At 48.9% G+C, this 106,265-nt stretch overlaps 4 protein-coding genes across 4 annotated transcripts; all 4 read left to right on the top strand.

The window, feature by feature from the left end:
• The first annotated feature begins 239 nt into the window (after positions 1 to 239).
• Positions 240 to 7,374, top strand: Gpr108 (G protein-coupled receptor 108). The gene is made up of 18 exons (XM_074054448.1): positions 240 to 413; positions 1,064 to 1,183; positions 1,897 to 1,947; positions 2,127 to 2,209; positions 3,136 to 3,260; positions 3,385 to 3,425; positions 3,521 to 3,589; positions 3,680 to 3,784; positions 4,334 to 4,467; positions 4,562 to 4,637; positions 5,039 to 5,112; positions 5,191 to 5,308; positions 5,450 to 5,580; positions 5,677 to 5,720; positions 6,042 to 6,091; positions 6,320 to 6,403; positions 6,502 to 6,626; positions 7,074 to 7,374. The coding sequence occupies exons 1-18, from the start codon at positions 294 to 296 to the stop codon at positions 7,144 to 7,146; spliced, it is 1,623 nt and encodes a 540-aa protein (XP_073910549.1). The 5' UTR covers positions 240 to 293; the 3' UTR covers positions 7,147 to 7,374.
• A 16,647-nt stretch (positions 7,375 to 24,021) lies between these two features.
• On the top strand, positions 24,022 to 52,812 carry C3 (complement C3). The gene is made up of 41 exons (XM_074054444.1): positions 24,022 to 24,180; positions 24,766 to 24,958; positions 25,750 to 25,912; positions 26,001 to 26,071; positions 27,231 to 27,325; positions 27,430 to 27,512; positions 27,596 to 27,686; positions 27,820 to 27,922; positions 28,152 to 28,278; positions 28,393 to 28,508; positions 28,604 to 28,750; positions 29,096 to 29,305; positions 29,673 to 29,879; positions 30,036 to 30,194; positions 30,601 to 30,730; positions 30,961 to 31,032; positions 31,187 to 31,387; positions 32,374 to 32,482; positions 32,734 to 32,819; positions 35,277 to 35,419; positions 35,508 to 35,720; positions 40,028 to 40,094; positions 40,187 to 40,273; positions 40,965 to 41,168; positions 41,783 to 41,858; positions 42,176 to 42,335; positions 43,310 to 43,408; positions 44,293 to 44,449; positions 44,737 to 44,900; positions 45,822 to 45,980; positions 46,078 to 46,137; positions 46,243 to 46,333; positions 46,564 to 46,615; positions 48,780 to 48,867; positions 48,978 to 49,067; positions 50,476 to 50,581; positions 50,855 to 50,944; positions 51,140 to 51,223; positions 52,228 to 52,311; positions 52,398 to 52,533; positions 52,629 to 52,812. The coding sequence occupies exons 1-41, from the start codon at positions 24,107 to 24,109 to the stop codon at positions 52,768 to 52,770; spliced, it is 4,989 nt and encodes a 1,662-aa protein (XP_073910545.1). The 5' UTR covers positions 24,022 to 24,106; the 3' UTR covers positions 52,771 to 52,812.
• Positions 52,813 to 56,694: 3,882 nt separating this feature from the next.
• Tnfsf14 (TNF superfamily member 14) lies at positions 56,695 to 61,592 on the top strand. The gene is made up of 4 exons (XM_020176154.2): positions 56,695 to 57,066; positions 58,776 to 58,815; positions 59,038 to 59,079; positions 59,990 to 61,592. The coding sequence occupies exons 1-4, from the start codon at positions 56,848 to 56,850 to the stop codon at positions 60,415 to 60,417; spliced, it is 729 nt and encodes a 242-aa protein (XP_020031743.1). The 5' UTR covers positions 56,695 to 56,847; the 3' UTR covers positions 60,418 to 61,592.
• A 36,280-nt stretch (positions 61,593 to 97,872) lies between these two features.
• Positions 97,873 to 101,237, top strand: Cd70 (CD70 molecule). The gene is made up of 3 exons (XM_020176146.2): positions 97,873 to 98,151; positions 98,768 to 98,801; positions 100,715 to 101,237. The coding sequence occupies exons 1-3, from the start codon at positions 98,017 to 98,019 to the stop codon at positions 101,098 to 101,100; spliced, it is 555 nt and encodes a 184-aa protein (XP_020031735.2). The 5' UTR covers positions 97,873 to 98,016; the 3' UTR covers positions 101,101 to 101,237.
• The last annotated feature ends 5,028 nt before the right edge of the window (positions 101,238 to 106,265 follow it).

The raw sequence follows: 106,265 nt of genomic DNA, 5'->3' as shown, positions 1-106,265 counted from the left end.
GGATATCAGATCCATGATAATTGGTTCTATGGACAGTTTATCAAACTATATGCTGGACAATCTTTCTAGTGATTGGTGAAAGTGAAGGTGGGACTAAGCCGTATCAACACTCCCATTAGGAGTTACTGCTGTCCATCTAGTATCGTATAGGGGCGGGTTTCCGAAGAATTGGTCGCTAATTGGTTGGATGGGTTGATAAATCCAAAGAGCCAAGCCCCGACGTGCGGCGATTGGCTCACTAGTAGGCGGGTTTGCGGGCGTCAGAGGCCGTGTCAGAGGTGGCAGCTCCAGAGATGGCAGTGAGCGAGAGGAGGGGGCTCCGCCGCAGGAGCCCAGCGGAGTGGGGGCAGAGGCTCCTTCTGTTGCTTCTGTTCGGCGGCTGTTCGGGGCGCATCCACCGGCTGGCGCTGACGGTGAGGCCCGCAGCGCGGCGATCTGGGTGGGGGCGCATCTTTGTCGCGGAGAAGCCTCTGGCTTCGAGTGGTCTCGTCCGTCCTCCCCTGCTCCGTACGCGGGATGGAGCGGTCTGACAGCGCCCCCTGCTTCCTTGCGCGGAGTGGTCTCGGCCCAGGATCCCCCTCAGTCTTGGCGATGGACTTGCCTGGGCCGCGGAGCTGGAGTGGTGCCTGCCCTCCCTTCGGGGGCGGGGCCTCCACCTCTCGGGACCCCTGACTCTTCGCCCTTTAAATTCTTGGGATCGTTTTGGGGACGCTGGAGACCTGTGGCACCATTCACTGGGGATTCAGGTCTCCTTGAGTGGGATCTCCTGAGCATTCACTGGGTTCTTGGGGGCCCCGTTGGAGTCTGTTTACCGGAGGTGACGGCCGCACTCTGGGGGTGGTGCTCATCCAGTTGCCCCAGCGTGTCTCTTCCTGGACTCTCAGAACAGTAGTTAGAAGATCCAAGGCCACTCTGCCACTGCCTGGGGCTGGAATGAGGACCCAGCATCTTAGATGGTCTCCTGTCACTCTCTGGGCCTGTCCAAATAAAGGAGAGGAAACTCGGGGGAACCTCATGCCTGAGACTTGGGGCTAGCTGCCTCTGTCCCCTTTGTCTCCGGCAGGGGGAGAAGCGAGCAGACATCCAACTGAACAGCTTTGGCTTCTACACCAATGGCTCCCTGGAAGTGGAGTTGAGTGTCCTGCGGCTGGGCCCCCAAGAGACAAAAGAGAAGTCCCCGCTGGTGAGGGGCTTGGTGGAGGGCTTGGGCGTGCAACCGCAGCGTTCCCGCATCTCCCTGCCGCCCCAGTCTGGATACCCATGTCTGAGTCCCTTGGCCTCTCTGAGCCTCAGTTTCCTCCTGAGTAACCTGGGGATAATATAACATGATATATGCTCAGCGCTGGTCTTGACAGTGGGGGCCAAAGATCCTGAAGTCTGAATGAATGACCAGTATGTATTGATTGAATGCTAAGACCAGGTACCATGCACAGCAATCTCTGTGGGCCCCTCCCTCGTGGCCCCCTCCCAGGGATGCTGTAGGAATTCACTGAACCGCTTTTCATGGAGGTGGCCTCAGGCTGTTATATGGTGGGCTCAGAGCACACAATCTGGCAATGGCAGAGCCTGGATTTAAATCGTTGCTAAATTCCAAAGCCCAGAGCAGGAAGCCTTGGGGGGTGGGGAGGCGGGCAGGGGGAATAGGGTAGGCTATCACAGGTCTCCCTGGGGAAGTGACATACACAGTGAACCACCTGAGATGGTTGGACACAAAAGAAGAGGACTGGTAGGGACAGGGTTAAGTTGTTGGAAAATTCAGAGAGAATGTTGGATCTGGTGCATAGTAAGTGCTCAGTAAATGCAAGGCTACGTTCTATTGCTATAAATGGGATGGTTTGGAGGGTCCCTGCTAGAGTCCCTCATGTCTCCTCCCCCCCTTTTCTTTCCACCCACCAGGTGGGATTCAGCCTGAGCCGAGTTCGATCTGGCAGTGTTCGGTCGTACCCAGTGAGTGCAGGGAGCGGGAAGGGGGTGAGGACACACAGGGCTGGTGTCGGGAGGTTGTCTGTCTTCTGCACACAAAACACAAAGACCCTGTTCTTCCCCAGAGGTGGGAGCAAGAAGAGACCCTGGGTAGTTGGGTGGGAAAGAAGGGCAACCCTGGGTTCCCTCTGCCTGTTCCGCAGATCCAGGATCCACATGAATGCCTTCTGCAGAGAAATAGCAGCAGCTTCCTGGTCCTGTTCCTCATCAACACCAAGTTGCTGCAGTGAGTGGGGGCTGGGCCTGGGACACACTCATGGTCACGTTTCCCAGGGTGTGGTGCCCACTGGTCAGGTGGAATGAGAAATCTACTGAAAAGAACTTGACGCCCCTCGGGAAAAAGCAGCCATCTACTTTTCAGAGTCACCGTTAAGCCTCTGATTATCAGATGGAGGGAGAGAGGGGAGGACACTCAGGAAATGCTGGGGGGTCTTGGGGCCAAAGATCCAGATGCTGAAGGTTGTCAGAGTTAATAACAATCATTCGTCCTTGTTGAGTCCTGGGACCTAAAGGTATAAATTCGTTGATTCGCTCTTACACTGCTGTTATCCCCATCCTTCAGGTGTGAAAACTAAGTCCTCCAAACTGGAATTCAGACCCAGACAATCTAGGGCCCAGGTCTCACAATACCAAGTTGCTCTTTTTCTTTTTCTTTTTTGGTTCTGGGGTTTGAACGCAGGTCCTCTCACACTTTCTAGGCAAATGTTCTACCACTTGAGCAAAAAGCCCCAGCCCTTTTTGCTTTAAGTTTATTTTTCAAATAGGGTCTCACGATTTTGCCTGGGACTGACCTTGAACCTTGATCCTCCATCTCCACTTCCATGCAGCTGGGATTACAGGCGTGAGCCACCATGCCTGGCCCCAGTGTTTTCTTTTTAAATAAGGTACTTAAGTGCAATGAGTGAGGAGTCGATGTCATGGGAAATGACAAATAATCACTAGTGTGGGCAACCTATAGGTGTGGCATCCACTGTGATAGGAGGTGGTCAAATACTGGCACATGGTGACCACCCACTCAGCGTGAGGCCCCTTTCCCCACGGAGATGCAGAGCCTGAGGGGCACTGAGTCCTTCCACACAGGTGGTGTGCTTGACCCCAGGTTCAGCACCCTGGCCTCATACCCCCGCTCCTGGCCCCTCACCCTTACCCCAGGGTCCAGGTGCGAAAATATGGGGAGCAGAAGAAGTTGTTCATCTCTTCTGGGCTCCTCCCTGAAGCACCCACTAAGTCAGGGCTGCCAGAGCCAGAGCCCACAGGCACTCCCAAGGTGGACAGTGGTGAGTCAGGCTGGACAGCCAGGGAGGGGAGGATGGGACAGGGCTGCCCTGTATCCCCCCACCTCATGTTTCTGCCATCGCTGTGTTTATCCATCCCTTGAAATCACTCATCTGTCCCCTGCAGGGTCCTCCACAGTCATCAAGGCAAAATCTGCAGTGCCTCAGGTTTGGGGAGCTGAGTGGGAGGGAGAAAGGGTTACCCCAGGGAATTTGGGGTTCCAAGACCAGGGCCAGCTGATGGATGGCCTCTGTCCCCTCAGGACCCCAGTGGGAATGACAAGGAACTGGTGTTGGACCTGGGCCACCTCAATGATTCCTATAATTTCAGTGTAAGTTGTCTATGGTATCTGAGGACCCATCTCCCCACCTCCTGCCAGAACAGGAGACCCCCCAACTGAGACCTCCTCTCTCTTGCTCAGTTCCATGTGGTGATCGGCTCCAGGGAGGAGGAAGGCCAGTACAACCTTAACTTCCACAACTGCTACAACTCTATTCCCGGCCAGGAGCGTCCATTCGACCTAACGGTGCGCAGGCAGGGAGCAGGCCTGAGCACTTGCCACAGGCCAGGCTTAGCTTGGAATCCTCCCTGCAGCAGGGGCTGGTGGGAAGTTGATGATGCCAGGATCACTGGCCCTCCGTATCCCTAGGACCATCTAGGAGGATTTGACCCATCTCAGATTACACCCACAGACTTCTTATCCTTGTCTCCTGAACAATACAGTGTGACAGCTCTGCACCCAACATTAACATTATATTAGGTATTAGGAGACATCTGGAGATGGTTGACCACCTGCAGGAGGATGTGCACAGGTCCTATGCAGATATCGTGCCACTTTTTATAAGGGACCTAAGCATCTCCTATTTTGGTATTTGGGGTAGGAGGGGTCCCGAAGCCAGTTCCTCAAGGATACCAAAGCACAGCTATATACCCATTTGAGAGCTAGGGCAGACTGAGGCTCAGAGGAGAAGAGTCACCAGCTAGAAAGTGGGATTGCTGCAGAGCATACTTATGGTTCCCCAGGTCCAGAGGTAGAGTACAAGACCACCATCACCCACCTCTGTCCCCTTCCCAGGTGATGATCCGGGAGAAGAACCCAGAAGGCTTCCTGTCAGCAGGAGAAATGCCTCTCTTCAAGCTCTACCTGGTCATGTCCACCTGCTTCCTGGCTGCTGGCATCTTCTGGGTCTCAGTGCTCTGCAAGAACACGTAATGCCCTCACCCTCCTCCTCTGCCATCCCCCCTCTGTCCCCCCATCCCCCCCACAATCATGCTCTTCCCCTTCCCCCTGACCCCCTGCCAGGTACAATGTCTTCAAGATCCATTGGCTGATGGCGGCCCTGGCATTCACCAAGAGCATCTCTCTCCTCTTCCACAGTGTGAGCACCTTGGGCTGGAAGCAAGAGGGGCGGCTGGGAGGATGGAACATCTGGGCCACCCCCACATCTCCACAGACCTGGGCTGAGCAGCTTTTCCATTTCATCTGTCTGCATGTCCTGTCCTGCCCTGTCCTGTCCAGCTCTCCCTATCCACCCTCCAGTCTCACTGTCCCCAGGTCCAGCCACGACCGTCCACCTCATTGTCTAACCACCCACCCACCACCACCATCCCTTCATTGTTCCAGAGGGATGAGGAGTCCATGGTGACTGTCCGTTTTTGAGTTCCACCCAATGTCCTGATTGGAACTCAGTTCATTTAGCTGTCCAACCATCCTGTCCCCGACCATCTACGTAGCCACCCATCCTCCTGTCTCACTGTCCATCCATCCATCCGCCTCCAGATCAACTACTACTTCATCAACAGCCAGGGCCACCCCATCGAAGGCCTCGCCGTCATGCACTACATCACACACCTGTGAGTGGCCCCTCTGCAGCAGGTGGCGGGAGGCCGGCAGGGAAAAGTCGGTCCTCATCATCAGGCCCGCTTCCCCAGGCTCAAGGGCGCGCTCCTCTTCATCACCATCGCCTTGATCGGCTCGGGCTGGGCCTTCGTCAAGTACGTTCTGTCGGACAAGGAGAAGAAGATTTTTGGGATTGTGATCCCCTTGCAGGTGCGGGGTTGGAGGCCCTGGAGAGGGGCTGAGGGTGGTGCAGGGCCGTGGGTGGTGGGGCAGAGGGGCTGCATTTCTGGTGAGCAGGCATCTGAGATACGACCAGGTGGCACCCATTGATCCACCCCTCGGGCTGTACAGGTCTTGGCCAATGTGGCATACATAGTCATCGAGTCCCATGAGGAGGGTGCCAGCAACTATAGACTCTGGAAGGAGATCCTCTTCCTAGTGGACCTCATCTGCTGTGGCACCATCCTCTTCCCTGTTGTCTGGTGAGGACCTGGACCTGGCCCCAACCCTGGCTGAAACACCCCACCCCAGGGCAGAGTCTGCACTGACCCTGCCCTGTGTCCCCTTCCACTTCCAAGGTCCATCCGGCATCTCCAGGACGCATCTGGCACAGATGGAAAGGGTGAGGTCCCACTGCTCAGGACCCTCTGTCCCCAGCCCCCTTCCTGCTCCAGGCCCTTTTTTCTGCCCTCTGGAGTCCCTTTCCTCTCTCCACACCACAGCGTGCCCCTATCTGTCCTCTCTTTTCTCTCCAACACCCATGCCCAGCCTCTCTGCCCTGCTTGGTTGTCTTTTCCCTCCTCTCTGATTGCCCCCTTCTCTCCACCCCCCTGCCCCTGGGACACTCGCCCAGATGACCTCCCCTCCCCTCCCCTACTCTCTCCTTCTGGCACTCAGTGGCTGTCTGACCACTGTGTCTGACCACTGTGTGCACACCCCTCAGTGGCAGTGAACCTGGCCAAGCTGAAGCTATTTCGCCATTACTATGTCATGGTAGGAGCCTTATCCCCACACACAGGGAGGGGTCTGGGGAGGGGTTGGGGCAGGGAGGGATCCCAGCATGTTGGAACCCGCACCTGGCCACTCTGCCCGCCTACCTCAGAGTGAGTGCCCTCTGGCTTCTGCCCCCCATCCCCCCGATTCCAAGGTCCCTACTCTAGCCACCCCCAGCCCCACCATCCCCATGGTTCTTCTGTCGCACGTCCACTCGTGCCCCTGTAGGTCATCTGCTATGTGTACTTCACACGCATCATCGCCATCCTGCTGCGGGTGGCTGTGCCCTTCCAGTGGCAGTGGCTGTACCAGGTGAACTAAGAGGCAGGGCTCAGGTAGTCTGGAAAGGGGATCAGACAGTGCAGGTGGTGGTGTGCCTGACGTTCCTGCTCTGCCCCTTTGTCCCCCAGCTCTTGGTAGAGGGCTCCACTCTCACCTTCTTTGTGCTCACGGGCTACAAGTTCCAGCCCACAGGGGACAACCCATACTTACAACTGCCCCAGGATGATGAGGAGGATGTGCAGATGGAGCAAGTGTGAGTATGGAGCGCCTCTGGGGGTGGGGCTGAGGATTAGGGAGGGGTGGAACATTGGCCTCTTCGGGAGTTGCTGAAGTGGGATGGGGTGTGCAGCTCTGAAGGCAGGGTAGGCAGGAACTGGGCAGCTCTGGGGGTAGACTAAGTACCACCAGGTGTGGGGTTGGGGCCACTGGGAGTAGACCAGCGAAGCCACCCCGCAGGGTGGGCGGGGCAGGGCTGATCTGGGGACCGGGTTAGGGCCACGGGGAGGTACAGCTAGGGTAGGTGTGGAGTGGTGGGTTAGGTGTGGAGTGGTGGGTGAGGAGCTGCTCTGGGGGGCAGGACCTGGGAAGCTGGGAGAGAGTGGGCGGGGCTGAGGCAGTCCCTGGGGGGGCCTTGGGGTGGGCAGGGACTGCTGCCCTTCAGCTCCTGAAAGGCCTCCTTGCTGTCTACTCCCACCCGCAGAATGACGGACTCTGGGTTCCGGGAAGGCCTGTCCAAAGTCAACAAAGCAGCCAGCGGGCGCGAGCTGGTGTGATCCTCCCCCGGTATCCCACCAGATGGCCTCTGCCCTCCTCCGCCCCACACTTCACACTCCTGCGCCTCTCCCAAAGGTGGGGGAGCTGGAGAGGCCTATGTGGACAAGGTGCTCGGCTCCCGAGACCTGGGTCCAGGGAGAAGCTCACTCAGAAGACAGACAGCCCTGTGCTCTCCACGGGACCACTCCCACTTCAGCTGTACAATAATGACCAATCTGTTTTTGTTACCCAGATTTCTTGCCTTTGTGGGGGTTGAGGTCTGATGCAATGTTATGTTTACAATTTAGAAGTTTGTATTCAGCGGGGTGGGGGTGCAGTGTTCCTGGCTTTACACGTTCGATAAATATTCATTGAGCCACTACTGCGTGCTGGGCCCTACGCTGGGTCCTAGAGACAAAGCAGTGACCTAGAACCCTTGGGTTACAGCCCTCAAGGGGCTCATAGTCCAGGAGGAACATGGGGCTGTCAGGGAGAGGAACATGTCACCAGGCAATTCTGTCCTGGGCTGTCAGACCTATCATGGGACCTGCCCCAGCAGGGAAGTCAGGGTTGTGAAAGAGAAGTAAGGAAGAATTGGTGCCCAGTTGAGGGGACATTACAAAATATGGTGGCATGCGGAAATGGGGATGTGAAGACCACTAGTGGCTCTGACTGAGAAGCAAAAATAATCATAGCTAACTCAGTCCTGATTGCTATATGCCACAGCATGTTTAAAACTTGTAAGGCCTGTGAGGCAGAGAGGCTAAGTAACTTCCTCAAAGACACACAACTAATAAGTTAGCAGGAGATCTTAGGCTCAAGGGCAGACACTAACCAATGTGAACACTGTCCCTCAGCTAGATTCCCTGAGATCTGTTTGCCATGTGACAGCATAATGTGACAGGCATAACCTGTATCCCAGCATGTGACAAGGAGCATCTTCAGTTGGTTGAGTGTCCCATATGATAATGGATGTCAGCAGCTGTGTGCAATGCCCAGTAACACAACCTCAGCTAGACTTGGGGATCTGCACTGACTCTCCAGTGACCACAGACTGGAGATCCACCTGTGCACACACTTAGGGACAGGTTCTTGAGAGTCCTCTCTTTGCCCTCCCACAAGGGCACCCGTGAACCCCTTTTGGAGCTAGGATGGGGCCACGGGCATATGGTGGGGGCAGGGAGTGGAGCTAGAGTAAATACTTCTGGAAGACAGAAGGAAGCAAAACCAGCCAGGGACCAGATGAATAAGTAGCCCAGCCGGATGAGGAAGGAAGTGGGGAGGCATTGCAGGCTGGGGAAGTTATGTCGAGTGAGTTGGAGGAAGCCTGGAGTTGGCTGTAGGCAGGACCGACCGACTAGGGCAAGAGGAACTGGCAGAAACCTACGTGTAGGCAGGGGCCTTGTACTGGGGCCCACAGGAGCCATGGGAGGATTTAAAGAGGATGGTGGCCATACAGAACTGTTTTCGTCCATGTGCATGCTGCAGTACACAGAATCATTTTCCCCTGCCCCCCAGAGATATGCAAATCCTAATTCCCAAGGCCTGTTGTGACAAAAGGGACTGTGAAAATGGGATTAAGTGAAGCTTGAGTGGGGAGGACCATCCTAATGGACCCAATGTCGTCACAAGGGTCCTTATAAGTGGGAGGTAGGAGGGTTAGAGTGAAGGAGAGGAGGGGTGAGACTGGAAACAGACACCAGTAAGGGGCCATGAGCCAAGGAATGCTGGTGGCTTCCAGAAGCTGAAAAAGGCAGGGAAATAAGCCAGGCGTGGCATTCAGGAGGCTGAGGCAGGAGAATAGAGTTCTAGGCCAGACTCAAAGCTCAAGACCCCATCTCAAAAACACAAAACAAATGGAAATTAATCTGTTAATGGCACTGGTGCTGTCTGTGATCAGACTTCCAAATTCTTTGTGTGCCACCAGGAAGAATCCATCATAGGGCACGTGGGTGTAAATGGAGTTTATTAAGTTAAGAAAAGGAAATACAAAGAGGAGGATGGTGGGTATAGATGGAATCTGGAGGCAGAGAGTGTGCTTCTCTTCCCCAGGTGCTTTTAAAATCTACACTAACCTATGGGAAGGGAGGAAGCAAGTGATTCCCATCCAATAATCAGTGAGTGGGGCGGGGCGTGGGTGGTTCCAGGCCAGGTGAGGGCGGTCCCTGATTAATCTGGAACGCATCATTTTTCTTGAGTCCCAAACTTTTCCTAATTTTAGCCTGTCTCAAATCCATCCTTAGGGCCTCCAGAAAGGAATGGGACAGCCCTATTACACCTCGATTTTACAGTTCTGACCTCCAAAACTGTAGGACATTAAATATGTGTAGTTTTTGTTTTTCTTATTTTAGGGTGTTTTTTTTTTTGGTAGGACAGTGATTTGAACTCAGGGCTTGTTCCTTGCAAAGCAGACTCTACTACTTGAGCCACACCTCCAGTCCATATATGTTGTTTTTTAAGCTAGCAAGTTTTCATTCACTTGTTACAACCTCGAGAAGAGACTCAGAAGAGTCTCATACAGTTTAGAAGAACACACTGTGGAGCCCAAGTTCAAATCCCAGCTCTTACCAGCTGCAGGATCTTGGGCAAGTGCCAAAGCCTCTGTTTCTTTATCTGCAAAATGGGGACAGCAAAGCGCCTGTGGCATGTGGAGTAAGCATGAAATACATGAAATAGCCCAGATGCTGCTGTTACCACATAGGAGCGTCCCCTCCCTACCTCTTCCTCCCTCCCTCCCTTCCTTTTCTTTTTTTCTCAGTGCTGGGGTGATGCTCTAGGAAGCCATCCACAAAAGCATTACATTTAGAGACCCAAAAATGTGGTGCTTTGCTTCCTATTTCCACCTCCTCTACCTACTGTTCTGCCTGTATTTCAGCCATTTGCCCATCTGCACCTTCGACCTCCAATACTTTGGTTCCACTAACTGCTCCTCCCCTCTCCGATGGGCCCTCCACAAAGGTGACCACAGACAAAAGGGAAGAAGGGAAGGGAGATGCTTTGCTCCAGCCGGTCCCAAAGGGAAACGGGTCCAGCCGGCTCTCCCTGTCTCCTGAGGCACAACTATGACAGGAATTGAGACCATCAACAAGAGGTAGTTGTAATCTTAAGTGGCTGTTCTGACCCCATCTCCCTCCACCTCCACTTTTGTTTTGTTTTGATTATGGTGCTGGGGTTTGAACTCAGGGCCTATAACTTCAGCCACCATACCAAGCCCTTTTTTGTGATGCTTTTTTTCAAGATAGGGTCTCTTGAACTATTTGCTCCAGCTGGCTTCAAACCATGATTCACCTGATCTCTGCCTCCTGAGTAGCTAGGATTACAGGCACGAGTCACCAGCTCCCAACTCACCTCTACTTTCTTTAAAATCCTGCTTTGGACAGGGGATTATAGAGTTTCTCTCCAGCCTATATGTCTAAAATTAGGACCTCAATGTTCAAGGTTAAAGCCGCTGGTTAAAAGCCAAAAAGAAGCCAGGCACTGGTGGTACCCGCCTATAATCCTAGCTACTCAGGAGGCAGAGATCAGGAGGATTGTGGATCAAAGCCAGCCCAGGCAAATAGTTCACAAGATCCTATCTCAAAAAGCCCTTCACAAAAAGGGACTGGTGGAGTGACTCAAGTGGTGGAGTGCCTGCCTAACAAGCATGAGGACCTGAGTTCAAACCCCTGTGCTGCCAAAAAAATAAAAAAACAATCCAAAAGCCCCGTCTTTGGTGCTGCTGTCCCTTTAATAATAAGGGATTTGCAGGCTGGGAATGTGTGACTCAAGTAGTAGAGTACTTGAGTGATTACCAAGTGTGAGGCCCTGAGTTCAAATCCTAGCATCACCAAGAAAATTTTAAGGAATTTACCTCTTCATGATTTTATGAGAGCACCAAATCCTACAGCAATTTTTTGGAGAAGTCCATATCCCTATAAATTGGGGAAGCAGATAGGAACCGCCTTTGGCAGGAGACTTTCAAGCTTTCAAAGTGATATAAAGGAAATTAGCTTCTGTGAAGAGGGATGGGACTGTCTGTAGTTTTTGTATTTGGTCTACTGTCAAGGAAATGGCTTTTTACCACAAGCTTCAATGGAGAAAGAATTCTTTTCACAGAGACAGAAAACAAATCAACTGGTCCCTGTCCTTTCTCTTGATGTGACAATGTAAATTTTGTATTCAGAAATCAGACCCCTGCAAGGAGCTGTATTTTTGTTGTTGTTGTAGATAAAGAAGCCATCTACTAAGAAGATTGTGTTCCCTCTAAGCCCTCATTGTCTCATTGTATCTAAGTAATTGGATTTCTGGCCATCCAGATCTAAAAAGAGGCCCCAGATAAAAGAGTGGGGGGCTGCAGTACTCACCAAGGATGGACACCCCCTGCTGGGTAATTGGAGATTTATCGACTTTACTCCATGAGGAAAGATGTTCTTTCCCCAAGACAAAGTAGTGAGGCTCTGGAAAGGAGTCTTAAATAGATGGAGAGTCTGTGTTCTTTTTGCTTTTTTCCTTTCATTTTCTTCTTTCTTTCTCTCCAGGCATTAGACTATGAGGATGGAGACTGTCTGTAGCATTCCTTGTACTAAAGAATTGGATTTTTAGCCAGGCACCAGTGACTCATGCCTTTAATCCTAGCTCCTTTGGAGGTTGGGATCAGGAGGACTGCTGTTTGACGCCAGCTCAGCTCATTTCTCTGGATCCCTGCCTAAGATAAGCTGTACACCAACCAGTGTTGACGGGCCCTCAGAAGTCAAGTCATTCCCACCTGCAGATCTGAGACTTATTTCCTAAGATTCCTTGTATGGCCAGCGTGTCCACCCTCTTTATTGGATGAGGGCATTCCTTCTACTTTAGATGCTACTATACACCTAAACGCTGGCCAGCCCTTGCCACTTCTGGGGGTCTTAATAAGCCTCCCACCTAAAGAGAACGATAATGTTCCTGAGGAGATTTTATTAGCAGTGGGCCCTCAGGTCTGGGACAAAGAAATACTTGACAAAACACTAAATGTTGTCATTCATTTAAATAATTCTTCCCATTGTCCTCATGAAAATCCATATCCTAGCCAGGCATGGTGGCTCATGCCTGTAATCCCAGCTACTTGGGAGACAGAGATCAGCAAGATCGAGGTTCAAGCCAGCCCAGGGGAAATAGTTCCTAACACCACTATCTCCAAAATAACCACAGCAAAATGGACTGGAGGTGTGGTTCAAGTGGTAGAGTGCCTGCTGTGCAGGTGAGAAGCCCTGAGTTCAAACCCCAGTCTCCCCACACACAAAGCGATATCCTATAAAACCTGAAACTAGACAAGGACTATTACCTCTAATCACTAAATTTAGGCCACCAGTGCTGTGCCATCCCATGATAATTCTCCTACTCTCCCTGTCATAAAGCCAAATGACGAATATAGACAGGTACAGGATCTGGGAGAAACTGAGGCTGTGGTGCCTACCCACCTGATACTTCCAAGTCTTAGCTCAGATGCCTACAGGAGTGTCCTGGTTTACTGTTTCTGACTTAAAAGACGCTTTCTTTTGCCTACCTTTGGGCCCTCAGTCCCAATTTCTGTTTGATTTTAAATGGGCAAATCCAGATGCGATATGTTAGCAACAACTCAATAGAGCTGGACTGTACTTCCCCAAGGAGCAGTCCCCACCTATTTGGAAATGCTCTGGCTAAGGAACTATGAACTCTGATCCTTGGCCACAGAGATCTAACACAGCATGTGGGTGATTTGTTTACTTGCAGCCCTACTAAACAAGGCTCTAACAAAAATACTTAACTCAGGTGCTTAATTTCCTGGGAAGCAAGACATCAACTGTCTTCTAAAAAGGCCCAGATTTCAAAGTGAAAGGTTAAATATTTAGGACATGCATCATCTCCTGGAGAAAGAGCATTCATTCCAGAAAGAAAAGCAGCCATTTTTCACATAGTTCCCCAACACACACACACACACACACACACACACACACACACACACACACACACACACACACACACACACCCACCCCCCGCTGGTCAATAAAGCAATTTAGGGTGTTCCTGGGAATAGCAGGGTTGTGTAGACTTTGGTAGCAGGACTTGACTTAGTAGCAAGAACCCTAGATGAGGCAATTGAGAAGCCAGATTCTGACCCTCTAAATTGGACTGGCAGGCAGGAAAGAGCTTTTAGAAACAAAAGGAGCTTTTAACTTCTACTCCTGTCTAGGAATCTCCCATTAAACAAATTCTCAACTGTAGGTAGCTGAGCGCCAAGAATAGTTCTGGCGTCTAACCCAAAGATGAAGCTACATTCCAAGACCTGTCACCTAATCTCTAAGCAGTGACATACTGTATCACGTAGGTGGCCGGGGGCAGCTGCAGCCACTGCCTCATCGGTAGAAAAAGCTGCCATGTTACGGTTAGGACGCCTCTGGAAAAGCAAACCGCATGGGATGCGAACACCCTCAAGAGATCAGTGGAAAATTACAAAAGCCTCATGATTTCTGTCGTTTACGCTGAGATGCACTCTGGACATTGCTATCTCTAGTAACTGTTTACTACTATTTCAGAAGTGACTCAAGCTTGCCCTACCTGTTTGCAAAATAACCTGAAAGTAATTTAAACTCCCCTCCCCTCCTTCAGCCAATTCAGCACAAGGAAACTTTCCCAGGTGAATCAAAGTGAAGTTTTGGGACCCAGATCCAACAAAGGGGTTCCACATGTCAGGTGCACCCATGTCCCTGTAGGTGAAATAAAGAGATGAGTAGTGGTGAAGGGCAGAGAGCGGAGGTTTATCACGTGAGACGGTCGGGAGACACAGGAGCTTTACCCTTAAACAGACAGAGGATATGGGGCCAGGGGCAAAGAGAATGCTTAATTATTAAACAGTTCTGCTCAAAGTATGGCCTGGTTGATCCTTATCAAGGGGCACCAGAGTTGTTATCTCTGTCATCACACGACGAGAGCGATCTGGTCAGGATAAGCAAGTCACCACTGTCTATTGGGTGGGCTGTCCTGTGGGAGCTCTGCTGTTCCTTCCCTTCGGGGCAGTTTCCTCCATTCCTCTTTGTAAAGATGCTGTCGATCAGTCCTGTCCTGCCTGGATTCCAAGATGGCTGCAGAGTGACTGCAGAGAGAACAGCTCAGAGCAGAGAACACAAGTACAAGATGGGGACAGAGGTGCCAAGCTTCTAGTTAATTTGTTAGGCCCAAGGAAGGAGTCAGTGCTTTAGCAAAAGCAGTTTCTAAGTTCCTGTTATATGAAGATTAGCAGTTAGATTGTACTCAGGTCCCCAAATGACAAGGTCATAAATACTTACTAGTATACGTGGATACTTTTTCAGGATGCGTAGAACCCTTTCCAATGTGTATGGGAGAAGTCAAGTCATAATTAAAACACTACTAAAGGAAACGATTTCCAGAATTTGGTCACCAGTGTCCTTAAAAAGTGACAATGGCCCTTCCTTTACTTCCCAGATAACTACAGGAATGTGCAAAGCCCTTATCACTTACTTCTTTTCTCACATCCTGTCTTCCAGAAAAGTTTAAAGGGCAAACGCAGCTTAAAACTACCTCAGAAAATAAGAAGGCTGGAATGGCAGAGCACAAGGCCCTGAGTTCAAACCTCCAGTACCACAAAAAAAAAAACAAAGAAAAACCAACCAACCTACCTTAGCTAAGTTATGAGAAGAGTCTTGGTTAAAATCACTATCTTGATGCTTTAAGAAACAGAACAGTGCTTAAGGGTGCTCTCCAATTGAGTCCATCTGAAGTGCTATGTGGACACCCTTTCGTTTTCTTTTTTTGTGTTTTTTTGGTTTTATTTATTTTTTTGGTGATGAGGTTTGAACTCAGGGCTTCAAGCTTGCAAAGCAGGTGCTACAGCTTGAACCATACTTGCAGTCCATTTTGCTCTGGTTATTTTGGAAATGGGATCTAAAGAACTATTTCCCCAGGCTGGCCTCAAGCAATCCTCCCAGTCTTAGCCTCCCAAGTAGCTGGGATTATAGGTATGAACCACCAGCGCTCAGCTGGACACTCTTTCTTAACTTCTGATTGCCTGCTAGATTCTAAAACATGCGCCTTCTCAAGGTAATTAATTTAGGACAGGTGTAGCTCTTTGAGAATATGGGACTCATCCTCACAGCAGTACAAAGATAAAACCTGGAGAACAGGCACTATAAACCTGGAAAAGAGTTTCCTCCTCACATCAGACCTTTCTACAGTCATTGTCATTACATAGCTGTTACTCTGTCTGGTGTTCCTTCCTGGTTTCAGATTTCGAGAGCTAAACCTTTATCTCAGTTTTCAGATTCATCTGAAACTGAAAAGGTGACAGATTGCTATGCCTGTGGACATCAGAGGACCAGAAACTCCTCTACAGAAAGAGAAAGAGTCGCCCTGAGGAATCCATGAAGATTCACCTGATTTGCATATTTTCAGTGAGTGTTGTCTTATACAATCACTTGTTGGCATAGTGTTAAGTTTGTGGAATATTATATTTTCTATTTCCGCTCTGTCATAGCTTGCTGGGGATTTTTTGGCTGTACTGGGGATTGAACTCAGGGCCTCAAGCTTGCTAGGCAGGTCATCTACAGCTTGAGCCATTCCCTCAATCCTTTTTGCTTTGGTTATTTTTGAAATAGGGTTTCATTTTATCCCCAGAGTGGCCTGAACTGCAGTCCTCCCATTTATACTTCCTGTAGAGCTGGGATGACCATAGTCAGCTTTTTTTCGGTTTTTATTAGTATATATTCATTGTACAGGGGGAGGGAGGATTTATTGTGCCAGTTCCAAACAGGCTTACATTGTACATTGGTTAGAACACCCCACCATCTCCCCCCAACCCCCTCCCAGTCCACTTAAATCTGTTGCAACAGGTTTCATCATTCTATTTCATGCATGTACATGAAGTTCATCACCATATTCTTTCACATTCACCTCCTCCATTCACCCTCCCCCTTACACAAATACCCCCCCCACACACACACAGTACCTATTTTACAGTCCTGTCTTTTGTTATTAATTCCAAAGTCAAGACCCAAAGGGGTTTCTCCATGTGTCCCCACTGTGAGTGTACTTTACTATGGTCAGTTCTACCCCCTTTATTACTCTCCCTTCCCTCTTCCTTCCCACCCCCCCATTATTCAACAGCTTTCAATAAATATCCTTAGATCTTCTACCTTCACAGGTGTTATGTTTTGCAATATTGTTGATGCTCTGTCATTCTTCTTTCCTTTCCTTCCTTCCCTGACTTCCATACAGCACTTCTGCTATTGCAAACATGTTCTGCATCTGAGTTTATATATGTCCATGCTTGGTTTGTGTGTATGTTCATCTTTTGGATCTATCTTCCACATATGATAGAAAACATGGGGCTTTTGTGTTTTTGATCCTGGCTTACTTCACTTAACGTGATGTCTTCCAATTGCATCCCTGTACCTTCAAACCACATGTCTTTATTCTCTGTGGCGGAGTAGAACTCCATTGTGTGTGTGTGCCTGTGTGCACATTTTGATCATTAATTTCTTGATCATTCATCAGTTATAGGGCATCTGGGTTGTTTCCAGAGCTTGGCTATTGGGAAAGTGCTTTGATGATTGATGTACAGTGTCTATTGTATCCTGACTTACATTCCCTTGGGTAGATGCCCAGAAGTGATATCACTGGATCATATGGCACCTCTTTAGCTTTTTGAGGAATCTCTTTTGGTTGTACTAGTTTGCATTCCTGCCAGCAGTGTATCAGGGCTCCTGCTTTGCCACATCCTCGCCAGCATTTGGTGTTATTACCCATTCTAACTGGGTGAGATGAAATCTAAGTGTTGTTTGATTTGCATCTCTTTTATAACCAGGAAATTTGAACACTTCATGTAGTTACTGGCCATTTGTCCCTCTTCCTTTGAGAATTCCCTGTTAATTCATGTGCCCATTTCTTCACTGGGGTGTTGATTCTTTGGGGGTTGAGGTTTTTGAGTTCCCTGTAGATTCTGGATATTAGTCCCTTATCAGATGAGTAGCTGGCAAAGATTTTCTACCATTCTGTGGACTGCCTTTTGAGTCTGATGACTGTTTCCTTAGCTGTGCAGAAGCTTTTTAATTTGATGCAGTTCCATTTGTTCACTGTTTCTCTCAGATGCTGAGTTCTGCTTAGGAAGTCGTTCCCTATGCCTATCTGTTCCAGTGCATTTCCTTCTACTTCCTGTAGCTGTTTCAAAATTTCAGGTCTTATATCAAGATCTTTAATTCACTTTGAGTTGATACTAGTACAGGGTGAAAGACATGAATCTAGTTTCAGTCTTCTGCGGGTAGATAACTACTTTTTCCGGCAATATTTGTTGAAGAGGCTGGCTCTGCTCCATCGTATGTTTTTTGCACCTTTGTCAAAAATGAGGTGGGTGTAGTTGTGTGGGTTCATATCTGGGTCCTCTATTCTGTTCCACTGGTCTTCATGTCTGTTTTTGTGCCAGTACCATGCTGTTTTTATTGCTATTGCTTTGTAATATAGTTTGAAGCCGGTTATTGTGATATCTCCAGCATTGCTCTTTTTGCTGAGTATTGCCTTGGCTGTTCGTGGTCTCTTGTATTTCCAAATGAACTTTAGGGCAGATTTTTCAATCTCTGTGATGAATGTCATTGGAATTTTGATGGGAACTGCATTAAACATGTAGATTGCTTTTGGGAGTATAGCCATTTTTACTATGTTGATTCTGCCAATTCACGAACATGGGAGATCTCTCCATCTTCTGTAGTCTTCCTCAGTCTCTTTCTTCAGTGATTTGTAGTTCTCCTTGTAGAGGTCATTCACATCCTTTGTTAAGTTTATTCCTAGGTATTTGATTTTTTGAGGCTATTGTAAATGGAATTGTTTTCCTATATTCTTTCTCAATCTGTTCATCGTTGGTGTATAGAAAGGCTACTGGGTTTTGTAAGTTGATTTTGTATCTTGCTACTTTGCTGAAGCTGTTTCTGGTGTCTAGGAAGTTTTGGGTGGAGGTTTTCTGGTATTTTTGGTATAAAATCGTGTCATCGGCAAATAGGAATAGTTTGACTTCTCCCTTTCCTATTCAAATTCCTTTCATTTCTGCTTTCTGTGTTATTGCTCTGGCTAGGAATTCCAGGACTATGTTGAATAGGATTGGAGAGAGCAGACACCCTTATCTAGTTTCTGACTTTAGAGGAAATGGTTTGTTTTTCCCCATTTACACACCCAGCTTTTATTGGTGGAGATGTGTCTGTATAACTATTTGTCCAGGCTGACCTAGAACTACAATCCTCCTGAGCCGTGCCTCCCACATAACTGGGATTATAGCCTTGAGCCACTGCACACAGCTCAAATGTTATCTTTTCTCCTTTCCTTTTTTGATAGCACTGTGCTTTGAACTCACAGCCTCATACTGTCTAGGCAGGCACTCTACAGGTTGTCTTTTATCTCTTGGTCTTTCACTACTCTTGGCAATTGAATCTACCTCATCCCAGCACATCAAGCATTGATTATAATCTTGGTTCTCTTTATGCAAGGCATTCTGTATGATACTTAAAACAGCCAAAAAACTGATGAAACTTTTTGCTCTCCTATGGCACATGGTGTGTCAGATTTTAAACTTATTGCCTTAGAAAGAAGGGTAACAAATGAAATAGCAGGCTCCCACCAAATTATTCCCTTATGACCGTGGAGAAGTTAACACAACATGCTACAGATGAGAGGGCACTGAGAGCTATGGAGGAACTTGCCCCCACAAGGTCCTTCAGGCTTACCCCAGCTGTAAACAAGTCAAAGTCTTTGAGGAACCGCTAAGGTGAGGAGAACCACTTGCCTTGAGTAAAGATGGAGACTTGTCCATACTATAGCTTTTTGTGATATAATCTTTGCTTATGGGAATATTGTGTCTGTAGCTGGCACTGTAAACAATTACTCCCATGGGAATACACCAGGAGACCCCACATATAATTAAATATGATCTGGGGTCTAGGGCAAGGCACAGTGCCTCATGCCTGTAATCCTAGCTACTCAGGAGGCAGAGATCAGGAAGATTTCAGTTTGAGGCAAGCCTGAGCAAAAAGGTCATGAGTCCCCATCTTAGCCAATAAAAGCCAGACATGGTGGCATGGACTTGGCAGTGCAGCTCTGCAGGAAGTATAAATAGGAAGATTGGGGTCCAGGCTGGCATGAGCATAAAGTGAGGCCCTATCTCAAAAAGCTCTGGGGATATGATGCAGAGTTGCCTAGCAAACATGAGACCCTGAGTTTAAGCCTCAGTAGTGAGCCCTGCCAAAAAAGAAAAAAAGACCATAAAGAACAGATACCCATGTCACAGGACCCTCTGATCATAGACCAGCCCGGATCCTTTGTCTCCAAACTTGAGTGACTGTATGAAAAGAGGATGATTGCAAGGTTACTAGGTAAACATACATCCAGGCAACCAGCTCTGAACTGGAACCTTCAGTCCAAGAAGAGGACACAGCATCACAACATTATTTTTGGCAGTACTTGGGTTTGAACTCTGTGCCTCATGCTGGCTAACCAGGTGCTCTACCACTTGACCCACCCCACCAATTCTTTTTTGCATTGGGTATTTTTAAGATAGGGTCCTAAGAACTCTTTGCCAGGCTGGCTTTGAACCACAATCCTGATCTCTGCCTCCTGAATAGCTAGGATTACAGACGGGAGCCACAGGTCCCAGCAAGGACATAAACATCTTGGGATGAAGTCACCCACTGAACTTTCTGCTCCCCCTGCCTGACAGTCTTGTCAGAAGGCACCGCTGTCCCTTTCTCCTCCTCCCTGAACCCTGCTTTGTCTTTCTATGCTGAATCTCTGTTGGCCTGCTACCCTGTGTGCCTCCTTCGTGGATTATTTCAAAATTTATCCAGCTGTTATTCCGAGTTCCTGGAAAGTCCCAAAGGACCTGGAAACTTGAGCAGGGAAATCTCATCTTTTCCAAACACTCTCCCGGTGAGAAAGTGAAATCACAGATAAGGGGTGCCACTTTCGTCATTGCTTTGTGAAAGAAATACAAAATTTGGTTTTTTTAGAGAATAAAGACTGAAAAGAAGGAGGCTTGAGCCCTGGGGAAGGCAGCAAATACAGGAGAAGGGGAGGCTGGGATTAAGAGAGAGATTCCAGGTGAGAGTTTGGCCAGCATCTTGGTCTAAGGAGAGTAAGGGAGGAGTCTGGCTTGGGAGCCTGTGCTGTCATTAAAGCCAGGCAAGCCAGAGGAGAAGCAGGTGTCAGTAAAATAAAAATGGCCTCAACCAGGTATGGTGGTTCACACCTGTAATCCCAGCACTGGGGAGCCTGAGGCAGGAGGTTCCTGAGTTCCAGGACAGCCTGGGATACTTAGCAAGACTCTGGCTCAACAAACAAACACACAACAAACAGCTCAAGTCATTGAGCACCAGTCTGTGCAGGACACTAGGCTACCCAATTTTTTTGCTGGATACCACTGGATGGTCACCCCAGACTAAAGATGAGGTTCTACAACAAAGGCTCTCCATCGCACAGAATAGGAATTGGGGCTGGAGGAGGGGACGCAGCTGTCACAGGGCATCCTGCACAGCTGGAATCCCAACCTCTTGCTCTCTGTGCCTGCTGAGTGGCCATGAGGGGTGGAAGGAAGAAACCATTGCTACAGGGCATGTTGATGGCCACGGCAAGGTCAAGGTTATTGGCCAGTTAATGAGTAATGAGGTGGGAGAAGGCACTGCCTGGCTGTGGATCCTGGAGGGAAATTCCCGGAAAGCACTGAAGCAGGCACCCAGCCCAGAACTGAAACACCCCACAGGGATGACCAAACCCAGGCAGCTGTGGAGTGGGGTGCCTGGGACCCCCACCCAGGCATAATTCCCATCCTGTCCCCTAATTCTCTCCTTACACTTCAGCTAGGGTGCTGCACAAAATACAGGATTAAGAAAGTGTGGTATATAGACACTGTGGAGTCATAAAGAAGAATGAAATTATGTCATTTGCAGGAAAATGGATGACAGTGGAGATCGTGTTAAGTGAAATAAGCAGACTCAGAAAGACAGGTGTCACATGTTTTCACTCACAGGAGAATCTAGATTAAAAACATTTTAAAAGACATGAAAACAGAAGGGGGATTAATTGCTAGGAGCAGGGACCAGCAGGAGGGAGGGGACACTAGAGGGAACTGGGCAATGAAGATGATCAAAGTCCATAGTACACATGTATGAAAATGTCTTCTTGAGAGTCATGATTTTGTGTCCTGAATTTTTAGGGTGGTGGTCTTAGGGATTAAACTTGGCTTCGCACTTGCTAGGCAGGTGCTCTACCATATGAGCCATGCCTCCAGCTCTTTTTACTCTGGTTATCTTCAAGATAGGGTCTCACTTTTTGCCCAGACTGGCAAAATGAAATCCTCCTATTTATACTTTATCACAGTAGCTGGAATGACAGGCATGTGTCACCATGCCTAGCTTTTTCTGTTGAGATGGGGTTTCACAAATTTTTGCCCAGGCTGACCTTGAACCACGTTCCTCCTGATCTCAGTCTCCAAAGCAGCTGTACCACCTGTGCAATGAATTTTCAAAGACAACTTTGATTTTAAAAAATACAATACTTCAGATGAATTACAGCCTCAGCTACTCAAGTCCCTTCTATAAAATGATGAGTATTTGCACACAACCAGGGAACACCCTCCCTGAGACTAAATCATCTCTGAATACTGAGTACATAACACAATCCAAACATTGTGTAAATAGTGCTATACTGTGTTGTTTAGGGAATCTAGACAAGAAAAAATGTCCCTAAGTTGTCAGCGCAGACATCATTTTTTCTGAATATTTTCAATCTGAGGTGACTGAATCTACAGATGCAGAGCCCACAGTCACAGACAGACAGACAAGTTTACTTTTCTTTTTTTTTTAATATATGTATCTTTTAGATATCTTATCCCAGAAACTGTCAGTCTGGGCAGCCTTGTGTCCTCCCTGCCCTTGATCCTAGGCTGCGTGGGCCCGCAGACTGGAAATCCACCCCCCAGACCTCTTTGCTCTGTCCCCTACTGGCTCAGCATATCCCCCATTCCACCAGGGAGAAGTCATGGGGCTGAAGAATTCCCACACTCACCTCCCTCCTTCCCAGTGGGCTGTGGTCCACCTCTGGCCTAGGATTCCCTCCCAGTCCCCTCGCCTCTGCTCACTTCCTGGAGGTGAGGACAGTCCCAGCACCTGTCTGTCACAGTCACCCTCACCATGCTGAGCGTCCATCCTTCCCTCTCAGTCATGGGGCTCCTGTTACTGTCCCAATGCCACACTTGTCATCTGTCCCTTTGCTCAGATGGCCTGCCTAAGAGTCCAGGGAGGAGAAAGCAAATCTTGCAGCAAGCCCAAGGCCACACAGGAATTCCTCCTCTGTGCAGTCAAACCACAAAGCCTCTGGGCTTGGGGCTCGAAGGAAACCAGGAACCCTTGGTAAGGGGGAGGCAGGAGAAACAGAGGAAGTCATGGGGCGCACTTGGGAGATCCAGTTTGAAAGTTGGACCTAGTTTTGGAAACCAGCAAACTTTTGCATCCTCCCTCCTCCTCCACTTCCAGAGAAAGGGTGTTGCAATCAAGCAGAGGGTTGCCAGGTTTGTTCTAGTTCCCCAGCCTCCCCAGCCCCTGGCATGGCCAGCAAGAGGGTGGGGTTTACAGGAAGTCCAGCAAACTCCCTGTTAACCCCTTCGCTGGGACCGGAAGCCACCTGTCCAGGAACCAGAACCCACCATTCCTGTTACCCATCCTCATCCTGTGTTCAGACAACACAGTAACTGAGAATCAGAGAAGTGCAAATGGACGTGACCCTGGGGTTCCACCTGTCACCCCTGAGACTGGCAGAAGTCCAAAAGTCAGCCAGGGTCCAGCATGTCCTGGGAGCCAGACCTCAGGGAGATTGGCAATTAATGTCCTGCAAGGTGTGTGCACACATCAGTAGAACGCCCAGAGAGGGTGGATTTGGCAGTGCCTAGCAAGATTACTAATGTGTGCAGACATGGGCCCTGAATTCTCTCCATTCATTAAAACAACCCATTTTTCAGGAGGAAACTGAGGCTCAGGGTGCTTAGCAGTGCTTTGTCCAAAATCACAGCTGGTAAGTATCAAAGCTAGACAAAGAAGGCTGGAGAAATTTCACTGCAACCTCCGAAGTCTGTCTGTCTGTCCAGTGCAGTTTCTGTGCACTCATAAGAAATAATCTCTGGGATATATTGTTCATAAAAAAGCAAGAGACCAGCCAGGAAGCAGAGTATGTAAAGTTTCGTAATAGTTATTTTAAAAAGTATACATGCTAGCTTCAGAACCCTCTTTTAATTTTTATTTTTTTTGTGGTACTAGGGTTTGATCTCAGGGCCTCACACTTGCTAGGCAGGAGCTCCACCATTTGAGTCACTCCACCAGCCATGGACCCTCTTATTCTACAAAACACCTGGTTAGTGAACACCTCTGCATACTTCAAAGCCTAGATGCAATGTCCCCTCCAAGAAGCAGAATTCTTTCCATTGAGGAAAACACTCCCTATGGGCTGGGAATGTCTATGCTGTGCCCTGACTCTTCTTCTTGCTCCTCCTGCCTCAGCATGGAAGCCTCAGGAAGTGGGCTGGAGCCCTCAGCATAAAGACGGACTCATAGAAAAGGTCTGATTAATCAAAACACAAGCAGGGGACAGTGATGTGCACTTGTGGTCTCAGCTACTGGGAGAATCTATTGAGCTGCCTCAGCCCATCAGCTGGCCTTGACCCTGAGAGAGGCCAGGACACAGGGCAGTTGCTTTCAGGTTGGAGGGGAACACGCTGGCAGGTTGGCCTCCGCGCTGGCAGGTTGGCCTCCGCTTCGCTTCGAAAGCTTAGGAAATGGTATTGAGAAATCTCAGGCAGCCCCAGGAGGGGGCAGGGCCCCAGGGCAAAGGGAGGGAGTAGGGGAGAGGCAGGGGCCAGATAAGAGGCCACTTCCAGCAGCCCTGGCTCACTCCTGCCCACCCTCTCATCTGTTCCTCTCACCCTCTGTCCCTCCACTGTCCTGCATCATGGGGACTGCCTCAGGCCCCCACCTGCTGCTCTTGCTGCTGGCCAGCCTCTCCCTGGCCCTGGGGGATCCCATGTGAGTGACCAATGTTTAGGGTGGCTACTTGGAGGATTACAGACTTAGCCCTTTGGTTCACTAAGGTTGGGGTGTGTGGCTTTGCTCATATTTACAGGACTGGGGTGTTAGAGGTTTGAGTGTAGGTTTGGAGTGTTCTGAGATTTGGGGCTTATATGTTCAGGTGCTTGTGGGTTTGGTATGCATAGTTTGGGCTGGCTCAGGGCTTGGGTGTTTGTATATCTGGGATGTTTAGAGAACACAGTGGTTTAGGGCTTTGCTTGTTTGTGGATATAGGAGATTTTGTGGGTTTGGAAGGCAAGGATGTGGAAGGGCTGCTGTTTTGGTTTTGAGGATCAGAGGTTGGTGGCATCTGTAGCCCCTCTTTGTCCAGCCTTTCCAAGGGAGCATGGGACATGATGGCTGTTGTTCTTCCCATGTGGGCAGTACCCAGGGAGGAACAGGGATCCAGACATGAGCACTGGCAGTACCCCAGGTGGTCACTGGATCTCCTCCAGGACCAGGGATGGGGTGAAGTGCTGGGCAGCAGAGAGGCCGCCGGGCATGTTGGGATGTCAGCTCTGCTCTGGGCGCCATCTCCCACAGGTACTCCATGATCTGCCCCAATATCCTGCGGCTGGAGAATGAGGAGACCATAGTGCTGGAGGCCCACGAAGTGCAAGACAACGTTGCAGTCACAGTCACTGTCCACGACTTCCCGGCCAAGAAGCAAGTGCTATCCAGTGAGAAGACTGTGCTCTCCAGCGCCACAGGACACTTGGGCAATGTCACCATCAAGGTGAGTGCAGACTGGAGCTGGGCTATGCTGACACTCACAGTCCCTCCCACTCTTTGTACCCTCTAGGTCGCCCCCTGCGTCCTCCTTCCAAGCTCCTTCCTCTTATGCGCCTCCAGCCTCTTCTGAGCCGCTAGAGTCTCTGGGCATCAAGCCTCCCGTTCTAAACACCACAAATGTCAGTCTCCTCCTCTTCCAAGCCCTCCCCTCTCTCTGTCTTCATTCCTTCTCTGCCCCTCCCCTTTCCCAGTCTCCACCTCTTCTAAGCCCCTCCCACTGGCTCCTCTTCTAAGCCCTTCCCCTTTCCCAGTGTCCACCCCTTCCAAGCCCCTCCCCTCTCTGGCTCTTCTAGGCCCCGCCCCTCCTCAGTCTCCACCCCTTCCCTGCCCCCTCCCAGTCTCCGCCTCTTATAAGCCCCGCCCCTCTCTGTCTCCACCCCTTCCTAGCCCCTTCTCTCTCTGGCTCCTCTTCTAAGCCCCGCACCTCTCTGGCTCCACCTCTTCTGAGCCCCTCCCCTATCTGTCCCCCATTCTTTGTCCCTCCCATTGAGCCCCTCCTCTTAAGCCTTCTTCCTTTTGAGCCCCTCCCTATTCTGCACCTGATCTTTTGTGTCCCCTCTCTGATCCCCTTGCTCTACAGGTGCCCCTCCCCTCCTCCCACACTGGGCAAACAAGGGAACGTGCAGGCTCCGTTGTGAGGAGGAGCAGGCCAGGCCAGCAGAGGCCCAGAAACTGGATTCTGAGTATTGGGTCCTGGAGCAGACCTCTAACAATCCCCTGGTCCATGCCACCTAGATCCCTGCCAGCAACGAGTTCAGATCAGACAAAGGGCGCAAGTTCGTGACAGTGCAGGCAAACTTCGGGGCTACGCAGGTGGAGAAAGTGGTGCTGGTCAGCCTTCAGAGCGGGTACCTCTTCATCCAGACAGACAAGACCATCTACACCCCGGGCTCCACAGGTAAGGACTGTGGTGGCCCAAGAGGGCCAGGCAGGGGGTGTGAGGCTGGGTCTCACCACTCTCCTCCTGTCTCCCCACCACCTTCCAGTCCTCTATCGGATCTTCACCGTTGACCACAAGCTGCTGCCCGTGGGCCGGACTGTTATCGTCACCATTGAGGTATCAGCCAGCTGGGGCTCAGAGACCGCAGGAGAGAGACAGAAAGAGACCCTGAAAAGGTGGCCCAGAAACAAAGGGATATGCAGAAGGACACACTCAGAGAGAGAAGCCTAGAGGCAGCAGAGACACACAAGGGGCCCTGCATGTACCCCTGGATCCTGGTCCCAAATAAACCCAGGGCCACTTCACCTCCGTGAGCCTCAGTTTCCTCAGTTGAAGAGAGGGATGATGACAGATGATAAATCTATGTAATCTTTTCTGCCTACACCAGCTAGAGGGCACCTGTGAACACCTGAGTCTCTCGCTTTGCCCAAGCCCTCCATGATTCCCACCTCCCTCTGTCACAGCTCAAGCCCTCCCTGCAGCCCCCAAAACTTGACTGCGAGCAATGAATGACTCAGGCTTCAGTCTAACCAAATGCTCAACATGGGGTCCAGTCCAAAAGTGGGAAGTAAATGCTCGTTATTAGTACTATTTGGAGTCAAGGATACTAATGAGCTTCTGTTATATGAACTTTAACACAAGCCAGTGAGGCAGAGCCCTTTACTATTTCCTTTTGCTCTCGTTCGCTTTTTTTTTTTTTTTTTTTTGGTGGTACTGGGGTTTGAACTCAGGGTTTCTCACTTGCTAGGAAAGATCTCTACCACTGAGAGCTATGCCCTCCATCCTTTTTGCTTTTAGACTATTTTTCAGATAGGGTCTCTTGCTTTTTGCTCAAGGTCAGCCTTAGACTACAATCCTCTTACCTCTGCCTCCCTTGTAACTAGGATTACAGGTATTCAACACTATGCCTGCTTGTTTGTTGAGACAGGGTCTTGATAATTTTTCTTACCTAGGCTGGCCTTGAACTGCAATCCTCCCAATCTCTGCCTCCTGAGTAACCAGGATTATAGACAGAAGCCACTGCTCCTGTCCCATTAGCTCCTTTTTCTAGACACACAAGGAGCATGGAGAAGTAATTGCCCAAGGTCACACAGCTTATAAGTGGCATAGTAGGGATTTGACTTAGGCTGACTGACTTAGGTCCATATTCTTAACTGCTGCCCCTACAGACATAGTGGGGGGAGAGAGGGTAGACAGAAAAGTTTGAGAGAGCTGGGAGGTAAACCTGGCCTCAGAAGATCCACATACTCCCACATCCCTTTTTGTCCCCTTACAGACCCCAGAAGGCATCCCCATCAAGCGAGACACTCTGTCTTCTCACAACCAGTATGGCATCTTGTCCCTGTCTTGGAACATCCCAGAGCTGGTCAAGTATGTCAGGGTATCCAGGAGAGGGCTGGGGACTCCCGGTCCTGGGTGGGGGGTGGTGCTGCAGCGACTTCACGGCATGGCCACACTGTCTCAACTTCCCATAGCATGGGGCAGTGGAAGATCCGAGCCTACTACGAACACTCCCCGCAGCAGGTCTTCTCTGCTGAGTTTGAGGTGAAGGAGTATGGTAAGCAGTGGAGGAGGGATGGGGTGGCGGGATCTGGGACGCCGAGCTCTGCACCAGCCCTACCAATGTGGTCTCTCCCCCAGTGCTGCCCAGTTTCGAGGTCCTGGTGGAGCCCGCTGAGAAATTCTACTACATTGATGACCCCAAGGGCCTGGAAGTCACCATCACCGCCAGGTAAGGGACAAGATGGGGCCAGGGGAGACACCAGGGATGGAACCAGGACTGTGGGTCTTCCGCCACACCAGAAGTGGGGAGAGCCTCATCTTCCAGGAGTGGAGAACCTGGAATCTCCTTTTGCCTCCCGTAGGTTCTTATATGGGAAGAACGTGGATGGAACAGCTTTTGTCATCTTTGGGGTCCAGGATGGCGACCAAAGGATTTCTCTGGCCCAGTCCCTCACCCGCATTGTGGTACCTGACAGAGGCCCCTTGGAGCCCCTCGCTCTAGCCCTTGCATCAGCCCCTCTAAAGCCCCTCCCCACTAAGAGACCCTCTTTGAGCCCTTGCCCTAGCGCCCTCTTCTTGGGAGACCCCCCCACCCCCAACCCTCACCCCCTCATCTCCCCACCCACCCAACCCCGTCTCTGAGCGTTCTGATACCGCCCCTCCCCTTTCTGAGCCTCGTCCCTCCCCTCCCCAGATCGAAGACGGTGTTGGGGAGGCTGTACTGAAACGACAGACGCTACTGGAAGGGGTGCAGCCCTCCAGGGCTGATGCCCTGGTGGGGAAGTCCTTGTACGTGTCTGTCACTGTCATTTTGCACTCAGGTGAGCCCTCGACTCAGGGAAGAGGCCCTGTACAAAGACAGGGTCCAATCTGAGGGGAAAGGCCTGGTCCTGGAGGGTGCCCCAGGACCTCGCCCTCATGGTGGGTCCCCTCAGGCAGTGACATGGTGGAAGCAGAGTACACTGGAATCCCCATCGTGACCTCTCCATACCAGATCCACTTCACCAAGACACCCAAGTACTTCAAGCCAGCCATGCCCTTTGACCTCATGGTGAGACCCAGGGCAGGGCCCCCCTCTCTGCTCCTGGAGCACTGACCACGCAGTGGAGTCCTCCTGACCCTCCTCCACCTGACTCTGCACCACAGGTGTTTGTGACAAACCCCGACGGCTCCCCGGCCCGCCGTGTACCCGTGGTGACCCAGGGCAATGACGTGCAGTCTCTCACCCAAGACGATGGTGTGGCCAAACTAAGCATCAACACGCCCAACAGTCGGCAGCCCCTCACCATCACGGTGAGTCGTGGCTCTGCCTCAGGACCCTACCACCAGGAAGCGGGCACAGTGGAGCCCTGATGCTTGCACAAAAGGGTCCTACCATTGTCGTGTGGGGTCCTGTCATGGCAGCAAGGTCACTTCACCTGTGTCGAATGTTCTACCCTGTGCAAGGAGGGATCCTCCTCCTCCTTTTTCTTCTCTTTCTCTCTCTCTCTCAGAGAGACATACTTTTAGACATAGTTTCCTAAGTGCAGTCTTAATGCCATCTGCAAAATCCCATTGTCCATAGGAGGTCACAGGTCTCAGGGATTCAGACACAGGCATCTTTGGGGGACCAGCCTGCACCCCTCTTTCCTCACCCAGGTGCGCACCAAGAAGGAGGGGATCCCGGAGGCACGGCAAGCCACCAAGACGATGCAGGCCCAGCCCTACAGTACAATGCACAATTCCAACAACTACCTACATCTCTCCGTGCCTCGTGTCGAGCTGAAGCCAGGAGAGACCCTCAATGTCAACTTCCACCTGCGCACAGATGCTGGCCAGGAAGCCAAGATCCGTTACTACACCTACCTGGTCTGTGGCCACCTGCAGCTTCAACCCCTGTGCCCCACTTCCCCAGAGTCCCTGGGATCCCTCCCAGCACCCCCAGCATCCCTCCCAGTCCCAGGCCTCCCCATCCATCCTCTCTCCCCCCAGTCTTTTCTTTCTCCCTTTCTTCTACTGGGGTTTGGACTCAGGGCTTCAGGTTTGCAAAGCAGCTGCTCTACCGCTTGAGCCACACCTCCAGTCCATTTTGTTCTGGTTATTTTGGAGATGAGTCTCACAAACTATTTCCCAGTCTGCCCTCAAACCTCAATCCTCCCAATCTCAGCCTCCCAAGCAGGTGTGAGCCACCAGCACTGAACCCCAGCCTGATTCTTCTGTCACCCTGTTTGTGCAGGTCATGAACAAGGGGAAGCTGCTGAAGGCAGGTCGCCAAACTAGAGAGCCCGGCCAGGACCTGGTGGTCCTACCTTTGAGCATCACTTCGGATTTCATTCCTTCTTTCCGCCTGGTGGCTTATTACACGCTGATTGGTGCCAGCGGCCAGAGGGAGGTGGTGGCCGACTCTGTGTGGGTTGATGTGAAAGATTCTTGTGTGGGCACGGTGAGCATCCCTGGATCCTCCACAATCTGCCTCCTTTCCTTCCTTCCTCCCTCCCTCCCTCCACCTTTCTCTCCTTTCAGCCCAGCCTGGCCCTTCTCCTCCTCAGTGGCCCTAGGAGGGCTGACTTCTCCTTCCTGCTTTTCCAACCTCCCACAGCTGGTGGTAAAAGGTGGCGGGAAAGATGATCGGCAGCCTCTACCTGGGCAGCAGATGACCCTCAAGATAGAGGGTGACCGTGGGGCCCGCGTGGGGCTGGTGGCTGTGGACAAGGGCGTGTTTGTGCTGAACAAAAAGAATAAGCTGACTCAGAGTAAGGTATGAGCCTGCGTCTGTGAGTTTGAGTAATAAGATGGCAGAACTGAAGGGAAGGGGTTAGGTTGGGTTGAAAGCAGAGGTTGAAATAGATGTAGCCAGGGCTGGGGTGTGGGTCCATGGTACGTGAGCGGTCCTAAGTTCCCTCGTCAGCACCACAAAAAACAACCGGATGTAGACATGGGGGTGAGTGGAAGTTGAAGATGGACCAGTGGTCTGAATTTGGTTGGAGGGGTGGAGAGTAGGGTGGAAGATGAGGATGGAGCTGTGTTGGGTTGGGTGAGACTCAGTCGGAGGGGTGGAGGTGGGCTGGAGATGAGGAAGGAGTGGGGTGGTCTCTGTTGGGAATTGGAGGAGGCACTGCTCACCTGGCCTCTCCCCAGCCCTACCACTTCATCTCCACCTGCAGATTTGGGATGTGGTGGAGAAGGCAGACGTTGGCTGCACCCCTGGCAGTGGGCAGGACTATGCGGGTGTCTTCAAGGATGCAGGTCTGGCCTTCAAGACCAGCAAAGGCCTGCAGACCGCCCAGAGGGCAGGTGAGGACCTGGAGCAGACAGGACACACTTCCCTCTCCAGACACTAGTAACAGGGTCTGAAACTGGGGCCCCTGGGTTCAAGTCCCACCTCCACAGGAATCACAGGCATATCCCTGCTGTATGAGCCTCAGTTTCTTCATCTGGGAAATGGGCACAACCACACCTGACCTCAAAGCCATTGGGAGGGGTGCCCCATGGACCATCTTGTTCTTGGTCCCCTTTTCCCTCAGAAACCGAGTGCTCAAAGCCAGCCGCCCGCCGCCGCCGCTCTGTGCAGCTCATGGAGAAGAGGATGGACAAAGGTGGGAGTCCACTGCCCTGGCCCCACCGGCCACCCTTAGAGGACCCCCGTCTGGCCTTTTTAGAATCCACAGGCAGGAGGGGAGGGCTGGCTGGGGAAGTTCTCCTGTCTGGTGGCGCCCGGGCTGAGGCTGATGCGGGGTCTGCGCTCCACAGTTGGTCAGTACAAGAGCAAGGAGCTGCGGAAGTGCTGCGAGGACGGTATGCGTGACAACCCGATGCGGTTCACCTGCCAGCGCCGAGCTCGCTTCATCTCCCAGGGGGAGGCGTGCGTGAAGGCCTTCATGGACTGCTGCACCTACCTCGCCCAACTGCGCGAGCAGCACCGGCGCGAGGGCAAGCTGGGCCTGGCCAGGAGTGAGTCTCACTTGGGGGGTGACAGTGGGGGAGGGGAAGGGCACACCTGTCAATACGTGGAGAATGGGGGGGCACCTGTGTGATGGGAAGAATGCCCTTGCCAGTGGGGGTAAGAACCCCGTGTGGGGGAGATGCAGACCCCATGAGGCACAGAATATGGGTGGATTTCAGCATCTATAGAATCCCACTTGGTGGGTAGGAGCCAGAAGTTAAATTAAAATGTCTGAGGAAGGAAGAGCCAGGGTAGAACCTTCGTCCAGCCCAACTTTTTTTTTTTTTTTTTTTTGGTGGTACTGGTGTTTGAACTCAGAGCCTTGCGCTCTACCACTAAAGCCATGCCCCTTTTTAGCTGTAGCTATTTTTCAGATAGGCTCTCACATTTTTGCCCAGGGCTGGCCTTGGACTATGAACCTCCTACCTACATCCTCCCATCTACCTGGGACCATAAGTGCACACCACAATGCCCAGATTATTAGTTGTGATGGCCTCTTATTAATTTTTTGCCTAGGCTGACCTCTAACCGGGATCCTCCTGATCTCCACTTCCTAGGTAGCTGGAATTACAGGTGTGAGTCACTACACCTGTTGTCGAACTAGCTTTTAAAGACCACCAGAGGGTGGTCTCCACCAGGTGTGCAAGCACTTTGAACTTACCTGGTGGTATTCAGGATGTACAGATCCTCACACACCGCAGGCATGATGACAAGGGGCCTTGATCCTCATAAAGAGAGGCCTGTGCAAATACTTTCATTTCTTTGAAAATCAGAGGAAGGAAATTGAATAACCCAGCTTGGATTATATTCACCTTTACACCAACACATTTATAAACTATAACTTTCATTTTTTAATGGAGAAAAGTCTCCAAAGTGTAACATGCCTGGAGTTCATAAAATGCCATTACACAATCTGGATATGTGTCCTCCAGGACCGAGATAGCATATGAGGGAAAAGTAGCTCTCTTCCCAACCAGATCTCCCCCACCCTCAGGTGAGCTGGATGAGGACATCATTCCAGAAGAAGACATCATATCTAGGAGCCAGTTTCCAGAAAGCTGGCTGTGGACCATAGAAGAACTGAAAGAACCAGAGAAGAATGGGTACAGTGGGGGCGGGGTCCCCCCGCTTCATGCTCCCACCCGAGGCCTGCTAGCAACACCCCAGACCCACTATTTCATTTGCATGCACCTGCAACTTCCGGTGTCCTCTAAGTCACCGTGGAGCCCTGCAGCCCAAGGGAGAAGCTGGGCTACGCATGTGCACACCCCCAGACCCCTGCAGCCTGTCCCTTGGTCCCTCCCCACCTGTGCTAGAAGTCTCCTCCTAATGCCCCGACCCCTTCTCCACCCAGAATCTCCACGAAGATCATGAACATCTTTCTGAAAGACAGCATCACCACGTGGGAGATCCTGGCTGTGAGCTTGTCAGACAAGAAAGGTGAGAAACTCAGCAGATGATCCCAACACAGCGCATGGCGTACTTCATGACAGCTTCCTCTCTGACCCTGGCTCTTGGAGAGGTATCCAAGGCTAGACCATGAGGGACGTAATTTCCCAAAGCAGAGCTTTTTAAAATTTATAGCACACACACACACAGTTACAGTGCCTCCCACTATCAAGAGCTCCCTTTAGAGTGAAGTGGCCTGTGTGTTACAATCTGTGAACCTACATTGACACAATATTGCCCAGAGTTTATAGCTTACAGTAGGGCTCTCTCTTGGTGTCAGAGGGTTTATGGATCTGAACCAAAATACAACAACATGAATCCAAGCTTTTTGGCAGGCTCTTAAATTGTATGCCACAGAGCTGGGCATGGTGACACACCTGTAACCCCAGCACTCAGGAAGCTGAGGCAGGAGAATCTTGAGTTACAGGCCAGCCTGGGCTACAGGGATAAAAAAACAGTCTCCAATTAAAAAAAAAGAGTATGTCTGAGAACAGGGCCTCAAACTCCTTTCCCTGCCACCAGCCTGCCACAGGCTGCCCATAGTTGATCAGGGTTAAGCTATTCACACAGAATAACTCACACACACACAAAAACCTTTGAAGGAGCAATGTCGACACGAGACTGGGCAGAGTGATTAAGAAAAGATGAAAGAGGAAACAGGATTGTAACATGGGCGGTCAGGGGTGAAACATGAGAAAAAGGAAGCCGGGCGTGGTCCCATCGTGTGTACCTGTGCCCCTGCCACCAGCATCCTGACGTGAGGCCCCAACCAGCCCTGGTTAAATGGTGAACGGCTTGTGGCTGGGCCAGGAGAAGGGGCAGGAGGCTGAGGTGCTGTACTCCAGCCTAGAATTTAAGGGCACGCTTAACGATGATGAGTCATCTTTATAGGAGATGTTTTAATGAAATATTGAAAAATCAAAGGGGACACAAAATATCCATGATGCAGAAATAGAAATCAGAAGCCAAACACAGTACTTCATGCCTGTAATCCCAGCACTTGGCAGATTAGAAAATTGCAAATTCAAGGCCCACTTGGGCTACACAGAGGGATTGTGTCTGAAAAAAAAAGAAACAAAAATAAAAAAATAGTGCTGTGCCATGCCCTAACCATGCTATATATAGTCTGTCATAATTGATAATGTTATATTATTTATACTTATGACCTACATCATATTCATATTTTTATCTTCTATTTATAATTTATATCATACTATAGTATAATGAAAGTTTATTAATATTATATTATTAACATAGTACAAGTATTATATAAATATTTAAATACATAAATTAAACCATTCCATTTATATATATAAATTATGACCTTGGGTAATACTATGTGATATAAATGATGTAATATTGGACAATATAAATCCTATCATTTATTATTTGTTATGTAGTTATGATTATAATGTTATAATTTAATAATTAAACTATCTTATATTAATTAATTAAATCACTTAATAGTAATGATATTATTATATTAATTATAATACATTTACTTAACCAAAAAAGATCATAACATTTTGTAGAAAGTTGCAAAACCACTTTTACACTACTGTTATAATAATTAATTTTTAATCTTAATCATTTATTAATATCTCAAAATTAGTAACGATGTATTTCACTTTTGTCTGCACTGTTTGCAAAATCTCGCGAGTATTTGATACTCCCGTGCAGTTCAGCAATGATACCAGATTTCCCTGGGAAAACGTGGGTCTGTATTTTGGGCATCCTGACATTCACTGTAGAAAGTGGCCTTCCTGTACCTGGCGTATTGCAAACATCCTAGAACATTTCCCAGTTACTGAATCAGGGACCTGTGGTGGCTCAAGTGGTAGAGTATTTGCTTTGCAATCACGAAACCCTGAGTTCAAACCCAGTCTCACCAAAAACCAGACAAAAAACCCCAGTGGTTGACTCAAACGTCATTTCTTTGCAAACTGAGATTTAATTCTTATAACCAAAAAAGTCACCCCTTTAAAATGTTGTGGTGAGGGCTGATTCGTGTGTGACAATGAGCATTAATTAGGTTTTTGAGCTTAAATCTGTGTTAGATTAAATAAATGTAAATAAAGGCAAATCACATGCAACAATCCAGTTCCCAGCTGCAGCTAGCCATGTTTTGAGTGCTCCACCATCCTGGGGGCTTGGGGTCACCCTGTGTGGGAGGCAGGGATGTATTTTGGAGACCCTGGAGTTCCACTTGCTGTGCTCTAAATACCCACCTATGAGTCAAATCACAGAGGCTGGAAATCATTAGGTAAAAATCTCATCTGGGATTGACCACGGGAGCCATGTTTCGTACATGGGCTTCTGCAAAGACAGGCCCAGCCTGGGACCGCTGGCATGGCTCTGGATAGGGTAGGCAGCACTTGAACCCAGAACCTGCCTTTGCCACCCTGCCCTTCCTCCGCCCTTGACCCTTGCTGTTCTGCCCCGCGGCAGGGATCTGTGTGGCAGACCCCTACGAGATCACGGTGATGCAGGACTTCTTCATCGACCTGCGGCTCCCCTATTCGGTGGTGCGCAATGAGCAGGTGGAGATCCGAGCCATCCTCTACAACTATCGTGAAAAGGACAGCCTCAAGGTGACCCGTGTGACAGAGGCAGGGAAGGGGGAGGGAAGGGAGGGTGGCCCTCAGTGCACACCTGCCCTGACCTCTCTCTCCCCGGCAGGTGAGGGTTGAACTGCTCCACAACCCAGCCTTCTGCAGCCTGGCCACCGCCAAGAAGCGCCACTACCAGACCGTGGTCATCCCGCCCAAGTCCTCGCTGCCCGTGCCTTATGTCATCGTGCCCTTGACTATCGGCCTGCAGGAGGTGGAGGTCAAGGCCGCGGTCTACAACCACTTCATCAGCGACGGTGTCAAGAAGACCCTGAAGGTCGTGGTGAGTCCTCCAGGCACCTGCTGCCTCTGTGCCTTCAGGGAAGGTCCCTGCTCTCCATGCTGTGACCCAGGCTCTGCGACACTGACAACCATCAGTGTCCTGGCTTAGGAAATGCAGAATTTCCAGAAATTTGGAAGCAGAGCCAGGATTAGAGCAAGACAAAGTGAGACCCCCTGGACCACAGAATTTTAGGGGAGGGGGGAGCAAAAACTGCAGCTCTGGAGATCAAAAATATAGCAGGGCTGGTGACTCACACCATTTTTTTTAGCAGTACTGTGATTGAACTCAGGGCCCGGGCTTGGCAGGCAGGTGCTCTGCTACTTGAGCCACATTCCCAGCCCTTTTCAGTTTTTGTTATTTTTCAAATAAATTCTTGTATTTTTGCCTGAGCTGGCCTCAGGCAGTGACCCTACTACCTATACTGCCTATGTAGCTGGGATCACAGGCATGTACCACCACAGTTTATTGGCTAAGATGAGGTCTTGCCAACTTTTTGCCACAGCTGGCCTAGAACTGTGGTTCTCCTGATCTCCTCCACTTATGTAGCTGGGATTACAGGCATGAACCTCAGCACCCAGCTTCAATCATGTTTGAATGCAATAATTTTTTACACCCTGATCACTGTTATTAAAGATTATCACCACAGAAAATTTGTGGTGCTGGGTTCCCATGATCCCATGCATGGTTAGGCAAGACATCTGCTATGAAGCTACATGCTGGGTCCATCAATTCTCTTTGTTCTGATGGTAAAATATATATAACATAAAAGTTTCCACCCTAGCCACATTTAAATGTGCAGTTTAGTGACATTAAATACTTTCATACTGCTGTGTCACCATCATTACCATCTATCTTCAGGACCCTTTTACTTTTGTGAAACCAGAACTCTCCATCCTTTCATGTGATATTTTAAGAAATCAAAATAAGGACTAGGAATGTAGCCAGTGGTAGAGTGTGTGCCTAGCATGGTAGTTTGATCCTGTTGGAAAAAATCTCTGGATTAATGAATAAGACTCAGGAGTCCGTCAGCAAGACGAATAGCTTTTCTTCTACAGAAGGGTGGGCAACTGACAAAGATCTGCTAAGCAAGCATATCAGGCAGGAACTCCACTCGGGGTTTATCCCTGATGCAACACTGTCCCTTCTATTGGTGGAAGTCAGGGCTCATAGTCTTTCTTGATTAACTATAGATGAGGTAAAGGGCAAGGTTAACATTTAACATTCTGGGAAGCCAAGAGTTAAGCAAGCATAACAGGGTGCTGCTTTGAAGTGGATTTACCTCGGTTGCTATTTCTTTGAAGGACAAGACAAGTTATTCCCCACAATCCCCAGCACCACACACACTCACACACACATACACACACACTCATACACACACTCACACACACTCATACACACACTCACACACACACACACACACACACACTCATACACACACTCGCACACACACACAGCAATATAAGGAAATCAAAATGAATGGTAAAAAGGGGCAGTTAGCAAAACATCAAAATTTTACATAGAAGCCAGGCATGGTTATGCACACCTATAATCTCAGCACTCAGAAGGCTGAGGCAGGAGGATCAGGAGTTCCAGGCCAGCCTAGACTTCATAGTGAGATTCTATTTAAAATAGAAACAGAATCCCATAGTGTCAAACCACACCATATGTGACACGCTAAGGCAAAAGGAAAAATGAACACTCAATATACATGTTTTTGTGTGTTTTTCCTCCAGTGCTGAATTTCTTTCAAAATGTTACAATAGTTAGAAAAAATACTGAAACATTAAAAAGAACGTATATTAAAACAGACACTGTTAATTTACATTGAAAGGCATTTCTACCTAACGCAGAATTTAGTGTTATTGTCGGGCTTTCATGGAACCCAAAACGGAAAGCAGCACTTGCAAGGCAGGTGCTCCATCATTTGAGCTCTATCACACCTTCAGTCCATTTTGTTTTGGTTATTTTGGAGATGGCACCTCCTGAACTATTTGCCTGAGATAGCCTCGAAGCTCAATCCTTCTGATCTCAGCCTCCCAGTAGCTAGGATTACAGGCATGAGCCATGGGCTCATGTAGTTTTTTCAGTTGCTTTAATGCTGTGTAATAAAGGGTTGAGGTGTGGCTCAGTGGTGAGTGCTGACCTAACACGTACAAGGTCCCAGCACCACGTGCACACACATCAATAAACCCACATGTTGAGAGAGGCACATGATTCCTTTTCCCTCAGGGACAGTAAGGCAGTGTGGGAGAAAGCACCAGCACTCTGGAGCCCACTTGGTGCAGCTCCCGACAGCCAAGGGATGCAAATCTTCCCTGCTCTGTAAGATTGATGAAATTGATCGTGGTGGGGTTCATACACCAAGGCAATTGGCAGCCTTACAATTCAGGGCTTGGATTGCAGGTTGCTAAACACTGGTGGGCAATTACTGGAGGAAACCAATGACCAAAGGAAAACCAGGCAAAGGGAGGCTGTGTCCTGGAAGGCAAAAGCAGCCGCTGTCCACCATGGAAGTTGCTCACACACTGATGAGGGCTTGGGTTGGACTTTCAACACTAATTAAATAGTGCCCCTATTTATTGAGCACCTGACACTGTGCTGGACACTTTGTGCCCATGCTTTTATTGTAGAGATGTTTGGGAGGCAATGGGTCTGTAGCCAGACCATCAGGTTCAAAGCCCAGCTCTTTTCTACTAGCTTTGTGACCTTGGCGAGTTCCTAACCCCTCTGGTACCCCAGTTTTGTCATCTTTAAAATGGAAGTGATAGCCAGGCATTGGTGGCTCATGCCTCTAATCTTAGCCACCCATCAGGCAGAGATCAGGAGGATGGAAGTTCAAAGCCAATCCAGGCAAATAGTTCAAGAGACCCTATCTTGGAAAAAAGACCCACACAAAACAGGGCTGGTGGAGCAACTCAAATAGTAGGGCACCTGTCTAGTAAGCATGAGGCCCTGAATTCAAACCCCAATGCCACCAAAAAGAAAATAAATGGAGTGATATTCCTCTCAGCAGAAATCAGGGAGACTGAAATCAGAAATCTGACTTCATGGGAAAACCTTTCTGCTCACAAGATAAACTTTTTTTTTTTTTGCAGGGCTGGGGGTAGAACCCAGGGCCTGTGCACTGCTAGCCAGGGCTCACCACTTATCTACACCCCCAGCCCCAGGATAAACTGGCCATCACTTGTTACTGAATTGAAGGACTTAGCAGCAATGCTCAGGGAGGGATTTCTTTTGTCATTTTGCTTTGTTTTGAGACAGGGTCTCACTATGTAGCCCATGCTAGCCTCAAACTTGCAGTCCTCCTGTCTGCCTCCTGAGTGCTGAGATGACAGGCATGGACCACCACATCTGGCTCCTATAAAGCAGATTTAGTTTCTGATGCATTTTCATATTCTTTAGTTATTCCCTTCACAGTAATACTTGAATTAAAACATAAGTTGTCCATATGAGCTTTTATTTAGACAGGGTCTCACTGTGTTGCCCAGGCTGGTCCCAAACTCCTGAATTCAGATGATGCTTGCCCTCAGCCTGCTGAGTAGCTGGAACAAGTGTGTGCCATGAGGCCTGGCAGGACTCACTTTTAAACTTAAATACAAGAAGTTTGAAAACATTAACACATAGCACAGGAGTGCTAATAGCTATGTTAGTCAGCTTTCCATCACTATAACAAAATACCTGAGACAATTAACTTATAAAGAAAAAAGTTCATTTTGACTAATGGTATTAGAGGTTCTAGCCCATAATCAGGCAGATCCACTGCTTTTAGACCTTTTGTAGGGGGGGTAGCACATCAGTGAAGCCACCAGGGTCCCACAGTTCACTTAGAGGACACGGCCCCAGTGACCTAAAGCCCTTCCACGAAGCCCGTCTCGTAAAGGTCCCATCACCTTCCAGCAGTGCCCCCTGGGGACTCAACCTTTAACACATGGACCTTTGGAGGATATTCCAAATGTAAACTATAGCAACAGCAGTACCAACCCTAGGCTGTGAGGACCAAATGAGTTAACCTGGGTAGTTTCTCAGTACTTAGGAAGATATTAAAAGGTTTTATTATTTCATTATTAATTTGCAATGTGATAAATTCCCACAGTAGCATAAGGTGGGTGTTTCTATTGTCTCCTCCTTGTGAGGAAGGAAACTGAGGCACAGAGAGGTTAAGTAACTGGCCTCCAGTGACACAGCTAAGAAGGTGGAGGAGATGCCATATCTCTGCTAGAGTCATCCTCAGAAAGGGTCCCTGATGGCTGTTTGTGTGTCTGTTGGTCCTTTTGTTCACCCAACTCCCCTCTCCCAACTCCGCATAGCCTGAAGGAATCAGAGTGAACAAAACAGTGGCCGTTCGCACGCTGGATCCAGAACACCTTGGCCAAGGTGAGGCAGTGGCAGGTGGCAGGTGAGGGTGTGGGGGACGCTGGGAAGGGGTGGGTGGGGCTGGTGCCATGAACAACTCACTTGCCCTGCAGAGGGAGTGCAGAGAGAGGATGTGCCACCAGCAGACCTCAGCGACCAAGTCCCAGACACCGATTCTGAGACCAAGATTCTCCTGCAAGGTGAGACGTCCTTAGCCCGACACAGGGGCCCAGAAAGGGGTTGGGTTCCATCCAATTCTGGGGGTCCTTAATCACAGCTCCCCCCTCCCCCAGCTCAGCATGAACAGCTCTCTCCAGTCAGCTTTATAGGAGTGTCCAGGAAGTATTCAGTTCAGCAAAGAGCTTTTGCTGATAAACAGGTTTAAATGAAAAGCCACATAGTTCAAGAGCAGAGATTGAGCAAATCATTGCCCAGGACAGAAGACTAGGATCACAAGGGACAAGAAGGAGACCTTGTAACCTGTGAACTGCGAGGTTTTGGGGCGAGAGCCCTGGTTTCCTCATCTATGATAGGGAGCGAGTTTCTACCTCCAAGGCGATTGTGGCGGTTAAATGAGGTACTACAGGCGTTCTCATTAAGCACGATATCAATATTCATGCCTAGACCTATTTCACTATCAATCCAGGGACCAGGTGACCCTGAGAAGTACAAGCCCGCTCCCCCGGCCTGCGTGCAGAGCCCCGTCCAGCCACGGACCACGCGGCCTCTCCACGCTGCCCCCTCCCCCAAGTCACATCCTCCCTGCTGCTACCTGTCCCTGAACTCTTGGCCCAGGCTGTTCAGAGGCGGGGGCCGCTGTGGACAGCCCAGAGCCTCCTCCCTGAGCATAGGGTCACCGGCTTAGCAAGGTTCTTTTCAACCGGGCTGCAGGGACCCCGGTGGCCCAGATTACAGAGGACGCTGTGGATGGGGAGCGCCTGAAGCATCTCATTGTGACCCCCTCGGGCTGCGGGGAACAGAACATGATCGGCATGACGCCCACCGTCATCGCTGTGCACTACCTGGACCAAACTGAGCAGTGGGAGAAGTTTGGCCTGGAGAAGCGGCAGGAGGCCCTGGAGCTCATTAAGAAAGGTGGCGGCGCCCAGCAGCTCTGGAGAGCTTGCACTCTTCCGGCTGCTTCTCCCAGGGCCCCGCCCCTCCGCACACTGCCCCGCCCCTCCCAGGGCCCCGCCTCTCCTCCCAGAGCCCCGCCCCTCCGCACACTGCCCGTCCTTCCTGGGAGACCTCTCCTCTCTCTGCATCCCCTCCCTTCCGAAAACTCCTCCCCTCCTCTGATTTGCGTGCCTTCCCAGAATGCCAAACCTGCCTGAGCCAGCTTCCCTCTCTGAACACCAGTTCCACCCCGCATAGCATCCTCCAGTCAGAGATTCCTCTCCAGTGAGGCCCCGCCCCCACTATCCCCCCCCCAATACACACACACACACCAGCTCTCTGGCCACTCCCTTCTCTGATTCTCTTAACCTCCTGGGAATCCCTTTTAACCCTGTAAAATCCCCTCTCTCCCCAGACATGGCTCTTCTCTACCCAGAGTTCCCATTCCCTCTCTGAATCCTTGTTCCACCCGCATAGCATCCTTGTTCCTTTTCTGTCTGGGCTCTTCCCCTCCCTGGCACCAGCCACCTGCAGCCCCCTCCGTTCAGACGGCCTCTTCCCGCTCTTTTGGTGATCCTCTCTCTTCCTGGCAGGGTACACCCAGCAGCTAGCCTTCAAACAACCCAGCTCGGCCTATGCTGCCTTCCTGAACCGCGCACCCAGCACCTGGTGAGTACAGATGATCACCTTGCCTGGCACCCACCTGGCACCTGCCTGAACAGGTCCGGGATCCAAGCCAGGGTGGTCTATCCAGCCTGGCCCAAACAGCCCGGTGTGACTCAGCCCTGCACAGTCAGCATAGGCTGGCTGAGTGACCTGGGGACAGTCAAGCATCACTAAGCACCGACTTTCCTGCAATTCTGGGTCCTGGCTAGGGAAACTGGGCAAACCTAGCTAGCTCCGCCCCCCTCTGCTCATTGGCTGGCTGGGATGGCAGTCTCTGGATCCCAGAGCCAATTGGCTTATGCTCTTTATCCACCCCCCAGGCTGACAGCCTATGTGGTCAAGGTCTTCTCTCTGGCGGTCAACCTCATTGCCATCGACTCCCAAGTCCTCTGTGGGGCTGTTAAATGGCTGATCTTGGAGAAGCAGAAGCCCGACGGAGTCTTCCAAGAGGATGGGCCCGTGATACATCAAGAAATGATTGTAAGAGGCTGTAGGGCTCAGGGTTGAATGGAGGAGGAAATACCTGAGCATCACAGGATGGACAGAAGGATTCCTCCCCACCTGCCCACTGCCCAGCGCACTTGGCGAAGGTGGAGGTGGGGGACAGGGACATAAATGGCACTCCAACGTTGCAAAACCCAGAGACCTGCAGAGCCCACTGTCAAATGAAAGTGCATGACATCTTGTTCAGAAATAAGAATTTCAGGAGACCTGCCTGGGAGTCCCTTCCCATGTCCAATTTATCGCTGACTCCTGCACCATCTGCTGCCTGGAGGAGGATGCTCCTCACTGTTCCATCTCCCCGCCGGCACCACCAGCCCCTGGTCCAAATACCTCCCCTCCCTCATCTGGAGACCCTCCGAAAACCCTGCAAACAAGTCACCTCCTGTCATTGTCCCCCTGGGCTCTCCAACCCTTGTTGGCTCTCAGGCATTCACTGCAGCTGGAGCAGCCAGGGGATTTTTCTAAATCTGATAAGATCCCTCCTTAGGAAGTCCTGGGGCTCCCCGTGGCTCTTTAGATAGCATGGGACTGGAATTACAGGTGTGAACTATCACGCCCAGACCTTAAGTGCATTTTTACTTCTAATATTTTCCATTTACCATGGGTTTTTCAGGATGTAGCCCTGTTGTAAGCCAAGGGGTAGCTGGTTGGTCCAGTTCCATCTTTTTTTTTTTTTGTCAGACAGAACACCCCATGTGGACTGAGGCCAGTGTCTGCTTCAAACACACTATTGTACCTACAGCCAGGACAGTGGGCTTCCCTCCACTGACCTCTGCAGAACAAAAAAAATGATTGAATGAGTTCATACCAAAGACTTTGACCTTCCTGGGGGAGGGGAGCACCAGGAGGGGACCAGACCTGTCGAGATTCACTGATTCTGCAGGGAGCTTGATTGAACGCCATGTGTGGACTTGTGGTGACTCCATTCTGCTTTCTGCACCCCAACACAGGGTGGCTACCGGAATGCCAAGGAAGCTGATGTGTCCCTCACCGCCTTCGTCCTCATCGCCCTTCAGGAAGCTAAAGATATTTGCGAGGGGCAGGTCAACGTAAGTGTCTTCCAACCCTCTTCCTCACACCCTAACTGAGGGGGGAGGTTGTTTTGGGAGATCTCCAGCCCTCCCACTTACTTACTACTCAGGTGGTCTTAGAAAAATACTGCATCTCTCCGAGAATCTGTTGTTATCATGGAGGACTGTGTGAGGTTAAGTAAGTGTAGATATGATAGACACATACAGTGAGTGATTGACAGCAGCGCTGACATAGTGGAGGAGGAGGGAGAGGAGAGGGCTAACAGGTATTCAAGGTGATGGACTGAGTCTGGCTTCTACTAGCTGTGCCTGTCTATTTGGAGCAGGTCTGGGGTTTGTTTGTTTTACTTTTTTCTTTTTCTTCCTTTTTTTTTCTCTTTGTGGTACTGGGGATTGGACTCAGAATTTCTGCCGCTTCAGCCACACCCCCAGTCTTTGTAGTTTTTTTAGTTTGTTTTTCAGATAGGGTTTTGCATTTTTGCTGGGGTCAGCGTCTGACTATGATCCTCCTATGTCCATTGCCTGAGTAGCTGGGATCACAGACATGCACTACCTGGCTTGGAGCATCTTTTGCCAATACTTTGCTCAGTAATGTCACGTTGGAAGCTTGAAAATGGCCCTGGTGGGAGTATTTACACCATCATAATTGGCAATCATTGCCCCCCACCTACACATTTAGCACACATTACTGGATATACAGACTGCACCAGGTAAGGGCAGGTATTTGGTAACAAGGCAGCCAGCTCAAAGTGGCTGAGATGTCTATGAAACTAGACAGCTCAAGTCAGAGAGATCCCAAAGATAGACACCATCCTGGAGCCCCAGATGTTGTGTTTTCATGATCCTGACCAGCTATGAATGTCAGCGATGCCTGCCTGACTGGCACCCCTGTCCTTTCTCAGAGCCTAGGAGGCAGCATCACCAAAGCAGGAGACTACCTTGCGAACAGTTACATGAACCTGCAGAGGCCGTACACTGTGGCCATTGCCGGCTATGCCCTGGCACAGATGGGCAAGCTGGAGGGCCCCCTCCAAAATAAGTTTCTAAACACGGCCAAAGGTGAGGGGGCAGTCAAAGGGGGTGGGTGAATGCCTCGCTGGGGTTTAAGGAAGGCCATCCTGAACTCAGATGCATGGCTCTTAGCTGATGGCAATGGTGGCTCTAAGGTGACCCAGATCTTCATTACAAACCACACAAGAAGATTCATCTGTATCACTCATCCAAATGAAAGAGGGAGGGCTCCTGAAAGAGGACAGTGGTGACAGACTCCCCGAGGCCTAGCTGTGTCTTTCTGGGTGAGCCCAGGCTCACAGGTGCTGAGAGCGGGTCTGGGGTGTCCTTCACAGATCGGAACCGCTGGGAGGAGCCGGGTCATCAGCTTTACAATGTGGAGGCGACATCCTATGGCCTCCTGGCCCTGCTGCAGCTCAAAGACTTTGACAGTGTGCCTCCCGTCGTGCGCTGGCTCAATGAGCAGAGATACTATGGTGGCGGCTATGGCTCCACCCAGGCAAGTGGCACCTGCAGCTCTGTGTCCTTAACCTGCCACTACCTCCCAAGGATGACACTGAGACCTGGACAGGCAGCTCTTCTGTCCCACAAACCACGGGGACTGGAGAGAAGCTGAGGAAAATTCTAGACTGTGTCCTGCTGCTCCAAGCTTCATTCTAAGCCTGCTGGCTCCCTCCCCATGTCCAGGCTGTATTCTCAGGTCCCAGGTTCAAGTGATCCCCCTCTCCCCTTGGCAGGTTCTAGACCACATTCCCAGTCCCACCAGGCTCCCAGTGTCCCCCTGTCTCACAGGTAACTTCAAGAGCAGGTACCCAGTTACCCTAGGGCACGTCCGAACCTCTCTCCCCCAGTGCTTCTGGACTATGGTTTCAGTAACTTCACCCTCCAGCCTGTCCCCCTTTCTTTCTGGTGGCCACCCAACCCTACTCTCAGTGTCACATTCAATATTACTTTTGGATTCGGTGCCTCTAGGCTCCAATTTTATTCTTTTTCTTTTTTCCTGAGAGGGTTCTAGACACAGATCTGAGTCCCTATCTGGTCTCCTCTGGATGGGTCCAAACCACATGATCAGGGGTTCTGGACCTTCAATCTTGTTCCTGGGTTTGCTGATGGATCCTAGACATGCTCCCAGCATCTCCAAGTCCTGGCCAAATCTTTCTGTCCCATGGAAAGTTCTAGAATGGGTACTCAGTGTCTAATAACCTCCAATCTTACCTTCACATTGTTTGGTGGGCTCCAGGCCACAGACTTATTGTCATTGGCCTCTCTCAGTCAGGTTCCAGGACACGTGCTCAGTGTCCAGCACCCCAAACTTAACCTTGCACTCTCTGGCGGGTTCTAGGCATGGTTTAACATCCTACACCGGACCCATACCTCTTCCTCCATTGATCCTAACCACTTTCTCTCCCATGGGTTCTAGGCCACCTTCATGGTGTACCAAGCCTTGGCCCAATACCAAACAGACGTCCCTGACCACAAGGACTTGAACATGGAGGTGGCCATCAACTTGCCCAGCCGCAGCTCCCTGGTCAAATTTCGCCTTCTCTGGGAATCTGGTAAACTCCTGCGGTCAGAAGAGGTACAGCCACACCTCCTGTTGTCACTGGCCCTCACCCCAGAGTCAGGGGAGGGCTTGCCTTCTCCTAACACCTCTCCTCTCTCCACACTCTCTGCAGACCAAGCAAAATGAGGGCTTCTTGTTAACAGCTAAAGGGAAAGGCCAAGGTACCCTCTCGGTAAGGAAGGGGACCCCACCTGCCTGGCCCTGGAGGGACCCTCTTTTCCCTGTCCTCAGCCATCCCACATCCCACGGGACTTTGTCCCCCCTTCCATCTTCCCAGGTGGTGACCATGTACCATGCCAAAGTCAAAGGCAAAGTCACCTGCAAGAAATTTGACCTGAGGGTCACCATAAGACCAGCCCCTGAAACAGGTAAAAGGAAAAAAGACCCTTTATGTCACTGCCCCGCACACCTAACCTAATGTGTGACCCATTCCTGAATCAGGACTCGAGACACCCTCTCCTCTCTTTCTGTCTTACGGGGCTGGGGCCAGGGCTGAAGTGATAGTGCATCTGTCTCTCCAGCATAAGGCCCTGAGTTCAAGTCCCCTTAGTACCACTCACCCCCCATAATCTTATCTTTCTGTCTTCTGTCTTTCTAGTAAAAAAGCCCCAGGATGCCAAGAGCTCTATGGTCCTGGATATCTGCACGAGGTAAGAAGCGGAGTCACTGGAGCTCATCTTCGTCATCCCTCTGCCTTTAGGAAGACTTCCTTTTTTCTTTGCAGTGCTGGGGACAGACCTTAGCAAGCACTGTACCACCACGCTACACTCCCAACCCCAAAGCCACCATAATAACCAATGAGGAAATCAAGTAATTCCATGACCTTTAAGGTATTCTATCACAACATTAAAAACTATCCTATTGCCAGTTATGAAACCATAGGGAAGGCTGGGAGGGCTGCTCAGTGGTAGAGCATGCCCTGGGCTGCATCCCCAGCACTTCAGAAAAGGTAGAGGGAAATGAAAAATAGGATTTGAATATGCCATAATTTAAAGCAGCAGGACACTGAGAATCAAAGTGGTTTTGCTTTGTTTTTTCCTTTGTAAAATTCTATGGAAAGCCGGGTGCCACTGGCTCACTACTGTAATCCTAGCTACTCAGGCGGCAGAGATCAGGAGGATCACAGTTCAAAGCCAACCAGGGAAATAGTTTGTGAGACCCTATCTCAAAAAAAACCCATCACAAAAAAGGGCTGGTGAAGTGGCTCAAGTGGTAGAGTGCCTGCCTAGCAAGCATGAGGCCCTGAGTTCAAACCCCAGTGCCACCAAAAAAAAAAAAAAAAAATGTGGAGAACGTCCAAATCTAACTTACATTACAAATTCTAACTTATAACTTATGTATGACTAAACAACTTTTCTCTGCCACAGTGATTGTCATGCCCCATCCTAAGCTGGGATCAGTGTCCAACATTTCATCCTTGCCGCTTTCAGTGTCATGAAATCTCTTTGAGAGCTCTTTCCATGCAAAGCTTATTTTCCTGCTTCTTCTGGGACATCTTTGTTCCCACCACCCTGCTTCTCCACACAGAGGAGAGTGTCTTCACGAAGCTCCTGTGCTCACATCTCTCAGACAGAAGCAGGGCCCACGTTCCCACTACAACCCCACTGAGTTCTGCATGAGCTCACCTCCCACACGACCATCTGTCATTTCTTTGCTGCATGTTTCTTGGCCAGTTCCCTGTTTCAATGATCCATTTTTGTAAAGTGTCGCTGAGAGATAAGGACATAACACAACAACAAGCTGTGCAACTTCAATAATGGACGCAGCAGTGAACTTCAAAAGCAGTGATGTGATTGGTCATTGTGACGCTTACCTGTTATTTACATATTGATGTGTGTTGAGGAGCTAGCCCTAAGCCCTTAAGCTTGCTGGTCAGGCACTCTACCACGTGAGCCATGCCTCCAGCCCTTTTGCTCTGGTTATTTTGGAGATAGGGTCTTGCTTTTTGCCCAGGACAGCCCATGATCCTCTATTTATGCTTCCCACCATCACTGGATGGCAGGTGCACACCACCACGCCCAGCCTTTTGCCACTGAAATGGAGTCTCACAATTGATTTTTGCCCAGGCTGGCCTTGAACTGCAATCTTCCCGATCTCAGCCTCCCATGTAGCTTGGGATGACAGTCACACACCAAGTAGCTTGGGATGACCAGTGCCAGCACTTCCAGCTATTAGTTGAGATGGGGTCTGGCAACTGTTTTGCTCAGGCTGGCCTGGAACTGTAATCCTCTCTATCTCAGCTTCACAAGTAGCTAGGATTATAGACATGAGCCTCCGGCCCCAGCTTAGCAACAAAATTTGTACTATGTGCAATTACGATTACTACACCAGGGTACTCGAATTTGCACCATTCCTTGGGGAACTGGCGTTAATTCACTGAATCATGGCAGTGGAATGACACAAAGTAAGGACTGCTGCACTCTCATCTTTATTTTGTGCAAGAACTGAGGCACAGGGGTCAGGTAACTCGTCCAATGTTATGCAGAGGTGGGGTTTGCGCTGTCTTTTAGGGGGGCCACATACTGGGCACGGAACCCAGGGCTTTGAGCATGCTAAGTAAGCACTCTACAACTGAACCACACCCCTAGACCACAGTGGGGATTTGAACCCATGCAGCTGGATCCACAGTGTGAGATCTTCATGACCTGGGCCATTACAGTAGATTTCCTTCTTTGCCCTTGGGGAAGTGTTTCCTAAAAATCAAACATCCCTCTATGATTCTCGGTCAGCCGGTGGTCAGACCCCTCCAACCAGGCACACACCCAGGGGCTGACCATCCCTGGGACCCAATGCCCTTCTCCCTGCCCTGTCCAGGTACCTGGGAGACGAGGATGCCACCATGTCCATCCTGGATATATCCATGATGACTGGCTTCGTTCCTGACACAAGTGACCTTGAGCTGGTACCAAGGCCTGGGGAGCTGAGGTTGGGGGGAAGGAGCCAAAATCTCAAAGAGGCTGATGGGAGAGAGGGGTCCAGGAGGGATTTTTACACACCCACCCGCTTCCCCAGCTGAGCACTGGCGTGGACAGGTACATCTCCAAGTATGAGCTGAGCAAAGCCTTCTCCAACAAGAACACCCTCATCATCTACCTGGACAAGGTAAGGCTGCATTGTCCCCATGGGTACCGTCTCTCTTACCTGGCCGGGCTTCTCCTACCAGTCAGTCTTTGTCTTCATGTTGGGTGGTCCAGCCTAGGGGAGCCAGTACCTGTGCTGTCAAGTGGTGGGAGAAAGAAACTGTAAGGCAGGGTGGCCCATCTAGGATGGCTTTCTTCAGGGACCTCACCCCAACCCCATTTTCTACTTCTCCTCAATTTTAAACAACCTTTGAGGAAGAGCCACTTTGTGGTGTTTTCTTTTGTTCTGGTGGTAATGGGATTTGAACTCAGGGCCTTGATGCTGTCGAGGCAGGTATCCTACTGCTTGAGCCACTCCACCAGCCCACAGCATTGCATCTATGGTTTTCTTATTTTCTCTCCATCTGTCATTTTCTTGTTCTCTAATCTGGGCTTCTGCTTGCTCCTTCTTACTTATTCCCATCCTCCATATCCCTGGTGCTAACTCCCAGTACCCCTAGTGTCCCTCAACACCCAGTAGTCAGCATAAGTAAACTAGCTACCCGAGCAAACCCGAAGAAGACGAGGATCAACACAAGGGATGTGTGTTTTTCACTCAGTTAAGTCCAATTGGAGCTAGGCTCAGTGGTGCACACCTGTAATCCCAGCCTCTCAGGAGGCTGGGGCAGAAGGATCTCTTGTGCCCAGGACTTTGAGAACAGCCTGGGCAACACAGCAAGACCCCCATTTCAAAAAAAATAAATAAGCCAGGTGTGGTGATACACACCTATAATCCCAGTACTGGGGAGGCTGAGGCAGGAGACTCAAGAGGTTGAGGCCAGTTTAGGAGATATAGCAAGTTCAAGGAACAGCCTGAGATCCTTAGTGAGATGTTATCTCAAAAAATGCTAAATAAATAAGTACATATAAGTAAAGTCCAACTGGTATGGGAGGGTGAGGAAGGGCCCTCCATTCCAAGCAGTCACTAAGGGATCCAAGCCCCTTCCGTCTTGTGGCTAACAGTCCAAGAGTGGGTGGCCTCAACTGTTTGACATCTGATCAGAGTCTTCTGGTATCACAGTGAGAGTAAGTGCAAGAGAAAGGGCACAATGTGGGAGGGGAAGCAAGAGAGCAAGCCCAGAAAGCTGTACTTCCTTTATGACAACCTGCCATCACAGTCCTGTGAGACCTGACCCACTCCTGCAAGACTGGCATTAATCCCTTCCAAGGCGGGTGCCCCTGGACCTGGCACCATTATATTAGAGAATTAAGCCTCAGCATGAGTTTGAGTTGGAGCCTAGGAGAAAGGGAAAATGGATTTTCTGAAGAGCTCATCATCTTTGGTACCCATAACCCCCTGGATACTTCATCTCCTCCACCACTGCTCCAAATGGCAGTACCCCCTGGTAGACTCCCTCCACATCCCTATGACCCCCTCTACCTTCCCACAGATCTCACACTCCGAGGAAGAATGTCTGTCCTTCAAAGTCCACCAGTACTTTAACGTGGGGCTCATCCAGCCCGGGTCCGTCAAAGTCTACTCCTACTACAACCTGGGTGAGCACTGCGTTCTGAGGGCTCCACTGATCTCAGGACCCTGGGCACCTGTGACTTGGGAGTCTGAGAGTCTCTAAGGATGTATGAGTTGGAGGTCTGAGGTTCCCAGGGATCTGAGTTGGGAGTCAGGGGACTGTAGGGATCTGAGGTTTGGGGACCTGGCATCTCCAGGTCTGAGGAACGTACACCGGGAACCTGAGCCCTCCTGCCATGGTCTCTGGGAAGGAGGCTGTGGCCTGCTGACTCCCCCCGCCCCATGTTCTCTGCCCACAGAGGAAACCTGTACCCAGTTCTACCACCCTGAGAAGGAAGATGGTATGCTGAGCAAGCTGTGCCACAAGGACATGTGTCGCTGTGCAGAGGGTGTGTGCCCTGGAGTCAGTGGGCGGAGGGGGCCTGGGCAGTGCCACCACCCTGGTACCTCATGGGGAGGGAGACACTGAAAGTCACACCCAGTGGACATGAGGAGAGGGACAGACCCTGTGCCAGCCACACCCGGGGACAGGGAGCCCTGACGGAAGTGGGACTCAGAGCACATCTCCACCCCCACACCTGCAGAGAACTGCTTCATGCACCAGATGGACGAGAAGATCACCCTCAATGAACGGCTGGACAAGGCCTGTGAGCCCGGAGTGGACTATGGTGAGTGTCGCTGTGTGTGACACTGACTGTGTGTGGCGGAGGTTGTATAAATCAGATTGTGTAATTGTGGTTGTGTGTGTGACTGGCTGGGTGTGGCCATGGCTGTGTGTGAGTGTGTCAAGCTATCACTGTGGATGACTGTCATGAGAATGTGTTGTCATGGGCTTTCATGTCATGGAAAACCATGGCCTAAGTATGTGTGTGTGTGAGCACATGTGTGATGTGAGGTTGTCGTGGTAGCCATGGTCGTGAAGAATTGTGCTGCACTGTCTACATGGCTGTAGTTGTGTGTGGCTCTAATTGTGAACACAGCTGTGTGACTGCATAAGCCATGGGGTTGTAAGTGGCTAGGTTTGCATGTGACTTGGTGAGGCTGTGACTGTGACTGTCTGTATTACTGTATGTGGCTCATGTGAGACAGTGGTGACGGGTCACTGTCATTGTGTATATGACTGTAACTGTGCGTGGCTCTAATTGTGTGCACAGTGTTTGTGTGTCTGTGGGACTTTACGTGCGCATAGCCTGGTTGTAGGGGTTGTGACTGCAGGTGGCTGTACATAGGAGTAGCTGTCATTGTGGAAATGACTGTACTTGTGAATGGCTCTAATTGTGGGCATAGTGGGGGGGCTGTCAGGTTACAGTTGTGTGAGAAGACAGTGAACTGAGGTAGCTGAAGTCTTGTACATGGCTATAGTCCTGGGTGGCTGTAGTTGTGCACATGGTTGCATATGAGACTGGTTGCCCATGGCTGTGGTCATACAGGACTGTGCTTATGGGTGGTTGTGCCCATGAGCAGCTGTCCTTGTGTCTGTGACTGTACTGTGGGTGACTGTATGACCATATGTTTGTTTGTGCTCTTGGGGGGGGGGACTGCAGGGTGACTGGCTGTGACTCTCCTGTCACTGCTTTGGGGGCTAGAGAGAATCACAGGCCCAGATGCACCTGCAGGTGAGGGCACCCACATGGTAACCCTGCCCATAACCCTGGCTGTGCCCTCCCCACAGTGTACAAGACCAAGCTGGCTACCATCGAGCTGTCAGATGACTTTGATGAATATGTAATGGTCATCGAACAGGTCATCAAGTCAGGTCAGCCCCTCCTCTGTCTTCCTGCCTCCCTGCCCCTCACCCACTCCCTCTTCTCTGGCTCAGCCCCCCTCTCCCCTCCTCTGCAGGCTCCGATGAGGTGCAGGCAGGGCAGGAACGCAGGTTCATCAGCCACATCAAGTGCAGAGAAGCCCTGAAGCTGCAGCAAGGGAAGCACTACCTCATGTGGGGTCTGTCCTCTGACCTCTGGGGAGAAAAACCCAAGTGAGTGCCGCCCTGCGCTCATGCGCAACTGCCTTGTGCGCCTCGCCCCGCCCCGCCCCGCCCCGCCCCCTACTGACCTGTCCTCCCGCCTCCAGCACCAGCTACATCATCGGGAAGGACACGTGGGTGGAGCTCTGGCCTGACGCAGAGGAATGCCAAGATGAGGAGAACCAGAAACAGTGCCAGGACCTTGGCGCCTTCACCGAGAGCATGGTGGTCTTTGGTTGCCCCAACTAACCACACCTCCAGCTCCTCCAATAAAGCTTCAGTTATATGTCATCTGTGTCATGAAGACTGCAGTTTCTTAAAAAGCACCTGTGGCCCCCCCCCTGCCTGAATTCTCACCTTTCCCACTTCCTTCTCTCTTGTGGCTCACCTGCTTCATCACCCAAGCAGCATGTGCCCACCTCACCTGCACCTAGCACGAAGTGCACCTGCATCCTTATGGGGCTCTCACTTGCATTCCTCATCTGCATCCTTTGCTGCAGCTCACCTGCAGCCTCACCTGTGTCCCTCACCTGGCCCATCTTCATCTGTAAACTTACCTGTGTCATTGATTTACTTATTTATTTATTTATTTATTTATTTATTTATTTATTTATTTATTTTTTGCAGTGGAGATGCAAAACCCTAGAGATGGAACCCAGGGTTTCATGCATGCTAGGCAAGCGCTTGGCCCCTGAGCTCTATCCCCAGCCCCTAGCTTACCTGTATCTTTACTTTAACAGCATTCTCACACCTGTTTTCCACAAGCATCCTCTTCTGCAGGTGCATTTTTCTATGCCTCCTCATCCAAGCCCTCCCCTGCATCTTTACCTACACTCCTCCGTGTATTTCTTTCTGGGTTCTTACCAGCATCCCCCGGTCTTCCCACCTGCATGCTTACCTTCTCCCTCACCTGTCTTCCTATCACTACACCCATCTGAAGCCTTATTTTGCCTATGTTGAGAACACTGTATCCGCCTGCACATTTTTGCCACCTCGCCTGTCTCCCAGCTTACCTGTGTCTGCCTTAACAACACTCTTAGCTATATTTCCCTGTTATGCTACCTACAGCCTCTTTTGGAAATGCATTTTCTCTGTGTTTTTCTCCTCGGTTATATCTGCCTCTGAATCTCTCTCACCTATATTCTCAGCTCCCTACTTACCTGTTTGTTTTTGCGGGGGGGGGGGGGAACTGGGGTTTGAACTCAGGGCTTCATGCTTGCAAAGCAGGCACTCTACCACTTGAACCACAGTCCCAGTCTCTTTTGCTCTGATAATTTTGGAGATGGGGTCTTGAGAACTATTTGCCTGACTGGCCTCAAACTGGGATCTTCCCAATCTCAGCCTCCCAAGTAGCTGGTGCCTGACTTTTACCTGTCTTTTTACCTGCACCATCCCCTGCATCTTTCCCTGTGTCTTTGTGGCACCTGGAACCTACAATCCCGTGCTGCCTCCCCATCTCCTCCTCACCTGGGTGCCTTTACACCCTGTTGACCCCCTCATCCTCAGCTCCCTCTGGCTCCATTTCCCATCTCACCTGCCTCACCTGCCTTCCATGGCTCTGCTTCTCCTGACCCCAGCTTCCCACTCCCCACTTTGCACCCGAGCCTGGAGGGTGTTGGGGGGAGCATGGTGTCTGTGGGCTGCAACCCGAGGGGGCGGGCGGGGCGGCGCTTGTGGGTGGAACCAAAAGGGAAGACATGAGTCAGCAGCCAGTCGCGGAGGGAGCACGGGGCTCTGAGGTGGCTGCATCACCAGCCCTGCGTGGGAGCTGCAGCCATGGTGTGGGGGCACTGATGCTAAGCGGGCACCCCAAGGGTCTCTTTTAACTTCACCCCAGATCCCTTCGGAGGGCGGTGCTGAGGATGGGACCGGCCGCCAGCTCTGGATGAAGTCATCGGAAACCCCTGAACCCAAAGTCGCTGGGGCACTGCACCAGCCTCTCAGACTCCCTAAGTCCAGAAAGCCCCTTCCCCCAAGTCAAGAATATAGGGGACATCAAGTCAGTGCCCTTCAGGCAATGCTCCTGGCTTCCTCATTCCTTCCACTTCATCCTGCCTGGGATCCATTCTGCTCGCTGCTCTTAAGGAGGTGGGGAATCTGATCATCTATAATTTCAGGCTGTGACCAGTTGAAAGGGACACCCTCCTTCTCTCCCTCTGTCTTTCTGTTTCTGTCTTTCCATGTTTCTCTCTCTCCATCTTTCTTTCTGTAGCTTCCCCTATCTCTCTCTGTCTCCCTCTGTCTCTTCATCTGTCTCCATGTACATCTGTCTCTCATATTTCTCTGTGTCTCCCTGTCTAACTTTTTCTGTCTCTCTCCCTGTCTGTCTCCATCTTCCTGTCTCTGTCTCTCCCTCTCTCCTCTCTGTGTCAAGGTAGTGGATACAGTCTCTAAAGGCCTCATCACCTATCTTCCAGGGCACAGCTTGGAGGTCTAGGTAGGTTGGCAGGGACTAAGAGGTGGCCCTCAAGGTCAGCACATCAAAACTCAGCGAATGTTTCTCTCGGGAGGAACTGGCTGTCCTCATCAGCTTGCTGAGTAGCTGCCTCTGGGAATGTCCAGCCCTCAGTTCTGGTCCCCAACAGGAGAAACCCAACATGGCAGTGGTGTCCAGCTCAGGTGTTGACCATCATCTGACCAGGGAGCAGACATTGGGGACAGAGCTGGGGGATGGAGCAGAAGAGGCAGCCCCTACTATGGTCTCTGAATCCCACTCATGTGCCAACATCCTCGAGTGTTTCCAGAGCTGTGTAGAAATGGGGGAAGATCTGGATTTGACCCACAGACTAACTGGCCATCCCCAGTCATCTTAGTGGGAAGCCACTGGGAGATTGTAAGCAGGGCAGTGATGAGGGCTGACACTGTTTAAAAGAACTCACACTGGGACTAGGGTGGCTCAGCAGAGCACTTGCTTAGCATATGTGAAGCCCTGGGTTCCATCCCTAGCACTGCAAAAAAAAAAAGCTCACACTAGCAATTCTTCTCCTATGTACATATCCCAAAGTATTAAAAACTAGTACTCAGCCAAATACAAGTGCACACTCAGAGCAGCACCATTCACAATACCCAAAAGGAGGTGACAACTTACGTCCATCAACAGGTCAGTGGATACACACAATGTATTCCAGCAGAGTGAGGGGATAGTGTGTAGCTAGGAAAAGGAAAAAAGCTGGGCGGGGTGTGGTGGCCAATTCCTGTAATCCCAGTTACTTGGGAGGCAGAGACAAGAGGATGAAGGTTTGAGGCCAGCCTGGGTAATGTTAGCAAGCTCCTATCTCAAAAACAAGCCAAATGTTGAGGTGTGAGTCTGTGGTTCCAGCTCCTGAGGAGGCAGAGGTAGGACGGTCAGAGTTCAAAGCCAGTCCAGGCGTAGCTGGCACGAGACCCTATGTGAAAAACCAGCTAAAAGCAGAAGAGCTGGGGCGTGACTCAACTGGTAGAGCACCTGCCTAGCAAGCTCAAGACCCTGTGTTTAATCGTCAGTACCACAAAAATACGTGCATGCACACATGCGTGCATCTATATGCATGTGCATGCAATCCTGCACACCTGTGCACACACACACGCCTGCGTGCACACACAGAAATGCATGTGCATACATATGTGCATGTGCATGGACATACAGAGCACATGTGTGCAAAGTGCACACGTGTGTGTGCGAACCTTCTCATATGCATGCACGTGTGCACACTGCATGTGCATACATGTGCACAGACGTGCTGGTGCATCCCATGTGCAGGTGTGCATGCATAAGGATGTGTGCCTGCACAGTGTATACATACATGCATACAAAGTGCACACGTGCACCTGAGCATGCCACAGGCTGCACATGTGGGACAAGTTCCACCCTCCAAACACACATACTATCTGCTTAATCATCACCCCAGCAGAGTCAGCGGTTCATGGAAGCAGGGACCTGGACTTTCTGTTCACTACCAGGTGTCCTGGGGCCAGGACAGGGCACAGCACACACAAGCTCCTCAGGAAATATTTGGCAATGGAGGGAACAGAGTGGCCGAGCAGGGAACACTGGGGCGTCCCCTCTCCACACCCCACCTGAGTCACATTTTCAGATGCCTCTGGAAAGTGTGACAGACCGCACAGCAAGAGTGAGAGTTAGAAGGGGCAGGGGCCCAGTGGGGGACAGGAAGAAGAGGAGGGCCTGTGGGGGAAGGGGAGGGGCTGAGCCCCATTCTAAAGGCGGCTGTGGCCACAGTTGCCTTTGCAGTGTGCAAAGCCCAGCGTATTGGGCAATTGTGGTTTCCTCTGAGAAACTCAGGAGTGCCTGCCCTGCCCTGGGCATCTTGGAGCCTCGTCTTCTCGGGCATGGAGGAGACAGTCGTGAGGCCCTCAGTGTTTGTGGTGGATGGACAGACGGACATCCCCTTCAGGAGACTGGAACAAAGCCACAGGAGACAGCGCTGTAGTGCTGCCCATATCTGCCTGGCTCTCCTGCTACTGCTCATGGGCACCGGGTTGGCTGTCCAAGGCTGGTTCCTACTGCAGCTACGCCAGCATCTGGGGGAGCTGGCCGCACGCCTGCCGGTGAGTGTGGCCTGGGGGCAGCTGAGGGTGAGCAGCTGTGTCACTGTGTGTCCCTGGGTGTCTGTGCATGGGTGTACATGACAGAGAGTATCAAGCTTGAACCTGAGTTTGCTGCTTCCAGCCTAGGGCAAGTTAATGGTCCATGCTAAGCCTCAGTTTTCTCATCTGTAAAATAGGAATGACTTTAAGAGAGGCTACTTCCCCAAGAATCAATTATGATTTGGGGTGTTGGTGTTTGTGTGTGCGGTGCCCAGCAGTGGCTGGCACACAGCCCAGGCTTAGTCGATCAGAAGGGACATTCCAACATCGCTATTATTTATTATTAGCCGTACCTCTGTCACTGTTATTGGCAGTCTTGCTAATCTTCTTTGATTCAAAATCGGGGGAAATTGCTCAATCTGTTTCCACTTGGCTGTGAATGTGTCTGTCTGTGTGGCATACTTGTGGTCTCCATGTTCAACGCATGACCTTCTGGGTCCTGGATCTCTGTCTTTTCTCTTTGTATTGGATCTTGTGCACATGTCCGTAGCCACACACCCACGTGGACATATGCTGCTGTCCTGTATACAAATGCCTGCAAACCTGTGTACATGCCTGTCTGAAAACTGAGTCATTGTCTTTGAATCTCTGAGTCTACATATACAATATGTGCCCAGGTCCCCAAGTCCACGTGTGCCTCCTCAGTGTGTCCATAAAAGCTGTACTCATCCAACCCCGTGTCAAGCCAGGTTGATATCCATGTGTCCAGCCTTGCAGATATCCATGTAATTTTAAGAGAGATTGAGCATCTCTAATAGACAATCTTAAATCCTAAATGCTTTAAAATCTGAGATCTTTTTGAGCACTGACATGATGCTCAAAAAGTTTCAGGTTGCTAGGGGCTAGTGGCTCACACCTATATTCCTAGCTACTCAGGAGACAGAGATCAGGAAGATCGTTGTTTGAAGCCAGCCCTGGGAAATAGTTCTTCAGACCCTATGTCAAAAAATCTCATCACAAAAAAGAGCTGGTAAAGTGACTTAAGGGGTAGAGTGCCTGCCTAGCAAGTATGAGGCTCTGAATTCAAACCCCAGTACCACCAAAAAAAAAGTTTCAGGTTTTAGCCAGGTGCTAGTGGCTTTGCCTGTAATCCTAGCCACTCTGGAGGCTGAGATCACAAGGATTGCAGTTTGAGGCCAGCCCAATCACACACCCATTTCCAAAATAACCAGAGCAAAAGAGACTGGAGGTGTGGCTCAGGTGGGAGAGCACCTGCTTGGTAAATGTGAAGCCCTGAGTTTGAATCCCAGTCCCACCAAAAAAGTTTCATATTTTGGGCCATTTTGGATTTTCTGATGAAGGATGCTCAAGTGATAAAAATCTATATGAATATTCCAAAGCCCCTCAAACAAATCTGAAACATTTCTGGCACCAAACATTTCAGATACTCACCTGAATTACTTATTTAAACATTCTATGCTCCACACACTCTAATACACTCTACCCACATTAATTCATCTGATCCTAGGCTGTTTGTAAATGCATTTACAGAGAAGGAAAGGGGACGATTCAGCAGCTGCTGTGCCATGTGTGCTTGTGTGTGTGCACATGGTCCTGTGTACATGTCTTAGGGTGCTGGCTGTGGCTGTGGGTCTCCCTGTGTCATTGCCATGTGTCTCAATGATGCCTGGGTGTGGCAGGTCCTCACCATGAGTCCTTGTACATTTTAGGACCAAGACTCAGAGCAAGACTGGAAGAAGCTGATGCAAGGTGAGTCAGGGCCTGGTGCCCAGCAAGGACGGGGGTGGTTCCCATGCTGCCCCCCCCATTGCTCAACATGATTTGCAGAATTGGCCCAAGCCCCACAGGTGCCCCCCCCAGTCCTGAGAAGCAGAAGTGTGGGTCACCCCGGAAGTGATGTGGTTGACCTCCAAGAGGCTGACCCTCAACCTTTGCTGCCTTTGCCTCTAACCTCTGACCCTCTCTCCTCAGAGCGGAGATCCCCCAGGTCCAGCCCAGCGGCACACCTGACAGGTGAGGGGGGCCTTGGGTCTGGACATGCACAGAAGGGGTGCGGGGGGTCAGATATGCCTTCATTCACTCACTCAATGTGTATTCCCAGAGTTCCCCGAGCACAGGCTCTGGGGGCTGTGTAATGTCATCCCTCCTGCAACCCTTAGGAGTGCCTCAAACCACGAGTCACACCAAACCTTGTGCATGTTATGCTCTTTCCTATGCTTACCTACCTGTGATAGTTTAACTGATAAGTTAGGCACAGTAAGAGTTTCACAATAACTAACTAGAAAGTACAGCCATATACTGTAATAAAAGCCATTTCAAACATGAATTGTTTGTTTCTGGAATTTTCCATTTACTATCTTTGAATCACAGTTGACCACAGAAAGTGATAAAAGGGCACCTATGTGTTTCTAATTTTATTTATTTATCTTTGATTTGGTTTGGTTTTTGTTTTTTTGAGGCAGGGTTTCACTGTGTATCCCGGGCTGGTCTCAAACTCGAGATCCTCTGCCTCAGCCTCCCGGATACTGGGCTTATGTGGACCAACAAGCCTGGCACACCTCCTATGTGCTTCTGCGTACTGCCATGTAACATATATGAACTTCTTTAGATCCAAAGCAAGTAATATTGACATTTGCATTTTACAGAGACGGAAACTGAGGCACAGAGCTGTTACATGGCTATAGGAGCCAGGGTGTGTTCTGCCTTGATCCCTTGGTTATTCTATTCAAAAATATTGATATTTTTGATCTATCACTTAATTGCTCTTTGCCTCAGTTTCCCCCATCTGCAAAGCAAGAATGAACTCAGTTACTCTTATATACACAACCTAACTCAGAGGCAAAAGGGTATGTGGTAACACAGCCAGAGTGGGACGTGTGCTGACCCCAGTTTTCTCTCTCTCTCTCTCTCTTTCTCCCCCCAGGGGCCAACGCCAGCTTGAAGAGCAGTGGGGGCCCTCTGCTGTGGGAGACACAGCTGGGCCTGGCCTTCCTGAGGGGCCTCAGCTATCGCAATGGGGCCCTGGTGACCACCAAGACTGGCTACTATTACGTCTACTCCAAGGTGCAGCTGGGTGGCCTGGGCTGCCCCCAGAGGCTGGCCAATGGCCTTCCCGTCACCCACGGGCTGTACAAGCGAACGCCCCGCTACCCTGAGGAGCTGGAGCTGCTTGTCAGTCGGCGGTCACCCTGTACACGGGCAAACAGCTCCCGCGTGTGGTGGGACAGCAGCTTCCTGGGTGGCGTGGTGCACCTGGAGGCTGGGGAGGAGGTGGTCGTCCGTGTTCCAAATGAGCGCCTTGTCCAACTCCACGATGGCACCCGGTCCTATTTTGGGGCTTTCATGGTGTGATGGAAATAGGGACAAAGGAAGGAAAGGGGATCTGACTTGCAGAGACCTCAGAGGGACAGAAAATCCCCCAGGGGACAGAAAATCCAGCAAGCAGAGATCTTGAAAGATGACCCCCTTGGTGAACTCCAAACTCAGCAGGTGGAGGACTCAGTGGACATCTAAGGACCAAGATCTCAGCCACCCTGAGAGGTTGGAATCCAGCATGCCCTTCCAGAGGATGGATCACAGACCTTTCACAGACAATACTAAAGACAAAGGCCTGGAGACTTGGGGTTCTGTGTGCCCCCAAGTGTGGGGCATAGCTGATTTGCCTGATATTCAGGAAGAAGGGATGAAGGCTGGGTATTTATACTTTCAATGTGGGAGACAGTGGGACTTGGAATTCCAGGGATTTGGACAGAGAAACTGCAACACCACCTCACCATTGTCATAGGGTGGCCAGGGGACATCTCTCACAAAGACCATGTGGAAAACCCAACCTGGCTCCACATACAGTCATTGTGGCATCCTTTGGTTTCACCCACGGACTTGTGTTGGCCAGTTGCCATGGTGTAAATAGTCCCGTCATGGCAGATTTTTACCAAGAACGTATCTAGAGGCTGACTGTGTCCCACCACTGCTAAGCCCACACATTCTACGTGGCTATGACCTCAGCACTCAGCCCAGTGTGTGTTTTATGACAGGCACTCAGGAAATGCTTCCTAATGAAAAGAAAGGAGAAACAGACCCATGGCAGCATGTGAGAGTGCATCTCATGGTTCCACGATAGAAGTCTTTCTCATTCACGACAGAATCACACATACAAACATATGACATGCCTAGCTGCACACACATAAGACATGGATGACACGGACTGCATCATGAGTGGTCTCACAATGACACTGCATGACAGCCACATGCATACACGACTCACAGACAGCATCACGACACACAGCCACCTACATGTCACTGTCACAGTTAGTAATTCTCAGCACATTGGACTTCCACGCGTCATGTCACTGCCAGACCTGGTTACCCACACCACATCACAATCACACACACACACACACACACACACACACACAGCCTGAGGTTCCTTCCTGGCCAAGGCTGTCGCACCCTGGGGTTAGAACCAGATCTTGTTGATAGCCTGGGCACTTTGACCAACTGGTCTTGGAAATAAAAATGGCAAATAACCACATCTGGGTCCATCTAGTTCTTAAGGGGAGACATGGGTGACAGAAAGTAGGATGTGGTGGACAGGACCAGAAAGTCCCATGTGGAACAGGGACGTGGGAAAGGGCAATGGTTGGCAATGGGAGGGTAGGGACTCAGAGAGGCAGAAGGGTGGACATAATGACCCACGAAAGTCATGGCCGTGGAGGAGCCTAAATGAAAGCTGGCCAGACTCCATGCAGGAAACAGACCTGTGCCTGGGTCTGCTGTGCCCCAAATCCACGTGTCCTGAGGGATCAGAGTTTTTGTCCTACAAGGGACCTTATGGAATGTTTCCAGAACATAGTGAAGCCTGGAGTAAGTGGGAGCATGGGAAGAGTGGGACAGGAAGATAATAAAAATATGCACTCAAATCTCATGGGTATGCAAATGATTGTTATGCAAATTAGCACCATGCAAATGAGCATTGCCCCCTGTGGCTGGAAGGTCTTCATTCCTAGGATCAGAGGTAAATGAATTGTTATTATTGTCACTGTCCTTGTCACAACATACAGCGTTCCTGGGTCTCAAGTCCCCCTGCCACTTACTGGCTAAGTGACGTTAAGCAAGTCCTACCACTTCTCAGTGCCTCAGTTTCCCCATCTGTCAAATGGAAGAAGGGAGACAACAGTCCTAGCTTCCCAGGCTTGGTTGTAAAGATTAAGTCAGATATGCTGAAATAATGGTTTGCTGTTATTTCTGGTATACAGTCAGAGCTCAGTAAGTGTGCAGGTGCCATAGACATTTAGACATAGTAAGCAAGAACAACATGGGGGGGGCATATTTTGAGAGGGGGCTCTCTCTGTGTTACCCAGGCTGATCTTGAATGCTTAGGCTCAGCGATCCCCCTGCCTCAGCCTCCCAGGTAACTGGGAAAACATACATGTGCCATTGTCCCCAGCTTACATCTATATGTACACACCTAAGCCCTGGGCAGGAGGCGTGATGCCACCACCCTCAGAGGCTGTCACCTGAGACAGAGAGCCCCCTTCCACCGGGGCTCACAGTGAATCCAGAGATGTTCCAACCTCCTCATGCTAGCTGGGCTGGTGGGAGGTGGAAGGCCCCCAAAGCCCAGTCCCACCACCCCCTGGAGTTTCCTTTGTGCTCATCATGGTCTTTCTGTTTCCTCGGCTTTGATGAGGAGACCAAGGTGTGGGGACAGTGTATTTATAAAAGCTACCAGCAGCCACCAACTTCCGCTGGGGATGGAACCTCTTGCTAAGTTTAGTCTCCAGAAAGATTTGCAGCCTTGAAGTGGAGAGAGAGGAAGGGGCAGGGAGGAGGCGGAAAGAAGGTGGGAGAGGTGTAGAAAGAAGGGAAGGGGCAAAAGAAGGAGGAGGCGGAGAAAGGAGGAAATAGAAAGGAAAAAGAGGAAGAGAGACAGAGGGGAGAGATGGGAGGGACACAAAGAAAGTCCAGGAGGGGCAGACGCTGACGCTGGAGCCTCAGACCTGACTTGACTTCAGATAAAGTTTAGGGGAGGAAACCCCTGGCCCAGGCCACTGACCTACTTCTGTGATTCTGAGAACTCTATCTGCTCTGTTTCCTCTTTCATCTGCGGGCTGCCCCATCAACTCTTCCTTAGGACCTGAGTTCACCCTGGGCAGGAAACCCTCCCCCTTCTCTTCATTTTTTGCCAAGACCCAGAGCTGGGAGAAATAAAACTAATGAAGACAAAACGAATTATTAATTTCATCTGACCCTAGGCTCTGCCTGCTGACCTCCACTTCAGTCAAATACTTAAGATACAACATCGCAGAAGAACAGGACAGTTCTTATGATGGAGCCAGACTCCTGAGTTCAAATCCCTGCTCTGTCACTTCCCAGCTGGGTGACCTTGGGATCCATTCTTGGCTTCTTTAGGCCTCAGTTCCCTCCTCTGTATTGTTTGATAAAGAATTCTCTACCTCATCCTGGTTATTGTGAGATTAAATGACTTGAACCTTGAAGTACTCTGGGAGAGCTTGTCCCATGAGCTCTTTAATCCTTTGTAGCTATTCTTTTTATAAGCATAGTTATTGCTATTGTTGCTTGACTTTTAGGGGGAGAGGTTTTTTTTTTTTTTGTCTTTTCTTTTTTGGTGCTGGGATCGAACCCAGGGCCTCACGCATGCTAGGCAAGTGCTGTACCACCAAGCTACATCCCAGCCCATGTTGCTTGACTTTTAATGGATCAGGTTCCAGTAAACCCACCACAAAACTGAAAATAAATAAGTCAAAATTCATTCAGTGAGCCAGGCACATTGCTCACACCTGTGATCCTTGCTACTCAGGAAGCAGTGACGAGGAAGATCATAGTTCGAGACCAGGCTGGACAAAAGTTAGTGAGACCCCATCTCAACAAGAGCAAGCTGGACCCACCTGTGATCCCAGCTATGCAGGAGGCATAGGTAGGAGGATCGTGGTCCAGGCCAGCTCAGGCCCACACTCTATCTGGAAAATAACCAGAGCGAAAAAGGGATGGAGGCATGGCTTAGTGGTAGAGCACCTGCTTAGCAGGTGCAAAGCCTGTGCGTTCAGGTCCCACATTCCCAGACAGGGATTCAGGAGAAGGGTTCTGCAGGATCTTTAGGTGGGGCAGAGTGGTCAAGTGGTACAGCAGTTACCTGTAAACACAAGGCTCTCAGTTCAAACCCCAGTGCTGCCAAAAAAATGTTGACAGAGAAAGGAGAAGGAGAACAAAAAGGAGAAGGAGGAAGAGGAGGAGGAGGAGGAGAAAAGAGGGGACAGATGAGAGAAGAGGAAGAAGGAGGAGGAGGAGGAAAAGAAGTAAGAGGAGAGGAGAAGAAAGAAGAGAAGATGAGAAGAAAAGAGAGAGGCAGAGAGAGAGAACTCTGTGGTCTGACACTATAGAAGGCTGTATGAGGATCAGGAAGGGGTGTCCTGCATGTAAAGCTGCAAGATAAGATGGTAAGAGTCACAGGAACATACACGGCAGGACAGAGAGTGCAATGTTAGGAAGACAATCTGTGGTGTCACAATGGGCAACAGGGAAACTCCACTGCTAACCCCAAAGGAGCAGCACTTAACCAATGGTGCTGGGAGTTGTCACGTAAATACCCAGCCTCAACCCCAAGGCATGGTCTCCAGAGGGAGTGAGCCCCAGCTGCCCATGGTGGCCATCTTTCCATGAACACACCCTAGGCTGGCTCCTTCCCTTACCCCATCTTGCATTTGTGTAATCAACTGCAGTGGAAAGACCCAGTAATTCCCAACACCCTGGCATCAATGCCTTTGTATAATATCTTCCCCTTAATTGTGGGCGGAATCTGACTTCTAACCAACAGAAGACAGCAAAGATGAGATGTCACTCCTGGATTAAGTGACTCTGCTCTAGCAGACTGGAGCGAGAGGCTACCCTGATGGCCTGAGGAAGCACACTCCCATGAGGTAAACCATCTATTAGAAGTCCACACGGTGAGGACAGACAGGCAGCCTACAGCCTACAGCCAACGGAGCTGAAATCTGCCACCAGCCAGGTGAGGACTTGGAGGAGGACCTCAAGAAGCTGGGCTTCAGAAGGAAATGCCACCCAGCTGTCACCTGGATTGGAGTTCTGTGAGATTCAGGACAGAAGACGAGCTAAACTACACCTGAACTCCTGCCCTGAGGGACTGAGGTCGTAAGGGATGCATGTTGCTGTAAGTTGCCAGATTTGTGGTAATTTGCTAGCCAGCAATAGTTAACTTACACCACCTCCCCCATAAGTCCCTTGTCCCCAAGTCCTTTTCTCACTCTCTGCTTCTGGGAGAACCCAAACTAGGTCCCAATTGCAGCATCCATGAACCTCGGTCTACAAAGGATGCAACCGGTTTCACTTTCTTGGTTTCATTAATAATGCAACTTGATTTACATTTGAAGGTGCGGGGTGCTGAGGACTTAATATCATCCACTCAGGAGCCATCACCTCTACGCCTGCCTTCCTCAGCTAGAGCGTAGGAAGTGCTGAGTCATTTTGAACCACCTTTCTCAGGTCACATGTCTGTGCAAGTCAATCTGCTCCATTCTCGTCCTTGTCACCCGTCAATAGTGGCAGGTTTCTGCTACCCTGAGCCTTGCTCCTGAAGCTGGTTCTGGCCAAGTTAAGGCACAGGAAGCTCTCTGAGCTGCCTGTGGTTTCGAGTGCCCAGAGATACCATTTAGTCATTTCCTTCTGGGGGACCTGAACCCTCCCCTGTCTCAGTCTTAGAGAGCAAAGTCCAAGTCACTTCTGTCTTTGACTTTCCCTTCAACTCCTCTGGGGGAATTTCCATGTGTCCAGGGCTTGGCAAGGCCCAGGAACTCCCCTCCCCGTTATGGGCTGAATTGTGCACACACACCCCCCAAATTCATCCGTGGGATGCTTGATCCCCAGTGTATCAAAATGTGACTGTTTTTTAAGACAGAGTCTTTAATAAGGTCAGTTCAGGTAGAGTGGTGTCATTAGGGTGGCCCCTAATCCAATGTGACTGTGTCCTTATAAGAAGGGGTCAGGACACAGACACACAGAGGGACAGGAGGAAGAAGACAGCCATCCACAAGGCAAAGAGAGAGATCTCAGAAGAAATCCGCCCTCCCAACCCCTTCACCTCAGATTTCTGGACTGTGAGGATATACACTTCAGTTGCTTAAGCCACACAGACTGTGACACTTTGTCATGGAGCCTCTTGAGGAGTGCACTTCCTTACACCTGTGCCCTTTTCACCAGTCCTGGGTGACCTTGTTCCTGGCTCGGGGGTTGGGTGGGGTGAGGCATTGAACATGGGATCCTTATGCAAGAGGGAAGGCAGGAGAGGCAGGGTCACAGTAGGAGCTATGGTAACAGAAGTGGAGACTGCAGCAATGAGATTTCAGAAGGTTCCTAAAGCCAAGGAATGTGGGTGGCCTGCCGAAGTAGGAAAAGGCAAGCAAACAGATTCTTTCTAGGACTTCCAGAAGGAATCAGAGAGCATATTCATTTTTGCTAGGTGAAATTGATTTGGCAGGGTGTGGTGGCTCACACCTGTAATACCAGTACTAGGGAGGCTAAGGAAAGAGGATCAAGAGTTCAAGGACAGCCTGGGTTGTATAATGACACCCTATGACAAAGAAGACCAAAGAAGCTGGGCACAGTGGCTCATGCCTGTAATCCTTTCTACTCAGGAGGCAGAGATTAGGAGGCTTATGGTTTGAGGCCAGCTTGGTCAAAAAAGTTCAGGAAACCTATCTCAAAAGGTGGGTGTGGTGGTACGTACCTGTCATTCTAGCTGCACAGAAGGCATGAGGAGGAGAATACTTGTCCAGGCCAGCCTGGGCATAAACATAAGACCTTATATGAAAAACAACTAAAGCAAAAAGAGCTAGAGGCGTGGCCCAAATGGTAGAGCACCTGCCTAGCAAGCTCAAGGCCCTGAGTTCAGAACTCAGTACTGCAAAGAAAAGACTTGTGTTATTTTTTAAGGTATTAAGTGCAAGGTATTCTGTTACAATAGCAATAGTGAACTCATCCAGCAGCAATTGGTGACACCACAGTATCCATTACAGCCCATTACTTGTGTCACTTATAATAATCCATTCTCACAAGAACTTACTTTAGGAGACAAATTGATCCCTTCAGGGGGGCAGGGTTCCTATGACCTAATCCCAAGTAATTCCAAGCATGCAAATCCCCATCTCAATCTGCTTCAGGGGAGCCCAGGCTATTTAGTGTGTTCTCTGCTGCCACACAGAGGGCCACAAAACACATAAAAGTGCTGAATAAAGTATGATAAAATACTGTAATATAGAGAAAAGCCTGAAAGGAAGAAAGAATAATCTCTAGATGATAACAGGAAGAGGAAAATTAAAGCCATAGTGACAGTAACTTGTCACTGGAAGGGACCAGGGGGGTTTGCTCCCAAAACTCTGTAGAGCAAAGTAATGGGGAGCTGATGATTTCTAGGGACAGGAATGTGACTCAGATATGTGCAGAGACAGGGGAACTAGAAGGCTGGACGATAAATTTTGTATTAGTCCATTTTCTGCTGCTATAACAAAATGCCTAAAGCTGGGTACTTGCAAAGAAAAGAGGTTTATTCATTCAGCTCTCCTTTCAGGAGACTTAAGAACATGGCACCAGCATCCACTTGGTTCCAGTGAGGGACCCTTGACTGCATCCCAGCATGGCAGTTGACGTCATATCATAGCAAGGGCACATGTGGAAGGGAGAGGTCGCACAATGAGGTGGGAAACCAGAGACGGTGTGGTAGCTTTTCATCACTGTAATGAATACCCAAGATTATGAATTTATAAAGAGAAAGGGTTTATTCTGATGCTGGCTCCAGTCCATGATTGAGAGGCCTCACTATTGTTACCTACAACAAGGCAGCACATCATGTCTGGAGCACATGGTGGAACAAAACTGCTCCCCTCAGGGAGGGGCTGGAGTTCCACAAAGCCCTTTGTGACCACACTCCCAAATGACCTAAGGACTGCTTCTAGGCTCCACCTCCAAAATGTTCCACTACCTTCCAGTCGTGGGGGCACTGAGCTTTTAGCACAAGGGCTTTTGAGGGACATTCAACACCCAAACTATGGCAGATGGGGAGGGGGTCAGGCTTGCTGTTTCTATAACAGCTCATTCTCATGAGGACTGACTCCAGGGACCAACATTTATCTCCTCCGATAAATGACAGCATGCCCCCAATGACATAACCACCTTCCACTAGGGCCCTCTTCTTAAAGATTCCACCACCCCAATGTTGCCACGGGGGACCAAGTTTCCAGTACATGAATCCTTAGAGGCCATCCTGTGGTCATATCTAAACCACAGCAAGTCCACTGTGGTGAAGGAGAGGTAGAAAAACTCAGTATTTATTATCCATGGTGTTATGACTTAGACAAAGCCAAGTGAACAGATGGATAGATGGATGGGAGTAAATAGACTGATGGGAGGGTGGACAGGTGGATGGAGGAGTAGTTGGGTATCTGGATGGGTAGATGGGTGATGGATTGAGGAATAGAGGGATGGAAAATGTATATGGGTAGAAGAATTGTGAATGAAATGTGGACAAATGGACAGGTAGATGGATGGATGGGTGGATGAGTGGATGCACAGATGTATGGATGGATGGATGGATGAATGAATGATGGATTGTGGATGGGTGGGTGGGTGGATGAGTGGATGGATGGATGGATGGATGAATGATGGATTGTGGATGGATGGGTGGATGAGTGGATGAGTGGATGGATGGATGGGTGGATGAGTGTATGAATGGATGGATGAGTGAGTGGATGAATGGATGGATGGATGGATGGATGAATGAATGATGGATTGTGGATGGATGGGTGGATGAGTGGATGCACAGATGGATGTATGGATGGATGGATGAATGAATGATGGATTGTGGATGGGTGGGTGGATGGATGAGTGGATGAGTGGATGAGTGGATGGATGGATGGATGGGTAGATGGATGATGGATAGATGAGTGGATGGATAGATGGATGAGTGGATGAATGAATGATGGATTGTGGATGGATGGATGGGTGGATGAGTGGATGCACAGATGTATGTATGGATGGATAGGTGAATGAATGATGGATAGTGGATGGATGGGTGGATGAGTGGATGAGTGGATGGATGGATGGGTGGATGAGTGGATGAATGGATGGATGGATGGGTAGATGGATGATGGATAGATGAGTGGATGGATAGATGGATGAGTGGATAAGTGGATGGATGGATGGATGGATGGGAGAATGTATGGATGGACAGATGAGTGGATAGAAGATGAAAAGATAAATATACACATATATTCTAAATCAGCTGTAAACTTAGTGACAGCCTATTTGCAAGAAGTACTAACCCATGTGATGTAGACTTCCATTATAGAGTGCACCTTGATTTTAACTTACAATCTGAGCAACTAAGCTTCAGAGGAGAAAAGGAGGCTCTGAGGTGTGTTCCAGACTCATGTCCACCATAGAGAAAGCAACATAATCCTGAGATGAGAAGTCCCTTGAGGTCCTTTTCTACTCCCCAGGAGGAGGCCAGGGAGGAGGAGACCCCGTGTCTATCCTGAGCCATGAATAGCACACACTCTAGAGGAACGAGACCATTCACCTTTAGGGTTATCCTGGTTAAGCACAGCCCTTTACTCCATTTCCCAAGTTCATTTAAAAACCAGGTTGAGGTTTTAATTGGAATTCCATTGATCTGTAAATCAAATTGGAGAGTAGTGATGCATTTAATGGTTGTACTTTTGAATCAGCATACATGAATAACATGAGGGGATTTCATTGTGAGAATTCCATACCCGTGTACAGTGTTCCCTGACTAAATTCACATTATATTCCCATCCCCACTCTCTCTCCTTGCCTCTTTCGGTGTTTGCTGGGTTTCCTAAAGCTGTGGTCATATGTACATTTGCCGCGTGCTTCCATCCTCTTCATGCCTCAGTCTCCTTTCCTTTTCCCTCCCCCACCTGCGGATCCCCCACAGACACCCACCACCCTTCCATGTCCCATCATCGTCATTATCAGTGGTAGCATTTAGATCTTGGTGCCATTAATGGGAGACAGTGTGTAAGCTCAGCTTATCTCACTCAGCACGATGATCTCCATGGTGATCCATTTTCCTGTGAATGACATCACTTCATTTTTCTTTATGGCTAGGTAATACTCCATTATATGTATAATATATATTTATATTTCTATACTATATTTTCTTTATCCATTCATCAGTTGTTGAGCACCTCCACTGATTCTATTTGGCGACTGTGAAGAAAGCTGCCATTAAACATGGGTGTCTGGGCATCTTCCTGTATAATGTTTAATATTTCATTAGCATATATTAGTTGTGTGGGGGGTTTCATTGTGACATTTCCACATGTGTTTACAATGTACCTTGGTTAGGTTCACCCTCCTCCATCTTCCTCCTTTACCCTTCCTCTAAAAACAAATTCAGCCAGTTTCATTTTCTGTTCTCATTCACATATAGAAAGTGCATCCACCATATTCTCCCTCTGTTTACCCTCCCTCCCACTGATCCCCACCCCTGACAGGGCCTGCTTTAACTTCCTGTCTTTCATTTTTAAGTGAATTTTTCTTGTTCAAAAGGGTGTCAGCATGGCGTTTCACACATTTGTATATTGTACAGTAACGCTCTCACTTACACAAGGATGACACTTAAATTCATGAAGCATTCCACATTTATTTTTACAATAACTGTCCTTTGATTTAGGTCTTCCTTATCGTTTCTCTGAACTCTGTGTTCCTTTTGTCCTATTAATAAAGCTTGTCCTTTCTTCCTTTCACATATTGTAAGTTTTGAGATTTTCATGACTGTTTATGAACTCCTGGTGCTAATTAACAAAATCTCACATTTACCCTTGAAAATGGCAAGACTTCCTAATCACTGGTAAAGAAAGAATGAAGGGAGGAAGGTGTGAGGGAGGAAAAGAGGGAAGGAGGGAGGGAGGAAGGGAAGGAAGGAGGGAGGGAGGAAAGAAAGGAAGGAGGGAGGGAGGAAAGGAAGGAAGGAGGTAGGGAAGGAAGGAAGGAAGGAGGTAGGGAAGGAAGGAAGGAGGGAGGGAAGGAAGGAAGGAGGGAGGGAGGGAGGAAAGGAAGGAAGGAAGGAGGGAGGAAAGGAAGGAAGGAAGGAGGGAGGAAAGGAAGGAAGGAGGGAGGAGGGAAGGAAGGAAGGAAGGAAGGAGGTAGGGAAGGAAGGAAGGAGGGAGGGAGGGAGGGAAGGAAGGAAGGAGGGAGGGAGGAAAGGAAGGAAGGAGGGAGGGAGGAGGGAAGGAGGTAGGGAAGGAAGGAGGGAGGGAGGGAAGGAAGGAAGGAGGGAGGGAAGGAAGGAAGGAGGGAGGGAAGGAAGGAAGGAGGGAGGGAGGAGGGAAGGAAGGAAGGAGGGAGGAGGGAAAGAAGGAAGGAAGGAGGGAGGAAAGGAAGGAAGGAGGGAGGGAAGGAAGGAAGGAGGGAGGGAAGGAAGGAAGGAGGGAGGGAGGGAGGGAAGGAAGGAGGGAGGGAAGGAAGGAAGGAGGGAGGGAGGGAGGAAAGGAAGGAAGGAGGGAGGGAGGAGGGAAGGAAGGAAGGAAGGAGGGAGGGAAGGAAGGAAGGAGGGAGGGAAGGAAGGAAGGACGGAGGGAAGGAAGGAAGGAGGGAGGGAGGGAAGGAAGGAGGGAGGGAGGGAGGAAAGGAAGGAAGGAGGGAGGGAGGAAAGGACGGAAAGAGGAAAGGAAAGCTCAGCTGGAGGAGAAAGTTCTCCTCTTTCTCCCACATGTGCAAGCAAGATAACCACATGCCACATGGAAGTGTACTTACAAACACCCTTTCAAACAAAGTAAGCATCTACCGGAGCTTCCCAGTCAGAAGGCGTGTGCTGTGAAAGCGCCCTTCAGTCTCTGAAAGCTCTATAATCCTGCTTGATTTTCTTAATTTGTTGCCCTAGAAACAGCATTTAAACAGAAACCTCTGAATCTAGAAAGATGAACACTAGGCTGGGAGTGGTGGCACACAGCTATAATCCCAGCTACTCTGGAGGCAGAGGTGGGAGGATCATGAGGGGAGGATCGTGAGTTTGAGGCTGGCCTGGGCCCCATAAGGAGACACTGTCTCAGCACTGTGGTACTTGGGGCCTGACCACTGTCCGCGGAAGACCATCCTGTGCAGGTGAGTGTGGAGTGGCCTCTGCGGTTTCCACGCACTCGCCAACACCTCCCCAGTTGTAACGGCCACAGAGGCCTCCAGATGTCACCAAACGTCTCCAGGAGGGACAGAATTGCCCCAGCTGAGAAGCACTGAGCATGGACAGATTTCCTTTTCCTGGATGGCTCTGCCTCGTTTAATGAAGTGTCTGGGTGTTTCCGAATCACGTCCCTGTTCCTACACTGATCGTCCAGGAGTAACAGTGTGTGCACGATGCTGTCCCTTCTGGAACCAGGTGCTCTGCGTCCAGTGAGGTCACACTGTGCAAATGCTCCCCAAGCACTTCCAAGTTCATGTATTTTAAACTGTGGAAACTTATATCGCATTTCCCATTTTATTTTGTAAGCGTTTTTATTAGCGTATGGCAGTTACACAGAGGGTTTCTTGGTGACAGTTCCATATGCACACATACTGTACCCTGGTTTGGACTGTCCCCTCCGTTGTTCTCCATCTTCCCCCCTTCCTGATGTGACTCTGACAGATGTCAATGCTCATAGTGCGTAGAAAGTGCCTCAACCATATTCGCCCTCCTTCACCCTCCCTCCCACTGCTCCCCTGCCCTTAAACACCTCCATCCTAACCATTGCTAAGGGCACAGCTCAGTGGCCTCAGCACACCCACACGGCTCCAGAACCGTCCATGTCCCCACACTGAAGCTCTGTCCCCATCAACGCTAACCCCCTTCTCCTCTCCAGCCCATGGAGCCACCATCCTGCTTCCTGTCTGTGTGGACCTCCTGTGAGTGGCCTCATACAAGAGTCTCCTTTTGTGACCTCCTTATTTCACTGTGTGTAATGTGTTTAAGGTTCACCCATGTTTTTGTTTTTGCTGTTCTTCTCATTTTTCTCCTTCCCCCTCCTTCTCCTTCTCCTCATTCTTCTTCCTTCTTTTCTTTTCTTCTTTAAGATAGGGTTTTGCTACATCACCCAGGCTGGATCAGAACTACACTCAAGCAATCCTCCTGCCTCAGCCTCCTGAGTAGCTGAGACTATGGGCACACACCACTGCGCCTAGCTGAAATTACCCTCCTTTTTTCTTTTTCCTTCTTTTCTTTTATTTCTTCTTTCTTCCTTCAGTTTTCTTTTTTATTTTGTTATCATATTACTGTTGCACTGGGGTTACATCGTGACATTTACAAAAGTTCTTATGACATGTCGCACTTGAATTCACTCCCTCCATCATTCTCTTTTATCCCTCTTAAGGCTCTGGCTAATAATCCCAGGCTAGCCTTGAATTTGTGATCTTTCTGCCTCAGACTCCCAAAGACTGGGATTACAGGTGTGTACCACCACACGTGGCTTACCCTCCTCTTTAAGACTAAGTAATATTCCTTTGGATGTGTATATCACACTTTATTTATCTACTCATCCATCAATAGACGCCTGGGTGTCTGTGCCGTGGCTATTGTGAGTAGAACCACAGTGACAGCGGGTGTACAGATGTTTATTCAATTCATTTGGGTATGTGCCTAGAATTGCTGGATCCAGTGGTAATTCTATTTTAATTGTTTGAGGAAATACAATCCTGTCTGGCAAAGCAACGGCACCAGCATTCACACCAGCTCCTCGAGCATTTTCGTGCATTCCTTATTGTGGTTCAATGCACATACCATACATGTGGCCAGGAGCTCAAATTTGTCCATTCTGTTTGTCAAATCCATAACTTTTTTTTGGCAGCACTGGGGTTTGAACTCAGGGCTTTGCACTTGGTAGGTAGGCACTCTACCACTTGAGCTTTAATTGTTTTTGGATTGGGTCTCACATTTTTGCCCAGGGCCAGACTCAGCCCAAGATCCTCCTACCTATGCCTCCTGCATAACTAGGACCACAGGTGTACAGCACCATACATGGCTTATTGTTGAGATGGGGTTTTGCAATCTTTTTCATTTTGTTGTTCCCGGTCTGCAGAGCACCTTACACACACGTGGCACTTTTCAATTCAGGCCATCTGCACAGTTTGAGAGTTCCCATTTTTGCTTCATTTATTTTTTGAGACCATATTTTTAATCACATACACACCTAGAATAATTATATTTTCATGACAGAAACCATCTTAGCTCCAGGGATGCTTTTTACATTAAGCTAAGCCATCTGACAGTAATATGGTTAAAACAGATTTCTCATTTCATTTTTTTAAATGGGCTTTCTTTCTATTAACTTCTAACTTTTTGCCACAGCTTCTCACTATGTAGCCTTAAACTCTCCACTCCCTGCCTCCGCCTCCCAAGTGCTGGGATTACAGGTATGCACCACCATGTCTGGCTGTCTATTAACTGCCTCTAATTGCTAACTTGCTATATCTTTCTCACTTAAATATAAGCAACTCGTTATTGGATTTTAATTCTTCTTACCCAGTCTGACAATCTCTGTATTGTAATTGTCTAATAGGAATATAATATAATTGAAATATAATTCCAATAGGAATATAATTATCATTAAAGTAATTTAAATTTTTCTAGCAGCCAAAATTTAAAGGTTCAAAGACATGGTTAAAAAAAATTAATAATACTTGAACAACCTAGATGACATGTCATTTCAAAATGTAATCAGTACAAAGCTATTATTAAACTATTTTGTTTTCTTTTTCAATCAAGGTCCTCAAATTCTACAGTTCATTTTAGCAGCACCTATCAGTTCAGATGGTGACCATCCAGTACCAGCAGATGGTCAGATGATCTTCAAATGTCTGAATTTTCTTCCCCCCATTCTCTATATTCTTTTTCTCTCCTCTTTGTCTTGTTTTGGACTTTTGCCTTCATTCCATTTTCTTTTCTACTACTTAGTTCAGAAATTACCCCTCTACTGCTATTATTTGGGAGTTTTTGTTTGTTTTTTGTTTTTCTTTGTTGATTTTTGAGACTGGGTCTCTCTACATAGCCCAGGCTGCACTTAATTCTGCTTCAGCCTCTTGAGTGCTGGGATTACAGGCGTGTGCATCACACCCAGCCTGGAAATTTCTTTAAAATGTTTAATGTATATATTTATTCTATTACAGTGTGACTTTGTTCAGTCTTTTTGATGTCCAAATCCCGTTTGAGCTGAATGCGTGCACTGGCGCCCCCTGCCGGCCGCTCTGCACACTGCAGCCCGCGACATGCTCTGTTGCGTTTTCCTTGGAGCATTTCGCACAGGATTCAGAAAAACGCGCGCGCACACGCTCGCGCACACGCGTGCTCGCACATGCACACTGGTGCTCGCACATGCACACTGGTGCACACACGCACACGCGCGCGTGCTCACAATACACACATGCCCACACATGCACGCGCGCACAGATGGTGATTTCGCTCTCTTTGGGTGCACGCGTGGAAGTGGGGTTTCTGCGCCACGTGGTAGCTCTGATTTGCATTGCTTCCAGGATGGCTGTCTCACTCACATTCGCACCGCTGGTGAACACGTCCCTTTTCTCCACACCCCAAAACTCTCTCTCCTTTGTCCTGTTCAAAGTACCCATCCCAGTGGGTGTGAGGCGATGTCTCGCTGTGACCTCGACTTGCATTTTCCTGGTGATTACTCATGTTGAACATGTCTCGTTAGCCATTTTTTATTACTTCCATTTGTAGGAAGGGCCTCTGTCTGTCTTTAACGTGGGTCATCTATGCGTTTGTTTTGCTACCGAGTGCTGTGAGTCCTTCCAGATTTTCTCTATCTACCCTTTATTGGAGACCCAGTTGGCTTCCCCCACCCTGTTCACTTTGCTGATTATTTTCTTAGCTGCACAAAAGATTTTTAATTTGATGTGACCCTTCTTATTTTTGCTTTGTTGCTTGCGCTTTTGGTGTCACATCCCAAAAATTATGGCTAAGTTGTCCCCTGTGTTTTCTTACAGGAGTTTTATGGCTTCAGGTCTTATGTTTAAGTCTCTTGAGTCCATTTGAGTGTTTGGTTTGGTTTGGTTTGGTTTCTGAGATGGGGTCTCACTATGCTGCCCAGGCTGACCCTGAACTCTTGGGCTGAAGCAGTCCTCTTGCCTCAGCCTCCTGAGTAGCTAGGATGACAAGTGTGCACCATGTTAGGATTTGGACATGAAGTGTCCCCTAAAAGTTCTCATGTATGGAAGGCTTGCTCCCCAGCAGGTGGGTCCAGCCATTGGGAGGTGGTTGGATCGCAAGGGCTCTGACTAATCAATGGACCCCACCTATTGATAGATTCAGAATTTGATGGCTGTCCTGGAACCCTTCCTCTTTCTGTTCCCCGGCCACCAGGAGGTGACACTTTACCTTACCCCACACTTCCACCATGACACTCTGCCTCACCACAGGCCCAGAATCAATGGAGCAGATGACTAAACTCTGAAACTGTGAGCCAAAATGAACCTTTCCTCCTTTAAGTTGTTCTCTCAGGAATTTGGTCACATCAGCATGAAACTATCGTGGTTGAACACAACCACGATGCGTGCCTTGAGTTGATTTTGCATGTGGAATTTGCATATGCTAATTGCACTCAGCAGTGTGTAGATACCCAGATTCCTCAGCACCATTCAGTGAAGAGACTTTCCTTTCTCCAAAGCATGTTATCTTGTCTTTGTCAAAAATGAATTGGCTGTACATACATGGATTTATTTCTGGATCTTTATTCTGTTCCATTGGTCTTTTTTCACACCAGTACCATACTGCTATTTTTTTTCAGTATGGGTGTTTGAACTCAGGGACCTCACCTTGAACCACTCCACCAGCACCTTTTTGTGTGTGTGTGATGGGTTTTTTCAAGATAGGGTCTCACCAGTGCCTGGCTTACCATACTGTTTTGATTACTGTATCTTTGTAACACATTTTGAAATCTGGAGTGTGATGTCTCCAACTTCCTTCTTCTTGATCAAGATTGCTGTGGTTAGCTGGGTACCAGTGGCTCACACCTGTAATCCCAACTACTCAGGAGGCAGAGATCTGCAGAATTGTGGCTAAAAGCCACAAAAAAGAGCTGGAGAAGTGACTCAAGAGGTAGAGCCCTTGCTGAGCAAGCATGAGGCTCTGAGTTCAAGCCCCAGTGCTGCAACAAAAATGATTTCTTTGGTTATGTAGGGACTTTTTGTGCTTCCATATGAACCTCAGGATTGTTTTATCTATTTGTATGAAAATGTCCCTGAAACTTTGATGGGATTGCACTTAATCTGCAGGTCGCTTTGGGTTGCGATATATTAAAGCCTCCAACCCGTGAACATGGGATAGAGTTCCATTAATTTGTTTCCTTCTACACTTTCTTCAGTTAATGTTTTCTGGTTTTCCATGTACTTTCAGCAACTTGGGTTGGAACTATAGCGATGGCTATCTTGTGCATATCTATATCCATACCTGTATCTATACATCTTATTGGTTCTACTTCTCTGACAACTCAGGCGAATGTCTTGAGTAAGCACGATGCCATTCAAGAGCTACAAGCCTGAAAATCCCCCATAGGATTCTCAGGTAGGGTGCTGGCAGCATCTGCAGGGCACGGGGGCAGGGGCACTAGCAGATCCTTTGCAAAAGTCTGGGGGGTCTCACTGGGCCCTTTGCTAATGGTTCTTAGTCCGTGCTGGGTGGATTCCTGGCTCATTCTGTCAGGGCTGCAGACCCTGTGGACATTTCATCAGCTATGTAAAGAGTCCTGGCTGTACTAGAGGAAGCCGCGGGATATTATCCGATGACACTAATGTGTTATTCATATAAGATTTCCATTCTGAGGGGCACCCTGGTCCTCTCTGTTATCCCCCAGTTCCCTCGTTGTGGTAAGGTGACAGATCCAGCAGAGGGATTAAGAGAAAGAAACTGTTATGCCTGTGACAGTGAAATCAGAGATGGCGAGGAAGTCCCACCAACGGCGTGGCTCCAAACAGGTCCCCATTCTGACACTCAGCCTAAAGTGCAGCAGCCTGCTGTAACCTCAGAGGAAGGAAAGGGAGTAGAGAGCCTTTGGGATCACATTGCACAAACCCAGATGTTCTCCCACCTGCGCCCCTTTTTTTGCAGGGATTGAGTTCCGCCTTGCACTTGATGGGCAGGCGCTGTGCCCCGTGAGCCACGCCCACGTGAGCCACGCCCCCAGTCCCGCCCAAAGAGACCTTGGTTAGTTCCCTTCTGGAGGAATTCCTGCCCAAGTTGGTCTAAGAGACCAGCTGAGCGGAGGATGCTAATATCACTCCAAACCCTCCTCCAAGGGTGTCAGCCACACCAGGGTCACAGAATGCAAACAACAGCAGCCCAGGCTCTCCTCACAGCGGCCTGCCCTGCGCCTGGTCTGCCTGGCTCTCCACTCCTTCTCTCTCCCCAGGAGCCTGTGCTCAAGTCCCTATGGCCGCCCGCGGATGGACGCCCCTCCATCCCGCTGCCTGGGCGCCTGTGCATGGTTTGGAGGCCTATGCTGCTTTTTGACTCAAGCCCTCCAGAGAACTAGCCAAGGTCTCGCATGAAATGTCTTCACTCTTTCAAGGGCATGCCTCCTGGTTGGCAGAGGCCGTCCCACTGGACCCCGCCTCTTACAGGATCCATCACCTCCCAATACGACTGCCCTGGGGACCAAGCTCCCAACACACGAGTGTTGGGGTGGACACTAAGCTAGCACACCCACGTCCTAAAGGAATGGCAGCAGTTAGGGACACTTTAACTGCTTGCAGGACCCTGTGAACCCACCTGAACTAGACATTTTTCTTTTCTTTTTGCTGTCTTGGGACTTACTTTGTATGTATCCCAGGCTGGCCTCAAACTCATTATCCTCCTGCCTCAGCCTCCCAAGTGCCTGGCTGGCGACAATTTTAATCATGTCCCTGGAACTTCTGGAAATGGAATGGTTAATAAGCCCCATGGGAGCCTTTGGGAAAAATTAACTGTGCTCCTAGAAAGCTGTCTGGTGGCTGGTCCCCAGAGAGGCCTGAGAGGGACCCAAAATAGCAAGCCAATTACACTTGTCAGCACTTGTGCAGAGCACACTGTCCTCTGTCCCAAAGCAGGCAGACTGATCTCCCCAGACATCCAAGAAGGAGACCCAAGAGAACTCCAATTGTCCTAGGAAGGCCCAGGGGAGGGACAGGCATGATAGGGTGTGTGTGTGTGTGTGTGTGTGTGTGTGTGTTGTGATATGTGTGTGTCTGTATGTGTGTGTGTTCTGGAGTATGTATGTGGTGTGTGTATATGTGTGTGGTGTGTGATGTGTGTGGTGTGGGGGGTGTGATGTGTACATCTTTATGTGTCCATTGTGTGTATGTATGGGGTGGGGGTGAAGTGTATGGTGTGTCTGCTTATGTGTGTGGCGTGTGTGACATATGTAGTGTGTGTGCTATGGGAGGGATGATTGTGTGGAGTGTGTGTATCTGTGTGTGGTATGTGGCAGTATATGTGTTGTATGTGTGTCGGGGGTGATGTGTGTGATGTGTGTGGTGTGTGTGTATGGGTGTCTGATGTGTGCGTGAGGTGTGTGTGTATGTGGTGTGCAGTGTGTTGTGATTTGTGTGCTGTGCGGTGTGTGTGTATGTGTGTTGTGATGTGAGTGCTGTATGGTGTGTGTGCGGGGTGTGTGTGTGTGTGTGTGTGTGATGTGTGTTCTGGTGGTGTGTGTGATGTGTGTGCTGTGTGGTGTGTGTTGTAAGGAAATATAGGCCTCAAAATGACCAAGTGGAGAGAAGTGATCTGGCCAAGAGATTCTTTATTGCCGGGTGGGAGAGGGAGAGAGCCAAGGGAGAGAAGCAGGAGGGGCAAGGGCTTAAATACCCCTCAGTGGGACTCAGCTTGATCTGGTTGGTTAGGATCTTATGGTTCATGCTGATTGGAGGTTGGGGCAGAAGGAGGATTCAAGCTAGACTTGAGGCAGGACCGTGACCCTGGAAAACAGAAGCTTAAGGGTGCAGTAAGAACTGAAACCTATCGGTGCCATTATTGCCAACATTCCTCCCTTTTTTGTTTAAGGAAGGGGGGTGTTGTGTTCGCTCTGGCTTCTTCGAGCTGGCAAGCGGTGGCATAGGGGAAGGGAGGGTTAGTTGGCAAACAATGTTGGGATGGTGACCCTCATGAGGGCATACACCCAGGCTCTGAAAATGAAGATTTCCTCTTCCCTGAAGTTGATGAAGGTCCCTTGTAGCCATAGGTCATAAAGAGTCTCGAGCCAATCCTCCGACCTCTGCATGGTGGGTATCAGCCAACTATCCTGGCGTTTTGGAGAGGTTGGTGTCCCTGGAGGTACAGCTGGTTAAATTTTTGATTAGCAGTAACAGACATGCAGTATGATACAAGGGAGGAAGCTTAAGAACAGGAGAGCAAGAAACATAGGCATTAGGATGGGCATTGGCCAGGAGAACCACTGTGAAATGCTGTTCCCTAGACAATTTCAAGAGTCCTCCAACTACAAAGAGAGAAATGGGTGGCCATACATTACCTAAGACCCAAATAGGAATATTAGAGGAGCATAAAAAGGTGTCTGTTCAGGGACTGCATACCTAGGGATCTAAATTCTGCAAAATCCTATAACTGCCAGGAAAGCTGTAAGCTGTCTTATGGTATGGGGGTTGGGAAACGGAAGATTGGGTTGATGCATTTATGACTCAGTGAGTGAGTCTGTCCCTTTAAGGCCACACCTAGGTAGGTGACCTGTGGGAGGCAGGGACTGTCAGGATTTAAATGTAACACTCTTGGATAAAAGAAAGCTTTGGCTCATTATTTTATATAAATGTTTGTACCATATTCAGATAACACTGTTACAAGGTGGACTTTAAGACACATAAGCAAATATGTAAATGAACTCTGATTTAGTAGTACTTAAAGCTTGACAAGATCAGCAGAAAACACAAATAATTTCTTTGATAAAATCTTTCTCTGTAATGGTTTTTTGTAGATGTTACTCAGAGCAGAACAATATTAAGATAACCTTATTTTATAGACATAGAGGATTTGATTTTAGTTTAACATGACCCTAAAAATCTTTTAGGCAACTCTTAGATTATATTCAACTTTAACTTTATCACACATCAAAGTTTTTTATTATACACTTTTAAACTTACTCAGATTTTATACAACATACTAAACCCTTTGATGGTTTGTCCTCATCTTTCCAATTTGAAACAATCTTTAGGATAAACGCTTCTTTACAAAATCCCTTCTCATAATCCCGTCCCAGCAGGGACACTGGAGTTTTAGGTACTATGAGGAAAGAGTGACAGAAGAGCAGGTCTCCCCAAGAGCAGGCCAGAGGCCAGGTAAACTAGTGCTCTAGGGGCTGCCAGATTTGCCCCGAACGATAACTTTTGTCATTGGACCAGGGACCAGGAGAAAAAGATAAAACAGAGAAACGGGCTCCACTGTCTAGGAGAAAAGTGGCCTTTTGCTTTTCTGCCATTATGGCTCCTCAACATTGATGCCAAGAAGTGGAGTGTGGACAGGAGGCTTGGACCCATCAATCCATAGAAAGTGGCACCTCACCTTCCATCAGGTGACGGGGGCACTTAGACCTCCAGTGGTTACCCTTGGAGAGGGCAGGGTCCTGGTTGGGGGCGGGGCTGTCTCCCGGGCTGTCCCCCTTAAGCATTCTCTGCAGAAGTGCCCCTCCTGTCCACCATGGTAACAAGTTCAGAATTCAGGCCCCAGTCGGGTGGGGCCTTCTCTGAGAGCAGCAATGAGGCCATGGTGTCTCTTATCTTTTTCTCTCCTGTTAGTAAGGTCTCGGGACATACAGACGTAGCCATAAATACAGACATGGCTAGCTGTGTTACTTGGCTCAATGACTTTTCCCTTCAGCCACAGTCTGAGTTTTGACGAATATCTGGGGCTGACTTAGAAATTTATCTTTGAGGAGAACCTCTCTCACCTGTGACTCTGAGTCCACCGTGGTATGCTTTCTGATAGGTTGTTGCTGTAAAGTAAAGTTGTTATTTTACATTGACACCTGACACTCTGGAGAGCAAGTCTCTGAACTGTTCTGGGCCTCAGTTTCCTCGCTTGAAGAATGAGGGATCTGGTCTAAGTTAAACTACGTTTTTCTACTATGAGATGGCTGAAGTGACATTACTGCCACTTCTTTACCATTTTTTATTTTTAGTAATGCTGGGGAATTGAACCCAGGCCTTTGCACATGCTGGGCAGACATTCTCCCATTGAGCTACTTCCTCAGCCCCAAATACTATTATTATTATTTCTTACTTTGGCTGTACTGGGCTTGAACTCAGGACTTTCTTCCTGTAAAGCGGCACTCTACTGCTTGAGCCTTATAATCATTTCAAACCTGAGTGGCCTGGGCCAGAACCCATTGCTTTTCTAATGAGAGAAATTTGTATAGGGGACCTCAGTTTACTTTTTTTTTTTTTTACTTTTATAGAAAAGATCTATTGTAATTTAAGGAGCCCTGTGAAAGCCACTTCTCTTGGTCACCCAAGGCATACTGAGGCCAGGCCTCAGTACAAAGCTTACATCTACCAGCCAGAAGACTGGAAGATGCAGGTCCCATCTGGAAAGAACAAAACGTTAGGATCCTGTCTTTTAGCTAACAGCAGGCAGCCTCTTTAATAAAGGCTACCTTTTTAACAAAGAAATCATTTGTAAAGTTAGAGAAGGGCATTCAGAGGGCATTTCAGACCAATAACAGGGCCATACGGGACAACTAGTGCTAATATTTAGAGGGAAAAATTTATGCCGAGGCCAAAGGTATAGAAAACTCTAAATGAGAAATTTAGAGACCACAGTAATGTCTATTTAGTTGTTTCTGGAACTATAACCTTGAGCTAACAATTTACTTACAAGGGTCTGATGCCCTGAGGTGTGAGGTGGGGCTAGGAGCAGGACTTGTGCAAGGCGCCACTCCCTCCACACACACCTGGGACAAATGACCCTGACTGCCTAGGCCTGATCCTGCGGCCTGTCACCCCTCCCCCCTTCCTGTGTACTCTGTGCACGTTTATTCTAGGGGAAGTGGCAGCAGGCTGCAGCCATCGCCACGTGTGGCTGGCGGCCCAGGATTTGCTGGGTCCTCTCTATGGATTTTCTTAGCTATGGAAGGCATTTTTGCTGTGTCCAGGAGCCGGCATCCTGTGCACAGGTGCACCTGTTTGCTTCCCCTCCTCCCCTTGTGGGGGCAGAGAAAGAGTGTAAGCATGGCAGCTGCAGGTTTTTGCAAGCGCTTTTGTAAAGCAGCTGATTTAAAGTTACGTTAGACTGAGAGGCCTGGCAAACTAGTTGGAATAGCTTAAGTCATAAGGTACCATGCTACAGGTTTTTCATGGGAGGCAGGGTCCCAGTAAGCCCAAGGAGGGGAAGGCAGGCAGAGACAAAGGACATGTGGTGTGACCATGGGGGAGGCAGAAAGGTGAGCTGACATCTTAGGTGAGGGAGGGGAAGGCAGAGCCTGGAGGCGTGACACACGCTTAAGGGATTAGCCATCACCTGTGCCTCCAGGTTGCTCCAGTCACCGAATAAAGCATGAGCTCTCTCAGAGCTGGAATCGCCTTGAGGCCAGAATTGGCAAGGAGTGGCTTGCTTAACTCCATGACAGGGAAAGTTTTTCAGGAAGATAGGAGGAGATAGGTATGGTAAGCAGTGCAAGAAGTCTGTTTACATGAAGAAGGAGGAGGTTTGGAGAGGAATTGGCTGATTTAGAAACTGGTTTACAGGCTGATAGAATCTGCGCAGGGGAACAGAAAGTACAGAGGGAGGGTTTGAAGTCAGAGAGCCGGATTTAGATGGAGGTATGAAAAGGCTTGGACATAATGGAATCTCTCCCCATCGTCCCGATCGCTCACAGTAGTTATATGTCCCATAAAAGGTTGGGATTTAAAGACCCAAAAAGGGGCCAGTGACTTTGGTTGTCTAAAGGATAAATGGGCCAGATTTGAGTGCAAAAGCGGATCAAATTTTTGGTTTTATATCTGGGGTCAAATCCAAGGTGTCTAAATTATTGAGGAGGCATCTCAATGGGGAGTCAGACTGCAGAGAAGATGTAGAGGCACCCATTATGAGGGACCTGGTCCCAGAATGGGAGAGGAGGATATTATGTACTGTGGAGCATCCTTGCGCAGCACAAATATCTGAGAAAACGCAAAGCCAGGTGACCCAGCCATCGCTGAGTTCAGGTGGTTTGCAGGGCAGAGACCAGCAGCTTGGATTACCTAGGCCTAGGTTTTGTAGGGTCCCGGACCCTGTAAAATCCAAACCCTGTGGAGAAGGGGATCCCTCTACCGTCTGAGCCACTCAGAGATAGCCCAAAGCATGGGAAGTGTTCTAAAACTCAGACACACCAAAGGGAGAGACCATAAAGGGAGCCCAAGAAGGGTAGGTGGACTCACCAAAGAATGTCCGGTGTTGGATGCGAGTGAGGGCAATCGGGAGGATGAGTCCTGGCCAGTCATGTCCCCAGGGTGGTCATGGGGTGAGTCAGAATCAGGGTCCCACCAGGATTAGTGGGGAAACCCACTCCGAGTCATGGCACCAAATGTAAGGAAATGTGGCCCCAAAATGACCACGTGGAGAGGAGTGATCTGGCCAAGAGATTCTTTATTGCCAGGTGGGAGAGGGAGAGAGCCAAGGGAGAGAAGCAGGAGGGGCAAGGGCTTAAATACCCCTCAGTGAGACTCGGCATGATCTGGTTGGTTAGGATCATATGGTTCATGCTGATTGGAGGTTGGGGCAGAAGGAGGGTTCAAGCTAGAACTTGAGGCAGGACTGTGACCCTGGAAGGCAGGACCATGACCCTGGAAAACAGAAGCTTAAGGGTGCAGTAAGAACTGAAACCTATCAGCGCCATTATTGCCAACATGTGTGGTGTGTGTGGTGTGTGTGTGTGTGATGTGTGTGCTGTATGGTGTGTGGTGTGTGTGTGTGTGTGATGTGTGCAGTGTGTGTGTATGTATGTGTGTGTGGTGTGTAGTGTGTGTGATGTGTGTGCTGTATGGTGTGTGTGGTGTGTGTATGTGTGATGTGTGCTGTGTGTGTGTGTGTGTAGTGTGTGTGCTGTGTGCTGTGTGTGTGACATGGGTGTGAATTGCTCCTGAGGGGTGAGGGTTTAGTTCAGTGGTACAGCACTTGCCTGGCATGGGCGAGGCCCGGCTTCCACCCCTTTCAGAATGGCTCCTGAAAGCCATGCTGCCCTGAAGAAAGTCTCCAGCGCACACACACATGCTTGCACGTACACATTAGTGCACACATGTACACACACGCGGGCATGCACATACACACATGCCCACACATGTGCTCATTCCTGGGCTGCTGTGAAGGCTTTGGACTCATGACAGCCATGACCACAGTGACCAAGCTGACCATGGATGCATGGCCTCATCTCCTACATTTCCCTCTCAAGCCCTGCCAGTCCTCCAGGAACTCCTCTAAGCTTGTGTTGCAAAGCTGAACTGAGTTGGTGAGGTGACTGCGCTCTCTGCCTTCACCCTTGGCCATGTCCAGCGGTGCCATGCTCTGCCTGAGAAGAAGCTAGTGGCTGTCCAGTCTCGCAGATCCCTGACAAAGCCAGCCAGTCGGGAATGCTGTTTCTCTCCGAGTCTGGAGCAGCAGATGGGTCACTCTTGATTTACATTAACCTGGAAGGAAGCAGAGGCAACAAAGAAAAAATGTGCACCCACACAGAGTGAAAAAGAATGGCAGATCTGTGTGGAGAGATGTCACAGGGAGGAGCACAGCTGAGCAGAAGCAGCCTTCTTTTACCTCCAGGGTAAGGACAGGAGAGGTAAAGCACGGTGAGAGAGGGAGGGGTGATCTGCGGGAGGACTGGCAGCACACCAGGACCCACGTGGAGTGTACTCACACATAAACGCACTGAGCCAAATAGGAAACCTGTGTGCATTTTCCTGGGTGCATTTACCTCAGTACTTTTCCATTTTTACTTTTGTACATAAAAAGATGTACAGCATGATATTACTGTCTTGTTTATTTTTCCATAGCTAGAAGAAAATGCCTGAGATAATCAACTTAAACAGAGGAAAGATTTAAGGCCAGGTAGCATGGCCCTTATCTGTAATCCCAGCTACTCACGAGGTAGAGATTGGGAGAATCATGGTTTGAGGCCAAACAAGGCAAAAGTTAGCAAGACCCCATCTCAATCAATAAGCCAGACTTGATAGTAGCTGCCTGTGATGCCAGCGATGTGGAAGGCACAAGTACTAGGATTGCAGTCTGAGGCTGGCTCCAGGCAAGCATGTCAGATCCTACCTGAAAAATAATTAAGGCAAAAAGTGGGGGAGGACTAGAGGTGTGGTTGAAGTGGTAAAGCAAGGGTGAGGCTCTGAGTTCAAACTTCAGTACCCCCCCAAAAATTGTCAGGTTTAGTTGGATCATATTTTTGAAGGTTTCAGTCCATTGTCAGAGGCCACCTTGCTTTGGGGCCTGTGGCAGGGAGTGTGGTGGAGGCAGCTCACACTTCATGGCAGCAGAGAGAGCAAGAGACCAATGTCGTCCAGTCCTCTTCCAGGGCATGCCTCAGTGACCTTAGATCTCCTCCCACTGGACCCCACCTCTGAAATTCCACCACATCCTGATAGCGCCATGTTGGTGATGCCCTTTCATCCTGCTCATTGTATGTGCACATGTGCTCAGAAAGAGTGATAGAATCTCTATGAGTGAGTTTTCAGTGGACAACCCTGTATCCTTGACCACAGACCTTCCTCATGCTGTATGTAAGATGTACAGGCTCTCCCAACCCTGATAATCACTCATCTACTCTTTGTTTTATTTTTCCTTTTTTCAAATTGTCAGAGGTCTCACTGTCACCACTGAAATGCCTTTACTGTGATGGATGACCTGTGTCTCAATTCAGCCACTGGTCAACCATGCCCGTCTCATGTGGAATGAGACTTCGTGGACCTTCCTCTCAAGGGGCTCAGACAGTATGCAAAAGACTTCTGAATCTATTCATGGGGGAACAGCAGCTAGAAGAAAGAGAAATAAAAAGGCTTACACCTTTACAGTACCTGGATCTGTCTGCTTCTCAAAGCTGACACCCCACTTCATTAACAAAATCTTCGATTTATTTATTTTACTTTTGAAAATTCTGCAGAAAAATAAGATCACACAGTATTGTGTTTCTTGACCTGGCTTACTCTCTCTGCACCATGTCCTCTGGGTCGGTCTGTACTGTCACAAATGGCAGTATCTCCTTTTTCAGAGGCTCATTTTTCTACTCACAGGTTGATTCTGTATCTTGGCTGTGGTGAACACAGGGTGCAGGCATCTTTATGGGTTAGTGATTAGGAAAAAAGGACCTAAAACAGCTAAAGAATTTTGGAAAAGGAAAACAAGTTGAATATATGCTAATGGATTTTAGGACTTCCATAATCAAGATAAATAACCAGGACCGTATGGTAATAGCACAAGAATAAACACATAGATCAACAGACTGCAATGGTGGATTAAGATAGATATGCACACAAGGTTTGTGGATTTTTTTTACAAAGACACCAAGTAACTCAATGAGGACATCTTTATGAAAAAAATAACCTAAGCCATTATCTCACACCTGCACAGAAATTAACTCACTGTGAATTATAGAACAAAATGTAAGAACTAAAGCTATAAAATTCCTGAAAGAAAAAAAAAATTTCTGTGACATTGGGTTAAGTAAAGATTTCTTGGCCAAGACAATAAAAGCATGAACCATAAAAGAGTAATAAAATGGACTTTACAAAGATTGAAAGTGTTTGTTCTTCTACACACAGTTAGTTAAGAGGGAGTGGCTCAAGCAATAGAGTGCCTGCTTAGCAAGCATGAGGCCCTGAGTTCAAATCCCAATGCTACCAAAAATAAACCTAAATATAGTTACTTAAGAAAATGGAAAGCAATCACAGGAGAGAAAATATTTACATATGTTAGATGAAGCATCTACAAAAGGCTTTGTACTTAGAATACATAAAGTATTCTTACAAGTGAATATGAAGACAAAACCTCAGTGGAAAAAAATGGTCAAAAACTCAATAGGTGCATCCCAAAAGAAGATAAACTGAAGGTAGACAGACACAAAGAAAGATGCTAACAATGCTAGTCATCATAGAAGTGCAAATTAAAATGACAGTAAATTGCCACCAGAATGCTTACAGCTATTGTGACTAACCCTGCCAAGCTTTATTTAGGGTGCAAAGTAAACAGAACCCTTGTACACCACTGATGGCAGTATGGGATGGGCACTTACCAAAACAGTTGACAGTTCCTAACAGAGCAGAGCACACCTATCATGTGACCCTCAATCTCACTACAAGGCTGTGTTCAGAATTGCCAAAACTTGGAAGCATCAAGATATCCTTCAGTACATGAATGGTACCCCCAGGCAATGGAATGTTGCTTGCATAGATGATGACTTCCTATGCAGAATTAAAATGGCTCAGCAACTAAGAGAAAGGATTGGCAAATGGGACTACATGAAACTAAAAGGCTCCTGCACAACAAAAGAAATGGTCACCAGACTGAAGAGGTAACCCACAGAACAAGAGAAAATCTTTGCTAGTTATACATCTTATAAGGGATTAATAACCAGAATACACAGGGAGCTCCAGAAACTAAATTCGCAAAAGATTAATGACCCAATGAAGAAATGGGCAAATGAACTGAACAGATTAGTTTCAAAGGAAGACGTCCAAAAGGATAAAACACACATGAAAAAATGCTCACCATCCCTGGCCATAAAGGAAATGCAAATCAAGAACAAAATGACAACAAATGTTGGCGAGGATGTGGGGGGAAAAGGAACCCTCACTCACTGCTGGTTGGAATGTAAACTAGTACAACCACTATAGAAAACAATATGGAGGCTCTTGAATAAACTAAAAATAGACCTGCCATATAACCCAGCAGTATCACTCCTAGAGATATATCTGAAGGGAAATAAGTTAGGTTACAACAAAGGCACCTGCACACCCATGTTTATTGCAGCACTATTCACCATAACTAAGCTATGGAAACAGCCAAGATGCCCCACTACTGATGAATGGATCAATAAAATGTGGCATTTATACACAATGGAATTTTACTTAGCCACAAAGAAGAATGAAATTTTTTCATTTGCCGGTAAATGGATGGGAATGGAGAACATCATCTTAAGTGAAGTTAGCCAGGTTAAGAAGGCCAAAAGCCACGTGTTTTCTCTCATATGTGGACCATAGACCTAATACAAATACAGCAATATTTTGAAAAGCATGTCAAGCTAAGGGAGGGTCACATAGGAGAGGGGGCAGGTAAAAGAATAAAATTAAGGTGAATATGGTTGATGTATTCTCTATAAAAGAATGAATTTAGAATTTTTAAACTGGTTGAAACAACCAGAAGAAGGAGACTAAAGCAGAAAGAAGAAAAATAGTAAGATGAACCAAATAGGGCTATAATACATATATACATGGAAGTACTGCAAGGAAACTCCGTGTGCAGCTATCTTAAACAAGCAAAAATGTCATTTCTTTTTCCTTTCTTTTGTAAAATCAAAAAACAGGAGGGTGGAACAGGTCCTGCAGAGGGAGGAGTGTTGATACCAGGGAGAAGAGGGAGGAGATGGGGAAAGGGTGCAAGAGGGCGAATATGGTGCAAATACTGCGTACACATGAATGTAAATGGACAGAAAAGATACCTGTTGAAACAATTTCTAGAATGGGGGAGGGGAAAAGGAGAATGGTAGATATTCAAGTTTGATATAGTGTAAGAACCTTTGCATATATTTGCCTCAATGAACCTCTACCCAGCCCAATAAAATTTTTAAAAGGTTTCCTTCAGTACACTAATGGTATATCCAGGCAATTGAATATTACTTAGCCCTGAAAAACCATGAAATGACATGGAAGAAACTTAAATGCATGTAACTTGGGAAGGAAGCCAATCTGAAAAGGACACACACTGCATGATTCCCCTCTATGCCATTCTGGCCAGGACAAAAATACAGAGACAATAGAGAAACCAGCAGTTGGCAGGGTGAGCAGGAGTGAGGGATGAATCAGTGCAGCATAGGGTGTATTTCAGCAGTGACACTATTCTGTATGAAACAATGGGGAATATGTCATTATTCACTTGTCAGAGCCCACAGAATATACATCAGCATGCCCTAGTGTACGCTAGGGACTTTGGGTGAGAATGGTGTCAATGTAGGTTCATTGATTGCTACAAATGTGACACTACAGTGGACACAGGGGATGTGTGGGAACTTTGTGCATTTTGCTCTGACCCTAAAACTGCTCTTCAAACTCAGCTATTTTTTGTTGTTGCTGCTGTTGGTTTGGTTTGGATTTTGGCGTTTTAATTTTTGTTTTGTTGTTTTGTTTTTGTGCATGCAAAGCCACACCCCAGCCCCATTCTTTTTTATTTTTTCCTTTTGAGACAGGGTCTCGCTGTGTATTCCAGGATGACCTTAGGCTCTCAATCCTGCCTCAGCCTCCCAAGTGCTGGGATTATCAGCATGTAATCCTGTAATCACACCTGGCCCCAACACCTTCTTTAAGATGCTTTGTAATTATGACATCAGCTGGACCTTGACTGCAAAGGATGAGGAATTGTATACAAAGATAAACTTTGCAGTCAGAATAAACTTTGTGTTTGAGTTTTGGCTCTGCAGTTAGCTTTTAACAAAATGCTATGGTCTGTAAGCTAAGTTTCTTATCATTGCCCACTGCATCCTCATCCACACTATGGCGGTATCGATGGTTGTTTTCAAAATTCTACTTGTTGCTGAAAATTCAAGAGTGAATCTCAAGACAATACTTCTTATCTCTCAGAGCTGCTGGAATATTAACAGAGACTGTGTTTATGTAAAAACAAGAAAACAAAACGCAAGAAACCTGGCCCTGACCCATGGAGGACGCTTAGCGAATGCACTCTCCAAGAGGGCAGGAACTCTATTTTGTGCACAATTTTATTAGTACCTTACACAGAGTAGGAACTCAGTAAGTATATGTTCAATCAATTTTTTAAAACCTGAGGCTGGGCTACTGAATGACAAAAGATCACACTGGAAATAAGATGCCAGCCATGTAAGGGAACCCATCTTGAATATTTCAGTTCCAATTAAAAGCTTGTGTTCATCAGCCAATGCTACACAAAGCAGAAGAACCACACAGCTGAGCCAAACAGAGACAGATTAGAGTGACCCACCTTTCTTTGGGGCACCTGGGCAGGAGGAACCCATTGTCCCAGCAGTGTTAAATACTGTTAAATCACTGTGGTGTGAATGATAAGCCTTTATTTTAAGCACCCCTTTTTTTTTTTTTTTTTTTTGCTTTGGTTATTTTTTTTTTTCATTTTTCTTTTATTATTCATATGTGCATACAAGGCTTGGTTTATTTCTCCCCCCTGCCCCCACCCCCTCCCTTACCACCCACTCCACCCCCTCCCGCTCCCCCCCTCAATACCCAGCAGAAACTATTTTGCCCTTATCTCTAATTTTGTTGTAGAGAGAGTATAAGCAATAATAGGAAGGAACAAGGGGTTTTGCTGGTTGAGATAAGGATAGCTATACAGGGCATTGACTCACATTGATTAAGCACCCCTTTTAATGTTTACTTTTCCTTTAAATAAGGTAAGATGTTGAGGGTGGGGCAAGTTGACTCCCTAACTGACAGCTGTTAGACCTTCCCCTCCGGCTGCCTCAGGTGAAGGCCACCAGATAAGCAGCCAGACCCAACAGAAGGCCTGTGATTGGTACAAACACAATCATTTGCATAAGGAACTGGGCCATGATTGGTGCAAACAGTCCTTCATTTGCATAAAGGATTTCCCTGATTGATGCAGACACCCTGGCCACATCCACTGTATGACTATGTAAGCAGGCTGCTTGTCTCACTATAGGTGTCAGCCAGGAGACCCCATCCTGTGTTGATTCCTGGTGTTGCAACATAATGGCCCATAAAGGCCTCAGTCACGTGAACTCTTCTTGACTACTTTTGATCTTCACCATCAGTAGAGTGGGCTGAGCTGGTAACATGAAGAAAGAAGAAGCACTGGTGGAAGCAGCTATAGCCACTGTACCAGCTAAGCCAGCAGCAGTGGCAAAGGCTGTCCCCACTTAACAGTAGTGACAAAGGTAGAGGTAGTTTCCAGCCCACTGGTAGCAGTGATGACAGTGGCAGAGGCAGCACCAGTGGCAGACACAGCTTCTGTCCCAGTAGCAGTAGCAACAGTGGCAGAGGCAGCACCAGTGGCAGACACAGCTTCTGTCCCAGTAGCAGTAGCAGTGAGAGCATCCAGGGCAAAAATGTGAGTGACAGAATTGACATAGACAACAGGGACAGTGAAAGTAAAGAGAAGGCAAGGGAGGGTGGAGAGATGAGGCTGAATTAAAACAGAAGGCTGTAAAAAGCCAGGGAAGAGAAATTGTGGGATCTGGTCTCTGGAAGAAATCCAGAAGCTGTAACATTAGCCACCACTATCAAGAAATGAGAAGCCTGACATCCTAGTCCCAAGAGCTGTGACACGTATTGCTGTAAGGCTAAAAGTCTCAACACATGAGACCTATATAAGAGGTATACAAGAGGGAGCTGCTTGCTACTGCCATTCACTGCTGCCAGATGCCCAGGATTACAAAAACCACCAGGATCTCAGAATAACCAGCAATGAAAAATACCAACCCAGGTAAAGCAAAAGGACCCCAGTGAGCTGACTGGTAACAAACCCACAGAGTTATAAGACAAAACATCATTATTACCTTAAAGTCACCAAGGTCAAAGTGGTTTTTGAGCAATAGATAAGTGAAACCAGCAATAAATGATGGCTACATTTCTGGACCATACCTGAAGAATAGTAAATAAGGAGGCAATAAAACCCAATTGTCTAGACAGTGTCCCGTGGGACATATCTGTAAATCTAGCACTCAGAGAGCTGAAGGAGAATCACAAGTTTCAAGCCAAACATATCAAGACCCTGTCTCAAAAAAAAAAAAAAATCTCCTAGATGAAAGTCTGACTTGGTGCATTATCCTGGCCCTGCAAAGTCTTCAGGAACAAAAATCTTTCCTGTGTGTCTGACAAGCCGAGATTGATTCCTTTGTCTACAGAATCGAAAATGGGGCACCAGCACTCCCAGTTAAAAGCAGGAAAGTGAAAGACACTTCCCCACCCTTTAAGGGAAGTAGTTGGACTACATCCTTTCACCACTCATTGGCTAGAATGTAGTCACATGGTCACTTTTAGTCCCATGAGCCAGGCAAGGGAGCCTGGGAAATGTAGTCCCCTTTCTGAGCAGCCATATACCCCTCTGAAACTCAAGGGTTCTATTACTATGAGTAAAAAGAGAAAAGATATTGAATGATGAAGAAGGAAAATGAAAAAGGAAGAAATCGCCAGATGATAGAATCAAGGTTCACAAAGAATAATGATTTGAGTTGCAGAAGGGGGCCTGGGAGCACCCATAATATCAGAGTTTCAGAATTGATCAACAGTAGTGATTTCTGCTTTCCTCCTATTCCCCCTGTTTCTAAACAGGTGAATTGTGTGTGAATTGTGGGTCCATGACTCACCACTAGATGTCTGGAAGGGAAGGAGGCAGATATCTTGTATCTTCAGTTCTATGGTTTTGCTCTTGAGTCCTCATGAAAAGACTATTGGATTCACTCAAACACACTGACTTTGTGCTTGATGCTATAACTTGTGGAACTTATGGGTTACCTCTCTTGGGGAGTGATGACTGTATTTTGCTCTTTTTTGGTGACACTGGGGTTTGAACTCAGGGCCTCATACTTGCGAGGCAGGTGTTCATAGTGCTTGAGCCACTCCACCAGCCAATGGCTGTATTTTTCAAACAAGAAGAATGAATGAACTGAGTTTTGGGTGATCACACGGGTGGATAGTGAAGTTGATTAATGCTTGACCCCTAGAATTTTCAATTTCCAGGTTCATGCAAACATGCCACTTCTCTGCATCCCCCAGTGTTAGGCAGGGACATGTGGCATACTTTGGCCAATGGAAAGTGAGTGACAAGGACATGGGTCCATCTATGATTTTCTACTTTCCCTTCCCACTACAGTATTAAGATAAAGCCTTGCAGCTGGGGATGTAGCACAGTGGTAGAGCACTTGCCTAGCATGCATGAAGTCTGGGGTTCCATCCCCAGCACTACACACACACACACACACACACACACACACACACACATAAAAATGGAGCCTCCCTCAGCCTCTCACGAGAAGAACTGCTTGTTGATCTGCATGTAGTGTGAGCAGGATATAAATTTTTAGTGTATAAAGACATTTGAGAGCTTTTTGTTACTGCAGCATAACCTAGCCCAGATTGCCTGAAACTTGGCCATGGTGGTGTGTGCCATCTTGGAATTTGCAGACAAAAGCATCACTCTTGGCTTGTTATGTACACAGGAGAGAAAGAATCCGGGCTCCATCTCTAAATGTCATCAGAGCAGCAACAATGCCACCAGACTTTCTTCTGGGAGAAAACTGTCCCTTGTTCTTTTGACTCCAACTATCCCGTCCTGTTGGTTCACTAAGTGGAAATGAGGGCAGGAATGGAATAAGCGGGAAATAAGTGCTGAAGCAGAAGAGTCTTTACGCTGCCTATCCTATCTCTAATCCCAGTAGTTGGGGGGTCATAAAATGTAGTTAAGGGGGAAGCTGTAAGCCAAGAGGCCTTTGTGATTTTCTTTTGAAAGCTCTGGCATGGATGACACCAAGGGGTGTAGACCTATGGCCACTTGGAGTCAGCCACAGAAGAGGAAGGATGAGGGACAGCCAAGTTTGGCAGACAGGAAGTCTTCGTTGGCACTCTCAAAATGCCCTGGGCACCCAGAGGCATGAACAGAGACAGAAGTGTCCTGGTGTCCCACGGGGAGAACCGAACACAGCCACAGATCAGCCACATGCACCTTCAGAAGGACAACGATCTTTCTTCCTGTGTCCCATGTGCCCCCTGAGCCAATCTGCCCGGCTCTTTCCCTGTGCTGGACTCCTGACTGCCCTGACTTAGAGGACCAGAGGCAGGGAGGGAAGTGGGAAGTTGAGTTCAGAGGCCAGGGGAGAGAGGTCATGGAAAATCTCTTCCCCAGCCTCAACGAGAGAATTTGTCAGTGGTTTCAGAAAATATCAAACGAATTCCGAATGTATTACTCACCACCTTTCTGTTCCTGTAATGAACTCTCTGATGAAGGGCAGAATTTGTTTGGCTCACAGTTTTAAACATTCCAGTCTAAGACTGGGCCTCTAATGGGGTACAAGATGGTGATGGTGGGGCGCAAGTAGCAGAGGTGACATGGAGGGGCCAGAATCCCCCAGTTCCCTGTGGAGGCACGCCCTCGATGACCTAAGGACCTCCTGTTAGGTCCCAGCTCCTAAAGGTCCACAGCCCCTCCCAGTAATGCCACCCTGGAGCTCAAACTTTGAACGCATGGACCTTGGGAGACACCTAACATCTAAACTACCACAATGCACACTGCACAGCCGGAAGTGCACTCCATCAGAGCCAGCTGAGTCACCAAAAGACCTGGCGAGAACATCTGGCCTCTGAGTCCTCAGGGAAAATCTGCTCCACAGAGCTAACCCCCTCTAGAGCAAGTATTTTTACTGGAACCAGCATACAGGAAAGGCACACCAGTGGGCTGCACAGGGCGGCCACCTTTGGAACTGGGTGACCGGGTGGGTGCTGTGGGAAAACTCTACAAATGGGGTCAGGGAGGGAGTTCGACCTATGACAGAGTGGGGGAGAGTCAGACAGTTAGGGAGAAAATGGGGGTCATGTCCCATGCTTGGGATATCTTGGAGGTGGGGAGTCATTTTGGGAGTGCTCCCAGCTGAACCCTCAGATTGGAATCCTAGGACTTCAATGAAGGCAGTTTTTTTAAGTAGTTGGGGGATCCAGAGAGTATAGGCTGATTATCTGGACCCTGAAGGGTTATGGGTTTGTTTGATGTCTTCGCACACCTTTCTTACACCTGCCCAGCCTCTATATCAGCAAATAATGCTGGCTCAGAGGTGCTGAAATCTCACATTTCCATCATTTTCTCCCACTCCATCCCCATCTCATCCTACTTCAGGCCACTGTCATCAACCACTTTTCTTGGGAGAAAGTACTGGGATTTGAACTCAGGGCCTTACACTTGCTAGGCAGGCACACTACCACTAGTGCCACACCCTCAGACCTTTTGCTTTTAGTTTGATTTTCATATGGGTTCTCCTGCTAACTTTCCCCAGGCTGGTCACAGTGATCCTCCTACCTCCTGAATAGCTGGGATTACATGGTATGCTACCACACCCAGACCTCATCCCCTAGTTTCAAATGAAATTTTCCAACTTCAGTGTCTAAAACCAAATCTTCTTAGACCATGGTCACTTCCATGTGTCATATATGGTCTGCAGTAAGCTTGCAGACTACCATGATGAGTGGTGTGATGGCCAGGTACAGTTCATTGGTAGAGTTTTGCATGATGTCCTGGCTTTTATTCCCAGCACTGCAAAAAAAAAAAAAAAGTGATTGACTTACTGGTATAAATACTGTTCCTATGAGATTTGGAGGGTCTTTCTCCATCCATAGCTAGGCATGGGATTTGTTTGCTGAGGCTACCATCTGCAATGACACAAACTGGATGACTTAAGACCACAAAAATGTTTGGGCACCAGTGGCTCACACCTGTAATCCTGGCTACGCAGGAGGAAGAGATCAGGAGAATTGAGGTTCAAAGCCAGCACCGGCAAATAGTTCCCAAGACCCTATCTCAAAAAAACCCATCACAAAAAAGGGCTGGTGGAGTAGCTCAAGATGTAGACCCTGAGTTCAAACCCCAATAGCACAAAAATAAAATAAAATAAGATGAACCACAAAAATGTATTCTGTCACAATTCTGAAAGCTAGAGTTCTGAAATCAAGGTGACAGCAATGCCACACTCCCTCAGAAGCTCTAGGGGAGAGACTTCCTTCTGCCTCTCCAGCTTCTGCTGGGTGTCAGCCAGCATTTCCTTGACTTGTGGCAGCATCATTGCGTCACTTCTGACTTAACTCAGTATTTTCCCTTTGTCTCTGTCCTCTCCTGTTCTCATAATGACACCAGTCATTGGAGCTAAGACCCATAGTCTCCCTCTTAACCTTACTCCATCCACCAAGGCTTTATTTTCAAATGCGGTCCTCTGCTGAGGTTCCCAGGTGGTCATGAATGTGGGGAAGAGAATATTTAATGCAGAGCAGGTGGTCTTGGAGACCACAGGGGAGAGAGAGCCTGTGTGTGTGTGGGATTTTTATAAGTGTCATTCACGCAAGTGACCACAGATCATTTCCTCTCCTTCACTCTGGCAGCCCAGTCACCTGGTCCCACCTGACTACCGGGTTGGGAAGACGGATACCAGCATGGGAATACTTGAAAAGTACTTCATTTGTTGATTTTTGTTTGTAGAGACAGGGTCCTATGGAGCCCAGACTGGCCTGCAACTCCAGATCCTCCTGCCTCAGCCTCCCATGTAGGATTATCCACCACACCTGGCTCCCCACCCCTGAATGCTTGCTGTACCCCCTAAACCCAGCACAGTGTCCTACAGTGCCTAACTGCTGCTCAGCGCAGGTCCCTTGACTGAATGAATGAGCACCAGGAAGGGGAGGGTGAGAAGCCAAATAGGAAGGTGAATGTCCTCTATGAGAGGGGCGGGTGGGACAGGAACTCCCCACCCTCACTTCATTCTCTGGGAGGTGGAGAGTGGCAGAAGCTAGCGGGGATTTCCCTGCCTCTTGTTAGAGCGAGTTCTTCCCCCTGGGTCGGACATCCCCAGAGAGGTCCCTCACAGGTCGTGGCAGGCAGAAGCCCTCGAGCTGGCTGAGGTGGCTGAAGTTTCCTTCTGCCTTCTGGTGACCCAGCGCATCCCCTGCCCTGAGGACAGCAGCGCGTGCAGGGCGGGCCACCGGCCACAGGCGGTGATGGCGGAGGAAGGCGCCTGCCGCGCCGTGCCTCGCCTGCCCTGGGCGACCATCCTGCGCGCGATCGTGCTCCTCTTTCTGCTTGGGGTGACGATCTACTGCTGCTTCTGCAGACAGCCGCCTGAGCAACCTGGGGTGAGTGGAGAAGGAAGGGCAGAAAAAAGGCGCGCACCCGCCAAATGCCCACGGGGACCTGAGGTGGGGACTTCAGTGCGCGGAACCCGGGAGAGATCCGAGGGATCTCCACTAGAGCGCAAAGGACAGAAAAAGCAAAATCACAAGGAGGTGGATTAGAAAGAGGAAGAGCGGGGAGGGAAGCGACAGAAGAGCCAGTGTAGGGACAACAGGCAGGGGGCCCGGGGACCTTGGAGGTGCCGGGGGATCCCGGGCTGGGAAAGAAAGGTGCAGCAACCCTGCGCAGGGAAGATGGATGACTCGTCACCGGTGTTCCCCCTGCGGAGTGACTCGGGGGCGCCCAGGGGCTTCACAAACTGCAGTGGGAGCTCCAGACCCGCCTGCCTGGTGTGCGCAGGGACGCATGGCGGAGGGAGCGAGGGACCAGGGGGACCCAAGGGCGCGGGTGGAGGCTGTGCGCTCAGCCCTCCCCTGCGGGAGGTCTTCAAATGCAAGAAGAAAAGCCTCTTGTCAGTCCTGCGACATGAGAGGTAGGAGGAGGAAAGGGACTTCTGACCATGGGACCATACATTCTGTGCGCTTATGGCTGTACCTGTTTTCTCGTCTTTTCTTCCAGTGGGACGTAGCTGAGCTCCACTTGAATCTCACGGGTAAGATGGGGGCCCTGTGTGCAATGTAGGTGTGGTGGGGGGAGGAGGAAGCAGGGAGGAGGGAAGGAAGTGAGGAAGGGAGAGAACAAATGCAAGAGAGAGATGGGGAGGAGTGGAAGTGTGGCCCAAGATAGAGAGCCTGTTTGCAAGAGAGAAGCCCCGAGTTCCAACTCCAGTCCAAGAGAGAAAGAGGGAGAGACAGATAAGGGGAGAGAAAGGAGAGAGACAGAGAGAGAGAGAGAGAGAGAGAGAGAGACAGAGAGAGAGAGAGAGAGAGAACAGGCGTGTGTTCTCAGATACACACAGCCTCCCTCTTTCATTCTCTTTGCTTGGAAAAACCAAAAATAGCCACTCTGCTTCTTGTCATCCACACTCCTTCATTCACTCCACCAGGGAGACCTGAGCATCTTGCAGGAAGCAGGCAGCATCACAGGGGCCCCAAGAGAGAATAAAGCAAGCAGGACCCTGCCCTCTGGAAGCTCGCCTCTGGTGACCAGCAGTGACTAGGAACAGAGGAACAGAGCTGGGCTGTGGCTCGGGGATCCTGCCTAGCATGTCCCATGCCCTGGGTTCCATCCCCAGCCCTGAAAACAAATGACCAAGTGAATACATAGTAGGGCCAAGTAGAATAAAGTAGGCAGAGAATGTTGGGGGTAGGGGATAAAGAGAAGGATGGGGTGTGGCATGCCAGAGTTGGAGCTGCCATTTAATGTGGGGTCCTGAGGTGGGGACCCCTGAGAAGGGCATGGAAGAAAGACCTGAGGGAGGTGGGGGCCAGCCATTCCTCCTTGAGGTTTGTGGGAAGACCTTCCGTCCCTCCCAGCCTGCCTCTCTCTAATGCTCTTCCAGACTTTCTCATTGTTTTGTTCATTTCATTTTGTAATGGTGTGTGTGGGACGGGGGGCTTTGTTCTCCTGCCTTCCCTGGTTTTTGGAGGTTTTTTTGTTTGTATTTTGGTGGTACTGGGGTTTGAACTCACAGCCTCATGCTTGCTAGGCAGGTGCTCTACGATTTGAGCCTCTGACCCTCTCTGGTACCTAGTGTGTGCCTATCTGTCTGTCTCTCTCTCCCCCATCCCAACCCCTAATTCGTTCTTGTGGTCTCTCTCAAGAGTGGCTATATCTGGGCATGGTGGCCCATGCCTATAATCCAGCTACTCCAGAGTGGAGATTGGGAGAACTCCAGTTCAAGGCCACCAGGGCAAAAAGTGACACCCCAGCTGGGTGCCAGTGGCTCACATTTATAATCCTAGCTACTCAGGAGGCAGAGATCAAGAGGATCGAGGTTTAACTCCAATAGTTCTCGAAACCCTATCTGGAAAGTACCCAGCCCAAAAAAAGAGCTGGTGGAGTGGCTCAAGTGGTAGAGCACCTGTGATCAAATGGATCATGGTCCAAGCTGGCCTGGACAAAAAGTGAGAATCTATCTCCAAAATCACCAGAGCAAAAAGGGCTGGGGCGTGGTTCAGATGCCTAGTAAGCATGAGGCCCCAAGTTCAAATCCAGTAATACAAAAAAGAAAAATGGAAGGAAGGAGAAAGAGAGAGAGAGAGGAGAAGAAAGAAGGAAGGAAGGAAGGAAGGAAGGAAGGAAGGAAGGAAGGAAGGAAGGAAGGAAGGAAGGAAGGAAGGAAGGAAGGAAGGAAGGAAGGAAGGAAGGAAAGAAGGAAGGAAGGAAGGAAGAAAGAGAAAATTGGGAGTTCACTGCATCAACTCTCAGTACCTGTGTCTTTCTCTGTCTCCTGGTGTCTCTCCACCTCCCTCCTCCTCCTCTACTTTTTCTTTTCTCTGCCTCCCCTAAGATCCCCCACTGCATCTCCCTCTACCACTTGCTAGCTCACTTGCTCACTTGAATGACCGAATTGGTTTCCCTGATCTCCATCCTCCTCCTGTTGCCCTCCCCCTCTGTCCTCAGGTCCCAGGCAGGACTCTGGGCTTCCCTGGAAAGCAGGCCCAGCCTTGGGCCGCTCCTTCCTGCATGGACCAGAGTTAGACAATGGGCAGGTGCGTGTCCATCGTGAAGGCATCTACAGACTGCACATTCAGGTGACACTAACCAACTGCTCCTCTGCGTGGACCACCACACCACGAAAGGCCACCCTGGTCGTGGGTATCTGCTCGCCCACAACCCACAGCATCAGTCTGCTGCGTCTGAACTTTGGCCAGGGCTGTACTGTCTCCTCCCAGCGCCTCACGCCCCTGGCTCATGGGGACACCCTTTGTACCAACCTCACCTTGTCGCTGCTACCTTCCCAAAATGCTGATGAGACCTTCTTTGGCCTTCAGTGGGTCCATCCTTAAGTGTGTTGCTTACAGTTCTGGAGGCTTCAAGTTCATGTTGAAACCGTTCCAGAAATGGTGGGAGGGGGTAAAGGAGAAAGATGGAGATGGTGAATCCAATTAGGATATATCCCAAGAGTGTGTGTAAATGTCATAGTGTGCTCCCACCCAACACAACAATAAAACAATTTAAAATTAGTATATCAATTTTCCCATCAATGTGGCAGACATATAGCCAACATTTGTTTTGGGTCATATTTTGTTATGTCACTCCCAGGATGTGAGAATAATGTGACATTGCTTTTCTCATGTGTTTTAGAATGGGAAATATATACCAACTAATATTTTTTAAAATGGGGGGTCAGGGAGCAACCCCACACCTCTTTTAAAATGATCCCAATTCCACTGATGAAGGTGGAGCCCAAATGTCTCTCTTTCTCTTGCTCAGTGGGACTAAGTTTTGTCAAGGCTTTGCTCTGCCACCTGAGACACACCTCCAGTCCATTTTGCTCTGGTTATTTTGGAGATGGGGGTCTCACAACCTATTTGTCAATGCTAGCATCAAACTGTGATCCTGCTGATTTCAGCCTCTCAAGAACCTGGGGTTACAGGTTCAAACCCACATCTCTTAATCCCTTCCCAAAGCTCCATTTCTCAACACATCTCTATTAAGTGTTAGGTTCCAACATGTGAATTCTGGAAGACACACAAATTCAAGCCTTAAATAACGTTAGCAACAGGAAGTCCTATGTGGGGTACATGGGAACCCTGTGCTCAATTTTCCTGTGAATCAAACTGTTCTAAAAATAAAGGCTGTTAGTTAAAAAAATAAATAATATGTAAATGAACTCAGTGGAAGGATGCACAGGAGGAAGAAGGATCCTGATTTTCAAATGTTTTTATATTAGATTTATAAAACCAGAGCTTCTGGTGGATCTCTTTAACATGTTTGTGATACTCTTAACAGGTCTGTTCTAGAAACTTCCCCTTTCATGTGCTCACGTGCAGAGTAGCATCATTTGCCATAGTCCCTTGGTCTGTGGGCAGATGAACAGGCGAACAGTGTGATCCATCTTGCCATGGAATATTATTCAGCCTTAAAGAGGCAGGCCATTTTGACACCTGCTCCAATGTGAGGGACCATGAGGACATGGTGCTTAGGGCAGTGAGAGGAGACACACACTGCAGGACACCATTCACAGGAGGTCCCTAGAGTCGTCAGGGCCACAGGGACTGGAGATAGGATGGTGGATGGCAGGGGGCGGGCCAGGAAGTTAGTGTTGAATGGGGGCGGAGCTTGCGTTTGGGAGAAAGGGGGTTCTGGATACAGCACAGCCGTGCGTGTGCGTGTGCGTGTGGGCACTGCGTGCTGTGCCACTGTACATCGTTGTTAGAATAGGACATTTTATGTTATGTGTATTTTGCCAATGAAAATAACAAAAGCTAAAAACAGAAAGGGGGTTCAGAGTCACTGTCTGCCACCTCTCCTCCCTGTCTAGAGGAACAGAAGAGAGTTGGGTGAGAGCAGAGTTTGAAGAATGTTGGGTGAGGGGGATGGCTGGCGGAGTGGCACAAGTGGTAGAGCACCTACGTGGTGAGTGTGAGGCCCCAAGTTCAAACCCCAGTGCTGCTAAAAAACTTAATAACTCTGGATGTCTATAAAAGAATCTTAGACCCCTCTCCAACCCAGGCCTCTCCTTGGGGAGAGACAGGAATTCCAGGTGGGTTGTGGAGAGAAATCCCAGAGCAGGGACACATCTGGACCCCGTGGGGCAGGAGGGAACACCAAAATGGCTCCAAGGTCAAGGAAGCCCAGAGTTCTGTGACAGCCTCATGGAAATTCGCCCACTGCAGAGAAAGTGAGAACTCTGAAGACCAGGGCGTGTGTGGACACCACAGCTGCATCTGTTGGAGTTTCTTTTTTGTGGTGCTGGGGTGACCCAGGGCCTCACGCGTGCCAGGCCAGCGCTCACCTCGGAGCCACACCCGGCGGGGATGGAGTTTCTGTCCACACGCCCTAAATGCAGGTTTGCCCTGGCATCTCCTCTGACATTTTCTGACCATGACTTTAAACTGGATTTTTTGAACAGATAATGCTCCTAGGTATGACTCATAACGGAAAAGCAGAAAATTGTCCCCAACTTAGTCCTGTGTCCTTTTAGACATTCAACCTGTCACTAGTCCCTGGCATGCCCTTTGGGACCTGTCACACATTTACAGGCACATACCCACAGCGTTCAGCTTTTGCATGGTGCACAAATATTGTGTTCCTTGTGTATTTGAGATAGGCTTTTGTTTTTGTTTTACTTTGTTTGTATTTCCAGATCATTCTCCCCCGGTTTTCCTTCCTTCCTTTCTTCTTTCCTTCCCTTCTTCCTTCTTTTCTCTTTCCTCTTTCTTTTCTTCCTTTCTCTTTCCCTTTTCTTTTCTTCTTTTTTTTCTCTCTTCCCTTCCTCTTTCTTTTTGCATTCTATCTCTTCCTGTCTTTTCTCTCTTTCTCTTTCTGTTTTCTCTCTTTCTGTTCTCTCTCTCTCTCTCTCTCTCTCTCTCTCTCTCTCTCTCTCTCTCGCTCTCTCTCTCTTTCCCTCTCTCTCTCTCTCTCTCTCTCTCACTGGGATTTGAATTCACACTTGTAACCACTTGAACCACTTCACCAGCCTTTTTTGTTGCTGTTGGGTATTTTTTGAGATAGGGTCTGGCTTTTGTTGCCTGGGCTGGCCTCAAACCTAGATCCTCCTGATCCCTGCCTCCTGAATAGCTAGGATTACAGGCATGAGCCACTGGCGCCCTGTTTCTTTTTTCTTTCCGTATTTAGTTTGTGGTTGGTTTTGTTGTTGTTGTTTGATTTTGGTTTTGGGCTTTTTTGGCACTGGGGTTTGAACTCAAGTACTGTCACTTGCTAAACAGCTCTCTACCACTTGAGCCACTCCACCAGTCCTCATATTTAGTTTTGAATGCTAATGTAACCAAATAAGATATAATTGCTATACAACAATACATCATTGAATAGAAAAATGTGGACACTTGCCCCACATGAGAAATTATTCTTACCAATGACTGTCTTTACATTGTTTAATAACTCCTTTCCAGGATTACTGAGTAATTAATTATAATATCCTTCAAGGGCATAAAACAGGCACTGAAAAACTTCATTTGCTAAAAAATACTGACCCTCCACTTGAGCCCACAAGGTAAGGAAAACCCTGGAATCCCTGCCTTCATTTTGCATCTCCTCCCCCCACCCCCACCTCGTATTAGAGACTGAATTCAGGGCCTTGCACTTACTCAGCAGATGCTCTGTTACTTGAGCCAGACCCTCAGCCCTTTCTGCTTTGACTTTGTTTTTAGATTGGGCATATGCTTCTGCCCAGGTCTGCCTTGGAATGAGATCTTCCTACCTTCACCTATGGAGGAGCTGAGATTACAGGTGTGAACCATCATGCTCAGCTTATTTTTTGAGATAGAATCCCACCAACTTTTTGTCCAGACCTTGGACCATGATGAAACTGTGTCTTGTCTTTAAGCTTTGAGTCAGGTTCCTGCTTAACTCTGAACCCTGTTAATCTGAACCCTGTTAATCACTAAGAAGTGTGTATGTCTAAACATTGGTGCTACCTGACCTGTTTCATCCCCTTTCAAAGCAGACAGCACAAAGACAAGAGCCACTGAGGTATCTCACTGGAAGTTTTTACAGCATCCCATTCCAGATCTCCCAAAAGGCACCTGAAAGTCTCCAGTCATTGTCCTAAACCATCATGTCTCACAAACAGATCACCCCACAGTAAGATCACTACCCAATCCGAAGCAGTCATCTCATGGGAACCAGATTGCTCTCCTCAAGTGAAGACAGTGATGACAAATTCTCCAGAACCCCTCGCAAAGCCAGAACTGAAGTCATGACCCAGGGACCTCTGGCCTGACCGAGATCACCCCCTCGGTGAGCCATGTATATCCCAAACCCCTCCTCTGCCTGCCTTTTGTATAAAACCTCAAAGTACCTGTCAGCCCCTGGAAGACAGACGTGGGGTCACTGAACCCTTATCTTTTCTCCCAATGTGACCACATTGTCTGAAACTCCATCCTCTGCCCTTCACCACTGCTCATCTTCTTAATTGGCGTTTGGGGACAGGTGACTCAGCCTGGTGCATTGGGACTCCCAGAGCTGGGGATTTTGCCCTAAAATTCCTATAGCACACATTCCAAAGAGGCCCCTGGGTTCAGCAAGTTTTTCCTCCATTTCTTTTGAGGACTGCACTATGTGCCACTGTGTGGCTGCACTTGCAGATCCAGCCGTCTCTGTTACTGGGATCCTCTCTTCCCAGCCTGCAATGGACAGTCTTGTCTGTGTGTCCTTTGATTCCTGAATCTAGAGGCAGAGTTCTGACAAGCAGAGTTGCTGGCTTATGGAGCTTGTGTTTCTCATTTTGTCTGTTAGTAAGTTGGCTTCCGTGGGTGTTGAGCTCACTGTCTGAAGTCTTCCTCATGTGAGTGAGTGTGGGTGTTGGGAAGAACGTGAAATGGGGCTGGGTGTGGTGGCTTATGCCTGTAATCCTACCTTCTGGAGAAACTGATATCAGAAGGATCCCAGTTCAAGGCCACTGGGCAAAATTCACTAGATCCCACCTCAACCGAGAAAGGCTGGGCATGGTGGTACATGCCTGTCATCCCAGTGACAGCGGGAATTGTGAAATAGCAGGATCATGGTCCAAGCCAGATGGGACAAAAAGAAAGTCCCAATCTCCAAAATAACCAGAGCAAAAAGGAGTGGGAGTATGGCTCATGTGGTAGAGTGCCTGCCTAGCAAGCAAGAGGCCCAGAGTTCAAGACCCAGTGCCATCAAAAAAAATGTTAAACACATTTCATTTATGCTATTATCAGTAAAATGAAGATGTTTTCTACAAGATGTTTGCCATTTAAGTTGTTTCGATTTTCTTTTTTTTCTCCTTTTATTTTGTTGTTTTTACATTTACTTACATGTGTATACATTGTTAGTGCCACCTCCCCCACACACATTCTTTTCTTTTCTTAAACCCTGGGTGTAAAGCCCCCCCTGTAATCTCAGCAGTCAAGGGGCTGAAGCAGGTGGACTTTATAAAAATACCACGAGAGAGAAAGAGAGAAAGGAAAAGAAGGAGGGAGGGAGGAAGAAAGGAAAGGAAAGGAGAGAAACAAGGAGGGAGGGAGAG

The sequence above is a fragment of the Castor canadensis genome, chromosome 14 (genome assembly GCF_047511655.1).
Source record: "Castor canadensis chromosome 14, mCasCan1.hap1v2, whole genome shotgun sequence".
In the NCBI taxonomy this organism is placed as follows: domain Eukaryota; kingdom Metazoa; phylum Chordata; class Mammalia; order Rodentia; family Castoridae; genus Castor; species Castor canadensis.
Note: the sequence above shows the minus strand (reverse complement) of the source record. Positions and strands in the feature narration are given on the sequence as shown.

Excerpts from the sequence above, each read along its gene's own strand:
- Gpr108 (XM_074054448.1), top strand. The coding sequence starts at position 294 with ATGGCAGTGAGCGAGAGGAGGGGGCTCCGCCGCAGGAGCCCAGCGGAG. Across the intron at positions 1,184-1,896 it reads CAAAAGAGAAGTCCCCGCTG|GTGGGATTCAGCCTGAGCCG; the intron begins GTGAGGGGCTTG and ends TCCACCCACCAG. Across the intron at positions 5,113-5,190 it reads ATGCACTACATCACACACCT|GCTCAAGGGCGCGCTCCTCT; the intron begins GTGAGTGGCCCC and ends CCGCTTCCCCAG.
- C3 (XM_074054444.1), top strand. The coding sequence starts at position 24,107 with ATGGGGACTGCCTCAGGCCCCCACCTGCTGCTCTTGCTGCTGGCCAGC. Across the intron at positions 40,095-40,186 it reads TCCAGAACACCTTGGCCAAG|AGGGAGTGCAGAGAGAGGAT; the intron begins GTGAGGCAGTGG and ends CTTGCCCTGCAG. Across the intron at positions 49,068-50,475 it reads TCATCATCTACCTGGACAAG|ATCTCACACTCCGAGGAAGA; the intron begins GTAAGGCTGCAT and ends ACCTTCCCACAG.
- Tnfsf14 (XM_020176154.2), top strand. The coding sequence starts at position 56,848 with ATGGAGGAGACAGTCGTGAGGCCCTCAGTGTTTGTGGTGGATGGACAG. Across the intron at positions 58,816-59,037 it reads CTGGAAGAAGCTGATGCAAG|AGCGGAGATCCCCCAGGTCC; the intron begins GTGAGTCAGGGC and ends CTCTCTCCTCAG. Across the intron at positions 59,080-59,989 it reads CCCAGCGGCACACCTGACAG|GGGCCAACGCCAGCTTGAAG; the intron begins GTGAGGGGGGCC and ends TTCTCCCCCCAG.
- Cd70 (XM_020176146.2), top strand. The coding sequence starts at position 98,017 with ATGGCGGAGGAAGGCGCCTGCCGCGCCGTGCCTCGCCTGCCCTGGGCG. Across the intron at positions 98,152-98,767 it reads AGCCGCCTGAGCAACCTGGG|TGGGACGTAGCTGAGCTCCA; the intron begins GTGAGTGGAGAA and ends CTTTTCTTCCAG. Across the intron at positions 98,802-100,714 it reads GCTCCACTTGAATCTCACGG|GTCCCAGGCAGGACTCTGGG; the intron begins GTAAGATGGGGG and ends CTCTGTCCTCAG.